General features: G+C 35.9%; 2 protein-coding genes and 1 pseudogene across 3 annotated transcripts in view; 2 read left to right on the top strand and 1 right to left on the bottom strand.

Moving 5' to 3' along the window:
- Positions 1–34,733: 34,733 nt before the first annotated feature.
- PSMD14 (proteasome 26S subunit, non-ATPase 14) lies at positions 34,734–134,472 on the top strand. 2 transcript variants are annotated; one of them, XM_028113124.2, is made up of 13 exons: positions 34,734–35,080; positions 41,881–42,009; positions 44,503–44,554; positions 50,532–50,652; positions 91,583–91,654; positions 91,870–91,989; positions 95,258–95,328; positions 96,310–96,460; positions 110,444–110,551; positions 117,074–117,148; positions 120,538–120,663; positions 131,500–131,562; positions 134,057–134,472. In XM_028113124.2, exons 6-13 carry the CDS (start codon positions 91,870–91,872, stop codon positions 134,153–134,155), a joined length of 813 nt encoding a protein of 270 aa, XP_027968925.1. In that variant the 5' UTR covers positions 34,734–35,080; positions 41,881–42,009; positions 44,503–44,554; positions 50,532–50,652; positions 91,583–91,654; the 3' UTR covers positions 134,156–134,472. The 2 variants fall into 2 exon arrangements, with proteins under 2 accessions (XP_027968925.1, XP_027968924.1); XM_028113123.2 differs by lacking the exon at positions 50,532–50,652.
- LOC114216541 (U4 spliceosomal RNA) lies at positions 68,913–68,992 on the bottom strand (annotated as a pseudogene).
- A 4,871-nt stretch (positions 134,473–139,343) lies between the features above and the next one.
- The window catches only part of TBR1 (T-box brain transcription factor 1), an 8,000-nt gene continuing 3,164 nt past the window's right edge, over positions 139,344–144,179 (top strand). The window contains exons 1-5 of the mRNA XM_028113153.2: positions 139,344–140,035; positions 140,632–140,786; positions 141,149–141,270; positions 141,855–142,013; positions 143,197–143,258. Of these exons, the coding sequence (XP_027968954.1) occupies positions 139,344–140,035; positions 140,632–140,786; positions 141,149–141,270; positions 141,855–142,013; positions 143,197–143,258 (1,190 nt within the window). The remainder of the gene's footprint in view (positions 140,036–140,631; positions 140,787–141,148; positions 141,271–141,854; positions 142,014–143,196; positions 143,259–144,179) is intronic.

The following is a 144,179-nucleotide window of genomic DNA, read 5'->3' as shown; positions in this document are numbered from 1 at the left end:
TGCATTGGATCTAGACAGATCAACCCATTTGGAGAAGAGTGTGATCAAAAGTGACAGCCTTGCTCTCTTGGTCGTAGAATCAGCAATGCAGGCACAGATATGCACAAGTTGGAAATAAGGTAGATAGGATGTCTACTTCAATTTCAAAACTCAATTGAGTTTTATATCATTTTGTGTTTTTTTTTTTTTAACATTTGCTCCTTTTTTATAAAACAAAAGGAAAATTGCATCCTAGGCCTCTGCCGTGAGGACTGATTCTGATCTTAAGGATGAGGATAGTGTTTATTCTGACTTGGAACTGACTGTCCTACCACTAAACAACACCTGAGGCATGGCAGCACTCGATACTACTCATCAGTTGGGTGAACTTGACAGTATAATATAATGGTACCAAAACTTGCCCTTTGTGGGTTCTTGGAAATTGGACACAACTTTGCTGCTTTTAAAGCTACAATTTAAAATGTTTAGATGGCATTTTCATTCATTGTAGTTGGCAATTTGGCAGTGTTCATCAAAATTTAATACACACACATTTGACCCAGTGATTCCAGTTCTTTGAACCTATCCTATAAAAGGCCCAAACATACTCACGAAGCTTGGTCTGTAAGGCTACTCACGGCATCATTGTTTCAACAGAAATACGTGATGGACTAAATGCTTATCATTGGCAGATAGTTAAATAAATTGAGGTACATCTACACTGCACAGCAGTTTTAAAAGAAGGAGGTAGGTCTATGCATTAACACATGGAAAGATCTCCGAGATGTATTGTTGAGAGTTGAAAAAAAATGCAAAGTTCTCCAAATAATTTATGTGATGTCAATGAATAAGCATATGTTCTGAAATGATAGGCACACACTTTTAGTATTATTTACCTCTGGGATACAGAGGTATATTGATAAAATCAGATGTTTTAAGGTTCTGATACGGGCTTTCATTTTTTACTCTACTGTATTGGTTCTATTTTAATTTTTAAGAACAAGCATGCATTTATGAATTAGATAATTAAATAAGCCTGAGAGTTTTTTAAACAATACTTTTTTAGGCAGAGAAGGTTTTCCCTGGTAAAACAATTGTTAAAGTATAAGGTATAACATTTATAATTATTCTCCACATCTCCATCTTTTCTGCCATTCCTCTCTTCACACATCCCACCCATACAAAGCTACAAAAAAACCAAAACATCTTTAAAAACAGGAAAAGGGAAATAAAGGTATGCCTAGAAAATGCCTCATTTAGATTATGTCCCTCTCTTTGTTTAGTGGCAAAAAACCAAGTTTCTATTTAATCCAGTGGATACCGTTCATACCCACAGTATTGAGAGCACCAGAGACCCTGGCGTGTTGGTCCCTCTTGGTAAACTTCCAGGGAGATGCACCTGATCATTTCTACCAAAAGTCAAAGACAGAACAGTTCTTAAATGCCTTTGAATGAGTAGATACAGCCTATGTTAGCATTTTATCTGCTTGTCTTATATTGAACAATATCAGACTGGGGTTAATGTTTTTAAGTACATGTTACATTGCTTTCATCTCACTAGGTATTAATATTTATTAACGTATGCTCTGTTGTGATATATTATTTCCTATTCATTTGTCTACCTCACACATGACACCATTTATTGATGAGACTAAGTCTTGTCCATGCCTTTGTAAACGAAATATAAGAAGTACTAAAGAGGGGTGCCTGGCTGGCTCAGTCGGTAGAGTATGTGACTTTCGATCTTGGGGTCCTGAGTTTGAGCCCTATGTTGGGGGTAGAGTTTACTTTAAAAAATAAAAATAAATTAAAAAAAAAAGAAGTACCAAAGCAGTACTTAGCTCTTGTCCCTTCTTACTCTCTACTTTTACATACACTTATATACAATCTAACACATGGTTACAAAATTATTTTTTGTTTTTATGTTATCCTACGAGAAATATTTTAAATAATGAATAGGGAGGAAAAATGCTTACATAGAATGAGAAGTTGCTTCCAAAAAAGAGAAATGTTTTAAATGTTACAAATACTTCAACTTACTTGCTCTCTGTAAACTCTCACTTAGATGTCAGCTACAGATCTTGATCTCCACTTTTCAAAACTCTGAATATCTAAACCACACCTTTCATTATTTTCTCTGAAGACTAACTTAATCTGAACAGATTTTGTTCTTGAAAAGAGGAAAACTTTTTAAGATTGAGGCCCGAGGTTTTCTCATTTAATGCCATTTTGAGCTAACGTATAAGACTATTAAGAAGAAAATTGAGACATCACCTGTCCCATGGTCCTTCACAGAATCTGATCTGGTCAGTAGAACTACTAACCAAATAATCATCTCATAAAACATATTGCTACTTTCTAAATGAAAAAGCATTAAGCTAATAAGATGAAACAAAATCTAATGATAGCCAACCCCTTCTGCTCTTTTCAAATTCGGAAGTAGCCACCCATTTTCCCAAGAGAGGAAAATTTTTAACTAAACAAGTAGAAAATAAAGCTACTTTCATATATTTTTCTATTATAGCATTCCAAGGGAAAAAAAAAGAGGCAGGTAAGACCTTAAAGCAGGAAAATATAGCAAGAAATAATGTGGGGTTTTTTTGTTTGTTTTTAATCATTCATATTATTTTCTTTATTCTTTAAATATACTTCCTCTTCCTTCTAAAAGAGTTGTATTTCTAAAGTCAATGGAAAATGACATTGTTGCAGGCCAGGTAAGGGAAGATGTGTTAATGCTTGGTCAAAATGTGGAAAATCCTACTGAGGTCGTAACAGTTGTTCAGGCTTTTGGCCTCTCCTCACGTTCCATTTTCTCACCTCGATTTTTAATCATTACTGCCATCATTAATTACTAAGACAAGCAGAATAAATGATGTAGCGGGAACTCAAACTTTCATTTAAATATAGTTCACATTTTTAAATAGCTGATGGTCTAATAGGAGAGACAAGATTAGCCTGAAATGAATTCACTGAAAATAAGCTAATATGGGTTATTTACTCTTGTTATGTATTTGTAGGTTTGACTATTATATAGATATTTATATGCATTCATTGAATATATTCTTGCATGTGAACACATGCACATATAGGGGACGAAGTGGTCGATTGCTCTGTATTAATGAAAGAAGACTTCTGAGAGAAGGGGACTCCACATATCTCAACATATGGATGGCTGATAATTCCATGCTTGGAGTCAGCTTGAAGATGATAATGGACCAAAGGACTTACCTGAACTTTTTACTCTAAAAATTGTAGTGTTGTCACAGGAATAATTATTGTCTATGGGATAACTAAATATACAGACATATTTATATTATTATGAACAACTATTATTGGCCTGTCTGCCTCAAAATGAAAAACCTACTTTCTTTGAGCTTTGTTTCAAACTGAATTCTGATGAACTGAAAATAACAATATATGAAGAAAATTTCCTTTTTGTTTTCCATCTCTGTACACAGAACAACAAACACAACAAACATAGTTTGAAAACCAGTTTTTATTTAGGACTATTTTTCACACAAATTTAAAGAATACACATTGAAAGAAATGTCCGTGTTGTCAGCAAAATGGAAAATTTAAATTACTTGACTAGAAACATACCAGCCCTCATGTAACTTTCACTCAAAAGAGCCAAGAGCAAGGTAAGTGTATCCCATATACTGAAATCACCATTTATTTTTCTAACGTTGATAATTTTAGTAAGATTATACTTATTATTTAAATTAACAGACTAAAAGGATTATATTTACCTATATCTGCATGAATGTATAAATGAGACTATAAAACTAATTTTATCTATTTATTTGCTGGCCTATGTTTCAATAGGAATTGAGCTCTAATAAGTCTGCTTCTAATGAGCTTTTTCTTGTCCTTGGGGAGAGTTGGGTTACCATTTCTGATATTTTTTGTGCTGAGGATACTTTATAGTACCTCAAAATCCAGATAATCTTGAAGCTCTCATCTAGCACAACTTCAACAACAAAACGGGGAAAGTATTCTGAGTTACTTCTCAAACTCGGTGCATTTCTCTTTATAGTGCACTGTACAATGAAACAATTTTTTCCCGATTTTCTTGGTTAAATGGACTTTTAATAGTAAAATAAGCCACCTAAATGGTTTTCCTTTGAAAGGAGAAGTCCTGTAGAGGCATTGGGTTATTTTACCCAACACTTTTTTTTTTTTAAAGATATCTATCTATCTATTTATTTATTTATTTAACAGAGAGAGACACAGAGAGGGAACACAAGCAGGTGGAGTGAGAGAAGGAGAAGCAGGCTTCCCCGCGGAGCAGGGAGCCGATGAGGGGCTCTATCCCAGGACCCTGGGATCATGACCTGAGCCAAAGGCAGATGCTTAAGGACTGAGCCACCCAGGCGCCCCTACTTGTTGACATCAACACGTGGTTATGTTCTAAACTCGACTGTTAACATGCCTTTCGTGGTCTAACTTTGTAGGTTCCGAAAAACGGAACTTCCCCTACTTTCCCGGGAAGACAATTCTCCAGTGTAGTCCCTCTAATTATTTAAGGTAGGTCTTCATTTCTTTAAAATAGCTGAGTTATTCAAGTTTGAAAAGCAGCTACTGCGTAAGCAGCCTGACTTAAACTGACAAAAGCAAGGAAATTCTGGATCCATAATTCACCTTCCACCCCTCGACCTCACAAACCGCCATATTAGCGTGATCACACCAAAATACCAGCTTGTGTTTACAGTTTCAGTCCTCCTGATGGCGGACGGGCGCGTGTACACGAGCACTCGCTCTGTGTGCACTGAATAGGATCACGATCCGGAGAGCTGAAAATGTAAACACAAGCTGGTATTATGGTGTGACTGGCGGTCTGTGGTTCTTTGTTTGAATACTTTAAAAATGGGCACCCTGGCAAGAACAAAAGAGGCAGAAAGCAGAACTGCTCTTAAACGGCTTCTCTCATCTTTGTCCCTCCTCAGGTAGACCCAGAATAACTTACCCTCTTGACGGGCGTCCCCCGCAACCATTTGTTTTTGCTTAGTTGGCTACACTTCAACCCAACAGTTTTGTTTTCAAATGCAGGCCGTTAATACTGTGCCTTTGGTAAAAATTAAAATATTTTTCAGTATTTGCAAGCACTATACTTTTCCAGTTAGTTGAATCAAAATCGTCACGTGGCAAATTCATTGCAACGTTTGATGTGTTTAAGCAGGAACCTAACTGCCTTATGTGGCCTTGTTTTAGTGTTTGCAAATTAGCACTAGTTCCTTTACCTCAAATGAGGATTGGCATCAATATAACCGTATTAGACAACATACCTACCTACTGTTCTTGCTTGTGCTATTTTACTCATTGATTTTGAAGCACAGAAATTGACCTCAAGAGAAATGTAAAGGGTAAAAAAACTAAAATTATCACCTCTATTTTAGCATAACGTCTACTTTCAGGGTTGGTCCTTCAGTTTTCTCTGCAGTCTTTGTTATTTTTCCATTGTAACGCTAAATACGCTCATTCGTTGGTTCTCCACTGTGAACTTTGATTCTGATAAAGATTTACTTGTAGAATGAAGAAATGATCCTATCATTTGAGGAAGAAACTTAAGACATATAAAGCGGGAAGGTTGAAAAAAAATTCTTGCCTAAAAAATGTCAGCATAACTCATGATATGCTTGACTTCATTATAAAGTACATGGTCTTGTTTTTTTTAAAAACAAGATTTTCTCTTTGGAATTAGGTATACCAGCACTACCAAAAGTCAGTAACTAAAGGAACAGTGGGTAGTTGGCATATCCCTTTTCTTAAATAAAAATTACAAATTGATTTTACACCTACTGAGGCAGCCATTCTCCACTGTAAACTTATTTCTGACAACTGTTTCTCTTAGAATCCAATAAGTAATTGAAAACCAAAAGTAAATTTTCTCAATACAATTGGAAAGCAGTTAATGTAAAGACATGAACACCAACAACTCATGGCTGTAGACAGTTTTGATGTAGACTGCAGTACTTAATAATGGAATAGGAGGGGTCCTAGCTTGGGATTTTTTAATGAAATGCCACTCAAATGGGAGCAAGTGATTTCAGAAGTGTTGCCAGTCACTTTATACTGAAAAGAAATAATAAGAAATAGCTTTTAAGATATCAAATAATTTGCACTAAAATGCTGTGTTCTTGCACCTCGCCTTTGAATAAGCCAACAAGTTGCCTTGTTTATTTAAAATATATTATATTTGGTCACTTCACGAAACTGCACAACTTAACTTACTTTTGCCATCTTGTACCTCGATTATCTCTCTCCATGTGAGATCCCTCACCAAGGCAGCTTGCTAGCATTTCACAAATTGTAATAAAAGAACCACCTACATGTACGTCAATACCGACAGATCTGGATCATCTTATTTTCACCTGATATATGTTCAGGCTCCATTGAAAACTAAATTATGGAATGCGTATTTACTGGAAGAGTGAGTTTGGCCTTATACACACATTTTGAGAACAAGTGAATGAGGCTATTTTGGAGATTCAATATCTATGGTAATATGTTCAGTTCTACAAATAATTAACGTACAAAGAATTGACATTTTCACAAGTTTTATCTCCAATATCATATAAAATCATATCTTGTGTGCCATATTTCATATTCTGAAGGAAAGAATTCCATGCTGCAGTATTTCATAGCTTTAAGCTTTAACTTTTAGTTTTAGAGATTTTATTTTTAACTCTTCATTTCAAAAATGTGACTGTAATTTTACAGAAAGTTCAAAGCAACTTTGAGCCTGCACACATCTTTATTACTCCCATAATTTGCTTTGGCTCATCCACTTTCTAATGTCATCACTTCTTATCTCCCTCATGCTGTTAGTATGTGTTGGTAGCAAATACAGATAAACAAATGTGGACTTTTAGATTAGGAGGTCTTTGGCAAATTTATCTTATGGAAACCAGCTAAGCAGGGCTCCAAAAAGCTGCAACAATGCCGCATTCTACATTTCTAGCAACAACAACTATTTGTTAAAAAAAATAGATGGATAGAAATGAATGGCGGTGGGGTGATTGTACAGTGTGAATGTGCTTAATGCCATGGAGCTGTACACTTATCACTGGTGAAAATGGTAAATTTTATGTAAATTTTACCACAATAAAAAAAAAAACAGAGGTTAAGATGAACTTGAGTGAGAAATTAGGGACTGACTTCAAGAACCTACTTGCCCCACAAAAAAGCAATTGTACAACCGAAAGGATGCAAAGGCATGTGAGAGATTAAGCAGGCAAACCGAACTTTCTTCCCAGTTCTCTGGAGCACACACTTAAGAATTCTTTGCTGTTGGAATTTATTCAAACACAGATTATCATGTTAACATAGTTGAAAGATAATATTAAAGGAAAACAAAGTTTATTACATATTTTTTGGTCTCTCCTCTATATTTTTTCCAAATGGCCATCTTTTTTTCTGGTTTATTATTTTTTTAAAGCCCATGCACATGAGCATATAACTTGTCTGTGTGACTATTTATAAAATTGAAAAGGAATAAAGTAAAAAGAAGTGAAAAATAACACTGCCTTAAATACTAATGAATTTTAAGTAGTTGAATTTTTGAAAAGTAAACTCTAAGTCATACTGTAGGGCCTACTTTCCTACTTTTTAATAGCTTTCTAAAAAAACTCAAACCTTGAAGTGCATGCAATTAGTAACAGGCAACAGTGAGGCTAGGCTTAGTCACAGCACTATTTCAATGCTGCTTCTATTTTTGGTGTCCTACAGAGAAATAGAATTAGAATGTTCTAACCTCTGCTCATTCTGTAGGTGAGAGTATAAAGCTGACTGCTTAAAAAAATTGGAGAGGGAGAGTGCTTTTTAGCCAATTTTTTTTGTGTGTTTTATGTATTAGGTGATTATTTTACTATGATGTGGACAATTCAGGACAAACAATTAATCTTGTATATAACCAACTCCAAACTCTTTTGGACAGATTGCCATGAATGTGCCCTATCTAGGAGCACCAGAACATGGTTTCTGCCTCATATCTATATTATCCTGCTGGGTTTGTGCCCTAGCCGTATGGTTTTTAAGGCTTCTCCACAATCTAAAACAGAGCAGTGTTACATAAATTTAGGGAGTCTTAGGGTTGGATGAATTTTAACTTCATCCAGTTCAAGCACCCATGTGCTGCTTGGATCTCTTCAAGTACTCACACGGCCTTAAGGTGAATAATTCTAGTGATGGTAATGCTTACTTCTGCTGGAGCATATGTAATTAAGAACTGGAAAACTAATAAACCAGGAATAAATTACTATCCATTCATCTGCAGAATATCTATAAAATTGAGGACTCAATGAAATAACCCATGTAGTCATGGCTAGCACAGTGTTAGAAATATAATGCCTACTAAACAATAGTTATATTTAAATCCATTTATATCATGTTCATTACTCCTTATGTTTCAAGTGTCTAGTGCTCGTTAACGTCACACAGTTTTTTGGTACCTTGTTGTCAGTTATTACGTGAAGGTAAGAGTTGCTGGAGTGTCATTAGTTTAATATTATGAAGTAGAACCAGTTCACAATTTTTTAACTTGAAAAAATAAAGATACTTCTATTATAAATTAGATTCTTGTAGTCTTAGGGTTTTGCCTGTGTCATGATATAGTTAACATAAATATTAACCTGTCATTTAATGCACGTTTCTACTCACTCTCTATTGCTAAAATCTTGGCCACAAACTGTAAAAATCACCAGAAATTTTGGAATCTTACGATAGCCTCAGTAAATGCTTGTCTTCACATGTGCTAAGTCACTCTTCCACTTTATTCATACCTCTTGATTGACTAGATGCTGAGGAGTACAAAACCTACTAATTTCCACATCTAAAATATCCCACATGTCTAGTTCTTAATTTTATATTCAAATATTAAGAAAAAAACCCACAAAACTTCCCTCTGGGAAAAATCACATTCAACTAGGTATGATAGTCTCTAAGCTATTTTTTTTAATGTTTTTAAGGATGTCTAGTTCTATGGTTAGGATTATTATTAAAGCGATCTGAATATAAACAGTTTTGTTCAAGATAAGTTAATTCAAATTATGAGTATGTGACCTAAAATGTCTTAAGGTAATTAGCAGCTCTGGTTTACCTGAAAACGGCAGTTATCAGGAGCATGTAGCTTAATACCAGCACATCTCTAATATCGATGTTATTTAAAGCCATACATTAAGAATCATAAGCATCTGTAGTGACAGAAGAAGCATGCAGCAAAGTACTGAAAAACTGGAATAGAATTAATTGGTTTTGGTCTACCCACTTCAAATTAGAAAATAGCAACAGAAAAAAAAAATTAAACACTAAATGTATTCGTTAGGCAGGATCAGCAATCATGCTGCCCACACATGATCTGCAATTAATTTGTAAATAAGATTCATCACCTGGAGGATAATAAACTCTAGTTTTATGGCCCAAAAGACTAGACAAGTAAAAACCACTAATGAATGTACTGTATAAACACAGGGGCAAGAATATACATTGGTTGAGCAAGTGAGGATAACAAGGAGACTGTGTTTTGTTATTAAAGTAGACCAAAAGATACATGACACATATCTGGAGATTTTTCTGAAGTGTTAACACTGCTCAAAACAGGGTCACTTAAAAGGCGTGGAAAACTGTTACTACAAGGTAAGGAGGGCAAAAGTTGATTTTTAGAAAGAGCATTTTTTTTTTAAAGTCAGGATCAGTATTTTAAAAACTGAGATGGTTATCTTAATTTTAATTAATTTCTTATAATTGCATATTGGAAAATCTTACTAATAAATAATAACCTGAAGGAATTTCAGTTTACCATCTTTAAATGTGACTTGGATTATGAAGAGATGTCTGCAAATATTATCGAGAAAATAAGTATGAAGTGGAATGTTTGGTATTGCCTTACTTTGGAAGAGGGTTTGATATGAAAACTAATTTCTTTCATGTAAGTTATAATTGTGTAACACACCTTAATTTTGGGGGGCGGGGTTGGTTTTTGTTTTGTTTTGTTTTAAAATTCTATTTTTTAGTAATCTCTACACCCAACATGGGGTTGGAACTTACAACCCAGAGACCAAGAGTCACATGTTCTACTGACTGAGCCAGACAGGCACCCCTTTTTCTCTTTTTCTTTTCTTTCTTTCTTTCTTTCTTTCTTTCTTTCTTTCTTTCTTTCTTTCTTTCTTTCTTTCTTTCCCTCTTTCTTTTTCTTTTCAAAATTTTACACACCTTCATTTGAATCCAAAATAAAGCATTCAACTTTACATTCATTCAAATGAGAATTTCTTCTTTAGTGTCAGCTAAGAACTCTGAGAAGTACAAAGAGGTAAAAGAATCACTAGGGATGTTTATTTAAAATACAGAGTCCTGGTCTCTACATCATACCAATTGAAATACAGTCTCTGGAAGTGAGGCCCTAGAATGTGTATGCAATTGTAACAAAATCTTTACTTGATTCTGATACATGTTAAAGTTTCAGATGACTTTATTGATTAATATCCATGCTTGTCACAAATTTCTTCAGATATTTCCTTTTATAAACAAAAATATTTTTCAGTAGACATATGAAAATATTTCTGCAAAGTGTAAAAAATAGCCCTGAAATTTCCCATAATAAATAAGTTCTCAGACCTGAAGTCATCTTAATGGGATCAATAATATTATTAATACTAAAATTAAAAAGAGAAGGAAATCAAAAAGGTATAGTAAATAGGATTCACATTTTGAATGTTCTAGAACTCAGTTATTAATTATAATCAATATATTAAAATAGATCACTTATTAAGCAAATAGAACTATCAAAGTGTCTCAGCACTCAAAACAGATGCCATAAAACATACTAACATCTATGTAATTCAACAATGATATTTGTATTTGAGCCAATTCTAATAACTTCATTTATCTGGTGTATTTGATTATAATACATTAGAGGTAGTAATATTTTGAAACAAAGTTTGGGGAAAGAAGACATTTGCTGTTAGCATTTACTTTTAAGAAGTAATACCTGGAAAAAAGAGAAAAAATGCTTATTAAAAAACAAGCCCCCAAATACTAGACTGAACTAAAATACTGTAAAGGGTAAGTTCAAAAAGCATTGTTATCTGGGGCCATTTAACATACGATCAAACACTAGAATAATGTGTATATGCTTATGTAGTACTGTAATTGATATATATGGTGGTGATTATCAATCATCAGGAAACAGGCTTATATGCTCTAGCTTAAGGAAGACAAATGTATATAGCCCATTTAGAAGGTTTTAATCCAGATTGTTTAGAATTAGCAATTCTTTAAATCTTAGAGATGAATTGTACCTATCATGAAAATTCACTAGTGGGATTTACCTCAAAGGAAGACAAGGATTTTTCCAAATAGTTTAACTTAAAAAAAAAAAAAAAAAATAGAGATTGTGTTATTTAGGCATAGGCGCCATCTACTGGCAAAAAGTGATAGTTTCAGGGTAATTGTTTAGTCACCGGACTAGGACAGTATGGAACTGGCTACATCCAGAGGTTTAGTTTAAAATGTTTTAAAAATCATTTTAAAAATGTTTATTTTAAATTGTACAGATTAAAATGAAAATTATTTTTTAAAGGTTTTATTTATTTATTTGACAGAGAGAGACACAGCGAGAGAGGGAACACAAGCAGGGGGAGTGGGAGAGGGAGAAGCAGGCTTCCCGCCGAGCAGGGAGCCCGATGTGGGGCTCGATCCCAGGACCCTGGGATCATGACCTGAGCCGAAGGCAGACATTTAACTGACTGAGCCAGCCAGGCGCCCCTAAAATGAAAATTATTCATTAAATTTCAAAAGAACTAAGGCTAATGAAGATCACAAAGTGAGGCAGAAGTTGAAGATGATGAAAGTAGTGTCAACATAAATAGTAGAGATATGGGAAGTATAAAAGGGAAAATCAATACAAATAGGGTTTAAGAAAAAACTTTATTGAAGTTGGTCATAGATATATTATTTATTATATATATACATTTTTATGGGGAATGTTTTGCTTTGTTTTGTTTTTACATTCAGAGTCCTGTTTAAAAACATGAATGTATGGTGGAATTCTCTCTTCTCTGATGATGGTAGTTATAGGCAACATTATTATACATTCAAACATTAGCCAGTTGTGAGGAAATGGGAGTTTTCTGATTAATTATCGTTTACCAACAAATAATTATTAAATAAGTACTCTTCATAACTAAACAAGTTCAAGGGAATGAATAATATTGAAAAAATACATAGTTTCTGTTTATAATCGAACAAAATGCAGCTGATATGACAACAGATTACTTACAAGAGAAAATATTTAGTAGGGAAAATAAAAGTCATTCCAAACCTAAGACCACTGCCCAATCCAAAGCTCAAGAAAGGGTGTTCTGCTTATCCTGCTGCTTTGTGCATCTCTATTAAAAGTTTATCGTGTGTGCTCATAATTTGGTTTGACATGTTTCTTTCTATAATTTCTGACACTGCTATATTCAAATGTAAATACAAAATCAACTTTTTCCAAAGTTAAATAGGAATTCTTTTTGAATCAGCCACCATTTTGGATTAGGAGGCACTCTTTGGATGGAGAGTAGATAGGGTTTGGAGATACATGGTCCTGGGTTTGAATCCCAGTTCTGCTAGTTTTTAGTTTTAAGACTGTTTGCAAAGTATTCAAACTCTCAGAGCCACAACATTCTCATCGATAAAGAATTAGTAATGCCCGTTATGTGAAACCATATGTGACATTGCCTGGCTATGGTAGATATTTAGTTCCTAATCTTCTGACCCTTTCATTAATATAGATGAGTAAGTCTAATTGATAGGAAAAACTGAGCAAGTACTGAAGGGTAATATTTTATATGGGGTATGATTAGACAAGGAAGGATTTAAGATGTTTTGAGTCAGATCTAGAACAGAGTGATAGGTATAAAATGACAAAGAAGAGGGACATCTGGGTGCATGGAGCTTACTTAAAAAAATTTGGGGACAAGTGGGTGGCTCAGTCAGTTAAGCATTTGACTCTTGATCTCAGCTCAGGTCTTGATTTCAAGCCCCACATTAGGCTCTGTGCTGGGTATGGAGCCTACTTAGAAAAACAATGACAAAGAGGGAACTAAAAGGCATAGAAGCTAGGAGCATAAAAATGGAAATTAACATGCTGTATTGATATAAAGGTCAATACGGAAAGTAAAAAGGCATAACACAAGAATGATGAGGGTCATGCAAGGAATTATCGTTTAAAGAATTATTTTATGTTAGGCAATAGGGAGCCATGATATTTTCTTGCAAAATACTGAAATACATCATTCAAGTAGCTGACTTACCACCTTATTTTACTATTAAATTGACTCAATCTAAATGCACAGTGATTTATTTGTGAGTCTTTCTAAGGAAGGAAAAAAGTGAGAGGATCAGTTACTTACCTGTCTGGATATGGTCAGAAACCTTGAAGGAAAATCTTTCAAAAATTTTCTAGAACCGTTTTTCCCCCTAGGTGTCCATAGTACTCAACATACAATCATGACATTTTCCTTCTCTTTCTTTTTCCTTTCTTTCCTTCCTTCTTTCTCCCTCCCTCCCTTGTTTCTTTCCTTTCTTTCTTTCTTCCTTTCTTTTTTTCTTGATTGTAAAAAAAATCCAAGGCATAATTACATTTTAGTTTTGATGAACAGCTATGTTGAAACTCTTAGGGAAAAAAGTAAGAACTTCTTCAGCTTTATTTCCGATATTTGGAAACAATTTACCTAATATGCTAATCTTCCTAAGCTGTCAAAACCATGAATCCATCTATACCTTTCTAAACTCTATTAAAATTTATATATATAAATGATACCTATCATCTTAAAATTCTTCAAAGTCATTCTACTTGAATGTGACTTGTCTTAGAAAAATAAATATAAGAAAAAAGCTATTTTTGATAATGTTTTATAAATTGATTCTTTATTATTATAAACCACTGTAGATCTTGTCAAGGAGTGTTAGATTATAGTTTGTCTTCAGCAGAACATAGACATAATGGATAACCCATAATCTTTTCCTACCTCTTGTAAACTCAGTGCATGGATTCTTATGTTTGCAAACTGCACAATTCAGTTTTTCAAACAAAATAAATAATTAGCAAAATTATTTGCGCCCCAGAGCATGGTTGTTTTTTGTTTGTTTGTTTTGTTTTTGAGTAATCTCTACTCCCAAAATAGGGCTTGCGCTCACAACCCTGAGATCAAGGGTCAGATGCTCTACCAACTGGGCCAGCCAGGCACCCTAATCCAGAGTGTGCTTCTTAACCTCCATGTTGAGGTCCATTGGTTTGTGTGCCACAGTGAATTGTGAGATTTGCCAAAAGTAATATGTGTTACTGATAAAAAATAAAGCAGCAAAATTGACAAATAATTTACTTTTATAAAGTTATAGCACGTTCATATTTATCTCTATAATGACATAACTCACTCACTTGAATTCACAGATAATTCTCTTTTTTTTCACCCCACATGTGCCCAGAGGTTCCCACCTCCTCCTGCCCCCACCTCAAGGACATGGGATGAATTCACAGATTATTCTTAAAAGCAAAGCAAGAGCTAGAATAAACTTCTGTTCCCGTTCCCATGAATTATCTACACCCTTGAGGATAGAGCTGGCATTGTTGAGCACAGGTATAAACTGTCCGAGCAATACATGAAACAAGTCCCCTCCACTATCCATCCTTCGTAGTGTTTTGTACTTAGCAGTTATTCATTCATTCATTCTACTTCCTGAAAAATGTGCTAAACATTCAGGTTCTAAAGAGTGATAAGATTAGGCCCCTGTACTGAAGGAGCTCAAAATAACTAGGGTGAATAGTTTGCTTGGTATCCAAAATGACAGCTTGTGGTGTTAGTAGGAAGGTGATTTCTACGAGGAAGTACATTGATTGTTTTCTTGGGGAATTTTATTCAGTTATATGTAAATATATCCATTTCATGTTTTTATTTCTTAAGTTTTAATTTTCAGATTCACATGCACTAATCATGGGCTAATAAAGTGCACGTGGCTTTTTTGGTTGAATATCCCAGGGTGATCCCCTGATGCCAGTGCATTTATCCTGATTTTCTTATCACTTTCAAGGTGATTGTCGAGATGTGCTTTGGCCATGAAATTTCTCCTTAGATATCATTTTTTGAGTCCTTATTCTAGAGTAGGATATGCCAGGACTTGAGGCTTTGCTGGCTCTTTACCCTGCTCTCTGCCCTGGGAGACTAGCCCCTAAGGACTGAGTCATCTGGAAGCCAGTCTCAGTTTGAGAATGTCTGAATTCCACTAAGGCCATAGTTCCATCAGATGGCCCATCCCCCATAGCTACAGATCTCATCTCAGGTTCTGGTAACTACTTCTTCCCCTCCCCCCTTAAAATCTAGGGATAGGAATGGCTTCCTGTTGGCAGGTGCTTCAGTTGAATTCCTTTAAACTTGCCCATGTGTCTTAATGAAGGTCCTCATTAAACTGTCTTTTGATGACATCTTTTGAATGTGTTTCTCTTTCCTGCTGGGATTCTGACTGACAGAAGCCTTCTAGTCAGAATTCCAGCAAGAAAATTGTAGAAAAGAAATATATATACCAAGCAGGAGAGACATAGGCAGAAGAGGCTAGCTAGTTTTATGATGTAGTAAAAAAACACTGAAATCTTAGTGGTTTAAAACATAAAAAATTATTCCTCTGTCACTCAAGAATCGCTATAATTGATGCGGTTGTCCAGGGCTGCTGTCACTCAGGTGTCACTTAACAATCAGGTCTACTTTGATCTTCCGCCTCCAACCTCTTACCATGAGACATCCCCATTTGCTGCTGTAGAGGAAAAGGAACCTGGGAGATTGCATGGTGGCTTTTTACTGCCTCAGCCACATATCATTTCCTCTCACAGTCTATTGACTGGAAGTATCATATGGCCCTGGCCAACTCCTGAGGGCTGGGAAGTGTGGTTTTCTGTGAGCCTGTGGAGTCTGACACTCACTCTGGGTAGTTAGTATGATAAGATTGAATTGTAGGACACCCAGATGGTGTGAGAGAATCATAGAGTTGAAGAGTCGTGTTGGAAAAGACACCATGCGTTTGGTGTCAGGGAAAGAACCCTAGAACCACAAAGAACTGCTTATTCTGAATAATGTGATTGATGAAACTTCACCATTAAGAGTTCTAGGTAATCTCGTGTGTGTCTCACTGTTTCGCACCCTGCCAAGAACAGATGATGTGGCTCTATCCTTAAACCCTCTGCCTTTTTAGGATTCTCTTTTTTCAGCAGGATAGCTGCACATGAGAAAGTCAAAGGTCAGGGCCCCCTGGAAATATTTTGCACAGTGTTTGGAAATGGGGTGAAGAATTAGAATTAGAATTAGAATTAGAAAAAAAGAATTAGAATAGTCACAAACAAATAAAATTAGACATTATTGACCTAAAGTTGCACAACCATTACCACCAATGGGCAAGTAGCACTGAAACCTAAAGGTGGGGAAAGGAAGCAGTCACTGATGGACAAGTACTTTTGTCTCTCTCGATTTATAAGTGGACTATTCTGGCATTTAAAAGCCTGTATATATTTCATTTACTTTTCACAACCCTGAGGTATTTTAAATCCCTGTATTTAAAAATGGTAATTTTATTTATGGCTATTTATTTATGGTTGTTTATAATACTTTATTCTGACAACATGTTATTTTAGCTAACAAAGACCCGTCCCTCACTCCTCATACCATCTACAATATAAGTACATAGAAATTTCTAATTAGGGGCACCTGGGTGGCTCAGTCATTAAGCGTCTGCCTTCAGCTCAGGTCATGATCCCAGGGTCCTGGGATGGAGCCCCGCATCAGTCTCCCTGTTAGGCGGGAAGCTTCTCCCTCTCCCACTCCCCCTGCTTGTGTTCCCTCTCTCGCTGTGTCTCTCTCTGTCAAATAAATAAATAAAAATCTTTAAAAATAATTTAAAAAAATTCTAATTAAATATAAGGAAAATGTTTTTTGAATACATAACTGTGCTTGAAAGAAAAAAGGGAGGATCCAGAGGTACTAGAAATAAAGAGAGAACTCCCAGCCATAGCAGTAAGCCTATGAACAAACGCTGTGGTTTGTCTGAATAATGGGCCCTATTCTCCAGAATCTGTGAATATGTTACCTTACATCGTAGAAGGGATTTGGCAGATGTGATTACATTCAGGATCTGGAGATGAGGAGATGATGCTAGATTACCTGGGTAGGCCCAATGTAATCACATGGTTCTTGTAAGAGAGAGGAAGGTCAGAGAGAGAGCAGAAAGTGATGAGATGAAGAAGGAGATTGGAGAGATTCACCACAGCTAGAGAATGCTGGCCACCTCTAGAAGCTAGAAGAAGCAAGGAACAGATTTTCTCTTGGAGCCTCCAGGAGGAAACTGCCCTTAATTTTAGCCCATAAAGCTCACCTCCAGAACTGTAAGAGAATTAATGTGTGTTTCAAACCACTGGATTTGGGGTAATTTGTCACAGTAGCAATGGGAGACTAATACAGGTGCCAAGGCAACCGAGGAGGTTATCAGACATGGATATGGATCAAATTGGACAGGAAATAGGAATCTCACTCCCAGGTGGGAATGAGAGACTTGGTCCTGAGCTCCCATTAAGAGAAGAGCAAGAACTGAAACCATGATTTGCAGCAGCGAACCAGAATTGCTGTCTGCCCCCGAACCATGCACAGTCATAGAGCTCAAATGCATGCAGCTGGAATAGTGCCAGTTACTGTGAAGAAAAAAACTAACAGACTCTGAAGGCATCTTGGTGGCTCAGTCAGTTGAGCGACCCCCTCTTGATTTCGGCTCAGGTCCTGATCTCAGGGTAATGAGATGGAGCCCCGTGTGGGGCTCCACACTCAGCGGGAAGTCTGTTTGAGATTCTGTCTCTACCCTTGCCCTTCCTCCCACACGCACTCTCTCTCTCAAATAAGTAATAAATGAAATCTTAAGAAAAAAAGATTAGACTCTGAAGAGTAAATTAGTGTACTGAAATATAGGTATGAGAAAATGAGCTAGAATCCAGCACAGAGGGATAAAAACATGAAAAACATAAAAAATAGATTAAGAGATTTGAGAATAAATGAGAAATACAGCACACAACCAATAGAAGTTCCAAGATGAAAGGATTGGAGAGAAGTGGGGGAAAGGCAAGGAAAAGAAAAGGGCTAAGAATTATACCTTGAGCCTTCATATTGAAGAAGGGCACTGAGACCTGAAGATAAAAATGAATCCATTAGTAGAGATAGCAAAATGTAATTCCAAAGACTAAGCTCACGGAGAGAATCTTAAAAGTGAAAGCAAAACCAAGCCAACCCAAAGCAAAATAGTAACAACCAAAATACACAGAACCCAGAAAAGACAGCAAAAATAAACAACTAGATCATAGAATACTTTTTAATATTCTGAGGAAAAATAACTGATAATACACAATATAATAACTAGCTAAATTGTTATTCAAGAGTGAGAGCAAAATATACTTTCAAAGTCAGAGTGTTTATTGCTCAGACTTTTACTGAAAGACATAATAAAAAAGTATTAAAAGATGTATTCCCATAAGAAGGCAATAAACCCACAAGCAAAAGTAATTAATAACCACATGGGTGAACCTAACATTGAATTGAAAAAAAAAATAAGTATAATGATTAATTGTGGGAATTCCAAAAGCAAGATGGAACTGAACAATAAATAACATGATAGACAGAAGAGGAATTTACTGGCGTTCAAGCATCATAAGATCTGTGGTTTGAGAGAAATGAGATATTGACTAAATTTAGACATTGGTAAGTTAATATTCATGTAAATATCAGGATAGCAATTTTTTAAAAGATGAAATGTATAATATACAAACTAAATCAATTGATTTCTAGCTTATATGCAATAATTATAATAAATAACACATAACATCTACTAAGTGCTTTATAAATATTATTAAGTCATTTAATCCTCACAACAATCTTATTGAGTAAGTAGCATAATTATCCCTATTCTGGCTCCAGAATTCATGCTCTTAGCCACTCTGCTAATGTTTTTATATATCTTAGTTTGATCACAATTGCAATAGATGTCAATATTTTTTACACAACAATAATAAATGTGGTATGAAAATATATACAAAATGCTATTAGCATTATGAAGACCGAGTCTTCATAACTTAAAAAAAAATGGCAGGACTGGAATATAATATTTCTTCTTGGCAATCAGTGAAGGATGAGAAGAGATAGAAGCATCCCTAAAACTAAAGTACCAGTAACTAGAAATGAATTCAATGTGAGGATAAATGTGAGAATTTATTACAGGAGAGGGTGACATTGCAAATCAGTAAGATAAAGATAAATTACTTAATAAACATAGGAACAATTAGATAGTAATCTTGAGAGATATGATTTTGGAGACTTACCTTACTCCTTACAGAAAAATAAAATCCAGGGGCGCCTGGGTGGCTCAGTCTTTGAGCATCTGCTTTCAGCTCACTTCATGATCCCAGAGTCCTGGGATTGAGCCCTGCATCGGGCTCTCTGCTCAGTGGGAAGCCTGCTTCTCCATCTCCCGCTTCCCCTGCTTGTGTTCCCTCTCTCTCTGTGTCTCTCTCTGTCAAATAAATAAATAAATAAATAAAATCTTAAAAAGAAAAAGAAAATCCAGATAGATCAAGGATTTGTTTGTTTATTTACTTATTTATTTTATTTATTTATTTGAGAGAGAGAGAGCACAAGAGGGGTAGAGGGAGAGAATCTTCAAGCAGACTCCCCACTGAGTGTGGAACCTGACGTGGGGCTTGATCTCAAGACCCATGAGATCACAAACTGCACCAAAACCAAGAGTCAGACGCTCAACTGACTGAGCCACCCAGGTGCCCCCAGGTAGATCAAGGATTTAAATGCAAAGTCTTCCTTAAAGAAGGAAGATATGATTGTTTACAAATGTTTATGCTGTGAAGTCTGATTGTGTACAACCCAGAAGCAAAAGCAAAGTCATCAAACTTTTTTTGAAACTTTTATACAGCAAAAAATAGCATAAACAAATCTGCAGAGGGCTCCAGGTTTTCCCACCCACCACCTGAACAGAGCAGTTCTGCATATATGTGTTTTATATATTGGTGTTCCATGGTAAGACTCCATTTAACAAAATGCTCTATTGCTAGAATAAGAAAAAGAAGAGAGAGAAGAGAAGATGAAAATCACTCTCTCCTCATGCACACTGAGGCCCAGAGCAGTTAATTGATCCAAAGTCACAGAGTTAGCAACATAACCTGGTCCAAACTTGGGCTGTTTTGTTTTGTTTTTTTCTTTTCACTATGCTTTTTTTTTTTTTAAGATTTTATTTATTTATTTGACAGAGAGAGAGAGACAGCGAGAGCAGGAACACGAGCAGGGGGAGTTCGAGAGGGAGAAGCAGGCTTCCCGCGGAGTAGGGAGCCCGATGCGGGGCTTGATCTCAGGACCGGGAGATCACGACCTGAGCCGAAGGCAGATGCCCAATGACTGAGCCACCCAGGCACCCCATTCACTATCCCTTTGTTAAGATTAAGTGAAACACTACATAGCCCTTGAAATAAATCCTCTTTTGCAGAAATTGAATAAATAGCTTATTGACTTTTTCCATTTCTTTAGTTCTTGGTAGTTTTGATGGTTTTAAATCTTTTTCACATGTCCAATTATTGATTATTTAATTTCTTATTATAGCACTACAGAGTCTAAAATGTGCAGGTTAGAAAAAAATGGAATAGACTTTTCAAAGAAAAGTACAGTATGTGTGTGTGTTTTTTAAGTTTGAAAATTACCCCAAACAATTAACAATTCATTAGAAACATTTTATAACCAAATCCAAAATATCTTATTATAAGGAGTTGTCACTTTTGAGGCAATTCTGTAGCACAGATACCATGGTTATTATTATAAGTCCAGAAAGCCTTTTTGCATGCTAGCCTCAAAAAGTTACTTCATGAAAAAAAATCTACTTATATATATAAAAATATATATATAAGGAAAAAAATATATATATAAGGTTATGTATATACATATATATGTATATATATGATTGGTGTTTTGTATGTGAATATTTCCTTTTTTTAAGATTTGTATTTATTTGAAAGAGAGAGAGACAGAGAGAGTGAGAGAGAGCATGAGTGGGGGTGCGTGGAGGGAGAGGGAGAAGCAGGCTCCCCGTGAGCAGGGAACCCAATACAGGACTCCATCCCAGGACTCCGGGATCATGACCTGAACCAAAGGCAAACACTTAACTGATTGAGCCACCCAGGCGCCCCATGAATATTATCTTAAAATGTTTTTGGTCAGAACAATTAATAGTTCAATTGCTCTTGTTAAGCATTAATAGCCTCATTATGTTTTGAAAAATAAAATAAAAAATTACCTCCAGGTAAGGAAAAATCTGGTCTTTATTTAATCCTCAATCAAATTATTTGTAGTCTCAGATTACCACTTTCAAACTTTTCACTCAATGGCTGAGATTTATTTAAAATGTTACCATCTATCTATAAAGAACTCTTGTCATTTTGTGAATGAATATTAAATCCTCTCCATGAATGAGCTCATTTTCACCAGAATTGTTAGGAAATTCATCTATTACACTAACATTTTAAAGCATTAAGGTTATTGCTTAATTTATTAAACACAATAATTATAGAAAGAAATCACAAAATGCCAGGAACATTAATACAAAGATTAAAGGGGTTTTATAGTGAACTAATCTACAAATCAAATAAGTTTATTATAAAAATAGTTATACTCTAATAATAGAACTCTTTATAGACCCAATTAATAACATCCAACAAAGATGATCTTGTTTAAGCTACCTCATTAGAGGCTAAGAAAGCTTTTGAAGTTTAACTAGAGCAATATTTTCTGATACTTCACACATTTTGATTTAATTCTCATATTTGTAAGAGGATCAGGTTTATTTTATAAAAGTTTCAGAGCTTTATGTAAGTCCTAACCAATGAGTCACTAATATTTTTACTTTTAAAATAGAAGCTAAGTAGGGGCACCCGGGGGGCTCAGTCGGTTAACCATCTGCCTTCCACTCGGGTCATGATCTAGGGCCCTGGGATTGAGCCTTGCATCAGGCCTCCTGCTCAACAGGGAGTCTGTTTCTCCCACTCCTTCTGCCTTTTCCCTCTGTGTGTGCTCTCTCCCTTTCTCTCAAATAAATAAATAAAATCTTTTTAAAAATAGAATCTAGGTGTCAGTTTGAGGATTTTATGAAATTAAGAAAAATATTTTACTCTAATTCTTAAGAAGAGAGTAAAATTTTATGCAAACATTCAATATTACATATTGAAATAAATAGTAAATGACAGTACTATACTTTTTTGAATCCTGGAATAAAAAAAAACGGGAATTTTCAATAGTGATCTGATATAGGCAATTTTCCTTAAGCCAGAATACACACAGTGTCTCTAAATGATCACTTAAGCTAGTTCAAAAAAAAAGAAAAACCCCATAGTGTTGAGTCACTATAGTGTACACCTGAAACTAATATAACACTGTATATTAACTATACTGCAATTAAAATTTTTTAAAAAAAGGAAAAATTTATAGTGTAGAAATACTGAGCCACTAGGTCTTCACTCTTCTACTTTTTTGGGCTACTCTGCACTCTAACAATTTTAGGGGAGGTACTTTAGCTTCTTTCATCTACAAACTCCCCAAGTAATAAATGAAAGATAGGACATTATCACTCAAAAAATTGGGTACTTCCCTGTACATCTTATTTTAAAGCTATTAAGAACAGAAATGCTTTATACTATCCTTACAGTTGATAAAGTCTTCTTTATTTATTGTTAATAAAGCTCTTCAAAATTGTCCTTCTGTGTCTTACATGGAATGGAGGACGTTCAGCACTTTTCCTGAAATAACTTAGCATTCATTTGAATTCATCCCTTAGTTTTTTTCTCTAGGTTAAAAAAAACCCCAAATTATTCTCTTTATTCATGTTTTCTATTATTAAACAATTATTACTATTTCTTTTTCTTTTTCTTAAAATGTGATGATAAATGTTAGATGTTGGATTCCAAAAGGGGACTGTCAATGCTAAAAATAGGAAGAGATTACTTTCTTGCACGTGCTTATTAGAACAAGAATGGGAAGATTTTAGAACGTATCGAAATGGAGAAGATGGAGATTTTGGTGAGCCTCACAATGATAGGTAGGTGTAAGTGGAGGAAAATACATCCTAAACACCAAATCTAACCATGAAGAGGGCCAGAAGTAGGACATTATATGGAAAAGGGCAGCTCTTTGGAATGAGCAAAATATGATGGAGAGTAAATGGAAATTAGACTTTCTTTAAAGATTAAAATTAAATTTCTTGTTTATCAACCATTATTCGTAACAGGTCAACCTTTAAGTGTGGGTCACCACAGTCATTTTTCTCCAGATTATACCGAGAGAATGATATTACATGCTAGTTTCAATGTCATTGGGGAAAAAGTCAGAATTTGGGAATATTTCTGCAATATTAATAACATAAAACAGGACATGCATATATTAAAGTAAAAAAAAGAGTGGGGAGATTTAAAAAATTGACCCAGGTCTATGTTAAACCAGTAAAAAGGGGTCAAATGGCTTTGATAATGGTTTTAAGGGTTTGTGCTGGAATTTAAAGTATGATAAACAGAATTCAATTTTTTTTTTTTTTTTAAGTAAGCTCTATGCCCAGCATGGGGTTTGAACTCACCACTTTCACTTGAAATCAGGAGTTTCATGCTCTACCAACTGAGCCAGGCTGGTGCCCTATAGATTCTTTTTTTTTACTACAAAGTGAAAGGGGTAGATTCTGGAAATGTGAAATACTAGTCGTCAGACGTTCTAATCTGAAATTCTTATAAACAAAATTTTATGCAAAACGACTCAATATTAATGCTAAGTTTTGAAACAATAGCACTTGCTCACACTTTTTTGTTTGTTTGTTTTTGTTTTTTTTAAGCGGGGCAGGGAGGGTAGGGGGAGAAGCAGAGAGGGAGAGAGAGAATCTTAAGCTGAGCCCTGTACGGGGCTCGATCTCACAACCCTGAGATTACCTTGAGCCAAAATCAAGAGTCTGACTCTTAACCGACTGAGCCACCCAGGTGCCCCTGCTTATACTTTTATATTTAGCTTAGAGGGCACTGGGGCGATTCTAAATATACTGTTCTGAAATTAAAAGGTTTGTCTTATAATTAATATTATCTATGCCTTGAACTTGGGGTTATTAGAAGTAAAGTATATTTATGTATTTTTTAAGATTTTATTTATTTATCTGACAGAAAGAGAGAGAGCACAAGCGGGGGAAGCAGCAGAGGGACAGGGAGAAACAAGTTCTCTGCTGATCAGGGAGCCTGATGTGGGGCTCGATCCCAGGACTCTGGGATCATGACCTGAGCCAAAGGCAGCCGCTCAACCCACTGAGCCACCTAGGGGTCCCTAGAAGTCAAGTTTAAATCTTTAGACAAGTTCTACCCATCACATTATACTTTTAATTTTTTAATATTTTTAAATATTTTTAATATATTTTTATTTCATATTTTTCATGCTGACTATGCTTAGTTCTAATACTACCCTAGACAAAATTTTACAGATCTGTGTTAAGATTTTCCATAAATAAACATTAAAGTGGGGCATCTGGGTGGCTCAGAAGGTTTAGTGTCTGCCTTCAGCTCAGGTCATGATCTCTGGGTCCTCAGATTGAGCCCTGCATGGGGCTCCCTGATCATCGGGGAGTCTACTTCTCTCTCTCTCTCCCTCTGCCCCTCCCCCTTATTCGTTTTCTCTCTCTCTCTCTCTCTTTCTCTCTCTTAAATAAATAAATAAATAAATAAATAAATAAATAAAAGCTTTTAAAAATTTTTAAGTATTCCAAAGCCAAAGTATTTGAGAGAAGGTTGTGAAACACTAGAAAACAATGAACTGGGCTTGAGACCTGAGTTCTTTAAGGCCCTAAGAATACAGGAATAATCAAGACAGATACAGTTCCTTCCTGCCCAATGGAGCCTGGGGTTGAATGGATGAGAAAAGGTGATGTTCTTTATACAGATCCAGTACTGTGCTAAGTGCATTATATACACTATTTCATTTAGTCACATAATCCTATGAGGTTGTTAATTTTATTATTTTGATTTTACAGATAAGAAAACTTATGCTTACAGAGATTAGGTGACTTGCCCAATGTAAGTAAGAGATAGAACTGGGATTTGATTCTAGAACTGTCAAATACCATTGTCTGGATTATTACAGTTGTATAATGAGACTTGAAGTCGGGTAATATAAGTTCTTCAGCTTTGTTCTTTTTCAGAGTTGTTTTGGTTATTCTAAGTCCTTTGTATTTCCATATGAATTTTAGTATTAGCTTGGGGAGAACTGATATCTTAATATTGAATCTGGCTCAGTTATGTAGAAACACTTTGATCTTTTGGGGTTTTGCTTTTAAGCTTTTTAAGCAGGACCAGACCTGCATTTAGTCTAGGGCTAATTATTCCCCACTAATGAAGCATAACCTTCTTGGTGCTCTAACTGATGCTGTTTGAATTATGAAGTTTTTTTTATTAAGTCTACCTGTTGGGAACAGGTATTATTCCTAGTCCCTACAAACCAGTTGCTGTTCCCTCTGATCCTTTCACATGGTTCTTTACCCAGCCACACACATATACTGATTAACACTCAACTGATTACTAAATGCAGTCTCTCTGCAGATCTCTGGTGTTCTCCCTGTGATCTCTTTCCTCTCTAGTACACAGCCCTGTGAACTCTAACAACCTGGTTTCCCTAGACTCCCACCTCTATCACCTCAACTCAGGTACACCCTTGGGTTCTGACTAAGTTCTTCCTTCCTGTACTGAGGCTTGGAACCTTTCTCCAGAGTGTAAGATGGGACAACTGGGGGGAGCAGAGATTTCCCCTCCTTTGTTTTCCATTTCTCAAGGTTCATTGTCCTTTGTTGCTTGAAGTCCGATGTCTGAAGTTCCATTGTTCCCTTCCATCCCACTAGAGATGATAGTCTCTTTTGCAGTTAGTTATTAAATTCTAGTTCATGCACTTAATAAAAAGCTGCTTGCTCCATACTTCCTCTTTTCCACTTCCCACATTGTTATAGTGTGAGGATGATGGAGCAGCTGGGTGGAAGGATCCCAGGCTTCTAGAAAACTTCATGGAGCAGTGCCATCCTAACTCCCTCACCACCTTGAACTTTCATGTGAAATAGAAAAAAATGTTATAACTCGTTTAAGCCATTACTATTTTGGTCTTTGCTAAAGTAACTAAATATACTAACCAATATGGCCAAAGAAAGTAAATAACTTCCCAAGTTCATGCAAATAGAAAGTGATGGAGTCAATTTATATTTTTAAGATTTATTTATTTATTTGAGAGAGAGCAGGGGGAGGGGCAGAGGGAGAGGGGGAGAAGCTGACTCCCCACTGAGTGTGGAGCCTGATGCGGGGCTCAATGTGGCACTCGATCCCACAACCCTGAGATCATGACCTGAGCTGAAATCAAGAGTTGGATGCTTAACCAACTGAGCCACCCAGGCATCCTTGGAGTAAATTTATAAACTCAAAGTTACCTATGACCAAGATCACTGTCCAGTGTTTTTGAAATTTTTGTCATTTATTCATCATTTCACAATTTTTCCCACCCACATCCTATTTGTGTTGTTTACTTAATATTTCTCTTTAATAGATGACTTTAAAAGAAATTGTCATCTTAAGAAATAATAACCATTAAATCACAGATCCAATATGCCTTTAATACATTTTTGCAGTATTCATCAAGGTAAGTATATATCTATTAATGTGAAAAAGGTCCATGAGCTATCTAAAATTATCTTGTGTACTACCTGTCTTACTCATGATAAACAAAAAGAAATATTTGATTTTGCCTCTCAATCACTTTAGATAATGAGTAGATAGATCACAATGAATAAAAAGATCAGATTCCTCGGTGGGTCTTTATCACGTGACATACTTCCCTCACTCTATCCACCAAATTTGAGTTTCCAAGATAGTTGTTAATAAATTGCCTATGTTATTTACATATATAATGGACAAACCTATGACTTCTTAATGTTCACTATTGGGTGTAGCATCCCTGGAGCAGCATGCCAATCTCAGTGGACTGCTAAGCCCATATATCTGCCTGGCTCAGAAAGGAGGTGATCAAATGCAATCTATAGTATAGAATGCAATCTAAAGTGTCATGTAAATTTAATATTATATTTCTTTCCACTTTAGAAAAATAAAATTATGACATAGAAGGAAATGACATTAGTTGCACATGAGTTGCTTTTCCACCCAAAAAAAAAAAAATATCACTGGTAACTATGAATTTTGACTCCGCTACTAACAACATGACCTTTCCCATGTGATGTATCCTCTTGGGATTTCATTTTACTGAAGTGCAAAATTAAGAGTTTGAAAGTATGCAAAAAAGGACACATAAAACCATAGTAAAGAATGTGCCAAAGTCATGAATTGACATTTCAGAAAAGAGAAAATGTAAATGGCCAACAATCATATGAAAGATGTCCAACCTATGAGCGATCAGGAACATGCAAATTAAAGCAAGACAATATATCATTTTTTTCCTATTAGGTTGGCAAAAATTAAGAAGTCCAGCAAAATTATATGTTGGTGATAATATAAAGTGATGAGAAAGTTTGAAGGTTATATTGAAATACAATTTGGTATTATCTATTGAAACTGACAACATGCATTCCTTAGAACCCAGCCATTTTACTTCTAAGTATATATCGTTGAGAATCTCTTGGTCAAATAGACATGGAAAACATAGAATATTTATAGCAGTATTGTTTGTAATAACAAAAAACTGGAAACAATCCAAATGTTCATCAACTGGAGAATGGATAAATAGTAATATAGCCATACAACAATGAAAAACCTGAAGAAGAGCAGACACAGATATTAGAAATTTGCAAGTCTTCAGAATATACATAGTAATGAAAACTTTATTTTCTAAAAAGATTTATTTATTTATTTTATAGGCAAGGAGAGAGGGGGAGAGACAGAGCAAGAGGGAGAGGGAGAAGGAGAGAGAGAGAAGCAGACTTCTTGCTAAGCATGGAACCTGATGCAGGGCTTGATCCTATGCCCCCAAGACCAGGATCTGAACTGAAATCAAGAGTTGGACGCCTAACTGACTGAGCCACTCAGGCGCCCCAATAATTCAAACTTTAAGCCTGAATAAAATCATACATAAAGCCCTGTAGAGTGAAAAAAGAAATGGGTGGAAAATGGCAAGAGGGACCAACAAATTCCCTTTTCAAAGAGACAAAGGAAACAAAGGTATACAAACCTTTAATAATCATCTAATATCTATTTTCTTTTTCCATTAGAGATTGAATCTATTTTCTCTGTCTTCTGTAAAGTGTCTTTCATTAGAAACCCTTTTGTAATGTGCAAAATTATTGTGTAATATAAATAATCACCATCTTTTTTTTTCTGTAAGAATATATTGGGTTTCTAAACTGAGGGCACATCAATTTGGAATCATTTCAGTTATTCTTTTTATTTTATTTATTTTGCTAAATACAGTAAATTAAATTTTAGAGGTTTCTTGAAAAAAAAAGGTTATGCTTTTTACCAAGTAGTATCTTGAATATAGACTCTGGATTCTGATTTATCCCCTTTATGGTGTCCTTTCTTTGTAGATGCTAAGAAAATTCTTTGTTGAATTATTCACTCAAACAGTCAAAGAAAAATATGGAAATTACTTGGGAAGATTAAATTTTATTGACACCAAGGATACTTAGGCCACATCACCAAAAAAATTTATGGCAACACCAGTAGTGCCTTTTAAATTAAATTTAAATTAAATGACAAATTGGAAGTGTTTAACAACATATGGTTGCTTTTCCTTGACATATATGATTAAGAATATATCTTTTTATCAAAATGTAAAATACCATCTGGCAGAAGTAACAATTATTTTATTGGCCTTATACATTAAATTAATTCACTGTACTTTAGAGAGTAAATATTTTCCTATTTTTCCTTTTTTCTTGTGCTAGATCTAAATTTATTTATAATACTCAAAAGCTGCATAACTCAAAAACTATAATTAGGTATAACAATTAAAATGGATCTTAAATTTTGCACAGAAAACAATGTGTTTCTTAAATTCTTTCCAAACATTTCTTTGAAATTCAAATGGCAACAGCCCTTGTTGATATTCATAATTGTAAAGCTGGGTTATCTGAAAATTTACCATTACAATTTCTTGTTAGACACATGGTCAGACTTTGTATATGAAAGGAGTTATATGTATATGTACATAGTGCTCTTTACAAATAGGAAGAAATTTTTATAATAAGGATGATGCATTTTGAACAGCTATGTATTACCAGTACTAGGCAGAGTTATTCATTCATTTAACAAACCTTTCAGGTTCAGAAGATACCAAATGAGCAGGAAAGTTTCTCTCTGATACAATGTACATTACATATTTAATAATGTGAGCTTTTGGCAATTTATCATTTTAGGAAACATGTCAAACATTTCACAATTCTGTGCACTGTAGTGTTCTCCAAAGCCACACTGGGACTAATACAAACAATGAATGATTTATTCATAGGCATGTAGTACTTGTATCAGATATATGGCCATTTAAATTCCATAAATTTGGTTGTTAATTTTTGAAGAATTGATTGTTTCAAGAGGAGCCATATCTGGATTTAAAATGTTTCTGATCCTTTTGAGTATAGTCAGGAAGCAAAGTACTTGGACAAGTAATACTTCAACAGACAACAATAATTTTTAGTACCAATTTATGGCCAGACCATGTTCTCTGCTCTGAAGAAGTTTAAAGTTCAGATGGAAAGGCAGACAAGTAAAAAAAGAGATTATAGAGTAGGACTGTAGGGTAAGATTCATGACTAGTATTAACCAACCACTCTCCAAAAAGATGGGGTGGACTGTGGGGATAGCAGATGGGAGGAAGGACATTTCAGAGAGAAGAAACAATAGGTTTGAATATTCTGAGGCATAAAACAACATGCTTTAACTACAAAATAATTTGGTATAACCAAGGAAAGAGATACAATAACAAATTTGAGGATTTTTTCTTCTTTTAAATCAACTTTATGATAGTATAGATAATATACAATAAAATGTACCCATTTTAAGTATACTATTTGATGAGTTTTGACAAACCACCACCACACACAAAAATATGGAACATTTCTAACAACCTAAAAAGTTCTTTTCCTCCATGCAATCAGTTCTTCTACCTGACTCCACTTCAAGTCCCCAAGATAACCAGTGATCTGCTTTCTGTCACTATATATTTGATTTCATTTGTTTAGAGTTTCGTTAAAATGATGTTACATAGCGTGTACTCTTTTTTGTCTCACTTCTTTTCCTCAGCATGATGTTTTTAAAGGTAATCAATGTTGTTGCACATATCATTAGTTTCCTTTTTATTGCTGAGTATTATTGCATTGTAAGGACATATCACACTTTATCCATTTACCAGTTGGGAAACATTTGGATTATTTCCAGTTTAGAGCTATGATTAATAAAACTGCTATAAACTATCACATTCAAATCTTGGTGTGGACATATGTTTTGATTTATTTTTGGTAAATATATACAGTGTAGTTGCTAGGTCAAATGGTAGTTGTATTTTTTAATTTTATTTAAAAAATAGCAGAACAAAATAAAAATAAAAATAAAAATAAAAAATAGAACAATGTTCAAAGTGCTTGTACTATTTTAGTTACTGTTTGCATAATATATATGTTTTTCATCTTTTAGTTTCAATATTTTTTGTGTCTTTGAATCTAAAGTGTGTCTTTTGTGGACTGTAGATAGTTGTATCTTTTTTTTTAACCCATTCTGCAGATCTTTGTCTTTTAATCAGAATGTTTAATTTATTTATATTTAATGTAATTACTGATAAGGTAGTATTTACACATGATATTTTGCTATTTATTTTCTTTATGTCATATGTTGTTGCTTACTGTTGTTCCATTCCTTCATTACTGCTGCCTTTTCAGTTAAATACATATTTTCTAGTGTACCATTTGAATTCCCTTGTCATTCTTTTACTATATATCTTTTGATTATTTTCTTAGTAGTTGCTCCAGGGATTATAATTCCTGAGTTATAACAATGTAGTTCAGATTAATACCAACTTAATTTTAATAGTATACAAAAACTTTACTACTCTATAGCTTCATTCCCTCCCCTCTCCTTTGTGCTGTTGTTGTGATACAAATTACATCTTTATACATAATATGCCAACACAGAATTATTCTTATTGCTTTATGCAGTTGTCTTTTAGGTCAAATAGAAAAAAAATGAGTTACAAATAAAAATATATTTATACTGTCTTTTATATTTACTTATGCAGTTATCTTCACAAGCGTCCTCTATTTCTTCATGTGGATTTGCGTTATTGTCTAGTGTCCTTTTATTTCAACCTGAAGGACTCCCTTTAGTATCTCTTGTAGATTTCCTGTGATGAATTCTATTTTTGTTTAGACATATATTTTGGAAATATATTAATTTCTCCTTCATTTTTGAAGGATAGTTTCTCTGGATATAGAATTCTTGGTTGATGGTTTTTTCCTTCAGTATTTTGAATATGTCATGCCACTGCTTTCTGCTTCCATAGCCTTGGTTGTAAATTTTATTGAGAATTATGTGATGAGTGGCTTCTCTCTTGACATTTTCAAGATTCTCTCCTTGCCTTTGGCTTTCAACAGATTGATTATAATGTGTCTAGGTATGGATTTCTTTGAGTTTATTCAATTTGGAATTTATTAATCTTCTTGGATGTGTAAATTGATGTTCATCAAATTTGGGAAGTTTTTGACTATTATTTCTTCAAATATTTCTGTCCTTTCTCCTTCTCGTCTCTTTTTAAGACTCCTATTATACATATGTTGGTACGCCTGATTGTGTTCCACAGACTTCCATGACTCTATTCATGTTTCTTTATTTTCTTTTCTATTTGTTCCCCAAACTTGATCATCTCAACTAATCTGTATTCGAATTTGCTGATTCTTTCTTCCATCTGCTCAAATCTGCTACTGAGCCCCTCTAATGAATTTTCACTTCAGTTATACTTTTCAACTCTAGAATTCTTGTTGTTTTTTGTAATTTCTATCTCTTTATTGATTTTATCTATTTGGTGAAACATTCTCCTCATTCTTTCCTCCAGTTCTTTAGACATGGTTTCCTTTAGCTCTATGAATATATTTAAAATATCTTATATAAAGTCTTTTTGTAGTAAGTTCAACATATGGGCTTCCTCAGGCAGTTTCTATTAATTGCTTTTTCCACTATGTATGGGCCATACGTTGTTTTTTTCTTTGCACGTATTGTACTTTAAAAAACTTTTTTTATTTTGAAAACTGGACATTTCAAATAATATAATGTGGCAATTCTGGAAATCAGATTCTGCTCCCTCCCCAGGGTTTTTGTTGTTTCTGTTTGTTATAGTGGATGTTGGTTTTAGTGACTTCTTGGATGCATTCCTTAAGTCTATATTCTTTGTTGTGTGTGACCAGTGAAGTCTTTGCTTAGTTAGCTTAGCAGTCATCTGATGACTGGACAGAGATTTCCTTAAATCATTTTAGCCATGATTTTCCTAGTCTTTGCTGAGGGTCTTAGTATGTGCATTGGGACATGCCTTCAACACTCAGGCAGTGAGTTTACACCTCTGTATTAGTTTTTATTTCTTGCTCTTGTAGAGCCTCAAGGTCAGACAGAGGTGAGAGCTTGGGGCCTTCTCACGTCTTTCCTGAGCATTCGCACAGGCCTAGCTAGGTATGTAAATGTCCCTAAGCATGTGTATTACCTTCTAGACCCCCAGAAATGTCTCAGTTTTTCAAAGTTTCTATGGACATCTCATTCCCTAAATACTTTAGCATGGCTGGAAGCAAGGATGTTCTAAACAAAGTTAAGAGATTTTCGACCTTTGTATTAATTGTTAGGGGGAGTCAGTGGTGAAATTTTTAGCAAAGAAGGGGCATGACTGGGCGCCTGGGTGGCTCAGTTGGTTAAGCAACTGCCTTTGGCTCAGGTCATGATCCTGGAGTCCCTGGATCAAGTCCCACATCGGGCTCCCTGCTCGGCAGGGAGTCTGCTTCTCCCTTTGACCCTCCCTCCTCTCATGTGCTCTCTCTCTCATTCTCTCTCTCAAAATAAATAAATAAATAAATAAAATCTTAAAAAAAAAAGGGGGCATGACTGTATTTGTGTAGCTGAAAAAAATCTGCTAATAAAGGAGAATGGATTTAAGGGGGACAAACTGGAGGCTGGGAGATTAAGATTATTTCAGCATTCTAGGAAAAAAGTGAGGAAGGCTTAAGTTAAGGTTGGAGAAGAGGGAATGGAGAAAGGTGAATGGTGGATTAGAAAAGCTCTTTTACAGATTAGACACTTAATGATTTATAGGGTGATTAATTGGGAGGTAGGTAGGAATAGATGCATAGGAGAGAATATGTCTACTCTCAGGTCTGATTAGGGAAACTAGCTGAAGGATGGGTTCATTCACCAAAAAAAAAGCAAACAGAAGAGGCACAGGTTGGGGTAGACACATTAAGATGCTGATTCAAATACAGTATTACCTATGGTTAAAATAACTGAGGTATTATTATTTTCTTTTAGATAGAAATGGAGTATCTTTAAGAGGGAAATTCTTTGTAATTATGCCCACTCAAATAGCTTTGAATTCAGATGCTGTAATTCCTCCTTCCCCTCCATCCAGAAGATTCATCACCATTCTTGATTTAGGAATGCTTTAAAGATGCTTATTATTTGGAACATATTTGACAAAGTGAGAGGGACTTGGTGTAACTAAACAGAGCCTGTAACTAAATATGATATGAATTTGTTGATCATCAGTCATTTTTTTTTAAGATTTTGTTTATTTCTTTTTTTTTTTAAAGATATTATTTATTTATTTGAGAGAGAGAGAGAGAATGAGAGATAGAAAGCACGAGAGGGAAGAGGGTTAGAGGGAGAAGCAGACTCCCTGCTGAGCAGGAAGCCCGATGTGGGATTCGATCCCGGGACTCCAGGATCACGACCTGAGCCGAAGGCAGTTGCTTAACCAACTGAGCCACCCAGGCACCCAGATTTTGTTTATTTCTTTATCAGAGAACAATGATGGGGAGCAGCAGAAGCAGGCCCCCTACTGAGCAAAGAGCCCGATGCGGGACTCGATCCCAGGATCCCAGGAGCTGAAGGCGTACACCTAACCCACTGAGCCACCCAGATAATCAGTTATTTCTTGAGTGGTTTTGCTCTCTGAAAACCTAGCACAGAACAGATAATGGGCAAAACGTTGTTGCTGCTAATTATTTGGAGAAACGTAGTAATTTTTTTTTAAGCCCTGTAAGTTAAATTGGGCTTAAAGTGGGTGGTTTTAACATTTGGGAAACGTTGGTTTTCCTTGAAATCCAATTCCTGGAAAGCGGAGAAGACAAGGAGGTGGGTAGACTGCGCTGTGGAAGAGAACCTCTGACCTATTTCCCCTCTTTTTACACCTCTTCCTTTTCTTTTCTGCTTCTCTGACGACCAAGTTGAGTTGAAACGAACCTTTCAGTTTTTGAGTTCAAGGACCGCGGTGAACACCCAAACGAACGGGGTTCTGGTTTCTCCAAGCCCGCAGTTGCATTTCCTAGCCCGTCACCTCCAGGGTCCAGGAAGCCGGCGTCCCAGATCGCGACTGCGGCCTGGATTCGCAGAGGGGAGAAAAAGGTGGGGGGAGAAAAGAGAGGATGTCGGAGGGGCGGGAGCGGCCCCGGCGCTAACTTCCGTCCGGCCCTCCCAGCCTAGACTGGAGAAGCGGGGCGGCCCGCGCTCACCGTCTGGCGCTCTCCTCCCGGGACGCCCGCCGGACTCCCGAGCCGTCTCCAATTGGCCGTCGGGGGGAACGGAAGCCGAAGCGGAGCAGTGAACCCGGAAGTGCTTCGCGGCGGAGGCCCGGGCGACTCTTTTGAATGGAATCGGGCTGATTCATCGCCGGTTCGCGGAGCCAGAGCCCCGTGGAGTCTGAGTCGCCGCCGCCGCCGCCGCTGCTGCCGCCTCCGTCGTCTTCGCGTCACCGCTGGTGGGAGACGAGAGCCCAGACCGCGGCTTCCCGACCCCGCCGGCTTTCAGGTAAGACAGGGAAGGCAGGCCCCAGAGGTCCGCGGAGGCAGCCGCGCTAGGCCGCCGCCAGCCCCGTGCTTTCCTGAGTCACGTTGCCCAGCCGAGTTGCCACTGGAGGCCTGGGCCCTGAGGGAGGAGCTCAGGCTTCTGCGTCCTCCTCGCGGGTTACTTGGGTCTCTTGTCAGTTAGGTGTGGAAGTGGTCTCCTCTTCCAGGCGTTTCTGCTTCCCTGAATGAAGCACATCTTGGGAACCCTCTTCTCCCGATACCAGGAAAACCCTTGTGTGTGGCCTCCGTTTGTGTGTGTCTATTGATAGTTACTCCCGTGTTGAAAAACTTCAAAGCTGGCAGAGGAAACAAGGGAGACAGAATAAAATTAACTTTCCTATTGAAGGCATGCTTGTTTTATCACTTGTCCTTCTCACGGGCCTTGACCCTTTTTCTTTTTCTCTTAGTGTTAGGATTTCAATTCCCTTTAAAAACCAAACAGAAACCCCAGAGATGCCCTGGTTTTTAACCTTGAAACTCTTCAAAACAAAGTGTGGTTTTTCTGCTGTGCCATTTAACTTACTTTCAGTTTGTCTTAATTGAGTAGTTGTGAATAGATAACATTTCCTGTTTTAAATAAAGTAGTTATCTGCTACTCTGTGTTACCTCTTGGACCTTATTTTTTCCTGGGGACTTACTTTGTGTCTGTCAAAAGAAGAAAAAATGTAAACTTTTCGGAAGAGTTTGAATATAAATTTAGCGACCGAATGAAAAATTCTGGAAATTAAAAATGGTAACTAAAAGTTGATAAAGATTCATGGGAAAGGCAGGGAAGAAGCCTTAATAATTAGAATAGAAATGCAGTTTTAGGGTGAAAATTATTTTTTTTATTGCCCACAAAAATATGTTTTTAGTGCTGCTAAGTTGTTTATTATGTGGAAAGCCAGAAGACAGTCACTGATAATGTTGAAAGAACAAAAAAGAACTGAATACAGTTTTAGTGGAGATGATTAAGACAGTGGTGGTTTCCTTGTTTTGTCATGTAAGGCTAGCAACTGGCTCATTTAAAGTTTATAGGTTTTATTTATTTATTTAAATGTCATTTCCTTTTATTTTTTATTTTTTTAAAAGATTTTTATTTATTTATTCATGAGAGACAGAGAAAGAGAGAGAGAGGCAGAGGGAGAAGCAGGCTCCCAAGGAGCAGGGAGCCCGATGCGGGACGCGATCCCAGGACCTCGGGATCACGACCTGAGCCGAAGGCAGATGCTTAACCATCTGAGCCACCCAGGCGCCCTAAAGTTTATAGGTTTTAAACAAATTTAAATTTAATGAGTAACTGTACATTTGGAGAGATTAAGGTATAGTAGTTCAGAGTTAACTACAGTTGTGTTTAGTGAAGTGATATTTACTGAAAGGCCTGAATATTGTCTTGAATTTGTCCCAGAACAAAATTACTTCTGGCCCACGGAAGAAGGTTTTGAAGTTATCTTTCAATGAAGCCTCACCTGTTGACTTTGGGGTATTATTCCCCAACCCCCCAAGGTGCTTGGTAAATAATATTTTGCTATTCTAATTGTAAAGCTGCATTTTAACCTCTCTGTCATGGGTTTATTTTATTTTTATGCTTGTCATGTAAACCTTGCCTTTACTATGTAGGTTTAGAACCCATGTTTGAATATCAGGAACGAGAGGCAATTGTGTTTTTGTTTTTCATTTTATAGCAGTGTTCATTTCATAATTCAGTGTCCACTTCTGAAAGTCTTACCTGAATATTCATGAGATTTATTACTCATGAACTTGTCACATACCCAGGTTGTTGCACTCATTTGACATTCATATCCTGCTTTGTGATATTTTGGCATCTCCATCAGTAAAATGAGAGATGGATTAAATAATAGCTTCTGGTTCTAAGATGATGATAACAATAACAGTAACAGCAGTTACTGAGTACCTTATAAATGTTCCAGGCCCTGTGTTAGGTTCTTTGTATTTTATCTTACCACTGACTTGCAAGGTAGGTATTGTCCTCATTTTATAGATGAAATCTAGATTCTAGAAGAAGGTAACTTTTTCCAGATCATACAGAGAGTAGGTTTGCTTGTTTTTTAAAGACTGTATTTATTTGAGAGCGCAAACGGGGTGGGTGGGGTGCGGAGGGAGAGAGAGAAGCAGACTCCCCGCTGAGTGAGGAACCCGATGGAGGGCTCGATCCCAGCACCCCAAGATCATGACCTGAGCTGAAGTCAGATGCTCAACTGAGTGACCCAGGTGCGCCTGGAGAGTAGGTTTTGAAGCTTGGATTCCGATTGAGGTCTGACTGCCTTCACAGCCTTTCTGGCTCTACACTGCTTCCTTTCACTTTATGTATTTTTCATGGGTTTATATCATGCCTCCCCAAATAGACTATAAATTCTTTCAGTGAAAGTCACCGAGTTTCTTAGTGCCTCTATTTCTGTATCACCTTATGAACGAGGTAGTACAGGTTTCTCCTATTGTCTGAAAGTTAGCTTTACCCCACTTCACTTTTACAGAAGGCCTGCATTATACCTGTTTTTTGCTAACAGAAAGAAATCTGAAGAGGATTTTTGCTTTTACAAAATGTCATTTGTTTCTTTGATTTATGCCATTTCCACTTAGGAAAGTTTTTTTTTTTTAAGATTTTATTTGTTTATTTGACCGAAAGAGACACAGCAAGAGAGGGAACACAAGCAGGGGGAGTGGGAGAGGGAGAAGCAGGCTTCCCGCCGAGCAGGGAGCCCGATGTGGGGCTCGATCCCAGGACCCTGGGATCATGACCTGAGCCCAAGGCAGATGCTTAATGACTAAGCCACCCAGGCACCCCTCCACTTAGGAAAGTTTTAATAGGAACACTCTGCTTTTGGATAGAGGGGGAACCTTGTACTTAATGTTTAATTGAATGCTGTAATTAGGAAACAGCAGCACAAGAAAAGATATTGTGGTAGTTCCATCTTCGCTGTTCTAAAGTGGAAAAATCTTGCTTTCAAAATGCTATTTATATAATTAAGTTTAATGTTGATTCTTTCTATTTCTTCCATTGAAGAAAGCCCTTAAGAAAGTCAAAGAAGTTCCTAATTACTTTCCACAAATCAGAAAGTAGAGGAATTAGAAATACAGTGAGATCTGGAGTAAAGAAAGGATTTAGCATCAGTCTGAGAAGTAATATGTAACTAAACTGCAGCATGGGTTGGGGAGTACAAAATGAACTAAGAAAAACAATGATAAACTCGAACAACTAAGAGCTTCATGATTTTGTTTGAATGTTATGAATTACTGGGACAACAGTGTCCCTTGTGAAAAGGTTGAAAAGTTAAAAAAAAAAATTGCCACATTCCAAATCCAGATTAAGTTAATTTTGAAGGATCTGTTTTTTAGAGTTATTCTTGGTTCTGTACGTTTTCTGTAAGTATTTGAGAATTGATTTATTTTAGTTCCAACATGAACACAATCTAACTGTATCAGGTTCTTATCAGATATGAACTCAGTAGGGAGATGAAAAAGTGGAAGATCATCAGTTTTTTGATGTACAACCTTTTGAAAGTACCAGTGCTTATTTCGTACTCTTTACCAGTTAGGACTCTAAAGGTTACTCTATGTATGATATGTTAGTTACAGCTAAACACTTTATTCATATTATCTGATAATTTTTTTAAAGATTTTATTTACTTGAGAGAGAGAGCACAAACGGGGAAGGGCAGAGGGAGAAGCATACTCTCTGCTGAGCAGGGAGCCCCATGTGAGACTCTGGGATCATGACCTGAGCCAAAGGCAGACGCTTAACCTACTGAGCCACCCAGATGCCCCTATCTGATAATGTTTTAAGTAAAGTTAATCATTTCATGATCAGCTCTTGAGTCCTCTGTTTTTTGATAGGTGTAAAAGCTTGCTTTAGATCTATAGGTGTTATGTATGGCTTTTATTTCTAAGAATTGTCTTCCATATTATAGTGTAACACTTTAATTTTATTAACCCTTTTGCTAAATCCTGCAAAATGCAAGTCCCTCCTCTCCAATATAATTCATTTAGTACTGTGAAATGTGCCTATTGTTTTGAAATTCACTAAATGGCAAACTATGTAGGAAGAAGAATCTGTGTTGTATGAACTGTAGCCCTGCTAAGGAGTGTGGTGCTGATAGCAACTGGCACTCATTGTTTACCTACTATACACCAAGCATTATGTTAAATGTTGTTTATGTCCACTGTCTTCTTTAATTTTCTAAACAGCTATAAGGTATCCCCATTTTGCAGATGAGGAAACAGGCTCAGGGAGGTAACTGAGACAAGGACACACAGCTAATAAGTATCAGAGACAGGATTTGAATCCTGGCACTTGTATTGCAGAGTCATAGCTCTTAACCTGCATATAAAATATGTATAACATAAAATTTACCATTTTAACCATTTTTAGATGTACAGTTCAGTGGCTTTAAGTACACTTATGTTGTACAACCATCACCATCATCCATCTCTGGAACTTTTTCATTTCCCAGCTGCAATACTTTTGAAAACATAGATCATAATTTTGTTGAAGAGACTATGGCTATCATCTCTGCTTGCAAAACATTTTTTTTCTTTTAGATTTATAAACAGTTAAAGTTAGTCCAATGATTTTTTTCACTTCTACATTATCTATTTCTTTTTGCTCATCTTTGCGGACACTTCAGCATTTGTTCACATGTGAACCTCATCAGCATCATAAAAGATAAAAGAATATGTCACATATCTCTTTAGCAAAACAAGTTCTTGTTGTAAAATAGTGTGTGATGAAGTCCTTCTTGTTGAATACCTAACTGGATGAGAACGTATTTCTTTTTTAGTCCTGGAAATATATTGTTTGCTCATTGATCCACTTAGGAAATAATTTTTGTGGTGAAATTCAGGTAACAAAATTAACCATTTTAAAATGAATATTTAGGGGCGCCTGGGTGGCTCAGTTGGTTAAGCATCTGACTCTTGGTTTTGGCTCAGGTCCTGATCTCAGGGTCATGAAATCAAGCTGAGCGTCCAAGCTTTAAGTCGGCTTGAGATTGTCTCTCCCTCTCCCCTCTCCCATGAGCGGGCATGTGCTTGCTCTCTGTCTCTCTCTTTCTCTCAAATAAATAAATCTTTAAAAAAATAAAGTGAACAGTTCATTGTCATTTAGTAGATTCACGGTGTTGTGCAACTACCACCTCTACCTAGTTCCGAAACATTTCCATTATTCTGAAGTAAAATCCCTTACCCATTAAGCAGTTTCTCCATATTACTCCTTTCCCGTAACCTCTGGCAGTCACTAATCTGTATTCCTTTTCTAAGGATTCAGATATTTGGAATACTTAATATAAATGGAATCATATGGTTTGTGACCTTTTGTGCATGTCTTCTTTTACATAGCATAATGTTTTGAGGTTCATCCACATTCTCACGTGTATCAGTACTACATTCCTTTTTATAGCTGAATGATATCCCATATGTTCCATTGTATGTATATTCATACTAGAATTTGTTTATCCTTTCACCTTTTGGTGGGCATTTGGGCTTTTTCCATCTTTGGGCTGTTGTGAATAATGATGCTCTAAACATGCATGTACCTGTGTTTGTTTTGAATACCTATTTTTAATTCTTTCAGATATATACCTAGGAATGGAATTGCTGGGTCATATGGTAATTCTTTGTTGAATTGTTTGAAGAGCTCCCAAACTGTTTCCATCACTCCTTGGTTCTTAAGTTTGAGAAAATTAATCTAGGGTATTGTCATCTGAAGGTGTATAGTCTGAAATTTTGTTTCTATCAGTGGTTCTGAACTAGGAGTGATTTTGCCCTTCCAGGGGACATTTGGTAATGTCTGGGGACACCTTTGATTATCACGACTGGGTCAGTGCTACCAGCATCTAATGAGTAAAGGCCAGGGATTCTGCCAAACATCCTGTAATGCACAAGACAGTCCTCTACAGCAAAAAATTTGGTTCTGAATGTCAACAGTGCCGAAGAAACCTGGCTTATACCATCAATTTTATTGTTATCATTAGAGACTAGAGTGTTGTTATCAGTTTCTTTACATTCACCTTATGATTCTCTAATCATTAGGAAACTTTTTTTCTCTGTTCTTCTCTCTTTGACATTATGGATAGAATATGAAAAATTCTGAGTTTTCAACTGTGTTCAAATGAAAGCTAAAAAAAGACTACAAAGATTGTGTCTCTAGTCTTTTCTTTTTGAAAGATGGTGAAATGCTTTGGGCAGCACAATAAAAACTGGAGGATGAAGCAATAGCAATAATGTATTTCACTGTTGCATCATTTTGAATAATTCTTATTCTTCCATTTTCTTGTTACTTTGGCATAGTTGGGAATAATTGACTAAAAAATGATGAACTAATTCCTATGATAATGAAATAGCAAACTTTCAAATATAGGCAATAACATCACTAAGATTCCATAGTATGTCATGGATTTGTAATAATGTGCAATGGAACTATATGGTAATTACACAATAGAATGTTCTATTTAAAAATATGAGTAAATTTTCTTTTTGTTCTTTGAAACACCACTAGAAAGACTAAAAGTCATGAAATGTCAGTTCTTACATATAATTAGAACTGCTCAAAAAAGAAACTTAAAAACAGAATTTGTATATGGGGTAATCCTCTGCACTATAGCTCCCTAGAATGCTATTTATTTCCATATTCTTCTGGAAATGGTGATTAAAATCAGTTTTGATTTCTGTTTTGCTTTTAGGAATTTTGTCTCATTTAAAGTTCGTGGCATATTTTCCTCCATAGTTCTCAAAGTAATTATATCTTATTTTATTTACTTTTTTTAGGAGAGAGAGAAAAAAAATACTTGGGAAAAGTTATACCTGCCAGTATTAGCAAGAGCTTGAGTTGAGAAGAAATTTGTCAAACTCAACGAATTGAAGCTTAACACCTCAAGAGTTGTAGTTACTGACCAGGTGAGAATTAAGAATGTATATAACTTTCACCTGTTCTTTCAGGATATGATATAAAGATGTTATGAAAATGTACCATTTTTTAAACACACATCAAATTATAAATATGTGATATCCAGATTTAAGAGCTCATGAAAGTCATTTAGATAACTAGCACTTTTGTTCTTTGCTTTCTATAAACTTTTTTAAAAAAGTAGTGTGATATACAACATTTATTGATATATTTCATTTCCAAATGTTAGTATTTTTATTAAACTTCATTATGTTATCTAAAATGTTTTAGTTTGTTAAATATTTTTTCTTGTTTGCTGAGACATCTAATTTTACTAAAAACACAAATTTGACCTGCCAGATTTTCTTTCCCTCTGCTCCCCACATTGCTCATGTATATTCACAGCATCTGGAGTCTGTGTAAAGTCATAAGAAACAACACTGGGGGAATAGATAAACTGAACACAGCTGGGAATCGACTTTGGCCTGGAATATATATAGTGTCTAAAGCATACTGTATGTTGTTAGCTTTTTTCTATTTGTTCTTTTAAAGCTTGAAATGGTCCAAAAGAATTTTTTTTTCCTTTGGTAATACATTCTAGAGAAATGTCTTTAATATTTTAAACTAGTCAGGTTTTGCCCCTCTGTTTATAGGCCTTTAAAAAATGCCATGTATTGAATGCTGTATTTGAGTTGAGGAATTTTAATGAGAATTTAACGGAGATTTTTGTTTGTAAATGCTGCTGTTAGAATGTGTTAAGGTTATAAAGCAGAAACTTTGTCTAGACTAACAAGTTTTTTTATGTCTTTTTTAAAAATGAATTTATCCATTGTGAATCTCACAGACTTGTTGATATAAAGTTGTTTATAAATTGTTGTTTATATAAAATTCAAAAACAGGGGCGCCTGGGTGGCTCAGTTGGTTAAGTGACTGCCTTTGGCCCAGGTCATGATCCTGGAGTCCCGAGATCGAGTCCCACATCGGGCTCCCTGCTCAGCGGGGCGTCTGCTTCTCCCTCTGACCCTCTTCCCTCTCGTGCTTTCTATCTCTCATTCTCTCTCTCTCTCTCAAATAAATAAATAAAATCTTTAAAAAAAAATAAAATTCAAAAACAGCAGAACTAATCTATGCCATGAGAGGTTGAAATTCTATCTTTGCACGGTGGTAGGGACCAGAAAGGGGGTATGAGAGGTGTTCTTAGGTGCCCATAATGTTGTTTCTTTATCTAGGTGGTGGTTATGGGAGTGTGTTCACTCTGTGAAGATTCCATGGCTTTGTCATTTGTGCATTTTTCTGTATGTGGACTTGAATAAAGTTCGCAGTATTAGCATTGTTAAATACAGGAATAAATTGTTAGCAGGATCCAACAAACGTGATTAGGCTGTAGTGTAATGATCATGAGTACATTATTAATTTTTAGTTTGTATAGCAGTTCTAACTAGTAAAAGAATGTGAACAAATGACTAATTCATTAGCATTTAATTTAGAATATAAATTGTAGTAATACCATTTTCTAAAGCATATATTAGAAAAGGAATTTTAAGGCACAGTAGCAATTTTCAAGTAAAAGAAAATGCTTCATTGTCACTCTTAAAGTATTTAGTTGTACTGATATTAACTTTTTAGAATTTGGTTACACTGTTTGTGTAGTTGAGGTCATATCGATACCCTTGTTATTTCTTTCCTTTGATTTCTTCTGAGTTTTTCAAGCTTATAAGAATGTCTTCTATAGTTATTCTAGACATAAAAAACAAATTAGATTGATACTTTAAAGTTAATCTTCTTTGTATTGATTAACTCTAAAATTATCATTGAGAAGAACAGCTGAATTTCCTTAGTGAAAAAGGTATATATCTCCACAACAACTGAAATAAGGCAAAATATCTGTGTAGGTTCTAGAACACTATCTTAATGCATTTAATGTTTACTTTATAATATTTCTTTTAGTATAATGAGTTCATTTTAAAAAAGCCTTTGATGCTAATTCAGAGATCCATAATCTGCTCACAATGTCTTTCACATGTAGTTTTGATGATAACTGACAAGCTGTAAGTTAATTAGCACAGAACTTACTAATGAGGATGTTAAAATTTAATTTAAAAGTGAGGATTTTTATTTGTACACTCTGAACAAATTGAAGGAAATTCAATCATACATATGATAAGCATTTCAGGCACTTTTTCCTCATTCAGGTACTTTATTAGATAACAATGAGAAAATATAATTAACTTAATGATAGCAAAGTTTTGAAAGTATGCTAAGACTGCTTGTCTTTAAAACCAGGGATAACCCAAAACCAAAGCAGTAAAGTAAGGTCTGTTAATTAGCATGGAAGACAGCTTCTTGAATTAATATGTGGTGTTAATTAACAGGAAGTCTGATGTTGTGTTGTAATTACCACCAATATTTTTGACATACTGAGTGACTGAAGGTGAATTATATAGATAGCAATTGAGTAAACACTTTTGTGCTTAGGAACGTTTTCCTTTGTTTCTGTTTTCTAGAAATATGGACAGACTTCTTAGACTTGGAGGAGGTATGCCTGGACTGGGCCAGGTTAGTATATAGACTTTCAGTATTTCTTTGTTTGTAGACTACACATCTTTCTCTAGTTATCCAAAGAGAAAGAAATCACTCCCAAGAAAATCATCTCACAGATAACCTTACGGTAAGAAGCTTACCTTATTGCTAGTTGTTGTATTGCAACACTAAATAACATGTGGGGAACATTTTCTATTATCTTAATTTAATTTTCTCCTAGGAATAAGAATTTTCTCCATTTTTTTTATTTAAAATTTGGGGATATGTAAGATTCTCATACTTGCCTTTAAAAAAAAAAGTCAAAATATCTTATTTCTGGGTTTACAACATAGACTTTAGAAGTAACACATGAAAAAGTAAGCATGGCATATTCTTGGCAAGATCCAGAAAACTGACCCATAGAATGTTTGTATGTACAGTTTTAATACTGGTAAATTCCTTCTGTTAGTTATGATACATGGCTGAAATAATATGTAATACCTCTTTTCTCTAAATTTGGTATGTTTGGTTTCTTTTACATTCTTATTAAAATTAAATTTGTTTTCAGTCTTAATATTATCATCTGTCTTGTTTCTTGCTATTGGGCAAATGGCCTCTAGATAGATTTTTTGATCTCAGAATATTCTGCTTTAGGTGAAGCAGAAATTTTTGCCTTTTTTGAGTTCTACACTGATTATCTTTCCAGTCCTCCATTCACAAAAGTGATAACTATATGTTTTTCCTTTCCTGAGACTTTTATGTAACATAATGTTTTATGACTAAATTTTGGGAATATTTTTATAACCTACTTTTCTAACCCTTTTAGCTACCAGCTTTCCCTCATTTTCATATCACGGTCAATCAGTTTGTTTTCCTTCATTTAAAGTGGTCTGTATTTTGGGAAAGAAACAGTTTTTTTGGGGATTTCATGGTATTTTAGGCATGGAGGCACTTTCATAAGAATTCCTTAAGTAGGTCTGTCTCATGGCTTCTACTAATAAACCTTTTCCTTTTAGAAAGTTGGAATCATTTCGTGATTCTGTGTTGCATCCTTTATAGACTTCAATTATTTTTCCTTTTTTTTTTAGTTATTTTTACTTTTGTTAGTGTTGACTATTTATTTCTCCTGTTCTTTACTATCAGCCTACTTCTTTATGATTCTTCATTTTTGTAAGATCTCTGTAATCCATTCTCTTAAGAGGCCTAAGCCTTGGGGTGCCTGGGTGGCTCAGTTGGTTAAGTGTCCAACTTTTAATTTTGGGTGAGGTCATGATCTCAGGGTCTTGAGATTGAGCTGTGCATCGGGCTCTGAGTGGAGTGGGGAGTCTGCTTGAGATTCTCTCTGCCTCTGCCCCACCTCACATGTGCACATGCTCTCTCATTCTCCCTATAAATAAAGTCTTAAAAAAAAAAAAAAGAGGCCTAAGCCTCTCGAAACTTGACCCTTCCAAAGCTGTTTCCATGCTTTCGTAAGCATTCTAGATAGCTTCTAGAATTCCCTCATTTATTCTGAAATTAGCAATAACAATGTTAAAGCATATCAAAGTGTCAGAAGTGAGCTGAGGTAATAACATAGGTATTGCAAATTTACCTGCAAAATATAGGCAATGATATTGCCTTAGTAGAATTCTTTTATTTTATTTTATTTTTTTTAAGATTTTATTTATTTATTTGGCCAAGAGAGATATAGCGAGAGAGGGAACACAAGCAAGGGGAGTGGGAGAGGGAGAAACAGGCTTCCTGCTGAGCAGGGAGCCCGATGTGGGGCTCAATCCCAGGACCCTGGGATCATGACCTGAGCCACCCAGGCGCACCTGCCTTAGTAGAATTCTTAAAGGACGTTGCAGCAAATTTAAATGCCAAAATACCTTTTCTTAAGCATTAGATGCAATAAATTTATATATCCATGCTAGAAAGTTATGCTGGGAAATTGCTGGATGTGAAATATAGTCTTACTGACCACAAATTGAGCTACATCATATCTCAGTGACCACTGCAAACCTTTGTAGGAAGTGAAAAACTTAAGTTTGGTTCAATAACCTCTCCTTGGCTCCTGATAATTTAATCACCTCATGTGTCCTCTATCCTTATTTGAACTTAAAAATATGTTATTTAGAATCTATTATTTCAAGTGTGTGTTTCATCTTCCCAATTAGATGACAAACTCAATGGGATAATTTGTGGGGTGCTTATTTCTGTGATATTTCCTTTATCAAATACTAGTGTTCAATGATTAATTTTTTTTTAAATTTTATTTTACTCTTGGGGCGCCTGGGTGGCGCTCAGTTTATTAAGCATCCAACTCTTAGTTTTGGCTCAGGTCATGATCTCAGGGTCATGGGATCAAGCCCTGTGTCGGGCTCTGCCCTCAGGGCAGAGTCTGCTTGACCCTCTCCCTCTGCTCCTCCCCCAACTCATGCTCGTGCTCTCTCTCTTGAAAAATAAATAAAAATCTTAAAAAAATTTTTTTTATTTTACTTTTGTTCTAGATTTAAGATGTAATTTTGCAACAGATGTTAAGTATATTTTTTAATATACAGGAATAAAATATGTATTATTTATTTTTTTAATAAAGTAAAAAATATTTGGGTTAAAAGCTACTCTTTCCATTCAGTAATGCATAGCAGCCAGTAAAAGTGGAAAAGGAGACATAAGCAGTTTTATCCCTCCAAAAATAAATGGGTAATGTTACTATCTTACCATTTAATGGAAAAGTCAGAATTTCCTTATAGATAGGGGCAGCATACTTGCTGGTAGGTTTGCACATTGTCCTTTGAAAACATGAGAATACAAACAGAACAGGGTTCTTCATTCTAACAACTCTGAACTTTCTCTGAAACGAAGTGATTTTTCTCTTCTCCGTGGCTAATCTTTCCACTTATTCTCTGATCCCATCTTCTCTTGAAACCTTGCTCATATGCACTGACCCCTTTCTCTGCGTACAAAAATGTTTGTCTGTATCCAAAAAACAACAAAACTTTACTGTACCCTGACCCTAAGCCTTTTATTTATTTCTAGAATTCCTGAAATAATAGCTTATACTTACAGATTATACTTCCTTACCTTCGACTCTTCTGAGGTTATATACTGGCTTCCTCTTCCATTACTTTTCTGGAATTGCTCAAATTACCAAGTCTGTTGGCCTGCCTTTGGTTCCCTTTTCACTGGACTTTAATATACTTATTAAAGATTTTATTTATTTGTCAGAGAGCAAGCACAAGCAGGGGAAGCAGCAGGCAGAGGGAGAAGCAGGCTCCCCTCTGATCAAGGAGCCTGATGTGGGGGGCGCCTGGGTGGCTCAGTTGGTTAAGCGACTGCCTTCGGCTCAGGTCATGATCCTGGAGTCCCGGGATCGAGTCCCGCATCGGGCTCCCTGCTCGGCAGGGAGTCTGCTTCTCCCTCTGACTCTCTTCCCTCTCGTGCTCTCTATCTCTCATTCTCTCTCTCTCAAATAAATAAATAAAATCTTTAAAAAAAAAAAAAAAAAAAAGGAGCCTGATGTGGGACTCGATCCCAGGACCCTAGGATCGTGACCTGAGCCAAAGGCAGATGCTTAACTGACTGAGCCACCCAGGCATCCCCAGTATAAACATATTAGTAGTTTAAAGTAGAAACAAACATTTTTTTTTTTAAAGATTTGTTTATTCGAAAGAGAGAGCACACACACACAGGGAGAAGGAGAAGCAGACTCTCCACTGAGCAGGGAGCCCAATGTGGGGCTCAATCCCAGGACCCTGGGATCATGACCTGAGCTGAAGGCAGAGGCTTAACTGACTGAGTCACCCAGGCGCCCCACAAACAGATGTTTTGTTAGAAGTATTAAAATTTGTTAACTAGTAGCTTTAAATTTCAAATGTATTTTTTTATTTGCTAAAGTGTTTATGAACTTGAAATTACTATAAGACATGAGATGATTTATTAAAAGCATTTACTGCTGTAATTTGGCTACTTGATTATAACTATCCCAACTTACGTCTTGGCAACTAAACTTTCCAAAACCTGTGAAGATAAAACCCAAGAGATAGGCATAGCCAAAGCACCATCATAGTCTCCAGTCTCTAAACATTTTAGTTTAAGTCTTTGGGTCCATTTTAGCTTTAGAAACAGCCAAGGTAAAAGCTTAAAAGTAAATGATTTCTCACGGCGCCTGCGTGGCTCAATCTGTTAAGTGTACGACTCGGTTTCGGCTCAGGTCGTGATCTCATGGGTGGAGATCTCATGGGTCAAGAGATGGAGCCCTGCTTCCAGCTCCGTGCTCAGTAAGGAGTCTGCTTGAGGAGTCTCTCCCTCTGCTCCTCCCTGTGCACGTGCTCTTTTTCTCCAGAATAAATAAATCACAGTTGTTGATTAGAATGTAGAGAAATTGAAACCCTGTACATTGCTGGTAGGAATGTAAAATTATGTAACCTCTGTGGAAAACAGTATGGTGGTTCCTCAAAAAATTAGGGATAAAATTACCATACAATGCAGTAATTCTATTTCTGTCATTGTATATTCCCCCAGAATTGAAAGCGGGGACTCAAATAGATATTTGTACACCAGTGTTCATAGCAGCATTATTCACAGTAGCTGAAAGGTAGAAGCAACTTGTGTAATAGCGATAGATGAGTGGATAAACAAAATGTGATATGTACATGCTATGGAATATTATTCAACCTTAAAAAGGAAGGAAAAACCTGACATCTGATATAACATGGATGAACCTTGAAGACATGATGATAAGTGAAATGAGCCAGTCACAAAAGGACAAATATTGAATGATTCCGATTATATGAAGTACTAAGTAGTCAGATTCATAGAGACACAAAGTAGAATGGTTGTTGCCAGAGGTTGGGGGAAGTAGTGAAGTGGGTTAGTGTTTAATGGTTACAGGGTTTCAATTTAGGAAGACAAAAAATTCTGGAAATGGATAGTTGTATTTGTTGCACAACAAATGTGAATGTGTGAATGTACTTAATGCCACAGAACAGTATACTTAAAAATGGTTAAATGATAAATTTTATGTTGTTTATATTTTACCACAATAAAAATTTCAATTACCATATCTTTAAAATGAGATTAGTACCTATCTTAGATGTTTCTTAAAAGGATTAAATATGTTAGACACACAGAAGACAGCCCCAAAAAAATATTCTTTAAAAGATAATTTGTATGACCTCAAAATAGGAAAGCAAAACTCAAAAGATTGCTAATTTGACTGCTTCAATGCATTACTCTTGTCCCAACAAAGACAATAAAAAATCAAACTTAACAGACAAGCAATAGGACAGAAGATATTTGTAACATATTCATCTGCAGCACATTTAGCAGAACCACAAATCAGTAAGACAAAAAAAGACAACCTCATAGAAGAAAGAACACGAACATAGAACAACTGCCAGCAAGCATAGGAAAAGATAGTCAACTTCAATGTATGTCAGAAATGAAAATTAAAACAAGTATTAGATTTTTTTTAAACAAAAGTCTGTTATATTAATAAGTGTTAATGAAAATTTTGGAAAGCAGAAATTTTCACGTAAGCTTTTTTCTGTAGGTGGGGTGTGGGTGTGGATATGGGTGTGGGAATTGGTTAAGGATTTCATCTAAGTGCTTAGAACATTACCTGGCAAATAGAAGACCATAAATATATGTTGAATGAACACACACTGCATGTGGAATATAAATGGTTGAAGTCACTTTGGAAATCAGTTTGACAGTATCTAGTAAAGTTGAAAATGCCCTAATTTCTGTGACTCAGCAATTCCATTTATTCACTTTAGAGAAATTCTTACACATGTGTATCAGGACACGTGTTTAAGGACATTTATTATGACATTGTTTACACTGTTGAAAAATTGCAGAATACTTAAATGTCTACTTGTGGCAAAAATGTGTTATGATGGAATATTATACTGCAGTTAAAATGAACCAGATTCTTAGACTTATAAACATATGAAAAAAATTCAGGTTGTAGAGAGATATACAATATGAAAGCATTAATGTTAATTCTAAAAACATAACACTTTTTTTAAAGGGTACATAACTCTTGAGTAAACGTATTACAAGTTCTACAGCAGCACCGTCCAATAGAACTTTCAACAGTGACGGAAATACTCTATATTGGCTCTAACACAGTAGCCGCTAGCACTTGAAATGTGAGTAGAACAACTGAAGAATTGAATTTTAAATTTTATTTAATTTTAACTTCATTAATTTAAATTTAATAGCCACATGTAGCTGTTGAGTCCATGGATTGTGCCTACCTCATGTGACTGAAGAACTGAATTTTTAATTTTATTTAAATGTATTGTTATATGTAGCTAATAACTACCATAGGCCTAGATAAACCCACACAAATTCATGAGATGGGAGGGAGGCAAAAGGAACTTTTACTTCATATATAATGTTTTCTCTTTTTAATAAACAAATGAACAAACAAAAAAACCAAGCAAAAGAACAAATAGTACAATTAAATGACATTAAGTAACATTTTCCTTTAGTACTTTTTTAAAACGTCACCAAGTGAAACAAAGTCAGAAATGCATTTTAATTTATTTTTCAGTACTTTTTTTCATGGTTTACTTAAGTATTTCATATAACTCTAAAGAGGTTGCCAGAGGCTAAACTATGTAGGGCTTTATAGAAGATTCTCTTCCAAGTGAGTTGGGAAATCATTAGAGATTTTTGAGCAAAGGAGTTACACTTATCAAACATTTTTAAAGAACTTGGATACTCTAGAGATGAGAAGTAAGATGGAAAGAATGAAAGCAGAGACAAGAAGCTACTACAATACTGTTCTAAGATAAGTTATAGATTACAATGTTTTATTTTTATTGTATATTTATCTGCCAGAGAGATTCTGGTGTAGCTTGAGCCAACACAGGTTAATGTGTACAAAATCTTTACACCTGTCATCTTTGAAATATGACCTTTATTTACTAAAAGGTGCAGTAGCATGAAAATGAGCAGGCATTTACAAAAGGCTTTTTATGATTATGTTCCTTGAGTGCTTTAGTCTGTATTGACAATTTTTATATAGTGATGGATACTTCTGGTTACCTTTTTTTCTCTTTGATTCTTTGAGTATCTATCCTTATGTGATCCTCTGAACATTTACAAAGAGACTTTCTAAACATTGGTAGATTAATTTGGCCATTTTTCTGCCTATTAAGAGTAGGGAAGGGTCAAGAAATTGTAATTGTTTTATTTCTTTGCTTAACTACAAATAAATAGTGATTTCCTTTAGAAACAAAGCAAAAGTACAAGATGCTTTTAATTTTTTCATTTGCTGCACTTGTCATGTAATAATTTTATTATTTTTAAAGTATAGTTCCTAATTATTCTATTCATGTACTTCAGCTGATGTTTCTACTGTAGAAAATTAAGAAAGGTCAGGTCAATAGCAAGCTAATTAGAGCACACTCTTTCTAGTCATCATTGTAATGTAATTCTTCTGAATAGATATTAAACCCCATGAAAAATGTGCTCTGGAGAGGTCTCAGATCTACTCCTGAGAGTGTTCAAGTGAAAGAAAAACAAATTCCTGGTGGGAGCATTATAGTTTACTCTCTGTCATTTTGTTTGAACATTCTAGTGAGTGGTCTTTCAATGGGAAAGATCTTTGACACTTGGTGAATGTTAAATTTCTATTTTGATATGAAATTACCATAAATGATTTTGTCTGAATTCTTTAGAATATAAAGGGAGCAGTTATTTTCAATTACAGTGACATTATCTTCCAAAATTCATCACATTCTGATGAAAAAGAAAATCAAAATTATGAGAAAAATGAAACATTAAGATTTTAAATTTGAAGTCAAGTATATGATGGATCTATGACATTTGATACCATTTTTGGTAGAAGAGATATATGGGATGAGAAATAAGATACCTCTGTCTAATATAGGAAACTGAGGTATTGCAATATAATCTCAATATACCGAATGTGTGGGATGTTATAATCTTGAAAATCCAGTGTCTGTCCTTTTCTTCTCTACCTTCTATATTGTTTTACGTATTTGATTTACTGGCTACATTACTCATTTGGTACATTGATCTTTGGGTTTCCTATCTTAAACTTTTGTAATGTAACTTGTAATTTTTCAGATTGTATTATCATTTGGACAGTACTCTAGATCTCATATTCATCTAAAATCGGGGAGACATGGTCAGTGTTCTCTCCCACAACACACAGTGCTTCTTTGTGGGATGTTAATCTGGGTTGAGTGCCCCAGAAGCATGCCACCAGAGCAGGGCAGTGGTCTCCACTGAGCAGCCTCCCAGTGCTGCTTTTCAAATTGTTGCTGGTGATTTCGTAGGCTCTAACTGCCAGGACACTGAGTGCCTGTTCGGAGCAACATGGGAGGACTTAGGAACAATAAAGAATAAATTAATGATTATGATAGTTATACTTTTCTCTTACTCCTGTGTATATTTTCCTTCTTTTTATCCCTGTACGTTCATACCTACCTGTGGTAGCTCTCTGTTGATAAGTTCTTTATTCCCTTAGTATGCTAAACACCAGGGCCTAAATAATCAAAAGCAAAATGCTTATCAGAAGTAGATGAGCAAGAGTGTTGAATCACAGATCTGTACTTCTGAAACAAATAATGCAATATATGTTAAGAAAAAAAAAAGAAGAAGATAGCAGGAGGGGAAGAATGAAGGGGAGTAAGTCGGAGGGGGAGACGAACCATGAGAGACGATGGACTCTGAAAAACAAACTGAGGGTTCTAGAGGGGAGGGGGGTAGGGGGATGGGTTAGCCTGGTGATGGGTATTGAGGAGGGCATGTTCTGCATGGAGTACTGGGTGTTATGAACAAACAATGAATCATGGAACACTGCATCAAAAACTAATGATGTAATATATGGTGATTAACATAACAATAAAAAAGTCTAAAAAAAACTAATGATGTAATGTATGGTTAACATAACAATAAAAAATTAAAGAAAAAAGAAGTAGATGAAACAACAAAACCTGGTTTTGGAAAAGCACCCCTTTCTGTTTTATAGAAAAGGTGTTCTTTTACTAAATGGAAATGGCTTATTTTATTACCTAGTAGAAGACATTTTTGTTACCATTAAATAGCCATATCACTATAAGGAAATAATTTTGATTTTACTTTAGTTTGCATCTGGTTCCACAGTTTTTGGCTACTATTTCCTTCCCATTTCCCTCCCTAAATTCTATTTTATAGACTAAATGAGATCTTTGCATATTTTATAGTTCAGTCTTTCAACAAGATTCTTCCTTAGGGGTTTCCCTGAGGGCTGTGAACATTGTAGCAGTATTGTAGCGATATTGTAGCAATATAGGGAGGTAGTCTGAATAGGGAATGTAATTGTCAGTGGGATCCAGGGCTTATGTCTGGATTGATAAAGAGAACCCATATATTTTGAGAGTTGTATCAGGATTCCCCTAGAATTTATAGAAGGTGGGGGAAAGGATGAGAGCCAAATGGACTAATGCTGAGTGCCTCCCAAAATGGACTAATGCTTAGTGCCTCCCATGTTTTAAGGTGTCCCTGAATTTAATCTCATTTAATCCTCACAACAATCCTATGTGAGTAGGGATAATTACTCCTGTATTATAGGCCTGAGTCACAGAACTAAGAAGTGAAGCTAAAGTTGGAACACAAGTTTTTCTGACGCCAAGGACTGTTCTACATCAATATTTTCTCAGGTAGATAATCTTACAGTGTTGTCCCTGGCTATTTGCCTCATAAATTAAAAAACCTTAAATAGTCTGGAAATTTTTATTGCAAAATGTAGGTGAAGAGTAAGAAGCTTGCTTTTTATTTATTTTTAATATTTATTTTTGAGAGAGAGAGAGAGAACGCATCCGTGCCCTTGCATGCAGTGGTGGGGATGGGCAGAGGGAGAGTGAGAGAGAGAGAGAATCTCAAGCAGACTCCCTGCTGAGCTCAGAGCCCACGTGGGACTCCATTCCACCACCCCGAGATCATGACCTGAGCTGAAATCAAGAGTTGGGCGCTTAACTGACTGGGCCATCCAAGCACCCCAGATGCTTGCTTTTTAAATTTTTAAGAAACATAAAAATATTTGAGAGGGTTTTCCTTTGTTGTGATATGTCATTCTTGTTTCATGTTTTGCTTTTTTTTTTAAAGATTTTATTTATTTATTTGACAGAGAAACACAGAGAGGGAACACAAGCAGGGAGAGTGGGAGAGGGAGAAGCAGGCCTCCCGCTGAGCAGGGAGCCCGATGCGGGACTCGATCCCAGGACCCTGGGATCATGACCTGAGCTGAAGGCAGATGCTTAACGACTGAGCCACCCAGGCGCCCATTGTTTCATGTTTTAAGAATATTTAAGGAATGAGTGAATATTTCATTTTATTCTCTATGATAAAATATAATATATACCTTGATATATTGATAAAAGTAGAGGATACAAATAGTACAACTTTTTAAAGAAGGTTTATGTACCTTACTCCTTTTAGTTTATAAAACATTTTCCTTCCTATTCAGAAATTGATTAGTACTCTAAAGTAATTGTCAAAGTAAGTTGTTTCATTTAAAAAATTATTTTTGGAAAGAGGTTTCTCTTATTAAGCTAATGTGAATGACCAGCCTTGTTGTACCTTGACTTGTAATAATGAAAGAAGAGGTACAGAGAGCTGTTTTATTTGAATAATAGACTTGCCAATTAGCCATCAAGTGCTTCCATCTGTGAAATTGTTGATCAGATGGGTTAGCTGGGATGTTTCCAGACTAGGGCATCATAAATGGCACTTGAAAACTGTCACTTTGATGATGAGGTTTCAAGTATTACACGGCATGGTACTGTGGAACCTTTTTTCCTTTTGCAGTACCATGTTTTTTTAGAACATACTGATCCCACTTATGAATTCTGTGGCATCAAGAGAACTTGGAAGACCTGCCACTGATGTTAAGTTCTGCTTAATCTGCTGCTCTGGCCTGTGCTGAGATTGGTTTTAAACCAGAGTATTAACAGCTTCTTTAATGGCCTACACAGTAACGTTGGTTGGTGATCTGACTGGCACAGACAGGCAATGCTCACTGTCCATGGGCTATGGAGCTGGCACACGCTGGCAAGTTTCTTTGCACTTTCCCATTAATATAAACTCATTTTCAAATGTCTCCCTCCCTTAAATAAATGTATGGTAGTCTAAGACCACATAGATTTCTACATGTAGCAATTGTATGAAATGAATTTGACATCTGCCCTACAATTTTTTTAGGATTTGAATTACTTATTGGTAATTCTTGCATTTTAAAATTTGTTTAGTAATTTGGAGATACACATTTCTAGAAAGAATTGTCATCCATTTTTCCTCACTATGCCACATCTTCCTTTCTTGGTCTTATATTTTGCAGGATATTTTCTTTAGTAAGTTGATGTCTTTGAATGCTTGTTGTTATGATTCGATTATGGAGTCCCTCTCTGGTCCCCAATTTGTGTGGGGACAAATTCATGCCTTTGCCACTTTGTGGACACCAGCGTGGCTTGCTTTCTGCCTTGGCATAGATATCTAATTCAAAATCACTGAGAAAGGTAGTATATATTGGGCAACAATCAAAAGGCCACATTCTGGAACTAGACTAGATTTGAATGGTGACAAAGATCTGTGGAGGAGGAAAAGAGAATGACAGTACAGTGTCAATGCGCAAGAAAGTGGATGTTTGGGATCTTGTTCCTATTCATTTTTCTTCCAGGGTATATTTTCATACATTAGCATCATCCCCAGGCCCTTCAGCCTCCCTGAGCTATCTCCCAGTGAGAAAAAAGGTATCAGTTCAAATGTTTTGTTGTTATTTTGGATTACCTGATGACTGCCTTTTTTATTCTTAGGTTTGGCTGTTATTCTATCTCCCCTCTCCTAGGCAAAAATGCCCAGTAGTTAGTAAATAACATTGATTAAGCAACAGGTTTCCATCTCACAGGTGAAGAGATTGAGGCATACAGTAATTAAGTAACTTACGACCTTTGAAGGAAAAAATATGATTTCGGAGTAGAACTGAAAGACTTGCTTTCAAGTGCTCCTCTGTAGAGCATTAAAGAGCAGTATGAGAAAGGGAGAAGAGAGATAGATGTGACTGTGTGACCTGTACCTTCCTTCCCAAAAGAATAGAATTTTCCCCTGGGCTTTTTGACCACAGGCTCTCTTTAATGCTCCGTAATACTTTTTCTTCTGATTTTTTTTTTTCTTTCCCTGTTTCTTTAATTCCTCTGAAATAGCAACTCTGTAGTTTTTTAGTTGGTATCCCAAATAGTATTATGAATAGACAGATGCTTAATGAAGTTAAGGTAGTGGTCAGGGGTATTTCTAGGAAATCTTGGAGAGGTGTTTTCTATCCCTTAATCTCTATCAGTTATGCCTCAGAACTTTGAGCCTTTTATGCTTCTAATTAGCATAAATCAAGGAGTTTGTGAATGAAACAAGGTATTTTTAAATAGGTAGTTACTTTTAAATAGGTATGACATGTTAACAGAGTTCAGAAGTTAGAACTCTGTATATATGTTGAATAAGTGTCCTTGCCATTTCTGTCTCCTTCCCTAGAAACTAACACTGTTACCAGTTTGTGTCCTTCCAAAGATATTCTCTACTGGTGCTGTCCAGTAGAACTTCTGTGAACAAAGAAATGTGTTTACTCAGCTGTCCAGTATGGTAGCCACTAGCCACATGTGGCTGTTGAGCCCTTGAAATATGGGTGGTATGACTGAAGAACTAAATTTTTAATTTAATTTAAATAATTTAAGTTTAAATAGCTGCATGCAGCCAATGGCTACCATATTGGACAGTGGAATGTACATACTTAATAGAATATCCTGGATACTGTCCCATCCCATATTCAGTACATAAAAAGCTACCTTCTTTAAGTGACTGTTTGCTATTCCCTTTTATGGATGAATCATGACTTACTTAACCAGTCTTCTATTGATACACACTTAGGTCATTTCCTGTATTAATGTTTTCAAAAAGATATTTACTGTAACATTGGCAGCTTTAAATTTAGGCTTCACCACTTACCTTGATCACTGTGGGCACATTGGTTAACTTCTTTGAGCCTCAGCTTCCTCATTTATACTATAGGCACAATAGTACTCACTTTGCAGGATTATGTGATTATTAGAAGTCATGTTAGGTAACAGACCTTCAAAATGGTGCTAGGAGCTCATATTAGGAGTGGTAGATAATGATAGCCTTAGTGTTAACTTATTATTTTAACAATGAGACCGTAACAAGCCCAGAGGTCTATTTAATGTTGAAATATGGCAGAACATTCAAAAGGCTTTGCTTAACTCAATTTAGGTTTGTAAGTACAGATAGTTTCCACCTTTTATTCACTTGACTTCTCTGAATTGTACATAGCCATCTGTAGATTACTTTTCATATGCTAATTTAGAACTTTTGTATATCAGCTGGCAAAATTGTACATTTCAAGCTCTTCCATAGTGCCTTCCTTGTCAGACAATAGTTAAATTTAAGCAGGGTCACTGACTTTTTTTTTTCTTTTTTTGGTAGTCAACATACAACACTATATTAATTTCAGATGTACAACATAGTGATTTAACATTTCTTTGCATTAAGACATGATCTAGTTACCATCTGTCACCAAAGTTGTTGTAATGTTATTAACTATATTCACTGTGCTGTACATTGCATCCCCACAACTTACCTCTTTTATAACTGGAAGTTTAATCTCCTTCAACTATTTTGCCCATTCTCCCTCCACCCCTCTTCCCTGGCAACCACGAGATTGTTCTCAAAGAGTCTGTTTCTGTTTTGTTTTATTCGTTTTGTTTTTAGATTCCACATATAAGTGAGATGTGGTATTTGTCTTTCTCTGACTTATTTCACTTAGCATAATACCATCTAGGTCCATCCATGTTGTTGCAAATGGCAAGATACGATTCTTTTTTGTGGTTGAGTAATATTCTATTGTATTTATGTCACATCTTTATCCATTCACCTGTCAGTGGATGCTTAGGTTGATTTCCATATCTTGGCTATTGTAAATAATGCTACAGTGAACATAAGGATGCATATATCTTTTTTTTTTTTAAGATTTTATTTATTTGACAGAGAGAGACACAGCGAGAGAGGTTACACAAGCAAGAGGAGTGGGAGAGGGAGAGGGAGAAGTAGGGAGCCTGATGTGGGGCTTGATCCCAGGACCCTGGGATCATGACCCAACCTGAAGGCAGATGCATAACGACTGAGCCACCCAGGCGCCCTGCATATATCTTTTTTAATTAGTGTTTTTGTTTTCTTTGGATACATAACCAGAAATAGAATTGCAGGATCATATGGTAATTGTATTTTTAATTTTTTGAGGAACTCCGTACTGGTTTTCATACTGGCTGTACCAGTTTACATTTCCCACCAACAATGCATAGGGTTCCTTTTCCTCCACATCCTTGCCAACATTAGTTATTTCTTGTCTTTTTCATAATAGCCATTCTGACAGGTGTGAAATGGTTTTGATTTACAATTCCCTGATGATTAGTGATATTGAGCATCTTTTCATGTGTTTCTTGGTCATCTATATGTTTTCTTTGGAAAAATGTCTATTCATGACCTCTACCCATTTTTTAAAACATATTTATTTGAGAGAGAGAGAGAGAGAGTGGGCGAGCAGCGAGGAGGGGAAGAGGGAGGGAGAAGGAGAATAGACTCCACGCTGAGCAGGGAGCCCCATATGGAGCTCGATCCCAGAACCTCAGGATCATGACCTAAGCCAAAGGCAGACACTTAACCGACTGAGCCACCCAGGTGCCCCTGCTCATTTTTTAATTAGATTGTTTTTTGATATTGAGTTGTGTGCATTCTTTATATATTTCTGATATTAACCCCTTATCGTTTATATCATTTGTAAATATATTCTCCCAATGAGTAGGTTGCCTTTTTGTTTTAGAAGGTTTCCTTCACTGTGCAAAAGCTTTTTATTTTGATGTAGTTCCATTTTTTATTTTTGCTTTTGTTGCCCTTCCCTGAGGAGACATCCAAAAAACATACTGCTCATATTGATGTCCAAAACCTTACTGCCTGTGTTTTCTTCTAGGAGTTTTATGGTTTGTGATCTTTAATCTATTTTGAGTTTATTTTTGCTTATAGTATAAGAAAGTGGTCTTGTTCATTCTTTTGCATGTAGTTGTCCAGTTTCCCCAATACCATTTACTGAAGAGACTGTCCTTCCTCCAATTGTATATTCTTTATTCTTAGTTGTAGATTAATTGATTGTATAACTGTGAGTTTATTTCTGGGCTCTTTGTTTTGTTCCATTGATCTCTGTGTCTGTTTTTGTGCCAGTACCATACTCTTTTGACTACTATAGCTTTGTAGTATTGTTTGCATTTAGGTTGCATGATACCTCCATCTTTTTTGTTCTTTCTCAAGATTGCTTTGGCTCTTCAGGGTTTTTGTGGTTCCCTACAAATTTCAGGATTATTTGTTCTAGTCCTATGAAAAATACCATTGGCATTTTGATAGGGATTGCATTGAATCTGTAGATTGCTTTGGATAATATGGACATTTTAACAGTAGTAATTCTTCCAGTCCATAAGCATGGAATATCTTTCCATTTGCATGTGTCATCTTCAGTTTCTTTCATCGGTGTCTTACAGTTTTCAGAGAACTGGTCTTTCACTTCCTTGGTTAACTTTATTTCTAGATATTTTATTCTTTTGGTGCAATTATAAATGGGATTCTTAATTTCTCTTTCTGACAGATCATTAATGGTGTATAGAAATGGAACAGATTAATTTCATATCTTGCAGCTTTATTGAGTTTATTTAGTCTAATAGTTTTTTTGATGGAGTCTTTAAGTTTTTATGTATATAGTATCATGTCATCTGCAAATAGTGACAGCTTTACTTCTTTTCCAATTTGGATGCCTTTTATTTTTCTTGTCTGATTGCTGTGGCTAGGACTTATAATACTATATTGAATTAAAGCAGGTCACTGTTGTTAATATAACATTGTTTGTATTTGAATATTTTATGGTAATTTGGAATGTTGATGAAAAACAGGGATATAAGAAGGCTGTGATACTATTTAGAAGTGGCCATAGGTCCTAAAATTATATGGATTATGGAAGCATATTATGAGTTTGTGTATAATTTTTTTCTTCAGTATTTTCAATGGCATTGCTTATTTGAAATAAAACCCTTAGAATTATATTGAAGAAGTAAACTTTGAAACTTTATTTCTTGATCACAGGTGATTTTTATATTTTTAGTACACTGGAAACAAGCTCATTTTAAGTTTATCTTGACTTCATTTTTTATAAACATGAAGATCTGTTATCAACACTGTGTATTGTCATATGAATGATTTACTTATTCAAAGTTTATTTAAAGAAAAATTAGTTTTTTAAAACCACTAACCAAAATTTTTACAAGTACACAGATTCAGAACCAGTTTCAGGCATGCTCTATGTCCCTATATTCTGTGAAGAAAATGTGCTTACTTTGTTATTGTAGTTGTTTCTTAATCTGCATACCTAACAGGCATGCTTATGAGTGAAACTCAGTTAAAGGAAAGACAAAGTATTATCCTTTTTATATCTAAATTTAGTATTTATTTCTAAAGCATGTATGTATTACTGATGTTAGAATTACTCTTTTTTGACAGACATCAATAAGTATAAAGTGTATTGTTAAAAGTAGTAGGGAGAGTAGTAGCAGCTGTGTGCCAGGTACCATACTAAATGCAGTATCTAATGTTCTAGCATTTAATACTCACAGTAATCAGTACCATGGGTATGAGAAGCCCCAATTCACAGGAGTCTTAGCTTTAAGCAGCAAGGCAATGATATAACCTCATATTTATTCTTTCTGATTCCAGAATATCTATTCCTCTTACCAATATTTTAATTTGGGAGGGGATTTTATCAGATTATTGATAAGCATTGTCATTCTTTTATATACTGAATTTATAGGAATGACCCAGTGCAGATGGTCAATTTTTGTTCATGGTGATGGGCTCAGGGCTGCCTGTGCAGATGACTTTGAGCAGTAAGTCATAGTATTTTTCATGGTATAAACAGGTAACATTTGTGATAATTGAAAAGATGCACTGTAACAGAAAGCAGATTGGACCTGAATATGCCTCCTGACCTGTAGCTTGCACAATTATTTAAATTATCTATGTTTATTTGCCTATCTGTATGTTCAGTAGAAGTACAGTTATACCTCTCTAACTACTTCATTGTTTTAAGGATCAATAAAAAATGATGAGAGGATTTAAAAATACTTTGTTAGATCATAGAGCATTTACATATTTTAATCTGAAAGATTGAAACTTGGTCTCCAAATGCATAACATTTTGGTGAGTTTTTGAGCCTTGATGAAGCATCCCTAAACTAGATTTGTCACCTTTGACCAGAATATTTCTCTGACAACTTTTGGAATTAATTATCTTTGGAACTACAAATTATGAGATAAGAAGTTTGGAAACTGCAGTGTGTGTGTGTGTGTGTGTGTGTAAATACGGGTGCTATAATCCAGCCACATTGTAGGTGGAGTCAGGAGATTTTTTTTTGAAAGATAGGAAAGCTGCTCTTGAAACATTTTAATTGGGCACTTCTGAATGAATGCTGTTTTTGACTCTGATACATGAATTTGCTGAGCTACTACACCAAATCATATTATCTATCCTATTCATAAGCCTTTTTCTATTTTATGCTTACAAAAGAATTTTATTTTGTAGTCACTGTACTTGAGAATTATCACAAGAGGCAGTACATGATCACAGAAGGCTTTAAGTAACTTTACAATATTCTTTGAATTGTAAGAATTTAGAATAGGAATATTTATAAGCTTTTGCTTTTATTAGCTTTATTGAGATATAATTGGCATGCATTAAACTATACATACATAAAACACATAATTTGATAAGTTTTGACATGTATACACTTGCCGAGCTAGCACTACAATCGTGATGGTGAACATCCATCACTCCCCACATTTATTTAGGCCCCTTGGTAGTCCCTCATTTTTTATTCTTCCCCATTCTCCAAGCAACCACTGATCTGTTATATATTAGTTTTCATTTTCTAGAATGTTAAATGAATGGGATCATACAATAGTTGTCTTTTTTCTCTGGCTTTTATATCATAAGTATTTTGAGATTCTTCTAAGTGTGTTTCAATAGCTCATTCCCTTTTATTGCTCAGTAGTATTTCATTGGATCAATATACCACACTTTGTTTATCTATTTGCCTGTTTACAGCTATTTTGGTGTTTTCTAGTTTGGGGCTGTTATAAGTAAAGCAGTGATTAACATTATGTACATGTTTCATTTCTTTTGGGGAAACACCTAAGAGTGGAATGGCTGGGTCATACAGTAGGTATATGTTTAACTTACTAAAAAAAAACTGTCAACCTGTTTTCCAAAGTGGTTGTACCAATTTACACTCCTACCAGCAATGTATGAGAGTTCAAATTCCTCAATATCCTTGCCAACCCTTGGTATGGTTAATCTTTTTAATTTTAGCCATTTTAATAGGTCGTAGTATCTGATTGTGGTTCTAGTTCACACACTTCCTTAGTGACTAATGATGTTGAACATCATTTCATGTGTTTATTTGCCATCCATGTATCTTTTTTAGTGAGGTCTTTATTCAAGTCTGTTGTCCAGTTTTTACTGGGCTGTTTTATTTATGAGTTTTATGAGTTCTTTATATCATCTAGATACAATCCTTTATCAAGTATATAATTTGCAGATATTATTTTTTTTACTCTGTTAGTGTTTTTTGAAAAGCAGAGTTTTAATTTTGAAGCCTAATTTACAAAATTTTTGTTATAAATTATACATTGGTGTGGTATGTAAGAAGTCTGTGCCAACCCAAGATCATGAAGATATTCTCTTATGTTTTCTTCTAGAAGTTTTATAGTTTTAAGTTTTACATTTATGTCTGTGATCCATTTTGAATTTTTTTTTAATATTTTATTTATTTGAGAGAGAGAGTGAGACAGAGAGAGGCCAAGCAGGCAGAGGGAGGGGCAGAGGGAGAGGGACAAGCAGACTCCCCTGTGAGCAGGGAGCCTGATGCGGGGCTTGATCCCAGGACCCTGGGATCATGACCTGAGCCGAAGGTGGACTTAACTAATTGAGCCACCCAGGCGCCCCATGAATTTTTTATATATGATGTAAGGTGTGAATCATGTTCAGATTTTAAAACATTTTTTGCATGTGGATATCTAACTCTTGCAGCAACATGTATTGAAAAGATTATTTTTTCTCTACCTTTGCATTTCCATCTTTATTGAAAATCATTTGTCCCTGTATGTATGACTCTATTTCCAGAATCTATTCTGTTTCATTATCTATTTGTCTATCTTTTAAAGCCAGTACATTGTCTTGAATAGTGTAGCTCCATAATGTGTTGAAATAAGGTTGTTTAGTCCTCCAGTTGTTCTTTTTAACAGCATTGTTTTGGCCAGTCTAGGTCTTTTGCATCTTTATGCAGATTTTAAAATCAAGTATGTTAATTTATATAAATAAAAACCTGTTGGTATTTTATTTATTTTATTTTTTTTTAAAGATTTTATTTATTTGACAGAGAGACATAGCGAGAGAGGGAACACAAGCAGGGGGAGTGGGAGAGGGAGAAGCAGGCTTCCCACGGAGCAAGGGAGCCTGATGCAGGGCTCAATCCCAGGACCCTGGGATCATGACCTGAGCCGAAGGCAGACGCCTAACAGCTGAGCCACCCAGGCGCCCCAAACCTGTTGGTATTTTAATTGATGGTGTGTAAGAACTATACATCAATTTGGGACCACTGATATCTTAATAGTATTGAGTCTTCCAACCCATGAATACAGTATATATCTCTTATTAAGGTTTTAACTTTTTCTCAACAATTTTTTGTAGTTGTTAGTGTACAGAATTTTCATATTCTGTCATATTTATGTCTGTTTCATATTTTTGATGCTATTATAGCAGTATATTTTTTTAAGATTTTTATTTATTTATTTGACAGAGATAGACACAGTGAGAGCAGGAACACAAGCAGGGAGAGTGGGAGAGGGAGAAGCAGGCTTCCTGCGGAGCAGGGAGCCCAATGCGGGGCTTGATCCCAGAACCCTGGGATCGTGACCTGAGCCAAGGGCAGACGCTTAACGACTGAGCCACCCAGGCGCCCCTATAGCAGTATTTTATTTCAGTGATTATGTTGTCTGTGAAAGAGACAGTTTTACCTCTTTTTTTCCAATCTGGCTGCCTTCATTTCCTTTTTTGCTGAATTGACTGGAACCTTCAGTAAAATGTTGAATAGATGTTAAAGTGGACTTTTCTGTCTTGTTCCTGATCTTAGGGGAAAAGCATTCATTCTAGCATATTAACTATGTGTTTTTTAATAGATGGTCTTTATCAGATTACAGAAGTTTTTTTTACTGTTTTTTACTTTATTTAGTTTTCATCTGGAGTGGATGTTAGGCTTTGTCATTCTTTTTTTGCTTTTGTTGAGATGATCACATTGAATATAATGAGCTTCTTTAACACTTGTAATACTCTTTGCTCTGAAATTGTTTGATATTGATATAGACACTCAGCTTTCTTTTTGACTAGTGTTAATGTGATATATATTTTCCAGTGAACCTATTTGGGTCTTTATTTAACCTACTTGTAGTACCTTTCTTGTAGGTAGCATATAGGTAGGTAGGTCTGTTTGTCTTTATTCAGTCTGATAATCTTGGCTTTTTAATTGAGATATTTAGGTCATTCACATTTAATGCAGTTATTGATATGATTGCATTTAAATCTGTCATATTACTGTTTACCTGTTTTTCTCACTTGTTCTTTTGTGTTTTTCTTTTCTGCCTCCTTTTAGATTGAGTTTTTAAATAATTATATTATCTTTGTTGGATTTCTAGCTAGCTATAACTTTCTTGTTAGTTTATAATTTGTTTCAGGATTTATAGTATATATCTTTTTTAAAAAGATTTATTTATTTATGTATTTGAGAGAGAGAGAGAGAGTGTGTGTGTGTGTGTGTATGCACAAGTAGGCAGAGGGGCAGAGGAAGAGACTGTTTTCAAGCAGACTCCCCACCGAGCACAGAGCTTGATGCGGGGCTTGATTTGTCACCTCAACGCATGAGATCATGACCTGAGCTGAAACCAAGAGTTGGACACTCACCCAACTGAACCACCCAGGCATCCCTATAGTATATATCTTTAACTTATCAATTTGCCTTCAGGTGATGTGTACTACTTATATGAATGTTGAAATAGTATACTTTATATCTTCCCTTTTAACATTTGTATCATTGTTGTTACACATTTTAGTTTTAAGTATGTTATAAACTTCATGGTATATTTTTATTATTTTTGCCTAAGTAGTCTATTTTTTTGTTGTGGTAAAATATATGTAACATAAAATTTACCACTTTAACCATTCTTAAGTATACAGCTCAGTGGCATTAGGTATATTCTCACTGTTGTGTAACCATCCATCTCCAGAACTTCTTCATCTTCCCAGACAGAAACTCTGTACCTATTAAACAATAATTCCTCATTCCCCCTCTCCCCCAGCCCTTGACAATCACCGTTCTACTTTTTATCTGTATGAACTGACTACTTTAAGTACCTCATATGAGTGGAATCGTATGATATTTGTCCTTTTGTGACTGGCTTATTTCGCTTAGCATAATATCTTCAATATCTTCTTACCCTTTTAGCATGTGTCAGAATTGCCTTCCTTAAGGTGAATAATATTCCATTGTATGATAAATTACATTTTGTTTATTCATCTTTTGATGGACATTTGTGATGTCCCACATTTAGTTATTATAAATAATGCTGCTGTGAACATTGGTGTACAAATATCAGCTCTAATCTCTGTGTTCACTTCTTTTGGGTATATGCTCAGAGGTAGAATGCTGGATCATATGTTAATTCTGTTTTTAAGATTTTGAGGAACTACCATGTTCTTTGACACAGCAGTCTATTGTCTTTTAAAGAAATTTAAATAATAAGAAAAAATAATATATTTACCTATGTAGTTATTATTTCTTGTGTTCTTTCCTTTGCGTAGATCTGTATTTCTGTAGATCTGTATTTCTGTCATTTTCCTTACACCTGAAGGATATAACATTTTTTAAATGCAGTTCTGCTGCCCATTTAAACAATTGGGTTTTTTTCTTTTTAATACTGAATTGTAGAAGTTCTTTATATATTATGTATATAAGCCTCCTTATATAATTTGCAAATATTTTCTTCAAATCCAAGGGCTGTTTTTTCCCTTTTTTTTTTTAAGATTTTATTTATTAATTTGACAGAGAGAGAGACATAGCAAGAGAGGGAACACAAGGCAGGGGGAGTGGGAGAGGGGGAAGCAGGCTTCCCACTGAGCAGGGAGCCTGATGGTGGGGCTCTATCCCAGGACCCTGGGATCATGACCTGAGCCAAAACCAAGAGTCTAATCAATGCTTAACTGACTGAACCACCCAGACGCCCTGTAACACAAAAGTTTTTAATTTTTATTTAAGTCCAGTGTATCAGTTTTCTCTTATAACTTGTGCCTTTGATATATTGTACTAAGAAATCAATGTCTAACCAAAGTTCATGAAAAATTACTCCTCAGTTTTCTTCTAAGAGTTTTATGATTTTAGCTCTTTTTTTAAAAGATTTTATTTATTTATTTGAGAGAGAGAGCGAGCATGAGTGAGGGGAAGAGGGGCAGAGGGAGAGGGAGAAGCAGACTATCCACTGAGCAGGGAGCCCAATGTGGGCCTTGATCCCAGGACCCCGAGATCATGACCTGAGCTGAAGGCAGATGCTTAACTGACTGAGCCACCCAGGTGCCCCTGTGATTTTAGCTCTTACTTTTTTTTTTTTTTTGTGATCCACTTTGTGCATGGTGTGAGGTGGAGGATCATGTTTTTGCATGTAAATAATCCTAGCACCATTGAAAAGACTCTTCCCATTGAATTGTGTTGGTCTCTTTATCAGAGACCTGTTGACTTTAAATGTTAGGATTTATTTCTGAACTTTAATTCGTTTTATTGATCTCTGTATTTATCCTAGTTCTGTAATACTTTTAAGATTTTTCTCTTATCACTGGTCTTTAGTTATGATGTGCATTGATGTGGTTTTCTTTGTGTTTCTTGAGCTTGTGGTTTTTTGAGATTTCTGTATCTGTAGGTTTATTATTTTCATCAAGTTTCAACAGATTTTGATATTCTTTAAATATTTTTCTGTTTTCCTATCGCCCCCCCCTTCAAGGATCCCAAAGACATATATATTTTTCTAATTGTAGTTGTCCCATAGTTCATTTATGGCTCTGTTAATTTTTTTTCCTATCATTTTGGCCTCTGTGTTTCATTTTCTATTCCTGTATCTTCAGGTTAACCCATTTTTTCTTGTGCAAGATTTAATCTTCCATTAATCCCATCCAGTGTATTTTTCACCTTAAAATATTTTTTCACTTTTTGGCCAGCCATGGACATTGTAGGTTTAAAGCTCTACCAAGCCTCTCTGAATTCATGCCTATGTCATCCTAGCGCCACTGACTTATTGCATTTTTCTCCTCAAGAACTTGGATTTGGGTCATTTTTTGTCTTCCATGTCTCCACGTTTTAGCAATTATAATAACACTTTAGTGTCCTTGTCTGCTAATTTTAACATCTTTGTCAGTTTTGGATTGGTTTCAGTTGATTGATTGATCTCCTCATTGTGGGTTATGTTTTCTTCTTTGCATGCCTGGTAATTTTTCACTAGTGCCTGACTGAATTTTGCCTTGTATGCTGGCTGTTTTTTACTTTTATAAATATTCTTTATATTTGTTATGAGATACAGTAAGTTACTTGGAATCTGTTTGATTCTTTCTAGTTTTGCTTTTAAAAAATTATAAGGTGAGTCTGGAGTAGTGCTTAGACCCTTCTGTCTAATCAATGCCTTTGCATTGGAGGTTTTCAGTTTGGTTGGTGGGAACAGACACTATTTTCAGTGCTGTGTGAGAGGTAGGTATTCTTCTCTAATCCTTTCCCCAGCCTTTGGTAGTTTCTTTACACACATGCACTTATCAGTACTCAGCTGAATACTCAAGGAGGACGCTCAAGATCTCCAGAGTTTTCTCTCTTAGCAGCTATTTTCTTAGCTATTATCAGTACTCCATCCTTATAGCTCTACCTACTTTGGTTTCCCAGGAATCTCAGCTCCATCATGTCAATTTAGGGAGTCCACTAGACTCTCTGCCTGGTTTCCTTCCTCCTGCACTGTAGCCTGGAAACTGTCTTAAGGCAATAAGCTTGGGTGGTATTACCTCTGTGTTTCACAGTCCTCAGCTATCACTGTCCATTGTTGCCTGATCAGCCATGTCCTACAAATTGTTGTTTTATATAGTTTTATCCATTTTTTATTTATTTTAGGTGGGAATGTAAATTTAGTCTCTGTTACTATATCTTGGACATGAACGGATCCCTCTTTTATTTACTTTTTCAATTAGCAATAATCACGCCCCGGATAAACCTCATTGGCTACGATACTGCCACTGCACAAAGGGGCAGAATTTGTGTTGGACTAGATATTCTCGATGAGTTTGTATTTTCTACTTGAATTTCATAGAGAACAATATTAAAATTATAATGAAGAAAACATGTTGAAACTGAATAGTTAATTGAAACCATGTTAACTGAAAGTGTTATTTCTTAGCATTCAGAGGTAGTAAATAAACAAGTTAGGTTGAGACGTATATTGCTTAATGGACACATAATTGAATGTGTAGGGTTGGATTTCTTAAACAAGATAGCACAAACACTAATGGGATAGATTGATTAATTTATGTTGAAATTTAAAATTCATTTTCCAAAAACACCACTGTAGAATAAATAGTTAGCATTTGTAGAGCACTTACATGAGCCAGACACGGTTTTAAATACTTTAAATCTATTAACTCAGGTACTCTTTACAACAGCTGTATGAAGTTGGGTTATGTTATAATCCTCATTTTTCAGATGCAGCTGAGACATGAAGGTAAGAAGCAAAATGGTGAGCCACAGATTGGGAAAGAGATATCTAACATAGTGGACAAAGCAGTAGTTATCTACATATATATTTAGCTTCTACAAATCAGAAAGAAAGATGTCCATATTTAAATGGGCAAAAGATACAAACATTGGAAGAAACATGAACGGTCTGTGAAAGTGTATAACCATGCACCTTGGAAAAATAGTTTGGAAAAATCTAGTAATGATAAAGATTGGCCTACTCTACAACCTAGCAGATCTTTTCCTAATTATGTTCCCTAGTGAAAGTCTCCCACATGGATAGGGGAACATTCATAACAGCATTGTTAATAACAGGGGTTGGTATCCTTCCCTTAAAGGGCCAGATTGTAAATATTTTAGGCTTCAGAACCAAATGTTCTCTGTTGCAATTACTCAATTCAGCTCTACCACTGTAGTGTTAAAGCAACCATACATAAAAAAAAAAAAAAAAAAAATGAATGGGCCTGGCTGCATTCCAATAAAACTTCATTTTCAAAAACAGTCAGCTGGCTCACCCACAGGCTGTAGTTTTGATCTCTATTTTATAATATCAAGAAATTGAAAACAACCTAATTGTCCATCAGTAGGAGAATGTGTACATAATTTTGCTTAATAGGGGAATTTTTATAAAGAAGGTGATCTTCACATGCCAACATGATTAATCCACACTAATATAATGAATAAAGCAATGGAGGAATAGTACCTTCTATATGAAATTTTTATATAGAATTTAAAACATGCAAATACTATAATACTTTATCTACATATACTTTTATAATGAAGGTATAAAGAAATGTATGATAATCACCAAAATTAGAGTAGTGGCTACAACTGGGGGTATGGAGAGGATGCATTCAGTCAGAGAGGATGACAAAGGAACTTCAGCCCAACTGTTTTAATGATGTTTTATTTCATAAACTGGGTAATGAGAGTATATTGCATTAATATTAGATCTTTTGTACCTCTTAAATATTTTATGTTTTAAAAGAAACAAAGTTTAAAAGTAACAAACTAACAATGACTAGAAAAGAACATTAGTTCTTCATGCTGTAGATAGTTGTCACTTGGCCCTCTCTTCCTCTCAACTGCTGATAGAGGTGCCTCGTTGGCCTCTCTCACGCCCTGGAAAGCAACTTTCTACTCTTAGGCCCGAGACAGATCAGTTGTCTAAATGAATAACCCTTGGGCCCAGTCTGCTACCTACTTGGTTTACTGTCTCAGCTTCTTGTTCTCTTTCTAGTATGCTTCAAGCATATTAGTTTCCTTTTCTGTAGTCTCTCATTTATTCTGCCTTTTGGATATATTTATCCTTCTGAGAGAAGGGATCTAAAGTTCTTAATGGAGACCACACAAGCAAAGGATTGCCTTTGGCATTTTCATGTACGCTTGGCTCACAGAGGCATCAGAATGCCTGCTGCTGGCATGTTTGTGGGTGAGATAGTGATCAAAAATAAAAGCTAAAACGGCATTTATTTATAAAGAGATTGAAGAGTTATTTATTGAGCATCTTTTGTGTGGGTGTTGGGTAATCTTTATCTAGTGTGGAATTCTTTCAGTTATGCCCATAGCCTTCTCAACTTTTTGACTTCTCTATTAAGACATTCTATCAGGGAGCAGTAGTAATATGCAGATCATTCCCCCAGATGTTGTGGTGGAGTTACAAACAAGTGAATGCAAAGCCCTTACAGAGTATTTTACTAAATCGAGACTTAATGACATAATAAGGAGAAGAGTTTGTAGCAAAGAAAATCTAGGGGAGCTAAGGAGGCACTGCTCAGGGCCTGCATGGAGACTCTACTGTCAGCTAGACTTGGGACAGAGGTTGGAGAGACCAGCTGGAGACAGTGTACTCTGAACTGTTTTGTTGCCTAAAGTAAAAGACGTATTTGTTGGTTAATGAATGATTATTTTAGCATCTGGTAAGAGAAGACATTTCAAAGTAGATGCTAATTTCCAAAAGAACAGGAATATGTGTATATTATTAAGATGATAATTTCACTTGTATTTTTTTATTAAAGGGAACTCAATGACCTTTTGGTCAGGTTGCTTGAGTCTTGAAAGTATTACTTATTTAAAGATAAAGAAGTAGCATTAGTTTTGTTTTTAAGATTTATTATTTATTTATGAGGGAGGAGAAGGGTGTACTCGGGAGCCAGGGGAGGGGCAGAGAGAGAGGGAGAGAGAGAATCCTCAAGCAGCCTCCTGGCTGAGCACGAGCCCAAAGCTGGGCCCAATCTCCAGACCCTAAGATCCTGACCTGAGGCAAAATGAAGAGTCAGCTGCTTAACCGACTGAGCCACCCAGGTGCCCCCAGAAGTAGGAGTAGGTTTTTAAAAAGTTACTGGTATGTGTAGTAATATAAAGTTGCCTCCGGCTTAAGCTAGGCAGAACAAATAAAATGGGAAAGAGACTTAAAATATGGACTTAGATTAAGAAGTACTTAATAGGGGTGCCTGGGTGGCACAGTTGTTTGAGCAATGACTCTTGGTTTTGGCTCAGATCGAGTCCTGTGTCAGGCTCTGCGTTGAGCAGGGAGTCTGCTTGAGATTCTCTCTCTCCCACTCTCTCTGCCTCTCTGCCCCTGCTCCCACTCATGTGTGTGCTCTCAGGTGTGTGCGCACGCATGTGCATCTCTCTCTCTCTCTCTCTCAAATAAATAAATAAATATTTTTAAAAAAGGGTACTTAATAGTTACTTGGGAATAGGGTTGCTGTATTTAGCAAAATAAAACATAGGATGCCCAGTTAAATTTGAATTCCATATGAACAATAAGTATTTTAAAAATATAAGTATGTCCCAAATATTGCAAGGAATGTACATGTTAGAAATATTCATTTATTTGAAATTCAGATTTAACTGAGAATTATGTATTTTTTTTTATTCATCAATTATGCTTGGGGATAAAGAACTTCAGGCTTTATATTGAGAAGGAAGAATACTAGTCCTGCTAAGAATAGCTGTTACTGTGTTTAATTTTGAGTGAGTAACTGATTGCTTTCATGGTTTTTGATAGTCTTAAATTGTTCCTCTTTAGGCAGGCCTAAACCACTATTTGCAGATGTACTAGATATAATGTTATTAAAGTTGCATGAAATTAAATTTGAACTTTGTAATGTCAGGTCTTGCTTAATCAAAGTATTAGGAAAGAAAGGAGATCTCAGATAATTTCTAATAAGAGGAGAAACAAAATTACGTAAAATGAGATATAGATGGATTTCATGTCTCTGTAACAGTTTATAGTTATCAGAGAGCTATGGTGGTAAGCAGTAAGATTCTGGTGGTAAGAAATGGATTTTGGAGATTTTGGATATGGCTTGAAGGTATTTCCTATCTTGATTAATGGTATTAGTATTTACCTAGCTTCTCCAGGAAAAACATGCAGTCACAGTGTACTCCTCCATTTCCTCTATATTGTTAGTCCTCAAGAATTGTAGTTTGTGGTCTGTTTTCTTAAAGTCTCTTGAATGTATTTCTTTTGTCATTGCCTCTGCTTAATTCAGGCCTTTACATTATCTTTGTCTGTACCCTTCTTGTCACAGTATCCCTTAGTAAATCTTTCTGCCACCAGAAATGCAAGTCCTTTTTAAAATGCAGAACTAATTATTTTATTCATTTGTTTAAACATCTTTCATAAGGCCTCAGTCGTCTTCACTGTAGGGTAAATACAGTCCTCAAGCCAAAGTGTAGTGTTTCTTAAGGGGATAGGGAAGGGGGAGGGCCATCTCCTAAAAGTGGATCAAAATCGACTAGAGCTTTCTAAACTGATACATATAATAGTATGCCATTGTTACTGGTGAAAATGGGTCTTCACTTAGGTGTAACAGGGCAGAAAGAAGATTGAGGACTTGTATGTGAACTGTTTTGTGGAATGGCTGCTTTGACCTTTTTGTGAGTTGATCTCTTGTCTAGATCTTTAGTCCTTTATGAGTTGTCTTTTTTCAGCTTTATCTCTTGCTCCAACCTCATATCCTAAACTAGCCATATTATGCTATTTTATAATTCCTCAAGTGTCCCATGTCATCTTTCTTATTCATTCATGACTTTGTATAAGGTAGTCTCTGAAAACAAATGACCTTTGCCCCCATTGTTTGTCTAATGAATGGTACTTATTTTTTCTTTAAGTTTATTTTTCTTAGTAATCTCTGTGCCTAGTGTGGGGCTCAAACTCACAACCCTGCGATCAAGAGTCACATGCTCTTCTGACTGAGCCAGCCATGTGCCCCTGAATTATACTTCTTAACTTTCCTTCTGGACTGCTTAAATAATCTTCTTCCTCTGGAAGTCTTCTATGGTGTGTCAGTCAGGAAGGCTGGGTTATGCTTCAAGAACAGCCCCTAAATCTCAGTGACTTAAAACTACAAAGCTTTCTTTTTCACTTCTGCTTATATGTCTGTCATGGATCAGCTGGGTGCCATTCTTTGTGTCATTCTTACTCTGGGACTCAAGCTGACAGAATGTTATCATTGAACTCTGATTCCTAAAAAGCTCTGACTGGAAATGACAGGTCACCTCTATATTTCATTGGCTAAAGCAAGTCATATGTTCACATCTAACTTTAAGAGGAGGTCAAGGAGGTGCCCTCCTATTATGGGCTGGAGAGAAGGACCAGAAATATTTGGTGGGTAACAGTAATTACCACACATGATGCCTTCAAACCTGATTAATCTCTTCTTCGTACTTCTGCAACATTTTGTAAAACCTCTGCATTTCATTGAATTGAGATTATTATAAAACCTTGTTGTAATGTTGAATGTGATTTGTTTGGCGATTGGCACTAGATCTCTCAAATTCCTAGCCAGTTAGCCAGGCAAACTTACCCCAATACTTTCATTAACCTCAAAATAATGAAATCCTTTGGTTTATAAGTTTATATCCGTGGTTCTCTATCTTGGCTGTATGTTAGAAAAAATAAGAGATCCTGAGACTCACTCCAGAGCAATTTAAATCAGAATCTCTGAGGGTGGGTCCAGGCATCAGAATTTTTTAAGTCCTCCAGGGGATTCTGAGGAATAAACAAGGTTAGGAATCCCTGGCTTACATGTTCATTGCTTATTTGCTTTCTGGGGAAGGCTCTTTGAAAATAGGCCTTGTTTTTATTACATCTCCAAAGCTTGTTCTCTTTCCTATTTTGATACCAAACTCAAGTTATAATTATACACTCATTTTTATATTTACTTTTGTATTATCTGTCTCCAACATACATGTTAAGGAATAGCACCACATCTAATTCGTTCATCATATACCTAGTGCTTGTCATAGTGTGTTGCACACAGAGCTTTCCTGTCTTTTTTATTTCCTCCTAGTCATGCCCACATTAACCCATTTTTTTTTGGATTCCCTCTCCTGTGTAGTAGTTGTTCTTATATTGCTCCTGGCTTTTCTCTTCTTTCATTAGGTGATATAAATAACATATTTGAAAAACGCAGAGTAAGATGCAAATGTAACGTATTTGAAAAATGTAAAGCAAGATACACCCAAACAGGCAAGAATATTAGTATTCTGTGTTAACACCTCTAACGCCTGGTTTTTATGGCTGTTCAGTGGCTATAACAGCTGATCACAGTAGTATCCACTTACTCTTAGCATCTTTGATTAGTGATCCAGCTAATCCTAGCCTTGAACTCTGTGTCTTCTTTTCCAGTGGTATCCATTGCTTGAATGTCAGGTAATCAGCTTTTTATAATATTGTTTGTTAAAACAATATTTTATTTTGAGAACTATATGTTAAAGAGAAATAGTCCTTGGCCTCATATAATATTTGTACAAAATCTATAAACCAAAGAGACACTGCTTATTACTAGATAACATTTTGTTTTGGGGTTTTTTGTTTTGGTTTGTTTTTTGTTTTGTTTTGTTTTGTTTTGTTTAGAGAGAGAATGTGTGCAAGTCGGGGGGTGGTGGAGGGGCAGAGGGAGAGGAACAGAGAATCTTAAATAGGCTCCAAGCCCAGGGTGGAGACTGACGCAGGGCTTGATCTCTCGATCCTGAGATCATGACCTGAACCAAAAATCAAGAGTCGGATGCTTAACCCACGGAGCCACCTAGGTTTACCCCTAAGATAACATTTTGTGTGGAAAAACACATGTTCTCCTCTACTGTCTTGTAACTATATATATATTTTAAAGCATCTCAGAATTCCAGACTCATTTATATTCTAAAGTGCTAAATATTTTTCATAAAGGGAAAAGTGTGGTTAAGAAAAAGCATTTCTTTTAGAGATGGCCTTTATCAAAAAGTCATATTCTCAGAAAAACACCCATTGAAATAGAAGCAATATTAACATATTTAATTTTAAGAACCCATGCTTTAGGGGTGCCTGGGTTGCTCAGTTGTTAAGCATCTGCCTTCGGCTCAGGTCATGGTCCCAGGGTCCTGGGATCAAGCCCCGCTTCGGGCTCTCTGCTCCGCGGGAAGCCTGCTTCTCCCTCTCCCACTCTCCCTGCTTGTGTTCCCTCTCTAGCTGTGTCTCTCTCTGTCAAATAAATAAATAAAATCTTAAAAAAAAAAAAGAACCCATGCTTTAGCGCATTTTATTATTTAAAAAGCCTGAAACAGTAATGTGCAGGATGATTTCTGTTTTGTGTCTTTGTGCCTCTAAATGTGTCATTTAAAAATAAATAAGTCGTTTTTTTTTTTTTTTTCTTGGAATGCCTTTTCCTAACACTCCCCTTTCCCTTTTTTGGCTTGAAAAAATTCTGCATATTCTTTAATTCTTAGCCTATAGAAAGATTTTTATCAAATAGATTGCTCTGACTTCTGTGCTTCTTATACATTGTGCCCCTTATACATGTGGCTATTTTTGCACTTAATCTACTATATTGCATTTATGGGTTTTTTTTTCTCTTTCTGGATTACTTTCTAGTTTATAAACCTTTAAGGGCCAAGACCTGTCTGCCTTTGTTTAGCTAGCGAGTGGGCTCTGTGGTTGTTGAGTGAATAAATGAAAACATTCTGTGTGTGTGTGTGTAACGTTTCATACATGTCATTATGTAGTATATAATTCAGAAGGTGGGCTAATGGATTATGAATGCTTCCCAAAATAATCAGTTTGTAGCTGACTTATATTTTGCATGTTTTATAATTTAAATTCATAAATAAATAGTACTGTAGTTGAACACTGTAAAAGAAGAAAGGGGCATCCATGACTATAAGCACTTTAAAGTAAAAGCTAGTTGTAGTGTCTGTTGTGCAACAGTTTTGATAAAACTTAATGGTCTGTTATAGGATGTTCAAGGTTCTGCTTGATTGTGGGAATTAATTTCCAGTTATAAAAGACAGCATGCTTTTAGCCACTCCTAAACATTTGTTTGTTTGTTTTTTTAAGATTTTATTTATTTATTTATTTGAAAGAGAACAAGCACAAGCAAGGGGAGTGGCAGCCAGAGGGAGAGGGAGAGGGAGAAGTAGGCTCCCAATAGGGAGCCGGATGTGGATGTGGACTCGGACCCTGGGATCGTGACCTGAGCTGAAGGCAGATGCTTAACTGACTGGCCACCCAGGTGCCCCATTAACATTTGTAGTTATCTTCTGGTTTCTGAAGTTTGACTAACTGATGATCTGTGAATGATGCTTCTGTATAACAAAGGAAGTCAAGCATTGTGCTTGCTCCTTCCTCTTTGCTAAGAAGCAGAGTGAAAGTCATCCAGAGTGGGAGACAGTAGATCCTTCTACCGGTGAGATGGATTTCATAGATGTCTGAAGTGATTGGTGCTTACAGCATATGTCACACACACACTTTTAAGTAGGTAAAAATTATTTTAAAATGAGTATCTCAAAGAGAAAGAAATGTCAGATCGGGCAATGTGCATTAGGCTTTCAGATCCTATATTACTTTGATCAGTTGTCTTTATAACCAGGTGATGTTATAAATGTCATCTTACCCTCACCCTAAGCCTCACCCCACTGCCTTTTCTCCCACTGAAATTTTTATGTTCTCAAAATATTGGTTCCAGGGCAGCTACTTAGGTTTGCTGTATTGGAGGAGGTCAGTAGGCCTAGGGAAAGAAAGTCAATTTTCATAGAAGCAAGAACTGAGCTTGTCAAATAATTGGAAGACTTGGAAGAAGAGTGGGTGAGGTAGGGAAAGGAATATAGAATCAGTTGTAGTATAATTTCTGTTTTTTGATATCCTTGAACCATTATATTGCCCATTATTATCTAAGACCTTGCTGACCAAGTTTTTAATAAGCATATTTTTAGTTATAATTACTCAAGAGCCCAGCTATATTACAACAGTGGATGAGATTATCTCTATATTGTCATGTTAGTAATTTTTTATTGATTTATCACAAGGTACACAGTGTTAGGTCTTACACGTTTTCTAATGTTTAGTTCTTACTCTGGTACTATTTTCACTAAAGGAATATTTTCAGGGTTACACAGAGATGAAAGATGTAGCATAAGTATGTTAATTTTTTAATTGTAATATTTAGAATATTATATAATTGAATTTTATTTAAAATGCCTGTAATGCTTAAAATATATAAGAATATTAGTATTTATAAATATGGCATTTTGAAAGCAGTGCATCATTATTTTGACATTTTCATTCTTATTTTTCTTTCCTTCTTTTTGTATTTTTTTTTTCTTAAGAATTAATGTGCCATCTGGAAACCTCTAAGATCATGCCATAAAAGGAATTTAGACTTTTTGGCAACCAGTCATTAGGATATGCTGTGACTATGCACCTTATCAGAATAATAAAACATAATTAGAAAGGTGTTTAACTCATATATATTTCAAAACATTTTTAAATTGAGGATTCTTATATGGACATATGGGAATAAAAAAATTAATATTGCCCTATCCCAGGGTTAAGATGATTAAGTTATCATAGGATAGTTGGATCCTTAAACACAAATGTAAATCAAAACCCTATATGACTAAATGGTTCTAAGCTATTTCTAAACGCTATTTCCTATATCTTCTTTACAGTATTAAAACAAGCAAACATAAGTAGTTTCTATATTTTTCATAAGGGAGAGTTGCAATATTATATTGCAATTAACCCGCTCTACTCTTCTGAATAATATAGTCATTGGAACTGTCAGCCAAAGGACCTTTTTTGGGAACATTTTTTTTTTTTAACTCTAAAAAGTAACAAGTTTTTTAAATTAATTGAGAGAAAACAGCTGAAATCATGCATTGAAGGGGTTAAGTCGACATGAAAGAATTCATTTCCACTTTAATGACCTAGCCTTGCTGGGTTAGGACGATGGGGAGCATGCTTCTGACTTGTACTCCTATTGCCAATTAACACCTCCTATAACAGGTTGCCTCAGCTAGTCATTGAAGCTCAGGCAGTAGAAATAGTTTACATGCAGCTTGTTTTTCACACTAGTTGTTTAATACTCACAAAATTAAAGTATTAAAAGGTTGTTTCTTACCTTGTTAGATAGTAGATAAACAATACCATGGTAGTTATTTGTATATGTTTGAATTCACCTATTTTGTGTTCACTTGATTTTTTTCAGGGTATTTTAATTGCAGAAACTGAAGGTGGTAGTTTCATCAAATTTTTAAATTTTTTTACAGTATTTGTCAAATTTGGGTGATATTGGGTACCATAAATTAAAATTTTTCTGTCAACTATTCAGTATATGTTTAGGTTTTGTTTTTTAAAAACGTAGTCACCTCCATTTGTTAATAAAATTTATTTTCTCTTTGTTGAAAAATACATATTTTAAAGATCTTAATTCTGTGATGCAGGACCAAATATATACCTTTAAACAGCCATTATAAAGATAAAGGCTGTGTAATATTTAAATCCTAGAACAACTTTTTAACAAATTTTGAAATGTTTGTGTTGTTTCCCAAGGTAACTTTATATTTTTAGATAGTTTTAGAGTGTTGCAGTTCAGTGATAACTATTTATTTTACCTTTCTTTTAAGTGACACTTTGGTTCATGTTTAATCAGCAGGTATTTTAATAACATAATAAAATTGGCTAAATAATTGATACCAGTTCACACTAAGAGAAAGGTGGAGTAATATAACTAATAGTGTTAACAAATTTGTTAAAAGGCCTGAGTAGGTAACACTTAAAGGCGTTAGTTTTATCCTGTTGTAATGGCAAATGCCTTTTTTTTAACACTTAGTCAACAAGGGCTGCCCAAGTAAAACTCACAGCTTTTTATGCTGGATAAGATTTTAACCTTCTAAATGGGGTGGGGTGTGGGGAACTGTATCTCATTTAAGTTAACCACACTTAAAATTTGTGGATCTGGATGTTAATTTCTGTTTTACTAAACATGGCAGATCAAAACTCATTGTACAGAGATAAGTTTAATGCCTTCATGGAGTCATAATAGGTGTTATAAGACCAGTTGGGCAGATTTTCATGGTATGTATAAAGGTTGGTTGCACTGCTTGTGTCTTTGGCTCACCAATTTATCTTACAGTTCTATTAATAGCTGATTTTGTACTCTTAGTTTAAAAGTGTGGATTTTTCTCCCCTTTTAAAATAAACTTATTTTGAAGAATCAGAGTTATGTAAGTGATTTTAAAGTTGCCTGTTGAATATTGAGGAGTTATGTAGCAAATGTGATTACTGTATTTCCATTTCTCTTTTATAAGAGGGTTATATGCAAATATTTTAGTTACTTTTTTTTACAGCAGTATATAACTAAACCATTCCAATTTTTAAATTGTAACATTAATTTACATTTTTAACAATAAAGTTACAGAATATTTAGTTGTTGTTTTTTTTAAGTAAACTACCACCAGTGTGGGGCTCAAACTCATGACCCCAGGATCAAGAGTCGCATGATCTACCAGCTGAGCCAGCTAGGAGCCCTGTAGATGTTTCTTATTTTACTTATCTGTTATCAGTGATATGTATGTTTCTGTTTTATAGTGGCATTGTGTGAAATACAGGCCAGTTTTCTTTAGTTTTTTATTTTAGTTTTTCTTTTGCTTAATACCATATTAGTTATACCAGTGCCTTCAGGTACAACAAATAGATGTTGTTTTTAAGATTTTATTCACTTACAGGAAAGAGAAGAAGAGCGAGGGAGAACACGGGGGTGGGGGGAGGGGGGAGGGAGAAACAAACTCCCCACTGAGCAGGGAGGCTGACCACAGGGATTGATCCCTGGACTCTGGGATCATAACCTGAGCCAAAAGCAGCTGCTCAACCAACTGAGCCACCCAGGCGCCCTCTAATAGTTGTTTTTAAAGGACCTTGAAATTTAAGTTACATCATGTTCAATCTCCAAAAAAAAAAAAAAAAATGACTTTCTGTACTTGTTTATTATGGTGGTAGTGGAATTGTTGTTATAAGGTGAGCAGAGAACTTGAATAGTTCACACACTATATAAGCTGGTAACTTTAGAACTATGCTGTTTGATTAAATAAGCACCAGAAAGAAACTATTTTCTCCATTACTTATTTTTATAGTAGTAATAGCCAAGTGTAAAAATTCAAAAACATTTGGGTCTAGGTTTTCATTTGACTTAATCATTGTGTAGTTTTTCACTTTATTTTACCCAGCATTTAGCTTAGTTTCTTAAACATAATAAGTTCTCAAAAAGTGAAAGATGATTGAAGTAATTCAAATTCTGTGCATTTATTCAGATATTTTCATTGTACAAATGAGACATGTATAATTTATTTGTAATCACCACATGTCCATTTTAGTTGAATGTAAACATAGCCTAACAATGGTTACCTTAAGTCTAACTTAAAACCATTTGTATCAGTTTCTATTTGTGAAATCCTTAGTTTTTTATTAAAGTCATAGGATTGCATATATGGGACATGAAGGCAGGCCTAGTTAAAAGGCCTTGGAAACTTTCAGTGGGTGAAGAATAAAAACCATCATGTCTGCTTTGCTGGGTAGTGCCTCACAGTCCTGGGATTCTTTTTACTACCTCATTACCCTGACCACTCCTACTCCATACATTGCCCCTTATTGAATTCTTAAGTTATTTGAAATAGAGCTATACCTCAGTATCTTTGCCTAGGGTATAGCCATCTAGCACCTGAAGTATCTTGAGATCTCAGCGTAAGGAACTTTTCTTTTTTTAAACTTTTATTGAAGTATGATGAACATACAGTGTTTTATTAGTTTCAGGTGTACAATATAATGATTCAACAATTCTTTACATTTTTCAGTGGTCATCAAAATAAGTATACTCTTCATCCCCTTTATCTATTTCACCCATCCCTCAACCCACCTCCTCTGGCAACCACCAGTTAGTTCTATTTAAGAGACTGTTTTGTCTCTTTTTTTTCCTTTGTTCCTTTGTTTTGTTTCTTAAATTCCACGTATGAGTGAAATCATATGGTATTTGTCTTTCAGAGAAAGGAACATTCAACAGTATTCTTTAATTATTGGTTGTTATTTTATTCCTTGATTTATTTGCATTATTAAAAGAAGCATCATGAACATTCTGGTTCATGCAAACATCTCTGCTTGTTTACTTAAATAATTTCTAGGAGTGCAAAAGTAGGGTCAAAAAGTTTGTGCAGTTGTAAGGCTCTTGATATTGCTCAGCTGCTTTTCTGATAGATGATACCAGTTCACATTCTCACTAACAGTTCTCAGAGTGTTTCTTTTATAATACCCACTCCAAAATTAGGCATTGTAAAGCTCGTGTGATAGAAAACAACAACGTCTTAATGTGTTAATTGGCATTTCTTAATTAAAGAAGGTCAGCTAGTGAGGTTGAACATTTTCATATTTATTTCACCATGTATTTATGTAATTACTTGCTTTATATTCTTTGCCCATGTTTCTATTACAGTTTTAGTATTTTGTTAATTTATATATTGACTTTTTGTCATAAATGGGGCAACTATTTTTTTTCGGGGTTTTTAAAAATTTTTTTTAATATTCAGAAATTTTAGATTGTCAGTTTTATATTTTATTATATGTCCAAATTAGAATGTGTTTCCTCACCCAGATCAGATGGATATTAATATGTGTGTGTGTGTGTGTATATATATATATATCCAATAACTCCACACTCCTCTCCCCCAGCTTCTGACAATCACCATTATACTTTCTCTTTGATTTTGGCTACTCTAAGTTCCCCATCATATAAGTGGAATCATACAGTATTTGTCTTTTTGCGATTGGCTTATTTCACTTAGCATGATATTTAGTTCATCCATGTTGTACTATATTGCAGGTCTTCCTTTTTTAAGGTTGAGTAATATTCCATTGTATGTATGTACCACATTTTGCTTATCTTTTAATCTCTTGATGTATACTTGGGTTGTTTCCACATTTTAGCTATTATAAATAAGGTTGCTGTGAACGTTGGTATACAAATATTTCTTTGAGAGCCTGCTTTCAATTCTTTTGGGTGTATACCTAAAAGTGGAATTGCTAGATCTTACAGTATTCTGTTTTTAATTATTTGAGGAATGGCCATAACTGTTTTCCACAGTTGCTTTACCATTTTACATTTCTATCAGCAGTGCACAAGGGTTCCAATTTCTCCACATCCATGTTGTTTCTGTTTTTTGTTTTTTATAGTAGCCATCCTAATGGGTGTAAGATGGTATCTCATTGTAGTTTTGATTTACATTTCCCTTATGATTAGTGATGTTGAGCATCTGTTCATGTGCTTATTGACCATTTATACACCTTCTTTGGATAAATGTCTGTTCACGTTCTTTGTCCATTTTTGAATCATGTTTTTTTATTTTTGAGTTTTAGTTCTCTTTTTTTCTGGATATAAATCCCTTGTCAGGTATATAATTTGCAAATGTTTTCTCCCATTCTGTGGGTTGTCTTTTTACACTGTTGATAGTATCTTTTGATGCACAAATTTTTAAAATTTCCATGAAGTCCATTGTATCTGTTTTTTCTTTTGTTACCTGTACCTTTGGTGTCATATCCAAGAAATCATTGCCAAATCAACATTATGAAGTTTTTGTCCTTTGTCTTCTCTTATTGGTTAGGTCTTACATTTAGGTCCTTGATCCATTTTGAGTCAGATTTTTAAGGTGTTAGGTAAGGTTCCAACTTCATTGATTTGCATGTGGATATCGTTTTTCTAGCACCATTTGTTGAAAAGATTGTCCTTTCCCATTGAATTGTCTTGGTACCCTTGTTAAAAATTATTTGACCATATATGAAAGGGTTTATTTCTGGGCTCTCTGTGCTCTTCATTGGTCTGTATGTCTATTTTTATGCCAGTACCACACTGTTTTGATTACTGTAGCTTTGTAGTAAGTCTTGAAATCAGGAAGTTTGAGTCCTCTGGCTTTGTTCTTTTTCAAGATTGTCTTGGCTATTTAGGGTCCCTTGAGATTCCATATGAATTTAAGGATGGGTTTTCTATTTCTGCAGAAAGCATCATTAGAATTTTGATAGAGATTACACTGAATCTATAGATCACTTTGGGTAGTTTTGACATTTTAATACTAAATTTTGTGATCCATGAACATAGGATGTGTTTCCCATTTCATGTTATTTTTTTATGTTCTTTAATTTCTTACAACTGTGTTTTATAATTTTTTTGTACAACTCTTTAACCTCCTTGGTTAAGTTAATTCCTAAGTATTTTATTCTGCTAAATGTTACTATAAATGGAATTGCTTTTGTAATTACTTTTTTTTTCCCCCTTAAGTAGGCTCCACACTCATCGTGGGGCTTGAACTCATGACCCTGAGATCAGGAGTTCCGTGCTCTACTGACTGAGCCAGCCAGGCACCCTGCTTTTTTAATTTCTTTTTCAGATTGTTCATTGTTCACAGTAGAAATGCAACTGATTTTTGTGTTGACTTTGTAGCCTGCTATTTTGCTAAATTCATTTATTAGTTCTAATAGTTGTATGTAATCTTTAGAGTTTTCTACATGTAAGAGCATATTGTCTGCAAACAGAGACAGTTTTACTCCTTCCTTTCCAGTTTGGATGCATTTTACTTCTTTTTCTTGCCTAATTGCTTTGGGTAGAATTTCCAGGACTGTGTTGAATAGAAGTAGTGAAAACAGGTATACTTGCCTAGTTCCTAATTTTAGAGGAAGCACTTTTTGTCTTTTTCCATGTAATATTGCGTTCACTGTGGGCTTTCAGATATGGCTTTTGTTTATTTTTTTTAAAGATTTATTTATTTATTTTAGGGGGAGGGAGAGAGTGGGGGGGCAGTAGGAATAGAGAGAATCTCAAATAGACTCCCTGCTGAGCATGGAGCCTGATGTAGGGCTTGATCTCACGACCCTGAGATCATGACCTGAGCTGAAATCAAGAGTTTGCCACTCGACTGACTGAGCCACCCATGTGCACCTAGATATGGCTTTTATTATGTTGAGGTAGTTTCCTTCGACCCCTAGTTTGTTCAGTGTTTTTATTATGAAAGGGTGTTGAATTTGGTTAGATGCTTTTTCTTCATCAGTTGAAATGATCATGTGGGGTTTTTTCCCTTCATTCTGCTCATTGGGTATATTACATTGGTCAGTTTTCATTTGTTGAACCATCCTTATATTTCAGTAATAAACCCCACTTGGTCATGTGTAAAATAATCCTTTCCATATGCTGCTGAGTTTTGTTTGCTAGTTTTTTGTGGCGGATTTTTGCACCAGTGTTTGTAAGAGATACTGGTCTGTAGTTTTCTTGTAGTGTCTTTGGCTTTGGCATCAGGGTAATACTGGCCTCAGAGAATGAATTAGGAAGTTTCGCCAATATTTTTAGCCATGTTTTGTTATAATTTGATTTTTTGTAAATGTAAATTATTAATCTAACTGGATGGTGATATAATGTGATACAGAGAAACACATTTAGTTTTAAATGTTTTCAATATTAAACAATTAAAAATTAGAATATGTTCAATTCTATGGTGATAACTTTGTAATCTATTGAAATGAAAGTTTCTGGAACAATATAATAGTATCAAGACATAAATAACCTCAATTTATTAATACCACTGAAAAGGTTACAATGATCAGCTCCAAAATCAGCTTTAGAGCCAAATATTAATATTGAACTTTTCCAAATTTTTAAGACCTAGATAATTTAGTATATACAGTTGATCATTGAATGGGTTTGAAGTGCGTGGGTCCATTTATACACAGATTTTTTTCAGTAAATACAATATGGTACTATAAATATATAGGATTTTCTTAATAACCCTTTCTTTATTATAAGAATACAGTATATAATCCATATAAGATACAAAATATGTTAATTATTTAAATTATGTTATCAGTGGGCTATTAGTAGTTAAGTTTTGAGGGAGTCAAAAGTTGTATGTGGATTTTCGCCTGTGTGGGAGGTTGGCGCCCCTAACCCTTATGTTGTTCGAGGGTTAACTATGTTAATATTAGAATTAGAACGCAGAAAATGATGAAGTATAAAATTTCAAAATTATTTTTAAACTAGCATAATGATAAAAAAGCTGACAAATTTAACACAAAAAAGAAAATGCCAGACCAGTCTCACTTGTAAACAGGGAAACAAAAACCCTAAAAAAAAAAAAAAAAGAGTAAATCACGTCAACAGTTTTATCCCAGGAGTAGAGAGGTGATTTAATACTGGGAAAACTATTACTGTAACGTATCACTTGACAGAGGCAAGATGAGTAAAACATAGTAGCCACTACGGTTGTGTTTACAGAAGGAAATGTATACAAATCTCACCAATCCTTTTATTTTTATTTTTATTTTTTAAAGATTTTATTTATTTATATGAGAGAGAATGGTAGAGAGAGAGTGTGAGAGGGAGGAAGGTCAGAGGGAGAAGCAGACTCCCCGCTGAGCAGGGATCCCGATGCGGGACTCGATCCCTGGACTCCAGGATCATGACCTGAGCCGAAGGCAGTCGCTTAACCAGCTGAGCCACCCGGGCGCCCTTTTATTTTTTATTTGTAAGCAGTATATACATGAATTTCCATTTTATTTATTTATTTTTTGAAGATTTTATTTATTTATTTGACAGAGAGAGATATAGTGAGAAAGAGAGCACAAGCAAGGGAAGCAGCAGAGGGAGAGGGAGAAGCAGGCTCCCCACTGAGCAAGGAGCCCGATGGGGGACTTGATCCCAGGATCCTGGGATCACGACCTGAGCCAAAGGCAGCGAGCCGCTTAACCAACTGAGCCACCCAGGGGCCCCTGAATTTCAATTTAAAATCTATTATGAGAGGCTTTTAACAAAGGACTTTAATTCATTTATAGTTTTCCATTACCATTATATTTGATCTTACCTGATATTTGCTGTTTTTGTTTCACTCCCTTCTTGGTTCCCTACTGGTATTTGGGTCGTTTTTTGTTTTTTTAGTTATCAGCGTTGTGTTTGCTTTTCTTTCTCCAATGATTCCGTTTTAATGTTTATTGTGGTTATTTTTAAGTTGTTCAGATGACTTTTTAATTCATATTTCTGTAGTAGTCAAAATCAGCACTTAAATTAGAGGTTTTTTTTTTCCCCTCCTGTATGTAAAATAGAGAATTTTGTTTACTTCATTTCTTTCCACTGCCGTATATTGTTATTTGGACAATATCTGTGGTTTTGAACCCTCTTTATTTATATTATTTAGATCCGTATCTGTCTTTAACTGCTTTCAATAATCTTAACAGATGGCTTTTCCATTTTTCAGGTTTTAATTTTGATTTGTGGGGGCACAGCCGGTTTTATTTATTCAAGAAGTTCTTTGAAGGAGGATATAAGGAATCATATTTTCTGAGTCCTTGTGTACTTAGTAACATGTTTGTGGGCCTTCATACATTTTTTAAATTAAGTATAAAATTTCGGACTCAACAGGGTTTCTCTCTTAAAACTTGGAAACTTTCTTTCATTGTTTTCTGTCATTTAATGTTGCAAAGAAATCCAAAGTCAACCTGAGTTGCAGTTTTTTCATCAGGTTAGTTTTTCTACTTTCATGTTTTTAGGAATTTTGCTTTATCCATGTAATTATGATTTACCCGGGGTGCCTGGGTGTCTTAAATTAAGCGTCCAATTCTTGATTTCGGCTCAGGTCATGATCTCTCAGGGGTGTGAGATCAAGCCCCGCATGGGCCTGGAGCCTGCTTAAGATTCTCTCGCTTCCTCTCCATCTGCCCCTCCCCTCCCTGTCTCCCCCGCTTAAAAAAAAAAAAAAAATTGCCCAAGATTTTTCAAGGTATAATACTTTCTTCACTGATTATTGCCTAACATTTAGTGATCTGAAAGTTGGAAAAAAAAATTTTGTTTGTTCTTTCAGGAAAGTTTTCTTCACCTTTATCTTGACTTATTGATTCTATTTCTTACTTTGTCCTTAGGAACAACTATTTCTTAGCTTATAGCTCCTTTGTCCTCTAGTATCATTATATTTTTAGTAGTTTTCATCTCTGACTTTTAACTCTGCATTCTGAGACATCTTTGTGTTCTGTATCAGTGAATTAAACTTGTCATAATCTTATTTTTACCCTTGTTTCCTCCCATGTGATTTTAGTTCTTAATTATTTTTCATCTTTTCATATTGGTCTGTCCTTGAACTTTCTGTTTCAAAGTTAGGAAAGCTTATATTGTACTGATGCCAAATAGTTTTCTAAAATTTTGTTTATGAGTCCTATTTTTAGATTTCTTTCCTCTCTTTGAATCATCAGGTTGCTATTGCTCAGGAGCATTTGCCAAAAGACAATGTAGGTACATTGTCCATAGCCCCACATTTTTCTTAACTTGGGTTAAGTTAAGCTCAGTTTCCAGGGTCTCTGATGGAGTTTTCTTTTTCTTCCTTGCCTGGTTGTATGATAATCTGGACAGGTGAGCATATGAAAAGTGATAGTCTCAAATATTCACAACTACCAGAGGTCCTGAACATCTGTCCTGTAGACAGTATTTTACATGGATTACTCTTTATTTTTATTTCTTTTAAGAATGCAGTTCAGGGGCGCCTGGCTGGCTCCGTCAGAAGAGCATGTGATTCTGATGTCTACTCTTGATCTCAGGGTTGTGAGTTTGAACCCCGTATTGGGTGTAGAGATTACTTTTAAAAAATGCAGTTCATGATTCATTGTTTGCGTATAACACTCACTGCTCCATGCAGAACGTGCCCTCTTTAATACCCATCACCAGGCTAACCCATCCCCCCACCGCCCAGAACCCTCAATTTGTTTTTCAGAGTCCATAGTCTCTCATGGTTCATCTCCCCCTCTGATTTCCCCCCCTTCATTCTTCCCCTCCTGCTATCTTCTTCTTTTTTTTTTTTTTTAACATATGATGTATTATTTGTTTCAGAGGTACAGGTCTGTGATTCAGCAGTCTTACACAGTTCACAGTGGTCACCATAGCACATACCCTCCCCAGTGTCCATCACCCAGCCACCCCATCCCTCCCACCCCCCACCACTCCAGCAACCCTCAGTTTGTTTCCTGAGATTAAGAATTCCTCATATCAGTGAGGTCATATGATACAATCATGAAACACTACATCAAAAACTAATGATGTAATGTATGGTGATTAACATAAAAAAAAGACAGTACTGCCAACAATAAATAAATAAATAAATAAATAAATTAATTAATTAAATAAATGCAGTTCACCACTATAAACTCTTTTCTACTTCTTGCCAAGTTTTTTTTCTAAGGAATTTAGTCTCTGACTAGATCAAGAAACAAAATAGTAGTGGAGTGAGAGAAGCAACAGGAAATATCACTGGCTGCTCTCTCAAAAAACAGCACCCATCCAGTAGAGAAACAGTCAAATGGTTTTCTCTTAGTATGTTTCTGAACCAGAAGAAAATAGTGAAAGAGGAGGTGATGATCTTTTATATCTACTTACGTATGGTTTGTTCTCTCTCACAGAGTAACTGGTGGGTATTTTTCATTTCTGTTCCACTGGCTTATAGTACCTCAGTTTATTCATTTCATTTTTTTCAGCCAACACTTATTAAGTTCTTTTCAGGCACTTTGCTAGGTACTGGTTATATGTAATGTTGAACAAAACAGACAGTTCTTTAATTGATGGCAGGGGTAGTTTCTGGACTTGTCGGTAATACATTTTCCTGATGGTATGATGTTTTATTTCCCTATTCCTTTTTTTAGTATTTTCTGGCAAGTTATGAAGGGCAGTATTAAAAAAAATTAAAAGAAAGAAAGGCTGTATTAATAACTACAGTCTAGATACCATTTTAAATTCTTTTTCCATATGAAATTTTTAAGTTGATCTGGATTCAGGAATTAATCTCTGTGAATAAATATAGTGTTCATTATCCTAATTTAAAGTAGTACTTCCCCAAGACCTCTCATTACAGCTGACTTACTACTGTCCTCACCTTTTTTCTTAAACTTTCTTTACTTTTTTAGTTAGATGAATAAAATGATCATATTAACAAAATTATCATGTTTAGGGGTGCCTGGGTGGCTTAGCTGGTTGAGCAGTGAGTCTTGACGTCGACTCAGGTCATGATCTCAGGTTATGAGATCGAGTCCCACATTGGGCTATGTGCTCAGTACAGAGTCTGCTAGTCCCTCTCTGTCCCTCCCCCTGCCCACGCTCCCACACACTCTCTCTCTAAAATAAACAAAATCTTAAAAAAAAAAGCATTATGTTTTATATGATGATCTCAACAAATGTTTTGGCATGATAGTACTTTAGCTTACCTTAGAGTTTTCATTCTGAAAGAGACTTATATTGGGGCACTTGGGTGGCTTAGGAAATTAAGTGTGGAGTGATTTCGGCTTAGGTCATGATCTCAGGGTCCTGTGATTAAACCCCCGTGGGGCTCTGTGCTCAGTGGGGAGTCTGCTTGAGGATTCTCTCCCTCTTCCTCCCCCTACCCCAGCTCGTTTGCTCATGCGCTCCCTCCCTCTCTCTCTCAAATAAATAAACAAACCTTTGAAAGAGACTCATCTCTATTTGAAAAGTAAGCAATAAAGCTGCATTAGGCAATAATAAATGGAGAATTACTTTTGGTTTTTTAAATTTATTATCTGATATTATTAAAAATAAAATTAGGCATTTGATTTTTCTTACCCCTTTGTACATAAGGAAACAAATAATTTCTGTAAGAAAAAAGAAATAATTTTGTGTTCTTGTATTCAGAGAAAAGTTATTGTAGAACTCTTTATATTTAATGCTCCCAGCAAATATTAGGAATTTTTACACAAAAAATAAAAATTAAAAAAATGACAGAATTTAGCATATAAATAGACAAGAAGCATAAAATACACATAGACCTGCACATCTGAAATGTAATGAGTAAATCAGTTGATTAATTTTAATAAGTAAACCCATAAAAGCAAGATAGAATATTGATTTATAATTTGGATAACTAACATTTGTTTTGTAATTTGTATTAGAGTTACTGTCAAGGAAAGGGAACTTTGAGCAAAACAGAACCTGGCAATTATAGGACACATCTCATTTTAATTTCCCAGACTGTCGGGTATTGAAAAACAAGAAAGCTTTCTTGTGTGCAGAATTACATGTATAAGATTGTAGTCATCTTGAGGGGAAGGACCCTATGTAAATTACCTTGTGCCTCTGAATGTTATAGTCAAAAGAGGCTTGTTGCTTTTGATGAAGAAGACACAATCCTTAGGGAGAATAGTGTCTGCCTTAACCTGTAGTAAGATAAATAGTAACATTTGTTTGAAAGGTAGTAAGAATTTGAAAGTATTTTCATGTTGGCCACACTAGTCTCAGCCAGTTTGTTCATACCTGGTGCACTTGTGTTAAATTTATTGTATCGGGGAGGGGAACAGGTTTATCAGGTGAAGTGCATAGTGTGTTGTTCACAGCTCTTTCACCTAGGGGTTAGACATCTTCTGTCCCCTCCCGCCAACTATATCTGTGCATCTGCTGAGATCCCATAGCCCTAAAGTATATGCTGTCTGTAGCTGAAAATCAGTCTCAGATTGAGAAGGAGAAACGTGGCTAATTGGTGTATTGTAGTTATTTTGTAGCAGAGGTAGCTTAGCATTGCTGAAAGATTTAAGCTTTATGTCCGCTGGACACTTGCCTGAGCATTAAGTTTGATTTGTTTTCCATGGGTTTGAGGTTTGATATTTATTAAGTTGTTTTGATTATTTGTGTTGTGCCTGAATAAAACGATACTTGAGAATAAAAGGATACTTGATGGGTTTTCCCAAAACTCTTAAAAACAATCAAGTTTATATCATATAACTTTAATTTTAAACTCATAAACTGTGTGTGCATAATAATTGATGTGCTTATTTCTAGGGGCCACCTACAGATGCTCCTGCGGTGGACACAGCAGAACAGGTCTATATTTCTTCCCTTGCACTGTTAAAAGTAAGTATTGAATAGAGTTACTTGCTTTAGAGAACTCTGTTGCTTTCACTTGGGAATATTTGTTATGTTAGCCCTCAAACTTAAGCCAGTGCTCTAGGTGCATCTGTAAAATAAGAGTGTTTTATTTCCACTGAAACAAACTTAGGTTATTAAAAAAAAAAAGTACCAAGGATCTTAATTTAAAGCTTTATACCCACCTATCTTCCTCTTCACAGATGTTAAAGCATGGTCGGGCTGGAGTTCCCATGGAAGTTATGGGTCTGATGCTTGGAGAATTTGTTGACGATTACACCGTCAGAGTGATTGATGTGTTTGCTATGCCACAGTCAGGAACAGTGAGTACTTTTTATGGTTGCCTGCTGTAAGTAAATGTGTTTCTTTTCTCTTTCCTTTTCCTATGCAAAATAATTTTGATCACATTATATTTTCTCTTCCTGATAGGAAAAATCCATCATAAGATTAATGATAGAAATTTCTACCCTGAATGGAATTAAATCATTCATCTTTTAAATGCATGATGAATTCCCTGAAGGTCTACAAACTGAATGATGTTAGCATTAAATCCCTTAACTCATACTTTCAACTTTAACTAGTATAGCATACCAGATTTATAAGTTAGTTACCCCATAATAGTAGGGTATTAATTTGAACACTCCATTCAGAAGATTTTAGAGACTCTCTTAATTAGACTTTTAATTCACATGCGTTATCTAGTCCTCACATTTTATTCCTTTTGATTTGAAATATTGGACCCTGTTTTTTTATAGATGGTGATAAATGACTCTTAAGCTTTTCATATTCAAAATATTAAGTTTAAAGAAACCAAAAAAACTGGGAAACTTTAGTTCTTTTGCCCAGGTGTGGTAATTTCTTTATAGAGGAAGTATACTACATACAAATTTTAGAAGTCATTTACTTTACCTGTTTAGAATGCATTATTCTTCCCGGAAGATTTTTGTTTTGTTTTGCTATTTTGTTTAATGCATTGGACTTGTGTAAAAAGGTGTGCATTTATATCTAAAGAAAATGGCCAAAAAACAACAAGCATTCTGCCTTATAAAAACTACACACATATCCTTCTCATCTGTTTGCCTAGAAAAATATAACATGTATATTTTTCTGATGGTTGTGTTTTCTCTAATATGCAACATTTCTCTTACTGAGCCTTATAAAATAAACTAGATTAAAAAAATTGTCATAAAGCTTGTTTGCTTTGTTTGAGGCTCTTAACTGTAAGTATACCTTGATAAAGTAGATAATAGAGTAAAACAAGTTATATTTTTATTTTTTATTATTTATTTATTTATTTACAGAGAGAGAGCACACACTGAGGGTTGGAGTGCAGAAGGAGAGGAAAAGAATCCTAAGTAGACTTCATGCTTGGCGGAGCCCTACGTAGGGCTCAATCTCATGACCCTGAGACCATGACCTGAGCTGAAATCAAGAGTCGGCTGCTTAACCGACATAGCCACTCAGATGCCCAAGCATTTTAAAGATTTATTTATTATTATTTATTTGAGAGTAAGAGAGAGAGAGTGTGTGTGCGAGTTGGGGGAGGGGCAGAACGAGAGGGGGAGAGAGAGAATCTCAAGCAGACTCCCTGCTGAGCGTGGAGCCCGATGTGGGGCTTGATCCCAGGACCCATGAGATCATGACCTGAGCCTAAATCACAAGTCAGATGCTTAACCAGCTGAGCTACCCAAGCGCCCCATTTTTTTAAGGTTTATTTATTTATTATTATTTATTTTAGAGGGAGAAAGAGAGGCCCCAGCATTTTAAATAGAGTAGTTACTACAGATTGCAGTGTATTTGTTAATAACGCAAAATATAGAAAATATGCAAATTTTTCTCCAAATGGACTAGTTTATTGAGCTAAACTAATTTAGATCTGATTTTGTCCACCTGGCTATCCATTGTATTTATTTTGTACATTTGGATATAGAGCAATATGCTACGTATTAACTAAAGATTTAGATTTATATCTTAGGCTATATTTTTATGTCTTAGGCTACTTTTACCTATATTTATCTTTTCATGTCAGAATATGAAAAACAAAGTTAACTAGTATTTCTGTTACATGTGGTCCTTATCAATTATAATAAGGAGTTCTTAAGCTTTAATATCATTATTTCCTTGAAATGCTTGTTTGACAATATGAAATAGAAGATTTTTATCTTCGTGTTCATTCTGTGTAGTAGATTAGAAAGGGTTTTTTTTGGCCCAGGAGTTAGCTAACTTTCTGTAAAGATGTATGCTTCTGTCTCATATTCTTGTGTTTTTTGTTTTTTTAATCACTTTAAAAATGTAAAAACCTATAGCAACAGATTGTATACCCCTGTTCTTGAGGATGCTTTCTCAACTGGAATTCAGATATTGTTTGTTTTGGTGGGAGGGAAGTGCTGATGTTAACTGGTGTATTGGGATAGATTAGAATTAAATTCCTGGTGTTAGAAGAAAGCCTTGTAGGAATTAAAATGGCAGTGATCTATCACTGGAGAGATGACATGAATGCCTTTAATTCTTCCATGTTCTAAAATTTTTTGGTTGAACTAGCACGATAATGCAACATTTAAAAGACTTGGTTATAGATTGTCTCTAATGGGGAATGGGGGGGAGAGAGAATATTTTTTTTTTTAAGATTTATTTATTTATTTGAGAGGGAGAGTGAGCGAGAGATAGAGCATGAGCAGGGGGAGGAGCAGAGGGAAAAAGAGAAGCAGACTCCCAGCTGATCAGGGAGCCCGATGTAGGGCTCTATCCTGGGACTCCGGGATCATGACCTGAGCTGAAGGCAGACACTTAACCAACTGAGCCACCCAGATGCCCAGGAAAGAGAGAATCTTCATTCTTCAAAGTATTTATATTACCGAGGAAAAAGAAGACTTCAGGTTGTTGATTATTATAATAGCTGAAAAACTTTGGATGGGATGGAAGGGACATTGTGCTTATCAGGTATCAGAGATGGCATTTGAAAGTATGCTTGTCAAGATAGGTCTAAACAATGGGGCGCCTGGGTGGCTCAGACGTTAAGCATCTGCCTTCAGCTCGGATCATGATCCCAGGGTCCTGGGATCGAGCCCCGCGTCGGTCTCCCTGCTCAGCGGGATGCCTGCTTCTCCCTCTCCCCCTCCCCCTGCTGTGTTCCTTCTCTCACTGTGTCTTTCTCTGTCAAATAAATAAAATCTTTAAAAAAAAAAAAAAAGATAGGTCTAAACAAAAATGGTTCAATTATTTGGTATTTCTGGTAGTGTGTGTGTGTGTGTGTGTGTGTGTGTGTGTGTGTGTGTGTGTTCGAATGCATGTGCACATATACGTAGCCATGGCCATAAGCTCTTAAAGGATCCTGAAAACTGTCTTAACTCATTAGCTAACAGCAGTTTGGTACTTGGCAGTTTTAGAAGTTTTATTAAAGTATGGCTTATAATTGAATGATACAAGTGGGAATCAATTATGAATATCCAAACCTATAAAATTATTTTGGTATCCCAAAATAATATGTATAGGGGGTTTTGGGGTAGCTTTTTGTTCATTGAGTGGATAAATGTTTGTGGATCTTTTTTCATAGTTCTAAAAGCTAATTATGTTTCTTTCTATCTAAACCAGGGTGTCAGTGTGGAGGCAGTTGATCCAGTATTCCAAGCCAAAATGTTAGATATGTTGAAGCAGACAGGAAGGTAAGTATTTTAACTGATTCTATAAAAGAATAATGGGAAATATTTTTAGAGATGTATTTCAAAAATCTGGATGTTTATGAATATCGTACCTAGGGGAAAAAAGCCATGTAGTTAATATAAAAGTATCACTCTAAATACTGTGTATCACCTACCTAGTATCTCTTTCTTCTCGAATCAGAGAAATTTGCCAATGAGAAAATTATCTCATGTTAAAATTCTCAACCATCACATAGTACGCTTGGGCTGTAGCTTCCCTGTTTAGCATATGGAGTTACTTTCTAGTCACTTATAATTGAAAGAGTTTGTATGTTCCAGGTATTGGAACTAAATAAGGTTCTGAATATTTAATTATATTAGGCATGTGATTTTTAAAGAGAGAGAAAGTAGAATTCAAATATTCTTCAAGCCCCTCCCCCCAGATTAAATCTCAATAGTTGTCATTCTCTTGCTCAAATTCTTCTACTGTGGAAGAAACTTCAAAATTATTGTTAGCAAAAGGCTCAGCAGCTGAGCAGAACAGTGCAAATTGGTTTTTGACTGAGTTCCTAGTTCTACTGCTGGTTTAATTGATATTTAATCCTTTCACAACAGTGGATCCTGGTGTCCATTGTTAAAAATGTACTCTGCCTGGAAAATCCAACTCCCAGACCTAAGGAGTTAAAGAGTAGATATTTACTTGAATGCTGAAAGGGTAAAACTGGCTCAGAGAAAGTGTGGTAACAAGGTGAAAAACTGAAAGCCTTATCTACCACTGCTAATGTGCATCTCTTAATGATAGCACTCCTTTGTCATGCTTATTCATTTCCATATTTTCTGGATAATATGGTGTATGATTTCAGTGTTTCTAATGGTGCTTTTTTCACACCTGTGTGTTTTTCATCTCTTCTTAATTTATACCCTGTTAGTGTGTTGTTTCTTTTCATATCATAAACGTGTATTACTTGTTCTGTTCTGAACCGCTGAATGCCCTCTTTGTTTCAGGCCTGAGATGGTTGTTGGTTGGTATCACAGTCACCCTGGCTTTGGTTGTTGGCTTTCTGGTGTGGATATCAACACTCAGCAGAGCTTTGAAGCCTTGTCGGAGAGAGCTGTGGCAGTGGTTGTGGACCCCATTCAGAGTGTAAAAGGAAAGGTAGAGTAGATTCTATCTTTATTAGCATCTACTGCCACATTCTGTTTACACATACATTAAATTAAAATTTCTTTTGTTTAAAGCAGGATTCTTACACAGAAAAACCTTGTCTGTGTACTTAAACAAAAAAACCTGTACAAGTTGAAAAATGTGTTGTCTTGGTATGATTAGCAATATAACCACTTAGAGATTTGTTTCTACTTCAATCAGCTATTGCCTAACCATAAATGTTTATTTTTAAGTTTGTTTGTATTTCATAGATTTAGAAATGTGAAACCATACTAAAAGCCTGCTGTACACATTTTATTAATATTTTAATAAACATTGTTCTACCTTCCTTTACTTTAAAATGGTGAATTTGGGATTGGCACATTTTATGTATCTAGTTAAAGACACTGTTTTGCATACATTGTGCAGGACATATTCTGGAGTTGGATGTTCCAAATATTTTAGACAATGAAAACTTGACCCAAAGACTTGGTATCAGCCATTCGCATTTTTGGAGTGAGGACACAGATGAATGATTAAATATCCTAAGTGATTATGAAAAGAGATTAACTTGCAAAGCATATTGGGTTATAGTTGTTCTTTGTTGAAATCTTTTGTTCTTGTTTAGTTCTTTTTTTCTCCCCCCTTCGTTCTCTCTCTCTCTCTTTCTTTTTTTTATTTCTTTCTTTCTAGCCCCATATGCCATTTTCCTATTTCCTGCCTCATGACAGCAGGGAGCAGCTCTATTATCACCTTCACAGAGCTGTCTGCAAATGTGAGAGGCAATTCGATTTTGCTCAACCACAGGGAGAGTGGATTAGAAAAACTACAGAACATACAGAAATTGGCTAGGTGGTTACTGCTTTAAAATACTGCTGAGGTGTCTTGTTTGAGCATGTACTTCCATTGTAGTGTAGAATAATTGTTAAAATAAAATCACAATACATTTATGGAATCCTTTTTATGCAGCTTTTACAAATAATTTTTAGAGCACTTAAAAATAAATATTAGCTTGCTATCTATCAGACCTGGAGTTTGCTAGTATTGCAGATCACATTTACATCTGCTCACCAGCTCAAACAAACTAAATATGGCTGTTAAACATGGAGTTTTTATCTGTCATGATTTGAAGTTGAACACTTTCTGACATCATATTATTATGATGAATAAAAATTGAGGCCTTCTCTAAATCATGATCCTATTAGATGTGATTTAGCTTTTCAGAGGTGGAATCTAGCACAAAAACAGTAATAATAGAAACCAATATACCAGACAATTCAGAATGGATTACTTCTGATGCTTGCTGTATACCTATATTTCAGTTTACTTTTTTTAACTAAGTATATTATTACTTAACTGTACAGATAAAAAGAGTTGAAAATCCTTGACTTTTGTTAGTTTTATGAATTAAAGTACAGTATAATACTTCTTAAATTTAATTCCTGATAATTAAGGTATCTTTTTAATAACTCACATTAACTCATTTAAGTAATAATTATAATTTTAGAAATATAACAGAATTATTTGATTAAGTCTCTCCACAATATTTACAAAAAATAATTGAAGCTTAATGTTAAATACAATTAGAGTTCTATTTTGTAGTATTAGTGTATCTGACTTTTTATGATACTTGACTCGTGATGGTGGCGACTTTGAAAAGGAAAATATAAACTTAAATACAATGAAAGAATACATTCTCAAAACTGAATATAAATAAATATGTATTTTTAGTTATTTATAGTGTCTTAAATGCGTTTTAATTTAATTATATAACGAATTTGCATTATTTCTAATTAATCATAATTCATGTTAAAAGAATGAAATTCATTTAAAAATATACTTGTATGACGTGACTGTTGTCATGTGGTAAAATGTAGTTATTTTTTCAAAATAATATATCTAAAATTACTTTATAAAATCATAGGTATCACTGTCTAGGTTTATATGTCATGAAAAAATATTTTTGAAAAATTAAGTACTGTCACTGTCACTGATGATTCACATCACCTCTTGTACCTAACATGTAGATTTATACAATTTCATGACCTGAAATAAGGATCCAGTTCTTTCTCAATAGTGTAACTTCATCTATAGGATGTCAGAGTTTGGTTATAATTTATGGTTATTTTAGTGTCAGGACCTCTCAAAACTGTGAGCCAAATTAAATGCTAGTAAATCAAGAATATAAACTTTCAAAAAATGAAGAATAGCATAGGATTCTCCCTCCCCCTTCCCCGAATGTGATTTATTAGAGCTATCAAAATATTTAGTAAGACAATGATTAGATCAAGAGTTAAAATGACAGTCTATATGTAAATTATTCAGTTGAGACTCTGTTCACTTAATACCTCTTTCCTGTAAGTTTTATATTTTCATTTTTATAAATCCCAATATTATCTATTTTTGAGTGATTAGGTAAGCACTGAATCTTTGTAATCTCATTAATTCATAATGTTTGATTTCCTTTTATAGTGACTTGATTGTATCTTTATGGAATTATTGCTGTGTGCCAGGTATTGTGGTGATAAATATTTCAACTTGTCTCATGTATTCTTTAGTAATTCTGGAGATTCCATTACTTCTCCATTTTATCAATGAAATGGTAAAAAAAATTAGGGTCAAAGAGATTACTTTGCCCAAAATTATAGCATTATTAAGCAGCAGAACAAGGATACAAATCAGGTCTATAAAATTTCAGAGCTCAAGCTGTTTTACTGGCTCTTTAATATTAGACACTTATGAACTATGTAATTAGAGTAACTCAGGATTGGAAAATGAGTATCATAGGTCATTGCAAAACTTTTTCTGATATGGATAGATACCATTCCCTTCAGTGTAAGTCAGGGTAAGGGGCTACACATTTTAGCTAAGTTCTCAATAGTTCACTTTACTATTTATAGTAGTTACTATGTATTAATTGATTTTCCTCATACAGTATTTGTTGTATTCATTTTAAAAAACAATTTAGACAGACTCATTCCTGTCAGCTTTTGCGACATCCCTGGGACCAAACGTTGAGACCTACATAAATAATAAGATATACTATATGATAAAGAATCTATAGCACTCTGTATATAATCCTGTAAATGTTCAAAAATTTTCAAAAATGTCCTGTAAATGTAAAAAATGTTTAAAAGGTGGAAAATGATAACATGTATAATTTAAATGGAGAGTAAGCTATAGAAATTACTGATGAGCTTGACTCTAAACTTGTCAGTGAAATAGTTTTTAAAATTTTGTTTTAGTTTATTTGTAAAATACACATATTTTAAGCTTCAGTTCTTAAGTAGTAAAGTTGCAGCCTCTTGCTTAAAGTTTTTTATCTTGTTTATTCAGCCCACAACTGGACTTGATCCAGCAGCAGATTTAGAAGTTAATTTAGCTTATAATATGATTATACTTCTTTAGGGCAAAAAGAATGATGACTTTTTGCAAAGTCATAAAACTACCATGCAACTATTACTACTTTTGAGAACCTATTTTCTTACCACAATTCCTGTCAGTAAAATGGTCATATGTTACCTGCTAACTGATAACAATCTTTGTGTTTGTTCTCTATTTTGAAAACATTAAAAGAAAAAAACCACTAGTAACTCTTTAGTCCAAATAAATCTTCACACTGGTTGAATTTTCTTGAGAAATTTTTATTCAGTCTGGTCAGAAATAACTTATCAGCAGGTGTTTCTTAAGTACACCTCATGTTGCCTGTGTGCTAATGATTCTGGTATATAAAATAGATAAAAAACCAGTCTTTGTCATTTTGAGAAGTTAAGTCATATACATTTAGTGTATGCCAGATAACATATATCTAGTGAGCCAGATAACATTTTGCCAATTATGTGCTGATAATCCTGCATTGACTATTGATAGAATACAAATTACACTGATACTGCTTTGTTTCTATAACTAAGTATTAAATTGATTGCTAGAGAGAGAAATAATTCAACAAATACTTAATCAGAACCTTGTATGTGCCAATTTGCAATAAAGTAGTAATTGTGTCGCAAACATAGTAAATGCAAATTGGAAGAAGAGAGAAATTGGTATGGCTGCACAAAGTAAGTGAAGCTTGGACTGAGCTTTGATAGGCAGGCGGGACGTCACTCAGAAAAGAGAAGTTTGTCCTTCTGGAGAAGAATGTAGAAATAATTCTATTCCAGGTGGTATACTTACTTACCTCTTTGTTCATGCTTTTCTCACAGATATTTTAGAATGTAAAATGAGTAGTTTTTGATGTTGTTATTGTTATCTTTATTCAGCATTTTATAAAAAAATGGGGCTTTGAAAAGTAAATGCAAATATAGGAGGAAAGGGGCGCCTGGGTGGCTGAATCGTTAAGCGTCTGCCTTCGGCTCAGGTCATGATCCCAGGGTCCTGGGATCGAGTCCCACATCGGGCTCCCTGCTCAGCAGGAAGCCTGCTTCTCCCTCTCCCACTCCCCCTGCTTGTGTTCCTGCTCTCGATGTCTCTCTCTGTCAAATAAATAAATAAAATCTTTAAAAAAAAATAGAGGAAAGGATTAGGGAATGAATATTATGAGAGTTTACCTTTTGAGAGATTTGTAAGATTTTATCTTTTTCAGGGTAAATGGGGGCAAATATTTTACTTATCCAAAAGTTTTGTATTAGAAGCTTTAAGGTGGTGGAGATTGTATAAACTACTCAAAAATAGTTTTGTTTTAGCTTTTTCTTATTGTTAAAAAATACATATCATAAAGGCAGGGCATAGAGGAATGAAGAGCACAGGCTTTGGGATCAGGGCTGCAGTCGAATCCCCTTCTTATCTCTTTATCTCTTCTTTATAGTATAACTTTGAGCAAGTTATCTAATCTTGAGCTTCAGTTTTCTCATCTATAAAACAGGGCTTTTAGTACCTATTTCCCAGTATTATGAAGTGATACGTCGTGAGTCGAGTGCCCCTGCCATATAGGAGATGTGCAATAAACATTTTATTCTCAAGATTAAATTAATTGCTACTTAGGGGTGCCTGAGTGGCTCAGTTGGTTAAGCGTCTACCTTCAGCTCAGGTCGTGATCCCAGGACCCTGCGCCGGGCTCCCTGCTCAGTGGGGAGCCTGCTTCTCCTTCTCCCTCTGTCTCCCAGCTTGTGCGCTCTCACTCTGTATCTCAAATAAATAAATAAAATCTTTTTAAAAAAATAAATTAATTGCTATTAAATACATTAACAACTAGCATATTTTAAAATGTAGAATATAAATATTTCTCTTTTTTTAAAGATTTTATTTATTCATTTGACAGAGAGAGAAACAGCGAGAGAGGGAACACAAGCAGGGGGAGTGGGAGAGGGAGAAGCAGGCTTCCTGCCGAGCAGGGAGCCCGATGTGGGGCGCCATCCCAGGACCCTGGGATCATGACCTGAGCCGAAGGCAGATGCTTAATGACTGAGCCACCCAGGCGCACCTAGAATATGAATATTTCTGAGAATTTTATTAAGAACAAGTCTGTAACTGTGTTGCTCACTTTAAGAAGGTAAGAGTGATGACTACAAAAGAAATGAAAACTTTCCCTTGTATTTTGTATCTCCTAATTTAAGAATACTCTTCTGAATCAGCAGATTTTTTTTTTTTTTTACTGAGCACTTACTATTTTTCTGACATATTTCTCTAGGACATGCTGATGGAGAGAAAAATACATACATTAAAATTCTGGCCTCTGAGGTGATTAATGTCTCCCATCCAAGTACTAACCAGCCCCCACCCTGCTTAGCTTCCGAGATCAGACAAGACTGCGAGCGTTCAGGGTGGTATCTGAGGCAGTGAAAGATACTTAGAATACCTGTTGTCCATAAGATTTTCTTTTGATCAGTGTCCCGTAAGGGTCAGTTAGGGCTGGATAGTCCTACTCTCAAATTGTATACACATACACACACCTTTTCTTCATCTAGTTTTCCAGATTGCAAGAGAAAAATAGAAAATAGGACACATAAAAATTCTATTTCTACTCCTAATATAGCTCTGTGAGCATACCCATCCAACTCTTGGAACAAGTTTAGTTACTATATTATCTTTTGTTTGCTTCCTGTTTTACACTCTTATTATCAGAAATTGTCAGCTAGGAATGTTAAAGCAATTTTATGTTTAAAGTTCTAAGAAACATAAATCTTATATAGAACTAACAGTATCGTTCTTTTAATTTATAGTTTCTGTGTTAATAATTGTGTCTTTGAGCTACTTTATTATTGTTTAGTACTTGCTATGTATTTTGAGTGATAGAAATCTGTTTCAAATTAGTTCAAATTAAGCTGTTTCAGTAAAGATAAAGGAAACCTTTAAAACTCTTCCCATTACTTATAAAAATATTATTGACTTTTGATTCTGAAATACTTTTCTTTCCCCAATCTAATGATGCTTGATCATTCTCCAGATACTTACTGATCAGTACTGTGTCACAGGCATACACTGGAGACGTAAAGAACAAGATCTACTCCTTGTTGTTAATGCCAGTATTGTACCAGCAAATGCGAACTATGACATTGTATAAGAAGCCTTTCCCTAGCCCATATATTTTAATAAGTTCTTATCATATGTTTAATATGTTCTTATCATTGTAATTTCCTAAATAAGTTAGGATTGATTATTGTGCTAGATATTCTTGTAGGTCATAGTTGATTCCTCAGTGATTATTCTTAGACGACTAGTAAGCTGATTAATAGATACCCACTGCCACTTTTTACATTCCAAATTGCTTTACTGGATGAAGTTTTTATTCTAAACTAAACTAAACAGAGGTCAGTGCTTTGTGATGTTTGGGGTTTTTCAGTTCAGTATGCAATGGGTAAGTATTTTATGAATTCAAAACTGAGCAGTGATAAAGAAATGGTAAGTATATATTTTGTAAAGCTAGTGATTAGATTTTTATAGAAAACAAATGCCCTGCCCCTTTTTGAAGGAAAAATAAACATGAATGGTAAAACTTTATATAAAATGCTTTCTTTGGAGCTCTTGATTTAATACATATTTATTCTGTAACATTATGTATGCCAGGTACTCTGCTGGGGAATGGATATTTGATGGCAAATAAGACGCAAACCTTGCTGTCAAGTAACTGAATCTAATAGTAGTCTTTTCTTGCTTTTGTGTTAGGAGAAAGTGTTACATCAAATAGCTTGGTGATGAAGAGTACTAGCTTTGGCATGCTGTGTATGTACAAATCATAGTGGTATCACTTTGCTGGTTGTGTCATTAATTTATCCAAGTTCTCTGAGCCTCCATTTTTCTCATCCATAAATTATGAATATTAATACCTGCCTCTTGGGTCTTCAGAGGCTTACACAAGATAATTTCTGTACAATATTTAATTAATAAGCTCAGTAAATATATATAAAAGTGATACACAACCAAGTATTAACTTTTACATATTTTTCTTGCAAAAATGACCATGGCTACTGAGAGATGGTAGTTTGAAGGTTATATTTGCATTTTTTTTTGGAAGATGATGTTAAAGCACAAGCAGTGTATGTAAGTCCTTTATTCCCCTTATCCAGCTGCCTTACCACCTTGTTAACATGGTTGAGCTCTTTTAGTCTCTAAAGCTTAATTTCTTTCCTTTTTGGGGAACTGTCAATAAGCATACCAACTGTATTGCTTTAGTTTGTGTACCAGAAAGGAATCTGAAGTCACTTGCTCATTTTATATAGGCTAGGTGAGTAGCCACCAGATAGAATTGGTATTCTGGTATCAGACCAGTGACCCAGAGGTGATAGTCTCTGGTAGCTCATAAATAGTCTAGTTCAGTTTTTAAGTTTAGTGTTTATTTGTCACTGTCTAGAAATATCTGTTTTACAGGAGTGTCAAGATTCTAGGGATATTGTTACTTTTAAAAAGAGATAATAATATTGGGTATAACTGTATACTTTTAAAAAAAACTTTAATTAGGAATTTTTCTAAGGAAATAGATGTCTTTAAATGTTTCTCCCTAATTTTCTTTTCTTTTTTAAAATATTTTCTTTAAGTAATCTCTATCCCCAGGGTGGGGCTTGAACTCACAACCCCAAGATTAGGAGTTGCATGGTCTTCTGACTGAGCCAGCCAGGTGCTCCCTCCCTAATTTTCTATTGATGTTTTCATATGTCGAGTGTCTGGATATGTGGTTTTGGGAGTAGCTTTTTTCTAACTTTAACACTCTGTTGCAGTAACAGTACTCCACTGTTTACCAGATCAGTTGGGTTGCTCCAAGAAGCAGGTTCCAAATGGGATGAGCTGTGCAAGAGATTTATTTGGGTAAATACCTGTGATGGATAAAGGGGACAGCAGTACAGGTGCGACCCTGTGGAAGGAGAAAGGGAAGGTAGAATTGGGAATTCGGTACAATTGGGAAGGTAGGCACAGTATCAGACTATACAGCATGTTTCTGAGAAAGTTTCAGCCAGACTGATGGGGAGTCCTTGAGACAAAGTTGCCCTTTAGAGGAATCCTTCCTCTGTTTGGCAGGAATGGCTAGTTTCTAGTACCCCCACTTTGCCCAGTCATTACCTGGGAGTAGCCCGAGGGAAACATGACCTGGGGTGAACTCCCAGAAGATCCAAAGGTCTAGCATGTGGAGGTGGTGAGTCAGCCATGCTCTCTGCAGCAGCTTCTGTTGAACGGAGGTCTGAGCTAGGCAACTCTGTGACTGCCACCATTAATAACACTGAGAAATACGGTGGCAGGTATACATGTATTTTATTTAATCTTATCGCCAACTCCGTGAGGTGTCATTCATGAGCAAATGGAGACATTGAGAGCGTAAATAACTTATCCTGGATTGCTGAGCTAGCTAGTGGTAGAACAGAATTGTAACTTAGGCAGGATTCTGACTCCAGGGTCTCAAACATTTAAGTACCTATTACCAGACTGACTACATGCATACCCTAAAAAATTCTGCTGAACTTTATGATTTAACTATATTCTTTTTATAAAGTTTTATGAATCTGAAAAGTCTAATTACCTTTTGCCATACTAGTTTCTAAAGATCCATTTGTTTTCATTAAGGCATACATGTTCAGAACTTGCGCTTTACTGTTTGAATTTTGATGCATGTCTTCACTTGTCAAGAAAAGTACATTATGCTAGTTACACCCCATCCCCCTTCTCTCCCAGTATATTGAAGTTGTACTACAGATCTCTAGCTACAGTAAGCAGTTCTCCAAGGATGAGGAAAGAGAATGTACATACACATAGGAATTTCTTTTCCAGAGCTAAAATTGACATTTTATAAATAATTTCCGTGTTGCAAACTTGAGACTAAGAAATCACAGCAATTCAGTGATATGCATTTGGCATGAGTCAGTTTTAGTTCTTAGTGCTTTTCATTGGAAATGGCATAAAAAGTAAGATTTCTTTGAATTTTTTATGCTGTGGGCTTACAAGAGACAGAAGATGTTTTTCTCTTATAGATGCTTGGCAGTGCACGGCAGCAGAAGTAACGAAAGGGTCACAAACCCCAGCAGTACTGCCCAGGTCACATGCACCCTTAATTTTTAAAGAATCTAGAAACAACCTAAGCAGTTGATAATAGGTCATTTCTAGGTGATAAAGGGTATTTGATATGGAGTGCTGCTTTTCTTTCTACACCTAACATTTTTTATAGTCTTTTAGACTATAAAAGACATGTAGAGACTTTATGTTTTTAAATACGTAACAACTGGTAACTGAATTGCAACTTTTCTCTTTTTTTGATATTTGAAATTGATTTTGAGGTCTTAAAATTTTTCTTTCAAACTTTGTTAAAAAAATTATTTCGGTTCATTTTATTTCTAAGCACTTTCCATAGTCATTGACTTCAATATAAGTGCAATTGGAAATGCCAGAGGCAGCTACTATTAAGAGAGAGAGAGATGGAGAGATGATAATTATAGTAACTACTGCCAAAAGTGTGTATGCATTTTTCCTTCTAACACCTTTGTATTAAAGTAATTTTAGGAGATTTACAACATAGCCTCCTTTGAATGGAAAAATTGGGAAACCTAGATTGATGCTTTAGAAATTTAGTCTAGTCTCTCAGTGACCTACCAGTTGATATGAAAATATGAATTTGAAAATAAGTAGCATATTGGGTAAATTGTACTATACTCATGAAAGAAGCCAAAAAAATTATGGATTAAGCTGAATTTGAAAATAATTGCAGTTTTGAGTCCTAAACCAGACTCGTTATTAAAATGAAATGATAGGTTCTTGACCCTTGGGTGTGCTTGGAATAAATATGGAACACAGTATTGTTTTTAAAACTATTTTGCTTTTATAAGCTAAGACAGATGTACAAAAAAGATGCAGTTTTTATTTTGTATTGGCAGCTTCCAAATATTTAGTATCTATTTCCAAGAGTTGCAATTAGTAAAGCAACCATGGTACTGAAATCTGCACATCCCACAAGCTAATTATATTTGCAAGGTCAGAGTGAATACATATTTTCAGAAAAATAAAGGGTTATATAAATATGTGTCTTCTACTTGGCTGTTATATCACAGTTTGTTGATCTGGAGTATAATGTGTACAATTCACAAATTTGTCTGATAACAGAAAGTGGTGTGTGATTGTGTTTATTTTACTAACCAGTATATTCACAGCAATCACTTCCAAATATCTCTCCAGTAAAGATGTGTTAATTACAAAACAGACAAGGTCTTCTATTATATTAAAGCTACTAACAAGAAGACAGCAGGAATCACACATGTAAATAGCATCATCAACCCCTATTTTAGTCCTCTGTTTTGATCTGTGAGTTGCGCATAGACCAAAGGTGCTATTAAAGACTGAGTGTATGAAATAGGCAGCATTATATGAACAAAATTTATTCAACAAGAAAACAGACCTTTAACATGAATTTAACAAGCCTGAGAAATTATAAACTATCATATGCTGCAGATTCATGCAGTGATAATAAACAAAAAAGGAAAGTAAGAGGTTTCCCTAAGCTAGCCAAACTGCTAATGGTTTTGTTATAAGCTGTCTACTGTTGCAGTGACCTCTGAAAAGTCTCAAGGCACTTGTACCAGAAAAAATTAAATGGTCAGGCTGGTGGATAGAGTTTCAGTGTGGTGTATAGGAGTTCAGCATGGAAAGGAATTATAGAAGTCTAGCATCACATTTCTGAAAATATTCTTTAAACTTTTGTTTGGAAGTTTTTGTTACTGCATATTAATGTAGTTTTTGCAAAGTTTTTGGCTAAATTACTGTTTGGATTTATAAGCTATAAACTGGACTGGTTTAATGTATGTATACTTTAAAACAAACTGTTTAGAAAATTCATATAGCTTCAGAAATGGATTCTTTCCCCTGTCTCCTTCCCCATACCTTAATTAATCTTTGGGGGTTCTTTGTGCAGTATATTGTATCTAAGATTTCCTTTCTTATCCGTGGGGTGACCACTTCGCTGTCATTCTGTTGCATCATGCTGTAAATACATAAACATGGAGAAACGCCTTCAGCTTATACACACCTCCAAGTGCTCACCAGGGCTTTTTCTTGAATCTTACTGTGGCATAATTAACACCTTCTTCACCCATTGCTCATTAGTGCGCTGGACATTAATGAGTCTATTTTGATAGGTTGCTCTAAAGGAGGAACACACTTATTCTCACAGTGCAAAAGGCAATTATAAAATTGTACAGAAATTAAAATGTAGACTATATTGCCATATTTATATTTTTATTGCATACTAAATCTAATTTTGGTCTGCAGGTTGTTGAACATGTTAGTTTTCTTAAGACAGTTGCTATAGCAATGGCAGCAAATTCCTTTAATCTTCGTGTAGTTAAAGTATTCTTTTCTGTTGGCTACCATATCGCTCCTGAGGAATTGTCAGTCTAAGCATGTTATTTCACATAGGCCATCATTTATTAGTTGAACAGTATATTTTTAAGTTTTTTCTCATTTTTTAATAGAATTTAATTTTTTTGTTTTAGATAGGTTTCTAACGGATCATAATACCTACTTAGCTGGTATTTCATTTCCTTTTTATGAAGTTTCGCGCCTGCTTATAATATTTCAGAGAAATATTATGGGGGTTTTTTGCATGTAAAATAGCTGCCTGCTGTTTTAGTTTGAAAGTGTTCAGTATAAGACAATATATAGGCATTTTGTTGTGATATATGATGGAATTTTCATAGTTTTGTAGGACTGGTTTTTTTTTTCCTACAAATGATTTTACTGAAATCTTAAAATGGAACCAAAGTATTCTAAGAATAATTAGGCCAAAGTGATGCTTTACTCTTAAATTTACCTCAATCTTTAAATGGTGATGGTTCTTAATCCTGCATTTATTTAAGTATATCTATTAAAATGGTCATTTCTCCTTTTGCTGACATTTTAATTTTATTTTAGGGTGCTTTTTTGGTAGAAAATTTTACTAAACAAGTGTTTGAAATTATTTATGATAATATCTGATTAAAGCATGTCTGATATTAGTACCTTTATTATTGTTTTATGAAAATAAATGATAAAAAAATGTAAGTATAAGCAAGAAGTATTAACCCAGGCCATATTTATTTATATATAAATATGAGAGTTAAGTCTGAATTACAGTTATTGTATAAAAAGAAAAAGGAATTTTCACAAACTATTAAATCATGTATGTTCTGGGAATACTTGGTTTTATTTTGAGGCAAGAGGACTCTGGGGAAATTCAAACTGTTAGAAATAAAAGCAAAATTTCAAAGTTGATTTTTTTTGGCCTGCCAGAGTGGACACTTGTAATGCTTTAGGTCTAAGTTTGTATCTTTTGTACTGTTTGTTGACCCTTTGTGGTAGCCTTTTAGAAAGAGTGACTTTTTTTCTTCCTTTAGATCTTGTTCTTTAGTATATAACATGTATACATACCTACTACAGACTTTTAAAACTTGATTAGATTTCATTTGGCTTGAAAATAAATTTGATTTTCTACCTCTTACTAAACTATACTTACTCAGCTGTACTCAAGCTATATGGAAATGGGGAAGTCTAGTTGATGGTAGCTTTTATAATGTTAATAAATCTCAGTTAAAGCACTTTTATGGCAAATCTAGAAAAATGTATTATCCTGCTTTAAGATTTTTTTATGTGACAGAAGTATTGAGTTTATTCTCTAGGTAATTGATTTAATTTACCAGAAAGAAGCATCTGTCTTAATGTCCCAGCGCTTTACATAAAACTTCACAGCATTTTAAAAGCTTTAACGAGTTCTTTTCAAATCCATGATAATGAACAGAAAAAGGTGTTTGGATAATATGTGATTCTTGTTAAATTTCTTAATATATAAGAGCTAACAGATGATACTGTATCATATAAGAATTTGAACTCTTTTTATACAGAAATATTGAATACACTTAGAAAAAGATGATACCTATCGTTACTTCTTTACTATGAACTTATGGCCATCTCAGTCTATACTATGTTCCTGGCTTAAAGCACAGATGACCTTGGTTTTCTTGTGTTTGCCTCCTATTCTTGACAGTGGCTTGGATATTTAAGGCCATCAGACAAGGTATAAAGTCTTTTATAGTCACAAGAAGTAAAAGGTATCTGACTAGAAGAGAATACGTGGAGCAAGTGCCTTGCTGGCTGTAATTTTGTTGTCATTTCAAGTACTGTGGTAGTATAATTGATGTGACAGGGCTGGGCTTTACATGTGGTCCCTTAGCTTGTGCTCACTTTCAGTTTTAGTTTCTCTTTGTCATTCATTTTGATTAGGTAAAATTTAGGTGACAAACATATGCACACCAATGGAGGCTGTTTGGTGTATAAGTTTAGTAATGATGTATTTCAATAATAAAGATGCAAAGTTAATATTTTTCTTTACTGCTTCATGAAAATTGCAATAATTGGTGTCACCTTACATTACAAGATAGAGGGTGGTGTGCTGATGGCACAGTCAGCAGGAGGCTCTTTTTTATTAATATTATAATTAAATGATTTTCTGGAAATAGGCCAGAAACAGATGCAAGTTGATCATGCCTGTCCACTGTTGCTTGGTATCATCACTTGCTTTTTAAAAAGAATTGACCTGACACCTTATTTTTACAGGTTGTTATTGATGCCTTCAGATTGATCAATGCTAATATGATGGTCTTAGGACATGAACCAAGACAAACAACCTCAAATCTGGGTCATTTAAACAAGCCATCTATCCAGGTAATGCCTGTATTTGATAATGTGTTAAACTCTACTTTATATTTTAAAAACCTATTATAAATGGCCATTTTACGATCTAATACTTAGCATTTTAGTTTGTTTGCAATTAATTTTTCTTGTGCTTGAGAAGATTATGGAAACACTTGAAAAATTAGATTTGCTCATTTATGAGGCGTTTTTAATGGAGTCTTTAAACTTACCTAACATAGTTTGGGGATACTCTTTTTGGAAGCACAGTAGAGTCTTTTATCTTGAGAGTAACTTACGGCTTTGCATGGTTAACACTGTAGTAGAGGACTGATACAAGTTTTGGGTAGAGTGCATTGGGGTATCGTTATTGATTGGTTAGTAGACATTTCTCAGCATTAAAATTGGGAAAATTGATATTTCTGTCTCTTAAAGACAGAAACAATTCCTTTTAAATGGTACTTAAAACTTTCTGCCTTTTTTTTTGTTTACTCTCCACATTTAAAACAAACCCTACAAAACATATCTATATTATTACTTTTGATTCATTTATATATTGTTCTAATAATGTCAACCACCATTATTATAGTTATGCAGGCATTTAATATCCTCCTGAATGATTAATGTTTTTTTGTATCATTCACATGTCTCATTGTTTTTACACAAATCTTTATTGTCTGCAAAGATTATTTTAAATATGTTTTTAAATGCACCACAACCTGTGTCTATATAGTTAATTGCTTCTCTGAAGATTAATTAAATGGACAGAAATACCATGTTTGGTTAAATAGAACACATAGGACAAAGACATAGTAGCTATTGCTTCTTGCCTTCTGAAACCTGGCTCTGTCATATGATTGTCTTTGGGGAGTTGTGGCTTTGACAGTTAACCATGGTTAAGCCTGGGTTGCACTCTGATTAACTTTACACCTTTAGACACTTACTTTTGCAGCAGTCACTCATCTGAAATCTTCTTCAAAGTGAAACGCTTTGTTTCAAAGGATTGAGGTGTGTTGCTTTGGAATAAGATTGTTTTACAAGTCAGGGAAAACTGCAAAGTTTAATGAGTATGAAATAAGCTACCAGTGTTTTTGATTGGGTACAGACAAGCCCATGCTTGTATGTTCCAGGAGAATATATTATTGGACCTGTTTAGCCTGTGATAATGACCTTTCTTATAAACCCCCATAGTATCATACTACTTCATTATTATTTTTATTTTTATTTTTATTTTTATTTTTTTTGCCAAAGGTTAAGTAGCATCTCACAATCCAAGATCATTGTGATTACTACATGGTATAGTTCTGCCAGAAGTTTTTACTAATTGCAAGTCAGTAGCCACCTGTTGCCGCTTTCATCTTTTAAGTGTAAACCCTGCTTTTTAACTTTATAAATTGAGTAAAATCAATATTAAAATCTTTTTTTTTCCTACAGTAGTCCAGTTTGTATTTTTTAGTCCTACCTTATAGTCTATAACTTAGGGTGGACCTTATAAAGCAAGTTCCAAACCAAGTTAAAAGGACCTGTGTATATAGCTACAGTGTCATTGTTTTTCCTTTCATTTTAGTTTGTTTTGCCTTCTAATTAAAATCTGTAAATATATTTATTTCACAGTTTATATAGTGCTCATCAGAATGACATCTATCTGGGTGCTTTACAGTTTTAAGACAATTTCAATACTAAAACACTTAAATAGGACCAAGCCAACAAGTAACAGAACAAAGCCACACCTTAAAACTATTTTAGTTTTCTAAGACAAGCTAGAAAGAAAGCAGCCCAGAAGAACCTGAAGTGGTGAATGGTAATATTTGTAATAGAATTTTAATATATGTTAGTAGAATCTTTGACTCAGGGATCAGAAGCCTTTCGAAGGGGTTTTATTTTGAAGGAAAATTAGTTTGTGTTAAGAGGAGCCTTGCACCTAAGTCAACTTTCTAGTAGTAGGGATAGAAACCTGACAGCAACCATCAGCACTTAACGCTGATGGTGACGAATGCTTTCCTAACACTGATTTTTTACTATTATACTTATAGTAATGGGGGAAATTATGATTATATTATAGACTACTGTTTAATAATTTGAGGAAAGTTTAAAATGTATTAAGAAAAAGATTATAAAGTAGGATTTACAAGCTCTTCTCTTTGGAAATACATATTTTATAAAATGTGCCTATCTATCTGTACAAAGACGTTAGTAATTATTACCTTTGGTGGTGGGATTATGGAATTCTTTTTCTTGTTTTTCCTTTTCCATATTTCTTAAACTTTCTACAGTGAAACATATATTACAGAAAACGTTATTTTTAAAGCACTAAAACAATGTTGGAAATATCTACAAGACAAAACTAATAGGCAAAGTTTATGTTAAGTATCATGTTTTAAATAAGGGAAGCCATTAATAATCCTGATAGGGAGGCAGAAGTATGATGCTTACATTCTAGACTTATGTTTTAATATATGAGACTTTGTATTATTTTGTACTTGGAACATTTACCATTATTGTCAAATGTATAGGATTGAGGGTTAACAAGCATTTATTTGAGTAACTAAAAATTTTAAACTAGTCCACTTAAGAACTGTTCAAAGCATTTCAGATCCTTAAGAGCCATAGTATATGTGAAGACTGGGTTGTCAACTGCATGGAAATTTAGTAACTGTTGATACACAGATATATTGTACAAGGACTGTGAGCCTCTAAGTGTAGCTCTGGGTACAATTGCATTGTCTAACAGAGTTAAGCTCTTTGAAAAACATCATTTTCAGTACTTATTGAAAGTTATAAAACAGTTGCTCTGGAAGGAACCATTGTGGTCATTTTGTTGGTGAGGGAACTGAGGCCCAGAAAGTTCCTATTTGCACAGGCTTTTGTAGTGAGTTAATGTAGGAACTGGTATTCATAACCTGGGCTCCTGGTTCTTAATACTATATTTGGAACTTAAATAATTAATTTTAGCATAGCTAGTATATTTATACAGTTCAAAATTCAAAAGGTACAAAAAGGTATTTAGCAGAAACTCTCTTCTACTTTTGCTTTTTGCAACCCAGTTCTCTACTCCCAAGGAAAAAACAAAACACACTTTGTTTCTTTTCAGAATTACTATATTTATATAAAGAAAAGTCCATTCATTTAAAAATATGATCTAATTGATATTATTTAGCTCCACATTTTCACTTTATCAGTGTAAATTTAAGGCAAACAAACTTGTTTTTGCATCCGAATAAACACACCTTACTTTTTTAAGAGCATGGAACTTTTCTGACCTATCAAAAACCTCTAAAAAAGTTATTATTATAAAGTTCGTAAGCTGTGTATTTTATAATATGCCTGCTTTTCCATAGCAGTGAGTATATGGATATATAACTTTAACCTCTTCTCAATAGTCTGGGCAGTGTCAATGAAGTATAATAAGGATAGGTTTTAGTTGTTTGTAGTTATTTGACACAGGCATTATATAGGAAGCCATTTAAGTAAAGGATCCTATTTTAGGATCTGTTGTCAATAATCCCTTTATATAAAATACCATCTTACACAGTTCTTTCCAACTTGATAGCTGACTGCCTCTCATAAACTGCTTATATGTTTATTCCATAGTTTCTGCCACCTTTGCTCATATATCACTACAGTTCTAAGTTTATTGCTTTTCCTTCTTGCTATTATTTATGCTCTAGTGGTTTACAGTCTTGAACATTCTTTGGGATTAGGTATCTAGTCTCCCAAAGATATTTATAATACTCAAGTTCTATAAATCACATGAATGAACAAATACAGAAATATAAATAATTCAAATGGTGGTTAATTTTGAAGTTGATTTCACTGTAATGATTATGTATTTTTTTAAACGATTTTATTTATTTATTCGAGACACAGAGATACAGAGAGAGAGAGCATGAGCAGGGGGAGAGGCAGAGGGAGAGGGAGAAGCAGGCTCCCTGCTGAACCAGGAGCAGCCGGACGTGGGGCTCGATCCTAGCACCCTGGGATCATGACCTGAGCTGAAGGCAGACGCTTAACCATCTGAGCCACCCAGGCGCCCCTATGTATTTGTTTTGAATTTGTCATACTAACAAAATTATGAAGCTTTACTCTAAAGATTAACTAAAGCAGCTTAGAAATAACCAGGAAGTTAATCAGCGGGATCTCAAAACTCCCCTTTGTCTGTGGTCCTCCAAACCATTCTTTATCTAGAATAGATAGCCCCTTAGACTGATAATGAGTTCCAACCTAGGCAGAACTTCCTTCTTGAAAGGTTGGCAAGGTTTGAGCAGAGAAAACAAGGGTCAGTATATACAAGAAGCAAATAAATAAGCTCACTGCTGTTGGTAAATTCAAAACGTATTGTCCTAGAAACAGTGCTGTAAAAAAGTGCTGATCCCGGATCAGCCACTGAAACCTTATTTAGTTCACAGTATATAATATTATAGAATAGAATCAAACTATAAGAATGCTTCTATGAGAAACTCTTGTAGATTTTAAATAGCCATTTAATGAATGAGTTTGGGGAACATATCCTGTTTTAATGAAGAATTGCCTAAATTTTCCTAAGTCCATCATACGTTTGTTAAGTATAAATTAAAAAGTTAAGAAATGATGTTTTAAGAAATTTCCTAGCTATATTTCTCTTTTATCTGCCTGACATACTATGCCATTTGCTAGTATATTCTGTTTAATTTGCAATTTGACCCCTACAAAAGGTTGGTTCTCCTTCTTGATAAAACTAATCTTCTATTTGGCATATGCTGCCTCAACTTATTGACTAAATTGGTTAGTTTGAGAGAATTTATTATTCACTGAGGCTGTGTTTTTTGGGCTCATGTGGAAGGAGGACTGTACATGGCCAATTGTGATTTGGAGTGTACTGGGGGTACACAGCCGGTGAGTAAGTGGAATTGGAAGACTGCTTGAGGATATCATTTTATTTAAACTTACAAATTTTTAAATCATTATACCTGCTCATCTTTCATGCTGCCTGTGTTAGTTTTCCTGCTTTTATCTAAATAAGGTCATTAAAAATCAAGTAGGTAGTGCCTTCAGATACCAAACTGCATATTTTAGCAGTATAGTTAATCTTTAAAATGTGGACTGTGGGCCCGTTTATTGACCACAGCTGTTACTAACTTTATGGCTGCTATGTAGAATTATGTAGTCAGGGCATTGCACAAAGGTCCTTCAATGAGGAGGGCAATTGGGAACTAAAATCTAGTGTAAGTTCCACTCTCCAGTCAGGCTTTATCCACTGGGAGGACTAGGTACCATCTTCTTCTAATTCTTCCACCCAGGGGATACACTTCCTGATTTACATAAATATGAGTACATATTAAGGAAGGCCCTGATTAATTCTATTTGTTGATCTGCACAGCACAGCATTTCTGAGCACTGAAATTTAATTCACTACTCTTGATGATTATTGAGATGGATAAGGATTTAATAGATACACTTAGTACTTTAATTTTGTACATCAACCATTTTATTATAGCAGATGTTAGGATAAGAATGGATTGTTAGAGTACATACCTAAAATGCTTTAGTACTTGGTGGAGTGTTTTTTTGCTAGCATAGTTTTATTTATTTATTTTTAAAGATTTATTTATTTGACAGAGACAGTGAGAGAGGGAACACAAGCAGGGGGAGTAGAGAGGGAGAAGCAGGCTTCCTGCCCAGCAGAGAGCCCAATGCGGGGCTCGATCCCAGGACCCTGGGATCATGACTTGAGCCGAAGGCAGACGCTTAACGACTGAGCCACCCAGGCGCCCCAGCATAGTTTCAAAATAAGACTGGCCATGCTTTGTTTTTATCCTGATCCTTTAAAGTATAAAGACTTAATCCAAGAATTTCCTAAGACACATTGTGGCATACTATGGTAGAAAAAACATGGGCTTTGGAGTCAGAAATACTAGAGTTCAAATCCTACCTTTGCCTTGCTGTAAAACTGGGACAAATTAAGATTTGTGTTATGTTTTCTTCATCTGTCAAAATACAAATGGAACCAGCTTTACCAGGTTGTTACGAAGATTAGAAGACCTAATGTGAAAAGTAGATGCTGTGTACTCACTAAATGTTTCCTTTCTAGCCCTTCTTCTACCTCAACACCTTAACTGCTTCACTGTAAAAATCCAGTAATTAGTGCAGTGGTGGTTTTGGTTAGCTTTATCTTTATAGTTGAGCTAACCCTAAAACTTTTACCCTTTTGTTTTTATATTTGTTGAAAATAAGTCCAAGGTATATTTCTGTACTTTCATGTCTTACTAGGCTGATAGAGGATCCCCCAGAATATCATTCTGAACCCCATTTGAACATCTGTTGCTAGAGTTCGATATTTGAGCAGTTGTGAATGGATTACAACACAGGCAGGGTTATCGTTTCTTAAAGCCATGTCATTAGCTTGAATTTTTATTATGATCTGCCGGTTTGTCTTAGAGAAGTCAAGTGCAGTGGAAAAAATTCTGATTAGTGAGAAGATAGTAAAAGTGTTGTCTATAGGATATGTCAGCAGTTTCAGACTTATTTTTTACATGCAGAACATTAATTTGTCCTTTATCTACTCCTTTATTTATATAGGCGTTAATTCATGGACTAAACAGACACTATTATTCCATTACTATTAACTACCGGAAAAATGAACTGGAACAGAAGGTAAGTTAAAATTTGTATCTTAGAGGGAAAAAAAAAAAACTTTTTCAGACCAATTGAATTATTACATAGTATATTTGAATTTGAATTGTTGACCTTGTTCATTGATGTGTTCAAATATTTTTTCATTCCTGATGAATTACAGGAACATAAAATAAAGGAATATTTTATTGGATATATTGAAAGACATTTTACCTTATTGGTGGGTGCTAAACAAGAAAATAAGTAGGAAACAAACATTTCTGTTTGATTTTATGATTAATTACAAAAATCTTTCTCCTCGTTCTGTGATTTTTCTGATTAATTTATCTTTTTCCAACAAAATTACCTTTTGAAACTTTTTCCAAATGTGAAAGGAATAAATTGGATTATAATTGTGTAGTACTTAAAAAAAAATTACCCTATTTACATAGGGTAAATGAAAGGTGAATCAAAAGGGAAATGCAGTAGGGTTTTCAGATATTTATTTATTTATTTAAACTTAAAGTTTTTTTTTAAAGATTTTATTTATTTATTTGACACAGAGAGAAAGACAGCGAGAGAGGGAACACAAGCAGGGGGAGTGGGAGAGGGAGAAGCAGGCTTCCCACAGAGCAGGGAGCCTGATGTGGGGCTCAATCCCAGGACCCCAGGATCATGACCTGAGCCACCCAGGCGCCCCAGGTTTTCAGATATTTAAAGCTAGATTCTTACCCTTTTTTGTACTAGGCAATTTTTAAATTTGGTTACTTTAAAAATTACCTAGCATCTTGGTGGCTTAGCATTCTTTTATTTCTACTATTTTAGGATTATTTCAACTAATACCAAATATTTCAGTCTGCCTATTGCTTTTTGAAATTACAATCTGAACTGCCTTTTTTTTTTTTTGCTATTACGATTAGTCATCTTCCAAATTAGCTTCTTGTATTTCTCCCTGAGAAAGACTTAAAATAATTTTTAAGAACCCCGAGTACTATTGATAGCCAGTAAGTTTTGGTTCATATGTGGCTCTCAAGTGCAAACATGCTAAGTAATCAGGAGTAAATAAGACCTTATTTAACTGATCAAAACTGTTCCTCACAAAGGTGCCTTAGAAGGAAATTCTCAAGCATGAGGTGAATGGGAAGTGGGATGAATTGGGCTGTCCATATTGCCTCCTCTTTCAACCAGATGACCTCCACTTTTAATGTCATTTATATATTGTGCAGAAAGATGTGCTGTATAAGATTTTCATTGAAAGAAGAATTCTGTTTTGTTAAGTTTTATAAACCATTGTTTTAAAAGGTCAAAGCTACCAGTCAGCTCACCCAAAGGACCTGTGTGCTTGAGCATGCTGATGAGTGAGGGGCTGCAGGTGCCAGTTCTTCCCTGACCCAAGGGAGACACAGAGCCATAAATCTTTCTTCAGCTGTTTGCCTGTGTCCCAAAGTTTGTATGTGCTGTGGTAGATTTAGTTGATAGCTTGAAGTATATTTTCAACACTTATTTTTAATTTTTATAGAATAGGTACAGGCCATGAAAAAGAGCACCAGTCAGGTACAAACTGAACATATTATTCACATAGGTAAATATTTTATCAGTCTGATATCTGACACCCAACTATTTGGAAATATCCAGCTAATTACATCAACTTTTCCCCCTTTTTGATGCTCCTAAAATTTACCATGATCCTTGGCATGAAAGATGCACACATAAATACCTACATAATTAATGTTATGTTTATGCTCCTAGTAGCTCAGTTTAGGAGCTTTTATAGTACCAGAAGCCCTGCCTTTACTCTTACCCCACCAACCTGTATACTTACCTTCAAACATACTCAAGGCTCACAGTGGAATCCTTGTTTAGGCATGGTAAGGATATCCTCATGCTCTATGGGAACTTTGGTTTTGAGGTGGTAGGAAAAATCCAGTTCTCAACACTTAACTATAGGTAGCTTTATAACATATATAGTTGCAGCTGCACCAGAATTTCCTGAAGATGTATTTTCTAGAACACTTACATTGGAGAAGAGGAGAAGCAGTCAAAGAAATTGGAATTACTTGTGCAGGATTTTTTCAGTTTTTTTGCAAACTACTGTTGTCCCTATGGACCCTTGAATAGGAATGGAGGAATTTGGAGCTTTGTGTCTTGTGAAGTCTTATAGGTGATTTTTGACATGCAGCTTATTCTCTAGCATAGAAACAAAAAACAAAACAAAACAAAAAACTAACTTTGTACCACACATAACTGCAAAATTCTAAGCAAGTAGAATAGTTTTTCTAAACTAAACTCGACACTTCAGCTATATCTTCAGATCATGGCTCATGGATCTCACAAGATAGACTGGTCCTAATGGTAAAAGAACAATAATCGTTTTTTTTTTTTCCACAAAGATTTTATCAGTCATTTTAAAAAGTTACTCAATTGTAAGTTCAATTAAAGAACATTTATAGAGTAATAAGACTACAAAAAACTGTCTTAGAACTCTAAACTTGAAAACTTAGAACTTTGAGGAATATGTACTCAGAACGAGGAGTCTAGCTTGAGAAACAACGAACTAAGGTGTTTAGTTCCATGATCACTAATAGGGTCTGATCCTAGTTTGCTGCTTTGATTGTAGACTGGACAAATCTGTGATTTCTTGCCCAGTTTCATGACTTTTCATTCTGACAGTGAGGAAGTTTTCATTTTAAAAATTATAGATGGAATATTAGAATTGAAAAGAAACTTAGAGAGTTATGAGGCCTTAGTTCATAGATATATAAACTGAGGCTCAGAAAGATTTAAATGAAGTCATTCAGTGAATGGGACATTTACCTCCTTATCATGGCCTTTGAAAGCTGGGCTATATGAACTATTAGAGACCTTGTGTGTAATGTAGTAGTTTCACTCATTCATTCATTCATTTATGCATTCACCAAATGTTTATTGAATGTCTGCTGTGATTAGACTAGATATTTTCTAGACACTAGATCTTGGTGATCTTGAAATCAATAGGGCAGAGCTCCTACCCTGTTGATTTTTCCTTAGTGAGAGAGAAATGCAATAATAAAGAAAACAAAAATTTCAAGTGTTGATAGTGTTATAAAAATGATAAGGGAAGACGGATGTTTAAGATAGTGTGAGGTGACTTTTGTATATGTGGTGAGGAAAGACGTCTAACTCTAAGGAAATGAGAAATAAAAGCCATGCACAGATAAGGAAAATAGTCTTTGAGGCAGAAGGACAGCAAGTACAAAGGCCATGGCAGTGGAATATTCCTGAGGTTATATTAATATAAATTTAGGAGAAGTCTTATTCAAGTTTAAGTTAATAAAATTAAGTTTTAAATTCTTTCATTAATTCCAAAGTTTTTTTGTGACATTGTTTCTCAAACAAGTGAAGGAAATACCCTCAATACAGGAAAATAATTACTTTTTCTTTATATTTTTTAGATGTTGTTAAATTTGCATAAGAAGAGTTGGATGGAAGGTTTGACACTTCAGGACTACAGTGAACACTGTAAACACAATGAATCAGTGGTAAAAGAGATGTTGGAATTAGCCAAGAATTACAATAAGGTGAAAGTTACTTCCAACATTTATTTCTTTTTTTTTTTTAAGATTTTATATTTATTTATTTATTTGTGAGAGAAGGTGGGGAGGGAGAGAGCACAAGCTAGGGGAGAAGCAGAGTATCCCCCCCCCTCGAGAAGGGAGCCCAACGTGGGGCTCCATCCCAGGACCCCAGGATCATGACCTGAGCCGAAGGCAGATGCCTAACCGACTGAGCCACCAGGCGCCCCCCAAAATTTATTTCTTATAATCTTTGAAATATGTATGATTAGATGGCAAACATGGTATAAATATATACATAGTTAAAAATAGAGTGGCCTATTTTATAGATCAGAGAGTAAATATTTTGGACTTTGCAGGCCATCCAGTCTGTTGGCAGCTACTCAACTCGGCTGTCAGTCATCTAGAAGCAGCCACAGACAATACATAAAGGAATGAGTGAGGCTGTGTTTCAGTACAAATTTTTTTTATTTTTATTTTTTTAAATTTTTTAAAGATTTTATTTATTTATTTGACAGAGAGAGAACAAGAGAGCACGAGCAGGGGGGAGTGGCAGAGGAAGAGGGAGAAGCAGGCTCCCCACTGAGCAGGGAGCCCGAAGCGGGGCTCGATCCCAGGACCCTGGGATCAGGACCTGAGCCAAAGGCAGTCGTTTAACCGACTGAGCCAGACAGGCGCCCCAATACAACTTTATTTAATAAAACAGGCAGCTGGCTAGATTTGGCCCATGGGCTATAGTTTCCAACCCTGTTGTAGGCCATATAAAATAGTTTTACATTTGAAATTTCTTCCTTATCCAGAGGGCTTTTTCTTGGAAGGGAAAGGGAAACAAGGAGATGTAGGATAATAACAACAGCATTTAATACTTCTACATATAGTTTACTTTATGAACTTTTCTTTTTTTCGTTTAATAAGTGTCTGTTGAAAACCTGCTATGTGCCAGGCACTGGGGATACGGTAAAAAGCAAGACTTGTCCTCACAGAAATTATTTTCTGGTGGGGGAAACAAAGTAAACAGCGAAACACAATATAATAATATATTGTGATTGGTGCTATAAGAAATAAATGGGATGATGTAAAGAATAGGGGAGAGCACTTTATATGAGGATGTTTAAAAAGTTATATTTTGTGAAATCTCCTGAAAATATTTATTGTATGCTAAAATACATGTGGCCATAATATTTTTGCTCATAAATTTATATTCTTTTACAATTCTGAAATTAAAAAAAATACTTCAACTATGACTTAAAATGTATCTTCTGTGTTGTATTAGTTTCCCTAAACTGGGTATTTTAAAACAAATATATTCCCTCACGATTATGGAGGCTAAAAGTCTAAAATCAAGTTATCAGCAGCCTCCAGGGGAAGATCTTTCCTTTCCTTTTCCAGATGCTTTAGTCCCAGGCTTTCTTTAGCTTGTGACAACTCCAATCTCTAACCAGGGTTAGGATTTCAACATATTTGGGGGGGGGGTACATAATTCAACCTAACATGTATTTTCCAGCTTTCTTGACAAAAACCCACATAAAGAATAGATTTTACATTTTGACCCAGAATATGCAAATGTATATGTGTATATATATAGTTGCAACAAGTTTTACAAACAATATTTACCCTTATTACGTGTGATATGTTGTTGTCATTTGACTCAGTTTTATTGTTTCAATCATATATACATATTATATACACATACATATAGCTTACTGCGTTTTGTAAAACACACAAATTATACAGTGTTTTGTTTACAAATATTTATTGAATATCTCCTGTACAAGTTGCAGTGGAAAACAGGGATCCTTCCTTCATTTATAGGAAAACAGAGGCAGTAAAAAAAATTTACAAATGATCAGAGTAGTAGGCCAAAATTGGCGTGTTCCTTAACACCTTAGTATTCAATTTGTCCACAGACCAGCTGTATCAGTATCACCTGGGATCTTGTTAGAAATGCAGACTCTCAGACCTACTGAATGAGAATCTACATTTGATCAAGATTTCCAGGAGATTTGTATACTCATTTATATACAAGTTAGAAGTTAGAGAACTGCCCTAGAGAAGTCTGTAGTGAAATTCTATAGAGATTCAGGGGCTTTTGCTTTCAGTTGTGGGAGACCCAGGATGCTGTCTTAGAGAATAACAGCATTTGAACTAGACCTTAAAACTTGAATAAGATTGGACATACGGAGAAATGTTACCCTAGGCAAAATAAACATTATGGGTAAAGACTAGGAGACAGAAAAGACAAAGACACCTTTTAGGAAACTGTGTTTGGCTTGAGTATATGATACATGAAGGTGAATAGGGGAGAATAGTTTTTTTAAAGTTACTGAAGTCAAATAACAGGGCTTGGAATATCAGGATAGAGTTATTTTTGACCAGGAGCATGATATACCCAGAACCTGTCTCTAGAAATGTAATTTGACAACAGTATAAAAGAAGGAGTGTGCTGTAAGAGGAGATTTGAAATGGACGTTCTGTTTAGGAGGAGCTTGCTGTTATTCAAACAAAATGTACTAGGTATCAGCTTTACCACAGTGGCATTAGGAACAGAGACATCAGTAGACAAATAAAACGTGGCACCCGTTGGATGGATGAAGTGAAAGAAGGACTAATCGAGGGTGAATTCAGGGTTTCTTCCTAAGTGACAAGAAGTATGTTAGTACCATTAAAATTTTCCAATTTATAAGTAGAAGGATTGAGAAAGGAGTTAGAGTTCTATTTTAAACAAGCAGTGGAAATATAGGACTAAAATTTAATGGTAGGGGCTAGAGCTTAAGATTTTGGAGACAGTTAAAATTGATATTGGTTGTCACACCAAAAAGTAATATTTCTCTTTTTACATTAAACACATCTTACCAAAATAAATATTAGCCAAGAGACAGTATATAAAATTTGCCACATGTAGCAAGAAGTCTTTGGAGAGAGTTTAGCTTTGAAAAAAATTGATGGGCCCATACAAACTAAATTCCAGCAGAATTAGGCCTGGCTTTGAAGATCATGCCTTGATGTATATGTAGTGTTCCAGCTGGAAATCTCCACTGATTCTAGATGATAGGGGGGAAAATTTTTTTTTTCATCTTTCTAGTATATGTTTTCATGTAGTGATATTAACGAAAAAGAAGTAATTTATCATACTTAAAATAGTTATTAACCTTTTACACATTAGTGACTTAAGTAATATTATTCAGCAGACTGTAGGAATGGTTTTCATTTCTCTGTAACATTGCAAGTTTAAGTAAATTCATATTGGTACCACTGCCAGGAAATAACCTATTTATGGTTACTGCTGCCCATCCACAGAAGTTTTTCCTATTTTACAGTTTTAAAAAATCTCTGTAGTACTCAAAAACTTGTAAGGTTTGGTTATAAAATGAAAACAATGTGTAAGCTGTGATATGAAGGAGTCCAAATTTGAGAATGTAATTCCCTCTGTGATTGAAAGAGAATGTGGTAGAGTTTTTAGTAACACTTAAAATATAAAAAGAAAGGCCCATGCTACCAATTCTTCATAGTATTCTTTTTAATTGGTTGGTGTTTTAAACTAAGGTAATTACCGTTAGGTGCCAGTTAGCTCCTAAAGTGAAAGAAGATTAGAAAATAATTAAATTCCTTTGTCCCAACTTTTCTATTTCAAGTCTGAATTCCACACAGATTCTGCTTGATTACTAGTCATTGATTTCTCTAATTACCAAACTACAACACCCACACTCTGTTATTCCAGATCTCCTAATTTATTCTGCTAAGATGCATCAAATTTTAAAATATTGATAATATTTGATTGGATATTTTTAAGTGAAAGTGCAAGTGAAAAATGAATTGTAGAAGAGTATTTTAAGAATAACAGAGAGACATAAAAATTTGCCTTGTTTTCAAACATGTAGCCCTATAAATCTGAGATTTGACAGTGTAGCTTTTAGATAGAAATAGTGCCTGCTCTATAACCTGAAAGAAAATTCAGGTATGGGGATGCCTGGGTGGTTCAGTCGGTTAACGTGTCTGCCTTCAGCTCAAGTCATGATTGCAGGGTCCTGGGATTGAGCCCCGCATTGGGCTCCCAGCTCAGCGGGGAGCCTGCTTCTCCCTCTCCCGCTCCCCCTGCTTGTGCGTGTGCTCTCTCTCTCTCTCTGTCAAATAATTAAATTAATAAACAATCTTAATAAATAAAAAAAAGAAAATTCAGATATATTTCAGAAAGTTCAGAAAATACATATGTATTTTTTACATGTAAAACGTGTAATTATGTGACTATGTTTGGTTTACTACAGTAGCTAGTTAAGTAGGAAAATGTTGTTTTATGCTAGTGTAATAAGATAAGAAAAACAAAATAATATGTAAATATTGGGAAAACCAGGCCAGATTATCATTTCTTAAGTATGATAGGATATGTTTGCAATCAAACAGAAATCTAAGAGCCTAAACTAGAAAATTGTTAGAACTGTTACAATAGAGAATTATGTGGGTGGTAACCAAGCAGTTACATAGGCTGAAACCAGTTGAAAAATACAATAGGCAAATCAATTCATAGCATCCAAAATTACCAAATACTTAGAAATAATTACCATAAGAAAGAAATGTATAAATGTATATGACTTACTTGAATGATACTAAAAACATTTGCGAATAGATTCCCTTGTTTCCAAATAGGAAGATTCAGTATTGTAAAGCTGCTGTCAGACTTCCTAAAGATTACTTTAATGCTAGTAAGAATATCAATGAGGTTTTAAAGTTTTGGTAACTTGACAGTAAAGTTTATCTGCAATAAAAATAATAACTAACATTTATTGAATGCTTGTTAGGAGTCAGACTGGGAGAAAATATTTGTACTGGTAACACAGAAAGGGCTAGTATCCAAAAAATGCATAATATCCAAAGAATCCCTATAAAATAGTTTTAAAAAACAATAATTTGGACAAAAGAGCTAGAAAACTCACTGAAGACAAGTGGCATATAAACATGAAAAGACAAGTCCAACCTTATTAAGTAGTCAAAGAAAAAAATTAAAATTATAAATAGAATTTTTTTTCTTTTCAAATATAAAAAACAATTTGGGAAAATGCATCACTAGTGGGTAAGTAGAGTGACATAACATTTTTGGAGGCCATCTTTCAATTTTAAATGCATATGACTCTTAAAACTAACATGTTCTCTTTTAAGGGTTATTATGAAGAATAAATTCTATAAGTACCGACTTAGAGAAATATTTACAATCTGTTATATAAAAAATTAAATTATAGAACAACATGAAAAGTGCCTACTATTTTACCTTCCCTTTCCTTTTCAAAGATACCTATTTTGGAGCACCTGGGTGGCTCAGTTGGTTAAGCATCTACCTTCTGTCTGCCTTCTGCTCAGGTTGTGATCCCGGGGTCCTGGGTTGAGCCCTGCATGGGCTCCCTGCTTAGTGGAGAGTCTGTTTCTCTCCCTCTGCCCTCTGCTTGTGCTCTCTCTCAAATAAATGAATAAAAATCTTAAAAAAAAAAAGATACTTGTCTCCCATTTATCTCAATGTATTATGTTGTTAACACTGTCAGTTCAAAGGTGGAAGGCAGGGAAATGATCTGCTTTATGTAAATCCTGCATTATTTTCAGTTTTTGTGTTAACCAGGTGTTACTTATATCTAAGATTGTGTTAGCTCAAAGTAGCAATGGCTTCAACAAGATAGAAATGTAGGTCTCAAAAAAAAGAAAAAGAAATGTAGGTTTCTGGCAACTCAAGGCCAGTATGAAACTTTGAGGTCGTCATGAACCCAGATTTTTTTTTTTTAAAGATTTTTCTTATTATTTGAGAGAAAGAGAGAGAGTGCATGGGGGTGGAGGGACAAAGGGAGAGGGAGAGAGAGAATCTCAAGCAGACTCCCCACTGAGTGTGGAGCCTGACTCAGGACTCAGTCTCACGACCCTGAGATCGTGACCTGAGCGAAACCTGGATGCTCAACCGACTGAGCCACCCAGGTGCTCCAAACCCCGATTCCTTCTATCTTTTGCTCCACTTCCCTTATATTGACTTCCATCCTATAGATATCCTTATGATCCACAGTGATTGCTAGAGCTTTAGCTATCCCATCCGAGTTCCCAGCAACAGGTAAAAAAGGAAGGGCAAAAGGGGGGTTACTTCCCAGCTAAATCAATTCCCTTTCACAATCCTTTTCTTAAGTCCTACCCACCAGCACTTCTGATTATATTTCACTGGCAGAACTCAAGCGGACACACCTTGCTTTGTGAAAGGCTATATAGTGTGGTCTTTTTGTTTTTTTAATATTTTATTTATTTATTTGACAGAGAGAGACACAGTGAGAGAGGGAACACAAGCAGGGGGAGTGGGAGAGGGAGAAGCAAGCTTCCTGCTGAGCAGAGAGCCCTAGCGGGGCTAGATCCCAGGACCCTGGGATCATGACCTGAGCTGAAGGTGGATGCTTAACGAATGAGCCACCCAGGCGCCCCTAGTGTGGTCTTTTACCTGGGAGCATCATTGCCTTTACTAAAATCAGGGTTATATTACAAAAGAAGGGGAAAATATGTGTTGGGTAGGCAGCAAATAGATTCTGCCATAGAAATTTTTTCAACAAGTTGAACTACAGTTTCCATTATGTGTGCACACACATACACATATGATCTTTATTGTATATTTCTATTTTGTGTAATTACACTTGAAAATTGGATTCCCTGTAAGATTTTTAGAAAGAATTTATGCTGTTCAGGCCATTTATTAAATCATGGATTTGGCTTTGTTATTATTTAGGATGTGTCATTAAAAACTAATCATTTCCTGAATTGTCATGAATCTTGCTTCAAGGTCTTTGGAGATAGATAGTACTGTTGAAGTCACACTTGCATTGCTTATTAGCTGTATGGCTGTATGTGTCCCTGTTGTTCTCTGTGCACACTCCATTTTTGTATATTTCATACTGCATTGCGGTGTGAGATTTATAGGCAAGTAAAGCCCAAATGTGAGCTCCTTGAAGAGCAAGAACTGTCTTACTCAGAATGAGTGATTACCAATATGTAAAATGAAAATTCTGCTGTTGAGGACATGTATAGAATGTACTGGAGTGTTATAAGCTATTCCAAAAGGAGAGTTAGAAATACGTTTTTTTATAATAGAAGTATTGCTGGAATTAACATATAGTTCCTCAAAGGTGCCTAATTTCTGCATATGTAAAATGTAGATTACGTGAATTCACTGGGATGTTTTAAGGATTCAGTAAATTAATATTTGTAAAAGCATGTGTATAGTAATGTTTAATTACTGATAGTGGTAGGAAAACCAATTTTCTCCAAACTCACACCTCTTATCCTGTCTCAGATTTCTAATTGTTTCGTGTTTGTTAATTTTGCTTTCCCAAGTATGTTTTATAAAAGCCGTTTCTTTAAACTCATTCTCTACTGCCTTAACCCAGTAATGTGATTTTCAGTTATATAGTCAATACATTGACCTCACATAAAATCAAGAAAGGAGTAAAATACATTATCTTAAAATGCACTAGCAGTTACTCAGAGTTTGTTTAATGGTGAAAAAAATTACCATATATGTGATTTTAGAAAGCATGTGTTTAAGTGGGAGTATGGCATGTTATAGAGTGAAGAAAGTTAACATTTCAAAGGGAAAAGAAGAAGCCCAAGGACTAGAGAAGTGTGGAGTAAGAGACACGGTATCATAAAAGCAGAGAGGTTAAAGGATTATAAAGGAAAACAGGTATTGGAGAAGCTCCTAAAGGCATTCAGAAAGTCCAAGAAAACTGAGTTCGTTGGAATTTACGTGTGGAGATCCTTAAAAGAGTGTTAATGAAGTGTAAAGAATCCAGTCCATATTTATTAAAGGGTAGATTAAATGGTAGAATCTAAGATACTGGTTTTCCATTTAATAAATTTGACCATTACCAGAAAAAAGAGAATGAAGTTAATGGATTTCGTAAAAGCCTCTTTAAGATGGGGGTACATCTGAGGGGATTATGATAACATAACAGACCAAATTCTAGGAATTTCTTAGAACTGTGCAGACCGTGCATGATGGGATAGCCATCTGGGGGTCTTTGTTGATAAACTGTTAAAAACGTTTCTAGTGTGAATAGCCACAAACATTTTCAGTGCTTTTTTGTTGGTTGAGTAAACCGAAGAGCATGAATGCAAAAGCAAAATTTGATGCCAAATCACAGAAGTTGCCATAAACACAGAAGTTCCCCTAGTGAGGACACTGCCTGTGCCTGAATTTCATTTGTTTCTGCTGCTACCATTTCTTAATTTTTCCTGGTGACTAGCCAGATTAGAACTATGAATGAAGACAAACTGGTCTTGCCCAGATGGTAGATGAGATATAGGTGACTTAGGTAAGTGGAGAAAATATTTAAGGGTTTGATGGTGATGATCTGGTCTGCTCTGGTCTATCTTAGAATGAAAAAGATGTGCTTATTCTTTGTCATGGGGGTTTGCAACCTTAGTATATGCCTAAATCTACAGCTGCTCCTCATTTTCCAGATGGCATCTATGGCTGGGAGTACTTTTTACCATCTGCACTTCTCAAAGAGTTTGTGAACTCTCTCTTTTAATTATTGGAAATGGAAAAACTAATTGGTAAAGTGGTTAAATGATGTAAAAGATTTTAAAAATTAAGTTAGAGCTTTTTACATCCTATTTAACCTTTTAAATAAGATCAGTGTTTTTTGACTTTCATCTTTGCCTACCTGCCATCTTTGATATTTGCAGTACTCCAAAACACTTTGTAATAACTATTTGTACATTGACTGGTATTTTGAGCCAAATTCCAAAACTCTTACCTCCTTCCAGTACTGTACTGTTTTTGACATGTGCATAAAGCAGCTAACACTGAATGAATGCAGAGTACAAACTAATGTGAATTGTTCCGTTCATTCATCCAATAATGTTTTCAAGTTGGTAAGGTATAGTGTCATGATTTGTAAAAGTAATTGAGAAAAACAAACTTTTTATGTGTTGCTCATGTTTCTATATATGTAAAACATTGAGATAGTGGGAGAAGCAATTTCCCACTTAGGTAATACTTTTTTACTAGTTGAGCATAATAGGAGTGACATCTGACTTAACAAATCATATAGTTTAAGTGAAATGAACATATTCTCTATCTAGGGAATTCTAGATTTGGAGTGTTATTAGCTTTTATTTTTCCTTCTTCCAGGTTTATGAGTCATAAATGTATTTTCTTAATGATGTGTTGTAAATAAGTATCCTCTAATAATCAGATACAGTACTTATTCACCATCTTTTCTCTTTAGGCAGGTTCTACTGGGGAAAATTCTCTAGATAGTTTGTCCATTTATAAAATTAGACACTTGCCATCTTTGCTCATTTTCAAGTTCTCTGTTTACAAAACTATTAAGAAGGTGTGAAATGCAGCCAAACTTCCCAGTTTATGGGAAATGTCTGATGATTGCATTTCCTACATGTTCATTGTTCACACATGAAGAAATTTGGCAGCTGCGAGACTATTAAGTTTAGAGTATCCAAATCTAACCCTCACTGGGATTTTGGTTTCCTGCTTTCCACCCCCACCATCTCACCCCTTTTGTAATCATATTTGTGGTAAGTGCTGTGGTGTTATTTCTTAAGGTTGACGATCCTTCAGTTTTCTGTGTTTTCCACTTATCAGATGCTATGAATAAATCATAGACCAGGAGTTCACCTGGTACAGAGTCCTGGCTTCAGACAGAAAATTACCCAAACTCTGAAGGAGGTTCCTTCTCAATAAAGAGGTTTTATGGTGGTGCCGTTGTTGAGAGAGGGGGCAGTGGTGATAGCTAATCGACATGCTGTAATTCTTTCGTAATTACCTGCTAGAAAATTTATGGTCATACACATGAGAGTTTGTAGCTAACTGAAAATAGTAGAAAATGGTTTGTGTATATTGTTTTGTTGATTTAATTTTACTTGATTTGGCTTTTAATTCAAGTAAGTTTTACTTGATTTGGCTTTTAATTCAAGTAAGTTTTTCCTATTGAAAACTTCAGATTACTCTGTTTCTTCATGATTACTAAAGATCAGTCATGGAAAAGTGAGATTTTTTTTCTGAATACATGTACTACTTTTAGAGATTTAAATATGTAGAGTTATGAAGGGAGAAAACTGTATGATTTGTTAAGTGGATCAAAAGGCAGCAGCTCCTTTGATCCTAAGAGCTTCTCATAGTTAAATGGATACTGGGTGTGCATGGGTTCAGTTGGCCAAAAAAAGGCGACAAAGAAATGGGAAGTTGGGGCAGAGGTGTAATGAAAGTAGAACAAGGAAAAGGAGAATAGGACTAGTTAGCACCATGGTGCCCTAAGAACTGCCTCAGGCACTTCTCTCCTCCACTTTAGCCATCCCTCAAAGGGCTCTGTAACAGTTTCCAGATGGTGAATACTACCATGTGCTGGTCCAGTTTGACATATTCGGTGTCTTTTACGTATTTCTTAAGTCTGTTTTCAAAATGATGGTGGTAGGGGCCTGGGTGGCTCAGTCAGTTAAGTGTCTGCCTTCGGCTCTGGTCATGATCCTGGGGTCCTGGGGTCGAGCCCCTCGTGGAGCCGGGCTCCCTGCTCAGCGGGGGCCTGCCTTTCTCTCTGCCACTCCCCCTGCTTGCGCTCTCTCGCTCTCTCTCTCAAATAAATAAATAAAATAAAATAAAAATACAATAAACATAAATGATGGCGGTAATAGTTTTTATTACACTGAAGGTTATTCTGAAGATTAGCAAACTTGCTTTTTTGTTTAGTAAGTCACTTGAATAAAAGGTTCTGTGAATGAAAATTATGATCACCATTGTCCTCAGTTGAGTGTTCTGCGGTGGGAAAAGTAAATTCGGAATTTGAAACTCTGTCCTTTGTGTCTCATTCACAGGCTGTAGAAGAAGAAGATAAGATGACAGCAGAACAGCTGGCAATAAAGAATGTCGGCAAGCAGGTGAGGTATACTGGAATAGGTTATGCGGTCGCACAAAGACGTGCTCTTGTAGAGTTAAAGCTGTGGGAGGGCCTGTATGATTTTTTTTTTCCCTGTTTGTTCGCTCTACATTTTTCTTTTGTCCTGTAACTATGATGCTAATTTTAAAGGTCACTGAATTACTTGATGTCAAATTCTCTTTGCCATATATAGTGAAGTCACAAATAGATCTGTAAGATACTCTCTTTAGTGAAAATGATTTACTAGAAATAAATCAAGAAACTTATGTCCTGAGTTAATTATTCAGGTGTTATTTTTACTTGAAATAATATTATCGGTGAAGATAATATAATGGTTTATTTCATATGTAACAGTTTTTTAAATGATACATTTTGTCAATATGTAGGCTTCAGTTTGTAGGTAATGTTCCTGAGAAGGCTGAGAGCCCCATTGGATTATAGTGAGTGAGGAGAAAAGGTTTTAAGTATTTGCTCTTTCACATTTCCAAGATGAAATATATATTTTAGTTCCTATTTTCTGAGGGTTGGGGGAACACACCAGCCAATTAAAAGAATCTACAGATTAATTAGACTGTTTTTTAAAGAATGTTGATTACATTTTTTTCATTTCATGGAACATGGTTATCATATTGCTGATGTTGGCAGAATCTTGATATTTCAGATGCAAGACACTAAGCTGTCTTTGCTTTCAGCCATCCTACCATATGCTCTGATCCCATCACATCTCACAAGCTATGTAGGTTTGGGCCAGGACCATTCTTGGATGGGAAATCTCTAAGAATCACCCAGCTGCCACAAGAAGTAATGTAGATAACTGAGGGAAGTGTGTTACCAGTTCACTACAAAACCAGTTACTCCAACAGAGCAGTAGGGGCAAAGGTCTGACTTAAATATCATAATTAGTGAAATTAAATCTCACTACATTCTGAATATTATAATTTAAAAACAGCTAGAACCCTCCCCAAACAAAATGAAGTATAGTTCATCTTGTTCTCTCATCCTGTGTGATCTGGTTACCTTGTCTTTTCCCACTACTTACTGTAGTCCTAATATCTATTATTAGATCACCAACTTGGAGTCTTGCACTTGATAGAACTCACTAACTGTTTTTTGAATAATGACTGTGAGGCTACGATGTAGATTTTAGCAGTTAGCAACAAATAAAAGGTCTAAATTAAAAGTGAAGCTGAAAAATATGTAATGGGCAAAGTCGAATAATCATCAGAATCATTTTTTTTAATCTAGCATTTAACTGGTTTAGCCTATTGCATGGCAAAAGCAAAACTGTCTATAATGGAATCAGATCACTATCTTTTACTCCTGCCAGTCTTTCTCAGACACTTTCACCTAAGATGTCCTAAGGCTTATTTCTGAAATAAAGAAAATTTAATATGTGGCCTAATTACTTGAAATTATTTGTAGCATGTTGCATCTCTGGGTTGTTTAAGGAAATCAAGCATGTATTGAAATTGTAATTTAGAAAAGAACAGCCAAGAAATAATTCCAGTGATGAGCATTTGTTTAAAGTCAGGAGTCTTGGGTATTTTAGCAATACCCATACAAAAATAATGCTTTAATTGAGAATTTTTTATTGTGTGCAATATATATTTTAAAGCTTTCACATTTAGTTGAAATACTTCGTTCAGCTCAGCCTTAAACATAAATATATTTAAGCATTTTAATTTAACTTCATTTATTACAGTGTTATTTTAAGCTCATTTTTAACTCAGATGTTTCAAATATAGATTTGATCAGGTTTCAGTTAAAAGATTGTACCTATATGCTTTTCTCTGATACCTTATTTTTTCAAAATAGCTGCAGAAAATATGTATTCTTAGCATTATTTTATACACATTATATACATGTAAATTATGTATATCTTAACATTGTATTTAAATTTTTAGACAACTAACAGTGACTTTTGATCCAAGAGTATTTCCTGAATCATTTAAAGCACTTTTTCCTGAAATACTAAAATTCTACAGGAATTAAATTTAAATTAAAATTGCAGAGGAAGTGATGAGAAAGAATTCACATTGAACTCTTACCTATTGGTACGTCTGCTTCGAGTAAAGAACCTCTTAGACAGTCAATAAATATGAATGGCAGAAAATATGCACACATACTTGGGCTTATGTACACTTATAAATGCTTATACTTTGTTTTTAAAAAAATCAGATGCTGCAGCTGTATAGAATTCCTTGTTACTCTATAATTTCTGGTATAGAGTCGAAGCATTGATTGTATAAATAAGTTTTTTACTGTGTAATCTATTATTTTATCAGGTTTTATATAAATCAGTTTTTCATTGTGTAATCTTATTTTATCAGGTTTTATCTAAGAACATAACAATATATTAGGAAAATTAAATTGTAAAATATGTATAAATTTAGGTTTGGCTTTCTTTACCAATTTCATCAACTACTTAAACTAAGTAATTCTTCTATCAGTAATATGGTTCTTTTTTCTTTTTCTTTCCTTATTTTTTTATTTAGGACCCCAAACGTCATTTGGAGGAACATGTGGATGTACTTATGACTTCAAATATCGTCCAGTGTTTAGCAGCTATGTTGGATACTGTCGTATTTAAATAAAACAATGCAAAAAGCTATTGGTGATACTTTCAGCGTATATTCCTCTATTGTTCCTAATGCTCAAAATCAAGGGACCTCTGAAGGTGTGTTTGGTTAAATGTAAGACATCTGGCATCATTTGCAGTACTGTAACACCTTCAGTCTCGGTTGTGCAATTACTTCTGTTTCTTTAGTCAGGGTCTTTGCAGATTCCAAAGTTGTATAAGAATACATCAAAGTGGACAAATTTTGTTAAGATCCCATTTAATATTTGAAGAAATCAGTAACACAAATATATTTTGATTGTTGCTTACAAAATAAAATACATTTACAATCTATGTCTCCTGAGGTTTTTTGGCACTGGGTGGAATTGAGAGAGTAACATTTGACAGTGCTCTCAAAATCTCACACAAAGATATGTTTCTCTTTGCAATTTAAGATCTTATAACACATAAAACCAGTGTGATAACAAAACTTCACAAATATAAAATGATCACCATTAAGGAGTTGCTACCCCATTAGTGAGTAACCCAGAAAAAAATGTTGACATATTTTATTAAAAGTATCTGTCACAAATTAATATTGTATAGTCAGTATCTTAACATATTATACTTTCCAGGGTTTCAGAGGAGTACATTTAAGAAGAAAAAGGGAACAATGTTAATTTAGACTTTATTATTTTTTTTAAAGAATACATTCTACCAATGTTGAGATTACCTGGAAGCTGTCTGCTTCAAACTCCACTAAACTTTTAGCTAAGACAGCCATAGAAGGTATATAATCTCTTCAAAGCAAATTAAGAAAAGGCACCATAATGTGAATATAGTATCATGAGCACATAAGAAATAATTTTGTTACTGTTTTCTCTCATCTTCCCAGATTAACTTAAAAGTACTCAGTTTTCTGATAAAGACACAAATTTGACTAATAGCAGGTTTTATAGATGACCTTATTCCTCAACCTGTTTCTAACCTGATATACATAAATAACTGCCCCCATTAATACTCATGGCACAGCACCATTCTGGGTATACCAAGGAGTATGGGAAAACATATGGAGACAGATTTAATTCTTGTCTGTATCCTTTGTGAAAATATGGTAAAATGTTTGTTTCTAAGGCTTCATTAAAAGAGGGTTTTACTTGGGGACTTGGAATTTAGACTTAACCCCTACTAGAGGTGGTAGGAATGTGTGGTAGACCAAATTACTGTCCTATTTGAACAATTCTAGTCTCTTACTGGTTGCCTAATGAACAATTACCAGAAACTAAAAGTAGAAATGGCTTAAATTCCCACTTTGTTTCACAGTCTCTTTTTTGGTAGAATAAGGGGTATTCTGAGCATTTGCTTGTCCTGTGGCTTTTTCTCTTATATATAGTCATAGTATGTTTTATGTAGGACATGTAATATGTATTAATTGTTGAGATTACAACAGCTAACCATTTACAATTAAAATATAAGTGGAAGTTAGCAGAAGTTTTCCTTTTGCCTAATTTAATCTTGTGTGCAGACTTTTTGAATACATGATCTTTCCCTTTACATAAATAAGGTTCGATGATTTATTTCACAGATAATCATTGGAGCTAGTCAAGATTTTTTTCATACAGTATGCCCTTAGAAGAAGGCCTCAATAATCTAGAGGCTATTCTCAACATTCCATTTGAAATACTTTTTTTTGTTTTTCATTTTAGTCTCCTGAAAACATCTGAGAAGGCTTACACAATGCCTGCCTTTTGCTCTTATTTGATCACCTCATTGTCATGGACTCCCCACAACCAGTACCACTTTCTCCTACTTGGTTCATGTTGGAAACACTCCCAATTTCAAAACCTTACCAGGATCCCTCCTAGAAAAAACCTGCATTTTCTTTCGAGATTTGGAATGGATCAAAATTAGGATGCTCTGAGTGTCAATGAACACTTTTGTCCTGGAATGTACAGCTATTTTAGCAGCAGCCTGGTGGCTTGGGTCCAGTTAGGCATTGAAATGACTTATTTAATCACAAGCTCAGTAAGGTGTGTATGTGCTTATGTGGGCATCTTTACCCATCTATTATGCAGCGTTAAAGCAGCACAAGAACCAAAACTCTTGCTTGCCTCTAGTATAGAGATGTCCCTGCTTTCCTCTTTGACTAACATGGGGCCATTGGAAGCTCCAACCTCACTATAGTGTGATCTGCCTGGACCAGGAGCACCTGGCTCTTCTGGGAGCTCATTATATATAGAGAATCCAGGCCCCCACTTCAGACCTGAATCAAGAATCCTGGCAAGGCTCATATGCACTTTAAAGTCTGAGAATCCCTGCTGCACGCAAGTATGGCTCAAGAGCAGGTGTGCTGATCTTGAGGAAAGTGAGTTTTCCCTTTTGAGCATATGTAAGTTCAAGATATAGCCTGTAATGAGGAATCACTGAATTTAGTACTGATAATCTTAAGTCAGACTTGCACATTTATCTCCTATTCCAATTCCTTAAAAACTGAGGAAGGTTCACTCTATTCCTTTTCTATACTTTAACATTTCATTTTTGCATTCTTCATTCTTTAAAAAGTTAATTCAGGATGCCATGAATGAGAAAGCCTCCAGAGCCCAGGTGCAGTCTTGCCTTTTCGGCTGCCTACTTAAGGCTCTTGGCCCACTGAGAAAGGGGCGGAGGGTAACCTTGGAAGCAGGGGACAGAGAGGCCCTCAGAGACAAAGAAGTTAATGATCGAAGAAAGGAGAAAACAAGTCTAGCCAAAATTGGGCAAAAACCTCTCAGGAGAAATGGTGGTGGAAGGTAAAGGGCAGAAATACCAAGTGTCAAATAGTGTCATAGCTACTGTCCCCTCCCCTGCACCCCGAAGCCTCAACAGCCAAGGCCCTGCTTGTTGATGAAGCTTCATGGCCAGGAGCTGAGCTTTGCTTCCGAAAAGAAAAATGGACCTGGCTGTATTTTTCTCTCAGAAAACTGTCTCGGTTTCAGTCGGACATCTGGTCACCCACTTGTCCCTCCCAGGGCCGTCCGCGCTGGGCCTGGCTCGCGGCGCCCTGCTGGAGGCACAGCTGGTGCCCTCTGCAGCCAAGGCGCCCAGCCCGCCTCGAGATCTCAGGCTGGCCTCCGCGCTGACCGTTCGGCCCACTGAGGCAGCGCTCTTTAAAAAGGCGTCCGCCTAGGCGGAAGTCGAGTCTGGTTAACCCCTCTCTGCCCAAGTCCAGGACCCACCCAATGTCCCCAGCGCCGCTCTCCGTCAGGGAGGTGCCGAGGCCCGAGGAGGGCTGACGCGCCCTCTCGAAGGCTTCGGCTGCACGGGGCGGAGGTTCCCGGGCCGTGCCTCTGCCACTGGAAGAGTGTGTGCCCCCGGCGTCTGCGCCAGCGCGGCTCTCCCCAAGCTCCCTGAGCCTCCCGGGCGGCGGCTGCCTCTCGGGACTGCCGGGGAGCTGGACAGCCTACGCTCAGGCCGCTCGGGGACGTTAGACAATGGACCAGAGCCGGGCGGATGGCCGGGCGCCGGGAGGGCCGCTCGGCTGCCAGCCCTAGCAGTGCTCGGCGCGGAGCCCGCCCGCCTGTCGGCCAGCCTGCGGGGCCCAACTGAGCTCCCGCCGCGCTCCTCCTCCTCCTTCCCGCGCGGCTCGGCGTCCCGGGGAAAGCCGCAGGAGGGCAGATTGGCGGGTGCCGCCGCCGGAAGCAACTTGGGGCGGATAAAGCCTCTGTGCTCTCGGCCCTCTGGTCCAGGCGCAGGGCTGGGTTCCTCTCTAGAGCCAGTACTGGGAGATTTCTTCCAACATCTCAGGGTCGCTTTGGGCCTCGTGCTATTTATTTGTGCCAACATCCTTTTAAATTGGTTTTCTTTATTCCTCCGTAGATTCTTCCTCATTTAAAACTTACTGGCATGGGTTTTTTTTTTCCCTCCTCTCCAGATTATATAAACGTTACACACACACACACACACACACACACACACACACACACACACACACACACACGTCTTCGGTATCGATCACTGCGTTGACACCACTTCCACTCTGTCTCCCCAGATCAGCGCTTCCAGCGAACCCATTTGCACGAGGACTCGGCCCTTTCTTTTCCTGGCGAGGCTTTTGAACCTTGTCGCCAAGCCAGTACCTCAGAGAGAAGGAAGTGCAGTGGGACGCGCGGCATGCATGGCGCCTGCCCCCAGTTAGATGCTCTTCAGATAATCTGCAACCAAGCTCGCTGATAAAATATTTAGTAAAGACCTCGTAAACATCACTGCAAATACATTAAAGCACTTAAGCCCGACAGCTTATGATTATTTCAAAACTTAAAAAGGTGATCATGGATTGTCACTGTTTCTGTGCTCAAGCAAGAAACCGAACCTTCCCGAGGTGGGTGGATGGGTGGGTGAGTTGCAGCTTTTCGCCCCCACTTCTCCCCCCTCCCGCTCACTTTCATCGCTGTGGCTCTCAGCAGCAGTGATTTATTTATTTATGTATGTAGTTAAAAAGGTGTGCGTGGTGGGGGGGGGGCGGTTCGCCGAGGACACGCAGGACCTGCTCACAAAGGACTGGCTCAGGTGTTATGTGCTTCTGTATTAACTGGAAAAGACAGACTCTGGAACTTTTACAGGGCGAGAAGAGGCCACCGGCTCGCGCTTTGTATACTTTGCACTTGAAATCGTTACATTCAACTGAATATTTGGCTCATTCAGATCCGAAAAGTCTCCTAGCATCATCGAATTCCCTCCTCCGCCCCTCGGCTGGAGAGGAGGGAGGTGGGGGGAAGGTAGGGAAATGTTTAGTAAATTGCACATCTTTGAATCTTCCTAAAGCAGTGGTCACAAAGCTTAAAGGTGACACAACAGTGCTCACGTAAAGCCAACACATATTCCCCACCCCCAAGCCAACAATAAAATCATCCCCTTCAATTTGCCATGATCGTCGCGACCAGGAGCCAGGTGATTATCCTAATTAATGTCTATCTAATTAAATTACTGTCAGCAGTTAACCAATGGCAGGAGCCGTTTCATCGGCTGCACAAGCAGCAAGATCAAAAGTGAGCCTTTTCTGATTGCTGCATAGTGTCAATTGGCCAATCTCTTCTCCCAGGGAAAAAAAAAAGTAAATCAAACCTTTGAGAAGCATTTGCTGGTTGAAGTGCTTTCTGTCTAGTGAGGGGGTCTGTGGATTTCTAGTTTATGATAAATAGGACTTTAAAAACCAGGGACAGGAGGGCGAGTGTTCAGGTTCTAGAGCTATGCAGCTGGAGCACTGCCTTTCTCCTTCTATCATGCTCTCCAAGAAATTTCTCAATGTGAGCAGCAGCTACCCACATTCAGGCGGATCTGAGCTTGTCTTGCACGATCATCCCATTATCTCGACCACTGACAACCTGGAGAGAAGTTCACCTTTGAAAAAAATTACCAGGGGGATGACGAATCAGTCAGATACAGACAATTTTCCTGACTCCAAGGACTCACCAGGGGACGTCCAGAGAAGTAAACTCTCTCCTGTCTTGGACGGGGTCTCTGAGCTTCGTCACAGTTTCGATGGCTCTGCTGCAGATCGCTACCTCCTCTCTCAGTCCAGCCAGCCACAGTCTGCGGCCACTGCTCCCAGTGCCATGTTCCCGTACCCCGGCCAGCACGGACCGGCGCACCCCGCCTTCTCCATCGGCAGTCCCAGCCGCTACATGGCCCACCACCCGGTCATCACCAACGGAGCCTACAACAGCCTCCTGTCCAACTCCTCACCGCAGGGCTACCCCGCGGCCGGCTACCCCTACCCACAGCAGTACAGCCACTCCTACCAAGGAGCCCCGTTCTACCAGTTCTCTTCCACGCAGCCCGGACTGGTACCCGGCAAAGCGCAGGTGTACCTGTGCAACAGGCCCCTCTGGCTGAAATTTCACCGCCACCAAACGGAGATGATCATCACCAAACAGGGAAGGTAATGCTACATTCTTGGCAGTCGCTGCTCCAGGCACGGCCCGGGGGCAAGAGCGCTGGGTTGCGACTAACCCCGGTAGCGATGTTTTGGGGTCGGGAGCGGAGTGGAAGGCGCTCTGGTGCGCCCTGGAGTTGGCTGGTTTTGGAAAAAGGGAAAGTGGAAGGTATAACCGCCGCGGTGATGTTGGTAAGGGGGTTCCCGCTCTAGAAAGGTGGTCAGAGAACCAGTCAGGGGCCGGAGAAAGGCGAAAGAGAGGGAGAGTCCCGGCCTGCGGCTGGGAAATTGTAGGGACGCATCAACTCCCGGAACCAAGGGCAGGTGGAGGTGCGGGTCGCCAACCTCACTCTCCCCCTGGGCAGTGACACCTGCCGACTCCTCACTCCACAGCTCACCCGCCGATCTCCCCGACTTCAGCTTCACTTCTTTTCCTCCCCCACCACCCCTTCTCTAACCCAGCAAACATTCGCTCATCCACGCTGGAAGAACAAGTTTTGCTTTGCTATCTGGCGCCGCGCTTCTTGCATTTAATCTTTAACATTTATGTGTTTTTTTTTTCTCTTGTTTTCTCTCTCCCCCCCCCCCTTTAATTTAAATAGGCGCATGTTTCCTTTTTTAAGTTTTAACATTTCTGGTCTCGATCCCACGGCTCATTACAATATTTTTGTGGATGTGATTTTGGCGGATCCCAATCACTGGAGGTTTCAAGGAGGCAAATGGGTTCCTTGCGGCAAAGCGGACACCAATGTGCAAGGCAAGTCCTTCCAATTAACACATTTTCCTGACACTTATTTAGGTGAGAATGATTAATTAAAGCCTTTGTGGACTGGCTCGAGAGACTTTTAAAACGATCGGCCAATGACTTCTAAAAGGAAACGAGGGGGATAGGGGGACAGACTGAGCAGCGAGAAGGGGGAGGATTATGCAAAAGCTATTTTAATCATCCCCAGTTAATAGGAAGAAAGCGAGGCCTAAAAAACCCCCAGCTAATGGGCCTCACTGTGGAATAAGGTGTGTGTGTGTGTGTGTGTGTGTGTGTGTGTGTGTCCTACGCGGTGAGGAGTTGGGACTGGGCAGTGCCCGGGGCATATGTAAACAACGTATTTCTTTCTCTAGGAAATCGGGTCTATATGCATCCGGATTCCCCCAACACGGGGGCTCACTGGATGCGCCAAGAAATCTCTTTTGGAAAATTAAAACTTACAAACAACAAAGGAGCTTCAAACAACAATGGGCAGGTCAGTGGCTCAAGCGCTTCTTCCCCCCACCCAACTCTCTCCTCTTTCTCTCTCTCTCTCTCTCTCTCACACACACACACGTACGTCTCTCGCTAACATCCAGTCCGTTAGTTTAAATCAGCATGAGAAACTGGACATATGTTTCTTTGCTACATTTAAAAAGACGTTTTAAAAATTCTATTTCCACACTCCTATAAAGTTGTTCTTGCCCTCCGCCCAATTCCCGAGTTCCCGACCTTCCCAAGTACTGTACAAATGATTGATTGATTTCGAAAAGGAAACCCAGAGGATCTGGGGTTGTAAAAATCTTTGTTCCTCCTAAAAGGAGGGCTAGGCGGATCGGGAGGCCCTGACGACCAGGCAGTCGGGTTCGGTTTTCCTCCGGTGCTCCGGTGATCTTTGCTCCTGGAGGAACCAGGGCTGGTCTTGACCCAGCTAGCCAGTCACCTGCCCGGCGAGTCCCACGGTCAGTTAGCCGGGGCGGCGGGCTCCAGCCAGCCCCGGCACGGCCCGCGGCCCCAGCCCAGCGCACACTGACCGCGCTAACGCGCAGCTCCGCGCTCCCCTTTCTCTCCGCCGGACAGATGGTGGTTTTACAATCCTTGCACAAGTACCAGCCCCGCCTGCATGTGGTGGAAGTGAACGAGGACGGCACGGAGGACACCAGCCAGCCTGGCCGCGTGCAGACATTCACTTTCCCCGAGACTCAGTTCATCGCCGTCACCGCCTACCAGAACACCGATGTAAGGAGGCCTGGGGGCTGGGCGCGCGGCGGGCGGCTCCGGCTTCTCCCCGCACCTGCCCGCAGCCCCCGCCATCCCCGGCTCGGGCACTAACATCAGCAACAGCTGGCTCTGCTGCGCCAAAAGGGCGGAGGGCTAGGGGCCTGCTGGGCATCTTCACTGAATACCTTGCCGGTGGGGAAACGCTTCCTATTCGTCTCCATCGCGGGTCACACGGGCCACCTTTGAGGGGCCCAGGATTTCTAGGGCCTTTTCTTTTGGGAATTTTAATTTAGTTCTCAAACTAGAACAGATTTAAATCTGCTTTCTCCCTCTCCCTCCCTCTCTCTCTCTCTCTTTTTTTTTTTTGAGTCCTTCTTCCATTTAGAAAACAAGCAGATTTCCCCCTGCATTTTATTATTGGCAAGCTTTGGCATTATCTAAAAATAAATAAATAAATAAATAAATAAATAAATAAATAAATAAATAAATTAAAGTCTCAGAACTGATGGCTGAAATAAACAAACATCACTTTTTGAGTGATCAAAAGAACAGACACATTCACATATCTAAAAAGTACAATAAATAAAATTACTGGAAGCTGTGGAGCGACTTTTTTTAGCACTTGAACCTCTTCAGCATTTGCAAGTTCGCCAAAACTTATTTTACTTCTGTTGATTTGACTACTAGGAGTGACGGTGGATTTTTAAAGAAAAACTTAAATGAAAGAATCAAAAATGAAAATATGCATTTATTTTAAATTAGAGCTGATTTTAAGATGCAGTTATGGGTTCTTGAGGTTGTGAATCAGAAGTGACCAACTTTTAAAAATGTGGTGAAACACTTAAAATAGGCAACATTTGGTGATGAATTCAAGTGCCCCTTAAAGATTTCTGCCTTTTTGTAACAAGCATTTTTAAAGTGTGCATTTTAACTGACTTAGAACACGTGGGAGAGCTAATTGAAAGCAATCCTTTAGTGTTAGGCATCATTAATTTAAACATGTTTCTCATAACTTTCATGATACTTTCTCTTTTTTCCCTTTCTATTCATTCCCTCAAATTTTTCAGGTAGGGAAACCTTGCTACTTAATGAAATTGTGGGCCATAGGCCCCTGTAAAAAGTGGTGTTACATTCGTAAACACCTAATCCACCTACCTAGAAGGTGAGACCATATTAATCTTTTTTTTTTTGTCTTTTCTAGATAACACAATTGAAAATAGATCACAACCCCTTTGCAAAAGGATTTCGGGATAATTATGACACGTAAGTAATTTTGCACCTTCCTTCTCAAATAGTTGTGGAATTGGGCTTTGGGTCAAAGGTGGATTGTTGTGTACAAGGCTTTTGGAAGCTCGAATGTGTGAAGACAAGGCTGTTTCCAAGGTTTTCCCTTGCCTTTTTATGGGCTCCCCTTCTTTCTGGTGACTTTCTGGCTTGGTGCTTTTGTGGTTTTGGTCAAAGATTTCCTCCACTTATTTTTATCTTCCTTATGAATTACAAAGTTGTTGGCGGGCCTCTGGGGCTGGCTGGCTGGGGAAGCTGTCCTGGTTCCTGGGTGCGGGAGTGGTATGTGGCGCTGCAGATGCTCAGCTCAGATTGTCTGTGTCTGAAACCGCCCGATTCTGCCGGAAAGTGCATGTGGCTCTGGCAGTTGTTACATTCTCCTTGGCATATGTGACTTTTATTTACCCATTTCCAAGTTTTGTGTAATAGCTTTTCCTGTGCAAGTTTACTATGGACCGAATAAAAATGTGCACCCACCATAGGCAAGGTCATGAGCAGAGCTGCTGTTACAGTTATTTCAGGCTTTGGGAAGGACCCAGGTGTTGTTGCTGTGTATTATTTATAAGCTTCAAAAGAAAAATATTTCCTTTTATCTTTTGCATCTAGGCGTGTTTTAATTAAATGTGTTGGTACCCTTTTCTCCGGGCCTCCCTTACTTACCTCCATGTCTTTTCTATCAAAATGATGTTCTCTGGGGGCAACAAGAGATATAAACTTAGTGCTTTCTGGGCTTGTTCTAGCATTCTTGCTCAGAGTTCAGATATAGTGCCCAAGAGTTCAGATAGTGTTATATAGCGAAATCTAAATCTGGATTGTCAGGATCCCCCCCTTTTATTCTGACCATAAAAGGGAAGGCTACATAAATTTTAATTTCATGCCTTGCATTAAGTGCCTGGGATA

The sequence above is a fragment of the Eumetopias jubatus genome, unplaced genomic scaffold, assembly GCF_037043125.1.
Source record: "Eumetopias jubatus isolate StellerSeaLion01/CBP00866 unplaced genomic scaffold, mEumJub1_p1.0 scaffold_3, whole genome shotgun sequence".
NCBI lineage: Eukaryota > Metazoa > Chordata > Mammalia > Carnivora > Otariidae > Eumetopias > Eumetopias jubatus.
The sequence above is the reverse complement of the archived record's forward strand: the minus strand, read 5'-3'. Positions and strand labels throughout refer to the sequence as shown.

What these genes read in the sequence shown, in the direction of transcription:
- PSMD14 (XM_028113123.2), top strand. Translation starts at nt 44,507, where the DNA reads ATGGACAGACTTCTTAGACTTGGAGGAGGTATGCCTGGACTGGGCCAG. An exon ending in GTATGCCTGGACTGGGCCAG is followed by an intron (nt 44,555 to 91,582) that starts GTTAGTATATAG and finishes GCTTATTTCTAG; the next exon opens with GGGCCACCTACAGATGCTCC. An exon ending in CTTCCCTTGCACTGTTAAAA is followed by an intron (nt 91,655 to 91,869) that starts GTAAGTATTGAA and finishes TCCTCTTCACAG; the next exon opens with ATGTTAAAGCATGGTCGGGC.